This window comes from Pan paniscus, chromosome 6, assembly GCF_029289425.2.
Source record: "Pan paniscus chromosome 6, NHGRI_mPanPan1-v2.0_pri, whole genome shotgun sequence".
NCBI classification, from domain to species: Eukaryota; Metazoa; Chordata; class Mammalia; order Primates; family Hominidae; genus Pan; species Pan paniscus.
Window position 1 is genome coordinate 288,359 of NC_073255.2, and position 144,179 is coordinate 432,537.

The following is a 144,179-nucleotide window of genomic DNA, read 5'->3' on the forward strand; positions in this document are numbered from 1 at the left end:
TCCACACCGCCATCTGTAAATACATGGAAATATGTACACATTCATCTGTATAAACATGGAAATATCTACACCACCATCTGTATCAACATGGAAATATCTACAATGCCATCTCTATACACATGGAACTATCTACACAGCCATCTGTATAAACATGGAAATATCTACACCGCTATCACTATAAACATGGAAATACCCACACCACTATCTCTATAAACATGGAAATATCTACAAAACTATCTCTATAAACATGGAAATATCTACACCGCCATCTGTATAAACATGAAAATATCTACACCGCCATCTCCATAAACACAGAACTATCTACACCACCATCTGTATCAACATGGAAATATCTACAATGCCATCTCTATACACATGGAAATATCTACACAGCCATCTGTATAAACATGGAAATATCTACACCGCTATCTCTATAAACATGGAAATACCCACACCACTATCTCTATAAACATGGAAATATCTACAACACTATCTCTATAAACATGGAAATATCTACACCGCCATCTGTATAAACATGAAAATATCTTCACCGCCATCTCCATAAACATAGAACTATCTACACCACCATCTGTATAAACATGGAAATATCTACACCGACATCTGTATAAACGTGGAAATATCTACATCGCCATCTGTAGAAAAATGGAAACATCTACACGGCGAGCTGTATAAACATGGAAATATCTACACCCCTATCTGTATTAACATGGAAATACCAACACCGCTATCTGTATAAACATGGAAAAATCTACACCGCCATTTCTATAAACATGAAAGTATCTGCTCTGCCATCTGTAAAGAGATGGAAATATCTACACCGCAATCTGTGCTAAGATGGAAATATATGCACCGCTATCTCTGTAAACATGGATATATCAACACCGCCGTCTGTATAAACATGGAAATATCTACGCCGTCGTCTGTATAAACATGGAAATATCTACATGGCTTTCCGTATGAACATGGAAATATCTAAAATGCTATCTCTATAAACATGGTAATATCTACACTGCCAACTGTATAAAAATGGAAATATCTACACAGTACTCTGTATAAACATGGAAATATCTACACAGCCATCTGTATAAACATGGAAATATCTAAACCGCTCTCTCTATAAACATGGAAATATCTACGCTATCTGTGTAAACATGGAAATATCTACAGATCTATCTTTGTAAACATGGAAATATCTACACCGCTATCTGAATAAACATGGAAAATCTACACTGCAGTCTGTGCAAAGATGGAAATATCTACACTGCTATCTCAGTAAACATGGGAATATCTACACCGATATCTGTATAAACATGGAAATATCTATACTGCTATCTTTACAAATATTGAAAAATCTACACGGCCATCTCTGTAAAAGTGGATATATATACACGGCCATCTGTATAAATATGGAAATATCTACACCGCTATCTGTATAAATATGGAAACATCTACACCGCTATCTCTATAAACATGGAAATAGCTACACCGCTATCTGTTTCATCATGGTAATATCTACACCACTATCTCTATAAACATGGAAATATCTACACCGACATCTCTATAAACATGGAAATATCTACACAGACATCTGTATAAACATGGAAATATCCACACCACCATCTCTTTAAACATGTAAATATCTACACTGCCATCTATATACACATGTAAATATCTACACAGCCATCAGTATAAACATGGAAATATCTACACCGCCATCGCTATAAACATGGAAAAACCTACACCGCTATCTCTATAAACATGGAAATATCTACAACACAATCTCTATAAACATGGAAATATCTACACCGCCATATCTATCAACATGAAAATATCTAGACCACCATCTCCATAAACATGGAAATATCTACACCGCCTTCTGTATAAACATGGAAATATCTACACCGCTATCTGTATGAACATGGAAATATCTACACTGCCATCTCTATAAACATGGAAATATCTACACCGCGAGCTGTATAAACATGGCAATAACTACACCGCTATCTGTAGAAAGATGGAAAAACCAACACCGCTATCTGTATAAACATGGAAATATCTTCTCCGCTATATGTATAAAGATGGAAATATCTACACCACTCTCTCTATAAACATGGAAATACCTACACTGCCATCTGTATACACATGGAAATATCTACACCGCTATCTCTTTAAACATGGAAATATCTACAACGCTATCTGTGTAAACATGGATATATCTACAGAGCTATCTGTGTGACCAAGGAAATATCAACACCGCTATCTGTGTAAAGATGGAAATATCTACAATGCCATCGGTATAAATGTGGAAATATCTACACCACCATCTGTATAAACATGGAAATATCTACACTGCCATCTGTGGAAAATGGAAATAACTTCACCACAATCTGCAAAGACATGAAAATATTTACACCACTACCTGTATAAACATGGAAATATCTACACGGCTATCTGTATAAACATGGAAATATCTACACCACAATCTGTAAAAACAAGGAAATATCTACACCGATATCTGTATAAACATGGAAATATCTACACTGCTACCTTTATAAACATGGAAATATCTACACCGCTATCTGTATAAACATGGAAATATATACACCGTAATCTGCATAAAAAAGGATATAACTGCACCGCTATCTGTATACCCATGGAAATACCTACACAGCCATCAGTATAAACATGGAAATATCTACCCGCCATCTCTATAAACATGGAAATAACTACAGCGCTATCTCTATAAACATGGAAATATCTACACCGCAGTCTCTATAAATATGGAAATATCTACACCGCCATCCCTATAAACTTGGAAATATCTACATCGCTATCTGCATAAACATGGAAATATCTACACCGCTATCAGTATAAACATGGAAATGTCTACACTGGTATCTGTATAAACATGGAAATATATACACCGCTATCTGTATAAAAATGGAAATATCTACAACACTATCTGTGTAAACATGGAAACAACTGCAAAGCTATCTGTGTAAACTTGGAAATATATACAGAGCTATCTGTGTAAACATGGAAATATCTACACCGTAATCTGTGCAAAGATGGAAATATCTACACCGCTATCTTGGTAAACATGGAAATATCTACCCCGCTATCTGTATAAACATGGAAATATCTACACCACTATCTGTATAAACAGGCAAATATCTACACCGCCATCTGTAAAAACATGGAAATATCTACTCCACCATCCGTATAAACTTGGAAATATCTACACCACTATCTCTATAAAAATGGAAATATCTACACCGCCATCTGTATAAACACGTCAATATCTACACCGCTATCTGTATAAACATGGAAATATCTACCCCGACATCTGTTTAAACATAGAAATATCTACACAGCCATCAGTATAAATGTGGAAACATCTGCACCGCTATCTCTGTACACATGGAAATACCGAGACCTCTACCTGTATAAACATGGAAATGTCTACACCGCTATTTGTATAAATATGGAAAAAACTTCACCGCAATCTCTATAAACATGAAAATATCTACACCGCCATCTCCATAAACATGGAAATATCTGCACCAACATCTGTGTAAAAACAGAAATATCTACACCACTATCTGTATTAACATGGAAATATCTACACTGCTATCTTTATAAAGATGGAAATATCTACAACGCTATCTGTGTAAACATGGAAATATCTACACCTCTATATGTGTAAAGATGGAAATAACTACACCGCAATCTGTGCAAAGATGGAAATATCTACACTGCTATGTCTGTAAACATGGAAATATCTGCACCGATATCTGCATAAACAGGAAATATCTACACCGGTATCTGTATAAACAAGAAAATATCTACACCGCCATCTGTATAAAAATGGAAATACTTACACCTCCATCTGTATAAACATGGAAAAATCTACATCGCTATCTGTATAAATATAGAAATAACTTCACCGCTATTTCTATAAACATGGAAATACTTTCACTGCTATCTCTATAAACATGGAAATATCTACACCGCAATCTCTGTAAACATGGAAATATCTACACCGCCATCTCTATAAACATGAATATATCTACACCGCCATCTCCAAAAACATGGATCTGTCTACATCGCCATCTGTATAAACATGAAAATAACTCCACCGCTATCTCTATAAACATGGAAATACCTACACTGCTGTCTCTATAAACATGGAAATAACTACAACGCAAGCTCCATAAACATGGAAATAATATCTATCCCGCCATCTCTATAAACATGAAAATAGCTATACTGCCATCTGCAGAAACGTGCAAATATCAACAGCGCCATCTGTATAAACATGGAAATATCTACACAACTATCTGAATAAACATGGAAATATCTGCACTATCATCTGTATAAAGATGGATATATCTACACTGCGAGCTGTATAAAAATGGAAATATCTACACCGCTATCTGTATACACATGGAAATAACAACACCGCTATCTGTATAAACATGGAAATAACTTCACCGCTGTCTGTATAAAGATGGAAATATCTACACCACTATCTCTATAACCATGGAAATACATTCACCGCCATCTCCATAAACATGGAATTATCTACACCGCTATCTGTATAAACATGGAAATATCTCCAGCTCTATCTGAATAAACATGGAAATATCTACAATGCTATCTGTATAATCATGTAAATATCTACTCTGCTATCTGTGTAAACATGGAAATATCTACAACGCTATCTATGTAAACATGGAAATATCCATACAGATATCTTTGTAAACTTGGAAATATCTACACCGCTATCTGAGCAAAATGGAAATCTCTACAATGCTATCTCTGTAAACATGGAAATTCCTATACCGCTATCTGTATAAACATGGAAATATCTACAACTCCATCTGTATACACATGGAAATATCTACACTGCCATCTCTATACACATGGAAATATCTACACAGTCATGTGTATAAACATGGAAATATCTACACCGCTATCTCTATAAACATGGAAATACCTACATCGCTATATGTATAAAAATGGAAATAACTACCCCACTATCTGCATAAACATGGAAATATCTACAGAGCCATCTCTATAAACATGGAAATATCCACACCGCTATCTCGGTAAACATGGAAATATCTAGACAGTCATCGGTATAAGCATGGAAATATCTACACCAACATCTCTATAAACATGGAATTATCTACAATGGCATCTGTATACACCTGGAAATATCGACACAGCCATCTGTATAAACATGGAAATATCTACACCGCAAACTCTATAAACATGGAAATATCTACTCCGCCATCTCTATAAACATGAAAATATCTACTCTGCCATCTGTTTACACATGGAAATATCTACACCGCCATCTGTATAAACATGGAAATATCTACACCGCTATCTTTATAAATATGGAAATATCTACACCGCTATCTGTATAAACATGGAAATACCAACACCGATATCTGTATAAACGTGGAAATATTTACACCGCTATCTCTGTAAATATGGAAGTGTCTACACCGCTATCTGTTTAAACATGGAAATATCTACCCCGCTATCTATATAAACCTGGAAATATCTACACCACTATCTTCATAAATATGGAAATATCTACACAGCCATCTGTATAAACATGGAAATAACTACACCGCCATCATTATAAACATGCTTATATCTACACAGTCATCTGTATAAACATGGAAATATCTACACCACCATTTCTATAAACATGGAAATATCTACAATGCCATCTGTTTACACATGGAAATAACTACACAGCCATCTGTGTAAACATGGAAATATCTACACCGCTATCTCAATAAACATGGAAATATCTACACCGCTATCTGTATAAACATGGAAATATCTATATCGCTATCTGGTTAAACATGGAAATATCTCCACCGCTATCTGTATAAACATCGAAATATCTACACCGCTAGCAGTATGAACATGGAAATATCAACACTGATATCTGTGTAAACATGGAAATATCCACAAAGCTATCTGTGTAAACATTGAAATATCTACACAAATTTCTGTGTAAACTTGGAAAGTTCTAAACCGTTTTCTGTTGAAAGATGGTAATATCTACACCGCAATCTGTGCAAAGATGGAAATATCTACACCGCTATCTCTGTAAACATGGAAATATCTACACCGCCATCTCTATAAATATGAAAATAATTACACCGCCATCTGTATAAACATGCAAATGTCTACACAGTCTTCTGTATAAATATGGAATTATCTCCACCTCTATCTGTATAAACATGGAAATATCTACAACGCTATCTGTATAAACATGGAAATATCCACACCGCTATCTGTATAAACAGGGAAATAACCAAAACGCTATCTGTGTAAACATGGAAATATATGAACAGCTACCTGTGTGAACTTGGAAATATCTACACAGCTATCTGTGTAAAGATGGAAATATCTACACCGCAATCTGTGCAAATGTGGAAATAACTACACTGCTATGTCTGTAAACATGGAAATATCTGCACCGCTATATGTATAAACATGGAAATATCTACACCGGTATCTGAATAAACAAGGAAATATCTACACCGTGATCTGTATAAACATGGAAATATCTACACCGCCATCTCTATAAACATGGAAATATCTACACCGCTGTCTCTATAAACGTGGAAATAGCCACACGGCTATCTGTAAGAACATGGAAATATCTACACGGCCATCTGTAAAAACATGGAAATACCTACACAGTCGTCTGTATAAACATGGAAATATCTACACCTCCATGTGTATACACATGGAAATACCTATACTGCCATCTCTATACACATGGAAATATCTACACAGTCATGTGTATAAACATGGAAATATCTACACCGCTATCTCTATAAACATGGAAATACCTATATCGCTATATGTATAAAAATGGAAATACCTACCCCACTATCTGCATAAACATGGAAATAATTACACTGCCATCTGTATAAAGTTGGAAATATCTACACCGCGAGCAGTATAAACATGGAAATATCTACACCGTTCTCTGTATAATCATGGACTTAACCACACCACTATCTCTATAAACCTGGGAATATCTACAACTCTATCTCTATAAACATGGAAATACCTACTCCGCCATCTTTATAAACATGGAAATATCTACTTCGCTGTCTCTATAAACATAGAAATATCTACACCGCCATCTCTATAAACATGGAAATATCTACACCACCATCTGCATAAACAGGGACATGTCTACACCGCAATCTGTAAACATAGAAATATCTGCACCACCATCTGAATAAACAAAAAATTATCTACACTGCTATCTGTATAAACATGGAAATACCTACACAATCATCTGCAAAAACATGGAAATATCTACACCACTATATGTGTAAACATGGAAATATCTACACCGCTATCTGTGTAAACATGGAAATAACTACACCGCTATCTGTGTAAAGGTGGAAATATCTACACCGCAATTTGTGCAAAGATGGGAATATCTACATCGCTACCTGTGTAAAGTTGGAAATATCTACACCGCTATCTGCATAAACATACAAATATCTACACCGCTATCTGTATTAACATGGAAATATCTACACCGCCATCTGTAAATACATGGAAATATCTAACCGCCAACTGAATAAACAAGGAAATATCTTCACTGCTAACACTATCAACAGGGAAATATCTACACTGCTATCTCTATAAACAGGAAAAATCTCCACGGCTATCTGTATAAACATGGAAATATCTTCACCGCTACTTTTATAAACCTGGAAATATCTACACCTCTATCTCTGTAAACATGGAAATATCTACACCGCTATCTGTATAAACATAGAAATACCTACACCACGATCTGTATAAACATGGATATATCTACACCGCTCTCAGTATAAACACGGAAACATCTACACCGCTGTCTGTATAAACATGGAAATATCTACACTGGTATCTGTATAAATATGGAAATATATACACCGCTTTCTCTATAAACATGGAAATGTCTACACCGCTATCTGTATAAACATGGAAATATCTACATGAATATTTCTATAAATATGGAAATACCTACACCACCATCTGTATAAAGATGGAAAATCCTACAGAGTCATCTGTATAAACATTTAAATATCCACACCACTATCTGTATGAAAATGGAAATATCTACACTGCCATCTCTATAAACATGGAAATATCTACACAGCCATCGCTATAAACATGGAAATATCTACTCCGCCATCTGTAAAAATATGGAAATATATAAACAATCATGTGCATAAACATGGAAATATCTACACCTCCATCTGTATAAACATGGAAATATCTACACTGCCTTCTGTATACACATGGAATTATCTACACACCCATCTGTATAAACATGGAAATAACTTCACTGCTATCTCTATAAACATGGAAATACCTACACCGCTATCAGTATAAACATGGAAATATCTACTTCGCTATCTGTATAAACCTGGAAATATCTACACCGCCATCTGTATAAACATGGAATTATCTCCACCGCCATCTGTATAATCATGCAAATATCTACACCGCTATCTCTTTAAACATGGAAATACCTACACTGCTATCTGTAAACATGGAAATATCTACACCGCTATGTGTATATACATGGAAATATCTACACCGCCATCTGTATAAATATGGAAATATCTCCACCGCTATCTGTATAAACATGGAAATATCTACACCGCTGTCTGTATAAACATGGAAATATCTACACCGCTATCTGTATAAACATGGAAATATATACACTGCTATCTGAATAAACATGGAAATATCTACACTGCCATCTGTATAAACATGGAAATATCTACACCGGTATCTGTATTAATATGGAAATATCTACACTGCCATCTGTATAAAATTGGAAATAGCCACACCGCTATCTGTATAAACATGGAAATATCTACACCACCATCTGAATAAACATGGAAATATCTACATGGCTATCGGTATAAATATGGATATATCTACACCGTTATCTCTATAAACTTTGAAATATATACAGCGCTATCTCTATAAACATGGAAATGCCTACACCGTTGTCTGTACAAACATGGAAATATCTACATGGTTATCTCTATAAACTTGGAAATATCTACACCGCCATCTGTATATACATGGAAATACCTACACAGTCATCTGTATAAACATGGAAATATCTACACCACTATTTGTATAAACATGGAATATCTACACTGCCATCAGTATAAACATGGAAATAGACACCCCGCTATCTGTGTAAACATGGAAATATCAACACCACCATCTGAATAAATATAAAATATTTACACCGCTATCTGTGTAAATATGGAAATATCTACACCGCTATCCGTATAAACATGAAAATATATAAACCGTTATCTGTATAAACATGGAAATATCTACATCACCATCACCATAAACATGGAAATATCTCCACCGCTATCTGTATAAACATGGAAATATCTACATGGATATTTCTATAAATATGGATATATCTACACCGCCATCTGTATAAACATGGAAATATCTACACAGTAATCTGTATAAACATGGAAATATCCACACCACTGTCTGTATAAACATGGAAATATCTACATGGATATTTCTATAAATATGGATATATCTACACCGCCATCTGTAAAAATATGGAAATATCTAAACAGCCATGTGCATGAACATGGAAATATCTACACCTCCATCTGAATAATCATGGAAATATCTACACTGCCATATGTATACACATGGAAATATCTACACAGCCATCTGTATAAACATGGAAATATCTACACTGCTATCTCTATAAACATGGAAATACCTACACCGCTAGCTGTATAAACATGGAAATATCTACATGGATATTTCTATAAATATGGATATATCTTCACCGCCATCTGTATAAACATGGAAATATTTACACCGTCATCTGCATAAACATGGAAATATCCACACCACTATCTGTATAAACATGGAAATATCTACACTGCCATCTGTATAAACATGGAAATATCTACACAGCCATCACTATAAACATGGAAATATCTCCACCGCTATCTCCATAAACATGGAAAAGTCTACACTGCTATCTTTATAAACATGGAAATATCTAGTTGGCTATCTCTATAAACAGGGAAATATCTATACCGCCATCTGTATGAACATGGAAATATCTACACCGTCATCTCTATGAATATGGAAATACCAACACCACTATCTGTATAGACATGGAAATAACTACACCGCGATGTGTATAAACATGGAAATATCTACACCACTATCTCTATACACATGGAAATATCTACACTGCCATCTGAGGAAAATGGAAATATCTACACCGCGATTTGTGTAAACAAGGAAATATCTCCACCGCTATCTGTATAAACATGGAAATATCTACACGGCTATCTGTAAACATGGAAATATATAGAACGCTATCTGTATAAACATGGAAATAACTGCAACGCTATCTGTGTAAACATGTAAATATCTACACAGATATCACTGTAAACTTGAAAATATCTACACCGCTTTCAGTGTAAAGATGGAAATATCTACACCTCAATCTGTGCAAAGATGGAAATATCCACACCGCTATCTCTGTTAATTTGGGAATATCTACACCGATATCTGTATAAACATTGAAATATCTACACCGCTATCTGTATAAACATGTTAATATCTGCACCGCCATCTGTATAATCATGGAAAAATCTACACCACCATCTGTATAAATATGGAAATATCTACACAGCTATCTGTATAAATATGGAAATATCTACACCCTTATATCTATTAACATAGAAATATGTACACTGCTATCTCTATAAACATGGAAAATCTACACCGCAATCTCTATAAACTTGGAAATATCTACACCGCCATCTGTATAAACATGCAAATATCTACACATTCATCTGTATAAACATGGAAATATCTACACTGCCATCTCTATAAACATGGGAATATCTACACTGCCATCAGTATACACATGGAAATATCTACACAGCCATCTGTATAAACATGGAAATATCAAAACAGCTATCTCTATGAACATGGAAATATCTACAACGCTATATGTGCAGACATGGAAATATCTACAGATCTATCTGTGTAAACATGGAAATATCTACACCGCTATCTGAATAAATATGGAAATATCTACAACGCAATCTGTGCAAAGATGGAAATATGTACACCGCTATCTGTGTAAACATGGAAATATCTACACCGCTATCTGTAGAAACATGGAAATATCTACACCGATATGTGTATAAACACAGAAATACATACACCACCATCTCTACAAACATGGAAATATCTACACCGCCTTCTGTATAAACATGGAAATATCTACACCACTTTCTCTATAAATATGGAAATATCTACACCGGTATCTCTATAAACATGGAAATATCTACACCGCTATCAGTATAAACATGGAAATAGCTACACCACTATCTCTATAAACATGGAAATATCTACACCGATATGTGTATAAACACAGAAATAACTACACCACCATCTCTACAAACATGGAAATAACTACACCGCCATCTGTATAAACATGGAAATATCTACACCACTTTCTCTATAAATATGGAAATATCTACACTGGTATCTTTATAAACATGGAAATATCTCCACCGCTATCAGTATAAACATGGAAATAGCTACACCACTCTCTCTATAAACATGGAAATATCTACACCGCCATCTTTATAAACCTGGAAATATGTCCACAGTCATCTGTATAATCATGGAAATGTCTACACAACCATCTCTTTAAACATGGAAATATCTACACTGCCAAATGTATACACATGGAAATATCTACCCAGCCATCTTTATAAACATGGAAATACCTATACTGCTATCTCTATAATCATGGAAATATCTACCGCGTTATCTCAATAAACATGGAAATATCTACACCGCTATCTGTATAAACATGGAAATATCTACACCGTTATCTCTGTAAACATGAAAATAACTACACCGTCATCTGTATAAACATGGAAATATATACACCACCATCTGTATAAACATGGAAGTATCTACACTGAAAGCTGTATGAACATGGAAATACCTGGACAGTCATCTCTAAAAACATGGAAATATCTACACCGCTATCTGTAAAACATGGAAATACCCACACCGGTATCTGTATAAACATGGAAATATCTACACTGCTATCCCTATAAACATGGAAATATCAACACCGCTATCCGTATAAACATGGAAATATCTACACCGCTATCTGTATAAACATGGAATTGTCTACAACGCTATCACTATAAACATGGAAATACCTACACCGCTATCTCTATGAACTTGGAAATATCTACACTGCTATTTCTATAAACATGGACATATCTACACAGCCAATCAATAAACTTGGAAATATCTACACAGTCATCTGTATAAACATGGAAATATCTAAACCACCATCTCTATAAACATGGAAATATCTACACGGCCATCAGTATACACATGGAATTATCATCACAGCCACCTGTATAAACATGGAAGTATCTACACCGCTATCTGAGTAAAGATGGAAATATCAACTCCGCAATCTGTGCAAAGACGGAAATATCTACACCGCAATCTGTAAAACGTGGAAATATCTACACCGCTATCTGTATAAACGTGGAAATATATACACCGATATCTGTATAAACCTGGAAATATGTTCAATACCATCTGTATAAACACGGAAATACCTACACCGTTATCTGTATAAATATGGAAATATCTACAACGCTATCTATGTAAACCTGGAAATATCTACACCGCTATCTGTATAAAGATGGAAATATCTACACCGCTATCTGTATAAACATGGAAATATCTACACCGCTCTCTGTGTAAACGTGGAAATATCTACAACGCTATCTGTATTAACGTGGAAATATCTAAACCGACATCTGTATAAACACGGAAATATCTACACTGCCATCTGTATAAACTTGGTAATAACTACACACAATTTCTATAAACATGGAAATATCTACACCGCTCTCTGTATAAACATGCAAATAGACACACAGCTATCAGTATAAACCTGGAAATATCTACACCACTATCTGAATAAACGTGGAAATATCTGCTCTGCAATCTGTTAAAAGATGGAAATATCTACACTGCCATCTGTGTAAACATGGAAATATCTACACCGCTATATGTATCAACATGGAAATGTCTACACAGCTATCTGTATAAACATGGAAATATCTACACCGCCATCTCTATAAACATGGAAATATCTACACCACCATCTGTATAAACATGGAAATACCTACACCGCTATCTGTATAAATATGGAAATATCTACACCGCTATCTCTATAAACATGGAAATATATACACGGCCATCTGTATACACATGGAAATATCTACACAGCCATCTGTATAAACATGGAAGTATCTACACCACTATCTGTGTAAAGATGTAAATAACAACACCGCAATCTGTGCAAAGATGGAAATGTCTACATCGCTATCTCTATAAACGTGGAAATATCTACACCGCTATTTGTATAAACATGGAAATATCTACACCGCTATCTCTATAAACATGGAAATATCTTCACTACCATCTCTATAATCATGGACATACCTACACAGTCATCTGTGTAAACATGGAAATATCTACAACACCATCTCTATAAAAATGGAAATATCTACAATGCCATCTGTATACACATGGAAATATCTACACAGCCATCAGAATAAATGTGGAAACATCTGCACCGCTATCTCTATACACATGGAAATACCTACACCTCTACCTGTATAAACATGGAAATATCTACACCTATATCAGTATAAATATGGAAATATCTACACTGCTATCTCTGCAAACATGGAAATGTCTACAATGCCATCAGTATAAACATGGAAATATCTAGAAGGCTATCTCTATAAACATGGAAATATCTACACTGCCATCTCTATAAACATGGAGATATCTGCACAGTCATCCGTATGAACATGGAAATATCTACACCACTATCTGTATAAACATGGAAATATCTACACTGCCAACTGTATAAACATGGAAATATCTACACTGCCATCTCTATAAACATGGAAGTATCTTCAGCGCTATCTGTATAAATATGGATATAGGCACACCGCTATCTGTATAAACCTGGAAATATCCACACCGCCAGCTGTAAAAACATGGAACCATCTACACAGTCATCCGTATAAACATGAAAATATCTACACCTCCATCTGTATAAACATGGAAATAACTACACTGCCATCTGTATACCCATGGAAATATCTACACAGCCATCTGAATAAACATGGAAATATCTACACCGCTATTTGTATAAACATGGAAATATCTAAACCGCTATCTGTATAAACATGGAAATACCTACACCAGGATCTCTATAAATATGGAAATATTCCCAACACTATCTGTATGAACTTGGAAATATTTACACCGCAGTCTGTATACACATGCAAATATCTACACAGTCATCTGTATAAACATGGAAATATCTACACCACCATCTCTATAAACATGGAAATATCTAGACTGCCATCAGTATACACATGGAAATATCTACACAACCATCTGTATAAACATGGAAATATCTACACCGCTATTTCTACAAACATGGAGATATCAACACCGCTATTTGTATAAACATGGAAATATCTACACCGCCATATGTAAAAACTTGGATATATCTACACTGCTGTCTCTATAAACATGGAAATATCTACACCACCATCTGTAAAAACATGGAAATACCTACACAGATATCTTTATAAACATGGAAATATCTACTCCGCTATCTGTTTAAAGATGGAAATATCTACACCGCTATCTGTATAAAGATGGAAATATCTACACCGGTATCTGTAAAACATGGAAATATCTACACCGTTATCTGTATAAACGTGGAAATATCTACACCGATATCTGTATAGAGATGGAAATATGTTCACTGCCATCTGTATAAACATGGAAATACCTACACAGTTATCTGTATAAATATGGAAATATATACAACGCTATCTCTATAAACCTGGAAATATCTATACCGCTATCTTTATAAACATGGAAATATCTACAACGTTATGTCTATAAACATGGAAACATCTACAACGCCCTCTGTATGAACATGGAAATACCTACACAGTCATCTGCACAAACATGGAAATATCTACACCACCATGTGTATAAAAATGGAAATATCTACACCGCCATCTCTATACACATGGAAATATCTACACCGCTATCTCTATAAACATGGAAATATATCCAACGCTATCTATGTAAACCTGGAAATATCTACACTGCTATCTGTATAAAGATGGAAGTATTTACACCGCTACCTGTATAAATGTGGAAATATGTACACCGCTGTCTGTGTAAACGTGGAAATATCTACAACGCTATCTGTATTAACGTGGAAATATCTACACCGCCATCTGTATAAACACGGAAATATCTACACTTCCATCTCTATAAACATGGAAATATCTACACACCATCTCTATAATCATGGAAATATCTACACCGCTATCTGTATAAACATGCAAACAGCCACACGACTATCAGTATAAACCTGGAAATATCTACACAGTCATCTGTATAATCATGAAAATATCTGCAAATCCATCTGTATAAACATGGAAATATCTACACTGCCATCTGTATTAACATGGAAATATCTACACAGGCATCTCTTTAAACATGGAAATATCTACACCGCTATGTGTATAAACATGGAAATATCTCCACAGCTATCTCTATAAACAGAGAAATACCTACACCGCTATCTGTATAGACATGGAAATACCTACACCGCTATCTGTATAAACATGGAAATATCCACACCGCCATCTGTATAAAAATAGAAATACCCACACGGTGAGCTCTATAAACGTGGAAATATCTACACCGCTATCTGTATAAACATGGAAATATCTACACCGCGATCTGTATAAAAATGGAAATATCTACACCGCCATCTCTATAAACATCAAAATATCTACACTGCCATCTCCATAAACATGGGACTATCTACGCCACCGTCTGTATAAACATGGTAATGTCTACACTGCCATCTGTATAAAGATGTAAATATCTACACCGCGAGCTGTATAAACATGGAAATAACTATACCGCCAACTGTATAAACATGGAAATACCTACACAGCTATCTGTATAAATTTGGAAATACCTACCTTGCTATCTGTATAAACATGGAAATATCTACACCGCCATCTGTATAAACATGGAAATACCTACACCGCTATCTGTATAAATATGGAAATATCTACACCGCTATCCCTATAAACATAAAAATATCTACACCGCTATCTCTATAAACATGGAAATATCTACACCGCAATCTCTATAAACATGGAAATATCTACACCGTCATCTCTATAAACATGAAAATATCTACACCGCTGTCTTCAGAAACATGGTACTACCTACACCGCCCTTTGTATAAACATGGAAATAATCTACAGCAATATCTATATAAACATGGAAATATCTTCACTGCAGTCTGTATAAAGATGGAAATTTCTACACCACGAGCTGTAGAAACGTGGAAATATCTACACTGCTATCTGTATAAACATGGAAATAACAACACTGTTTTCTGTATAAACATGGTAATATCTACACCGCTATCTGTATAAACATGGAAATATATACACCACTATCTATATAAACATGGAAATACCTACACCGCCATCTCTCTAAACATGGAAATATCTACACCGCTATCTGTATAAACATGGAAATATCTCCACCGCTTGCGGTATAAACATGGAAAGATGTACACTGCTATCCGTATAAGTATCGAAATATCTACACCACTATCTCTGTAAACAGGCAAATATCTACACCGCTATCTGTATAAACATGGAAATAACTGCACCGCCATCTCAATAAACATGGAAATATCTACACAGCCATCTGTATAAACATGGAAACATCTGCAGAGCTATCTCTGTAAACATGGAAATATCTACATCGCCATCTGTATAAACATGGAAATATGTACACAGTCATCTGAATAAACATGGAAATATCTTCATCGTTATCTGTATAAACATGGAAATAGCCACACCGCTAACTGTATAAACATGGAAAAATCTTCACCGACATCTGTAAAAACATGAAAATATCTACATAGTCATCTGTAGAAACATGGAAATAACTACACCTCCATCTGTACAAACATGGAAATATCTACACTGCCATCTGTATACACATGGAAAATCAACACAGCCATCTGTATTAACATTGAAATATCTTCACCGCTATCTCTATAAACATGGAAATACCTACACCGCTATCTGTATAAACATGGAAATATCTACACTGCTATCTGTATAAACATGGAAATATTTACACCACTATATGAATAAACATGGAAATAACTTCATCTTTATCTGTATTAACATGGAAATATCTCCACCGCTCTCTCTATAAACATGGAAATATCTACACCACCATATTTATTAATATGGAAATATCTACACCGCTATCTGTATAAATATGGAAATATCTAAACCACTATCTCTATAAACATGGAAATAACTACAGCGCCATCTGCATACACATGGGAATATCTACACCGCTATCTCCATAAACATGGAAATATCTACACCGCTATCTGCATAAACTTGGAAACATCTACACCGCCATCTGTATAAACATGGAAATATCTACACCGCTATCTATATAAACATGGAAATATCTTCATCGCTATCTGTATAAACATGGAAATAGCAACACCGCTATCTGTATAAACATGGAAATAACTTCACCGCCATCTGTAAAAACATGAAAATATCTACAGAGTCATCTGTAGAAATATGGAAATATCTACACCTCCATCTGTATACACTTGGAAATATCTACACTGCCATCTGTATACCCATGGAAATACCTACACCGCTATTTGTATAAACATGGAAATCTACACCACTATCTCTATAAACTTGGAAATATCTACACCACCATCTGTATAAACATAGAAAAAACTACACAGTCATCTGCATAAACTTGGAAATATCTACACCACCATCTGTATAAACATAGAAATACCTACACAGTCATCTGCATAAACATGGAAATATCTACACCACTATCTCTACAAACATGGACATATCTACACCGCGATCTGTATAATCATGGAATTATCTACACAGCCATCTCTATAAACCTGGAAATATCTACATCGCTATCTGTATAAACATATAAATAGCCACACCGCTATCTGTATAAACATGGAAATATCTACACCACCATTTGTAAAAACGAGGAAATATCTTCACAGTCATTAGTGTAAACATGGAAATATCTACACCCCCATCTGTATAAACATGCAAATATATACACTGCCATCTGTATACACATGGAAATATCTACACTGCCATCTGTATAAACATGGAAGTAGCCACACCGCTATCTGTATAAACATGGAAATATATACACCAACATCTGAATAAACATGGAAATACCTACACGGCTATCTGTATAAATATGGAAATATCAACACTGCTATCTCCACAAACATGGAAATATCTACACAGCTATCTGTATAAACATGGAAATATCTACACTGCAATCTCCATAAACATGGAAATATCTCCATCGTCATCTGTAAACATGGAAATATATACACAGTCATCTGTATAAACATGGAAATAACTACTACACTATCTGTATAAACATGGAAATATCTACACCGCTATCTGTATAACCATGGAAATATCTACACCGCTATAAGTATAAATATGGAATTATCTACACCAGTATCTCTATAAATATGGAAATGTCTACACCGCTATCTGTAAAACATGGAAATATCTACACAGCCATCTCTATAAAGATGGAAATATCTACATCGCTATCTGTATAAACATGGAAATAGCCACATCACTATCTCTATAAACATGGAAATATCTACACCGCCATCTGTAAAAACATGTAAATATCTACACAGTCATCTGTAGAAACAGGGAAGTATCTTCAACTCCATCTGTATAAACATGGAAATACGTACTCTGCCGTCTGTATACACATGGAAATATCTAAACAGCAATCTGTATAAACATGGAAATATCTACACCGCTATCTCTATAAACATGGAAATACCTACACCACTATCTGTGTAAACTTGGAAATATCTACACCACTATGTGTATAAACATGAAAATATCTACACCGCTATCAGTATAAATCTGGAAATATCTACACCACCATCTCTATAAACATGGAAATATCTCCAATGCTATCTGTATAAACATGGAAATATCTCCTCCGATATCAGTATAAATCTGGAAATATCTACACCGCCATCTCTATAAATATGGAAATATCTACACCACCATCTGTATAAAAATGGAAATACCAACACCGCTATCTGTATAAATATGGAAATATCTACACCGCTATCTCTATAAACATGGAAATATATACACGGCTATCAGTATAAACATGGAAATATCTACACCGCTATCTGTATATACATGGAAATATCTACACCGCCATCTGCATAAACATGGAAATATCTACACAGTCATCTGTATAAACATGGAAATATCTAAACCACAATCTCTATAAACATGGAAATAACTACACAGGCATCTGTATACACATGGAAATATCTACACAGCCATCTGTATAAACATGGAAATATCTACACCGCTATCTGTGTAAAGATGGAAATATCAACAGCGCAATCTGTGCAAAGATGGAAATATCTACATCGCTATCTCTATAAACGTGGAAATATCTGCACCGCTATCTGTATAAACATGGAAATATCTACACTGCTATCTCTATGAACATGGAAATATCTACACTACCATCTGTATATACATGGAAATATCAAAACCCCAATCTGTATAAACATGGAAATATCTACACAGTCATCTGGATAAACATGGAAACATCTAAACCACCATCTCTATAAACATGGAAATACCTACACTACCATCTGAATAATCATGGAAATATCTACACAGTAATCTCTATAATTATGGAAGTATCTACACCACAATCTCTATATACATGGAAATATCAACAATGCCATCTCCATACACATGGAAATATCTTCACAGCAATCAGTATAAATGTGGAAACATCTGCACCGCTATCTCTATACACACGGATATACCTACACCTCTACCTGTATAAACATGGAAATATATACACCAACATCTCTATAAATATGGAAATATCTACACTGCTATCTCTGCAAACATGGAAATGTCTGCACTGCCATCAGTATAAACATGGAAATATCTAGAAGGCGGTCTCTATAAACATGGAAATATCTACACCGCCATCTGTATAAACATGGAGATATCTGCACAGCCATCTGTATGAACGTGGAAATATCTACACCACTATCTGTATAAACATGGAAAGATCTACACTGCCAACTGTATAAACATGGAAATATCTACACAGCCATCTATATAAACATGGAAGTATCTTCAGCGCTATCTGTATAAACACGGATAGAGCCACACCGCTATCTGTATAAACCTGGAAATATCTACACTGCCATCTGAAAAATCATGGAACCATCTACACAGTCATCAGTATAAACATGAAAATATCTACACCTTCATCTGTATAAACATGGAAATATCTACACTGCCATCTGTATACACATGGAAATATCCACACAGCCATCTGTATAAACATGGAAATATCTACACCGCTATCTGTATAAACATGGAAATATCTACACCGCTATCTGTATAAACATGGAAATACCTTCACCAGTATCTGTATAAATATGGAAATATTTCCACCGCTATCTCTATAAACATGGAAATATTTACACCGCAGTCTGTATAAACATGCAAGTATCTACACAGTCATCTGTATCAACATGGAAATATCTACACCACCATCTCTATAAACAAGGAAATATCTTTACTGCCATCTGTATACACATGGAAATATCTACACAGCCATCTGTATAAACATGGAAATATCTACACCGCTATCTCTACACACATGGAAATATCTACACCGCTATCTGTATAAACATGGAAATATCTACAGCTCCATATGTATAAACTTGGATATATCTACACTGTTGTCTCTATAAACAGGGAAATATCTACACTAACTTCTGTAAAAACAGGAAAATATCTACACAGCCATCTGTACAGACATGGAAATATCTACACCCCCACCTGTATAAACATGGAAGTTCCTACATTGCCATCTGTATACAGCTGCAAATATCTACACAGCCATCTGTATCAACATGGAAATAACTACACTGCTATCTCTACAAACATGGAGATACCTACACCGCTCTCCCTATAAAGGTGAAAATATCAACACCACTAACTCTATAAACATGGAAATATCTACACCGCCATCTATATAAACATGAAAATATCTACACTGCTATCTCCATAAACATGGAACTATCTACAATGACATCGGTATAAATATGGAAATATCTACACTGCCATCTGAATAAAGATGTAAATATCTACACAGCGACCTGTATAAACATGGAAATAACTTCACTGCCATCTGTATAAACATGGAATTATCTACGTCACCATCTGTATAAACATGGAGATATCTACACCGCCATCTGTATAAACATGGAAATATCTACACCGCCATCTGTATAAACCTGGAAATATCTACATCGCCATGTGTATAAACATTGAAATATCTACACCGCTATCAGTATAAATGTGCAAATATCTACACCACTATCTCTATAAACATGGAAATATCTACACCGCTACCTGTGTAAAGTTGGAAATTTCTGCACCGCAATCTGTGCAAAGATGGGAATATCTACACCGCTATCTGTGTAAACATGGAAGTATCTACACCACTATCTCTATAAACATGGAAATATCTACAACGCTATGTGTATAAACATGGAAATATCTACACCGCCATGTGTATAAACATGGAAATATCTACACCGTCATCTGTATAAACATAGAAATATCTGCACCGCTATCTGTGTAAACATGGAAATACCTACACCACTATCTGTATAAATATGGACATATCTGTACAGCTATCCCTATAAACATGGAAATATCTACATCACCATCTGTATAAACATGGAAATAACTACACAGTCATCTATATAAACATGGAAATATCTACACCACCATCTGCATAAACATGGAAATATGTACACTGCCATCTACATAAACATGGAAATATCTACACACCCATCTCTATAAACATGGAAATAGCTAAACCGCTATCTGTATAATCATGGAAATAGCCAGACCGCTATCTGTATAAACATGGAAATATCTACACCGCTATCTGTATAAACATGGAAATACCTAAACCGCTATCTGTATAAACATGGAAATATCTACAACGCTATCTGTATAAACATGGAAATATATCCACCGCGATCTGTATAAACATGGAAATACCTCCACCGCTACCTGTATAAACATGGAAATGTCTACACCGCTTTCTGTATAAACATGGAAATATCTACACTGCTATCTGTATAAGCTCGTAAATATCAACACCGCTATCTGTATACATATGGAAATATCTACACCGCCATCACTATAAACATCTAAATGTCTACAACGCTATCTGTATAAACACGGAAATATCTACATCGCTATCTGTAGAAACATGGAAATATCTACACTGCCATCTGTATAAACATGGAAATAGCCACACCGCTATCTGTATAAACATGGAAATAACTACACCGCCATCTCAATAAACATGGAAATATCTACACAGCCATCTGTATAAACATGGAAATAGCTACACAGCTATCTCTATAAACATGGAAATATCTACATCGCCACCTGTATAAACATGGAAATATATACACAGTCATCTGAATAAACATGGAAATAACTTCATCGTTATCTGTATAAACATGGAAATAGCCACACCGCTAACTGTATAAACATGGAAATATTTTCACCGACATCAGTAAAAACATGAAAACATCTACACAGTCACCTGTGGAAACATGGAAATAACTACAACTCCATCTGTACAAACATGGAAATATCTACACTGCCATCTGTATACACATGGAAATATCTACACAGGCATCTGTATTAACATGGAAATATATTCACCGCTATCTCTATAAACATGGAAATACCTACACCGCTATCTGTATAAACATGGAAATATCTACATCGCCATCTGTATAAACATGGAAATAACTACACAGTCATCTGTATAAACATGGAAATGTCTACACACCCATCTCTATAAAGATGGAAATAGCAAAACCTCTATCTGTATAATCATGGAAATAGACAGACCGCTATCTGTATAAACATGGAAGTATCTACACCGCCATCTGTATAAACATGGAAATATCTACACAGTCATGTGTACAAACATGGAAACATATTCACCTCCATGTGTATATACACGGAAATAACTACACCGCTATCTATATAAACAGGGAAATACCTAAACCGATTTCTGTATAAACATGGAAATATTGACACCGCTATCTGTATAAACATGGAAATATCTACACCGCCATCTCTATAAACATGGAAATATGTCCACCGCTATCTGTATAAACTTGGAAATATATCCACCGCTATCTGTATAAACATGGAAATATCTCCACCGCTATCTGTGTAAACATGGAAATGTCTACACCGCTTTCTATATAAACATGGAAATATCTACACTGCTATCTGTATAAGCTCGTAAATATCAACACTGCTATCTGTATATATGTGGAAGTATCTACACCGCCATCTCTATAAACATGGAAATGTCTACAACGCTATCTGTATAAACATGGAAATATCTACATCGCTATCTGTAGAAACATGGAAATATCTACACTGCCATCTGTATCAACAAGGAAATAGCCACACCGCTATCTGTATAAACATGGAAATAACTACACCGCCATCTCAATAAACATGGAAATATCTACACAGCCATCTGTATAAACTTGGAAACAGCTACACCGCTATCTCTATAAAAATGGAAATATCTACCTCACCATCTGTATAAACATGGAAATATATACACAGTCATCTGAATAAACATGGAAGTAACTACACCGCTATCTGTATAAACATGGAAATATCTACACCGCTATGTGTATAAACATGAAATTATCTACACCGCTATCTGTGTAATTATGGAAATACCTACACCGCTATCTCTATAAACATGGAAATATCTACACCACGATCTGTATAAACATGGAAATATTTACACTGCTATCTGTATAAACATGGAAATATCTCCACCGCTATCTGTATAAACATGGAAATATCTCCACTGCTATCTGTATAAACATGGAAATATCTACAACTCTATCTGTATAAACATGGAAATATCTGCATCGTTATCTGTATAAACATGGAAATATCTTCACCGCTATCTCTATAAACATGGAAATATCTACAACGCTATCTTTATAATCATGGAAATATCTACACCGCTAATTGTATAAATATGGAAATATCTACACCGCTATCTCTATAAACATGGAAATATCTACATCGATATTTGTATAGACATGGAAATATCTGCAAAGCTATCTGTATAAACATGGAAATCACTGCACCGCTATCGGTATAAGCATGGAAATATCTACATCTCTATCTGTATTAATATGGAAATATCTTCACTGCCATCCGTATAAACATGGAAATAGCCACACTGCTATCTCTATAAACATGGAAATATCTACACCTCCATCTGAGTAAACATGGAAATATCACCACGGCTATCTGTATAAATATGGAAATAACTACTCCACTAACTCTATAAACATGGAAATGTCTCCACCGCTATCTGTATAAACATGCAAATAACTACATGGCTATCTCTATAAACATGGAAATATCTACACCGCCATCTGTATAAATATGGAAATACCTACACTGCTATCTCTATAAACATAGAAACGTCTACATCGCTGTCTGTATAAACATGGAAATATCTACATGGCTATCTCTATAAACATGGAAATATCTACACTGCCATCTCTATAAACATGGAAATATCTACACATTCATCTGTATAAACATGGAAATACCTACACCACTATCTGTAAAAACATGGAAATATCTACACTGCCATCTGCATAAACATGGAAATATCTACACAGCCATCTCTAAAAACATGGAAATATCTACATCGCTATCTGTATAAACATGGAAATAGCCACACCGCTATCTGTATAACATGGAAATATCTACACCGCCATCTGTAAAAACGTGGAAATATCTACACAGTAATTTGTGTAAACATGGAGATATCTACACCTCCATCTGTATAAACATGGAAATATCTACACTGCCATCTGTATACACATGGAAATATCTACACAGCCATCTGTATAAACATGGAAATATGTACACCGCTATCTGTATAAACGTGGAAATATCTACACCGCTATAAGTATGATCATGGGAATATCTTCACCGCTATCTGTATAAACATGGAAATATCTACACCGCTATCCGTATAAACTTGGAAATATCTACACCGCCATCTCTATAAACATGGAAATATCTCCACCGTTATCTGCATAAACTTGGAAATATCTCCATTGCTATCTGTATAAACATGGAAATATCTACACCAGTATCTGTATAAACAAGTAAATATCTACATCTTTATCTGCATAAACATGGAAATATCGCCACCGCTCTCTCTATCAATATGGAAATATCAACACCACCATCTTTATTAATATGGAAATATCTACACCGCTATCTGCATAAATATGGAAATATCTACACCACTATCTCTATAAACATGGAAATATCTACACCGCTATCTGCATAAACTTGGAAATATCTACTCCGCCATCTGTATAAACATGGAAATATCTCCACCGCTATCTATATAAACATGGAAATATCTTCATCGCTATCTGTATAAACATGGAAATAGTCACACCGCTATGTGTATTAACATGGAAATACCTTCACCGCCATCTGTAAAAACATGAAAATATCTACACAGTCGTCTTTAGAAACATGGAAATATCTACACCTCCATCTATATAAACATGGAAATGTCTACACTGCCATCTGTATACACATGGAATTACCTACACCGCTATCTGTATAAACATGGAAATATCTACACCGCTATCTGTATAAACTTGGAAATATCTACACCGCCATCTCTATGTACATGGAAATATCTCCAACGCTATCAGTATAAACATGGAAATATCTCCACCGCTATCTGTAAAAACATGGAAATACCTCCAACGCTATCAGTATAAACATGGAAATACCTCCACCGCTATCTGTATAAACATGGAAATACCTACAATGATATCTGTATAAACATGGAAATACCTCCAATGATATCTGTATAAACATGGAAATTTCTACACCGCTATCTGTATAAACATGGAAATATCTACATCGTTATCTGTATTAACATGGAAATATCTCCACCGCTATCTCTATAAACATGGAAATATCTACACCGCAATCTTTATAAACATCGAAAATCTGCACCGCTATCTGTATAAATATGGAAATATCTACATCGCTATCTCTATAAACCTGGAAATATTTATACCGCTATCTGCATAAACATGGAAATATCTGCACCGCTATCTGTAAAAACATGGAAATATCTACATCGCTATCTGTATTAACATGGAAATATCTTCACTGCCATCTCTATAAACATGGAAATGTCTACACGGATATCTGTATAGTCATGGAAATAACTACATGACTATCTCTATAAACATGGAAATACCTACATCGCCATCTGAATAAACATGGAAATATCTACAAGGCTATCTGTAAATATGGAAATATCTACACCACTATCTCTTTAAACATGGAAATATCTACACCGCTATCTCTATAAACATGGAAGTATCTACACCTCCATGTGTATAACATGGAAATATATACACAGTCATCTGTATAAACCTGGAAATATCTACAACGCTTTCTCAATGAACATGGAAATACCTACAACGCTATCTCTATAAACATGGAAATATCTACACCAGTATCTGTATAAACAAGTAAATATCTACATCTTTATCTGCATAAACATGGAAATATCGCCACCGCTCTCTCTATCAATATGGAAATATCAACACCACCATCTTTATTAATATGGAAATATCTACACCGCTATCTGCATAAATATGGAAATATCTACACCACTATCTCTATAAACATGGAAATATCTACACCGCTATCTGCATAAACTTGGAAATATCTACTCCGCCATCTGTATAAACATGGAAATATCTCCACCGCTATCTATATAAACATGGAAATATCTTCATCGCTATCTGTATAAACATGGAAATAGTCACACCGCTATGTGTATTAACATGGAAATACCTTCACCGCCATCTGTAAAAACATGAAAATATCTACACAGTCGTCTTTAGAAACATGGAAATATCTACACCTCCATCTATATATACATGGAAATGTCTACACTGCCATCTGTATACACATGGAATTACCTACACCGCTATCTGTATAAACATGGAAATATCTACACCGCTATCTGTATAAACTTGGAAATATCTACACCGCCATCTCTATGTACATGGAAATATCTCCAACGCTATCAGTATAAACATGGAAATATCTCCACCGCTATCTGTAAAAACATGGAAATACCTCCAACGCTATCAGTATAAACATGGAAATACCTCCACCGCTATCTGTATAAACATGGAAATACCTACAATGATATCTGTATAAACATGGAAATACCTCCAATGATATCTGTATAAACATGGAAATTTCTACACCGCTATCTGTATAAACATGGAAATAGCTACATCGTTATCTGCATTAACATGGAAATATCTCCACCGCTATCTCTATAAACATGGAAATATCTACACCGCAATCTTTATAAACATGGAAAATCTGCACCGCTATCTGTATAAATATGGAAATATCTACATCGCTATCTCTATAAACCTGGAAATATTTATACCGCTATCTGCATAAACATGGAAATATCTGCACCGCTATCTGTAAAAACATGGAAATATCTACATCGCTATCTGTATTAACATGGAAATATCTTCACTGCCATCTCTATAAACATGGAAATGTCTACACGGATATCTGTATAGTCATGGAAATATCTACATGACTATCTCTATAAACATGGAAATACCTACATCGCCATCTGAATAAACATGGAAATATCTACAAGGCTATCTGTAAATATGGAAATATCTACACCACTATCTCTTTAAACATGGAAATATCTACACCGCTATCTCTATAAACATGGAAGTATCTACACCTCCATGTGTATAACATGGAAATATATACACAGTCATCTGTATAAACCTGGAAATATCTACAACGCTTTCTCAATGAACATGGAAATACCTACAACGCTATCTCTATAAACATGGAAATATCTACACCGCTATCTGTATAAACATGGAAATATCTACACCACTATCTGTATAAACTTGGAAATATCTACACCGCCAGCTCTATAAACATGGAAATATATCCACTGCTATCTTATAAACAGAAATATCTCCACCGTTATCAGTATAATTATGGAAATAACTACACCGCTATCTGTATAAACTTGGAAATATCTACACCCCCATCTCTATTAACAAGGAAATATATCCACCGCTATCTGTTTAAACATGGAAATATCCCCACCGCTATCTGTATAAACATGGAAATATCTACACTGCCATCTGTATACACATGGAAATATCTACACAGACATCTGTATAAACGTAGAAATATCTACACAGCTATCTCTATATACATGGAAATACCTACACAACTATCTGTATAAGCAAGAAAATATCTACACAGCCGTCTGTATAAACATGGAAATATCTACATCGCTGTCTGTATAATTATGGAAATAGCCACACCGCTATCTGTATAAACGTGGAATTATCTACACCGCCATCTGTAAAAACATGGAAATAACTACGCACTCATCTGTATAAACCTGGAAGTATCTACACGTCCATCTGTATACACATGGAAATATCTACACTGCCATCTGTATACACATGGAAATATCTACACAGGTATCTGTATATACATGGAATTATCTCCACCGCTATCTGTATAAACATGGAAATACCTACAACGCTATCTTTATAAACATGGAAATATCTACGCCGCTATCTATTTAAACATTTAAATATCTACAACGTTATCTGTGAATATATGGAAATAGCTACACTGCCATCTCTATAAATATTGAAATGTCTACACTGCTATCTGTATCAACATGGAAATATCTACATGGCTATCACTATATACATGGAAATATGTACACCGCCATCTGTATAAACATGGAAATAGCTACACAGTCGTCTGTATGAACATGGAAATATCTACACCACTATCTGAATAAACATGGAAATACCTACACTGCCATCTGTATAAACATGGAAATATCTACACAGCCATCTCTATAAACTTGGAATTATCTACATCGCTATCTGTATAAACATGGAAATAGCCACACTGCTATCTGTTTAAACATGGCAATATCTACACCGCCATCTATAAAAACATGGAAGTATCTACAGAGTCATCTGTATAAACATGGAAATATCTACACCTCCTTCTGTATAAACATGGAAATATCTAAACTGCCATCTGTATACACATGGAAATATCTACACAGCCATCTGTATAAACATGGAAATATCTACACTGCTAACTCTATATACATGGAAATAACTACACCGTTATTAGTATAAACATGGAAATATCTGCACTTCTATTTGTATAAACTTTGAAATATATACACCGCTATCTGTATAAACATGGAAATATCTGCACCACTATCTGTGTAAACTTGGAAGTATCTACACCACTATCTGTATAAACATGGAAATATCTACAACGCTATCTGTATAAACATGGAAATAACTACACCGCCATGTGTATAAACATGCAAATACCTACACCGTCATCTGTATAAACATGGAAATATCTACACCGCTATCTGTGTAAACATGGAAATACCTACACCGCTATCTGTATAAATATGCAAATATCTATACTGCTATCCCTATAAACATGGAAATATCTACATCGCCATCTGTATAAACATGGAAATAACTAGACAGTCATCTGTATAAACATGGAAATATCTACACCACCATCTGTATAAACATGGAAATATCTACACTGCCAACTATATAAACATGGAAATATCAACACACCCATCTCTATAAACATGGAAATAGCTAAGCCGCTATCTGTATAATCATGGAAATAGCCAGACCGCTATCTGTATAAACATGGAAATATCTACACCGCCATCTGTATAAACATGGAAATATCTACACAGTCATGTGTACAAACATGGAAACACCTACACCTCCATCTGTATAAACATGGAAATATCTACACTGCCATCTGTATACACATGGAAATATCTACACCGCTATCTGTATAAACATGGAAATATCTCCACCACTATCTGTATAAACCTGGAAATATCTAAACCGTTATCTGTATAAACATGGAAATACCTACACCGCTATCTGTATAAACATAGAAATATCTACACCACCATCTGTATAAACATAGAAATATCTACGATGCCTTTTGTAGAAAGATGGAAATATCTATTCCGTGATATGTGTAAACATGGAAATACCTACACCGATACCTGTATAAACATGGAGTTACCTATACTGCTGTATGTATAAACATGGAAATATCTGCACCGCTATCTGTATAAAAATGGAAATATCTACACTGCTATCTCTATAAATATGGAAATATCTACACCACTATCTCTAAAAACATGGAAATGTCTACACCGTTATCTGTATAAACATGAAAATATCTACACGGTTATCTCTATAAACATGGAAATATCTACGCCACCATCTGTATTAACATGGAAAAACCTACTCAGTCATCTGTATTAACGTCGAAATATCTCCACCTCCATCAGTATAAACATGGAAATATTTTCACCGCTATCTCTATAAACATGGAAATATCTACACCACAATCTCCATAAAGATGGAAATATCTACAGTGCCATCTGTGTAAATATGGAAATATCTACACTGCCATCTGTATAAAGATGGAAATATCTACACCGCGAGATGCATAAATATGGAAATACACCGTTATCTGTATAAACATGGAAATAATTGCACCGCTATGTCTATAAACATGGAAATATCTACACCGCTATCTCTATAAACATGGAAATAACTACACCACTGTCTGTATGAACATGAAAATATCTACACCGCTATCTTTATGAACTTAGAAATATCTACACCGCTTTCTGTATAAACATGGAAATATCTACAGCGCCATCTGCATAAACAAGGAAATACCTACACCGCTGTCTCTATAAACATGGAAATATCTACACTGCTATCTGTATAAACATGGAAATATCTACACCGCTGTATCTAAAACATGGAAATATCTACACCGCTGTCTCTATAAACATGCAAATATCTACAGCACTGTCTCCATAAACTTGGAAATATCTACATGGGTATCTCTATAAACGTGGAAATATCTACACGGGTGTCTGTGTAAACATAGAAATATCTAAACAGTTACCTGTATAAACTTGGAAATATCTACACCGCTTTCTCTATAAACGTGGAAATAACTACACCGCTATCAGTATAAACGTGGAAATATCTACACCGCTGTCTGTATAAAAATGGAAATATCTACACCGATATCTCTATAAACGTGGAAATATCTACACCACTATCTTTATAAACGTGGAAATATCTACACCGCTATCTGTATAAACATGGAAATATCTACACTGCTATCTCTGTAAACGTGGATATATCAACACCACTTTCTGTGTAAACATGGAAATATCTACACCGCTATCTCTGTAAATGTGAAATCATTTAAACCAGTATCTGTGTAAACATGGAAATATTTACACCGCTATCTCTATAAACATGGAAATATATACAACGCTATCTGTATAAACATGGAAATATTTACACCGCTATCTTTATAAACATGGAAATATCTACACCGCTATTTCTATAAACATGGAAATATTTACACCGCCATTCGTATAAAAATGGAAATACCTACACTGAAATCTGTATAAACATGGAAATATCTACACTGTCATCTGTATACACATGGAAATATCTACAAAGCCATCTGTATGAACATGGAAATATCTACACCGCTCTCTCTATACACAGGGAAATATCTACATCGCTATCTCTATAAACATGGAAATATCTACACCACCATCTCTATAAACTTGGAAATATCTACACCGCCATCTCCATGTACAAGGAAATACCTACACCGCCCTCTCCTTTAACATGGAACTGTCTACACCACCATCTGTGTAAACATGGAAATATCTACACCGCTGTCTGTATAAACATGGAAATATCAACACTGCCATCTGTATAAAGCTGGAAATAACTACACCGTGAGCTGTATAAAGATGGAAATATCTACACCGCTCTCAGTATAAACATGGAAATACCAACACCGCTATCTGTATAAACTTGGAAATATCTACACCGCTATCTGTATAAAGATGGAAATATCTGCACCACTATCCCGATAAACATGGAAATAACTACAACACCATCAATATAAACATGGAATTATCGGCACCGCAATCTGTATAAACATAGAAATATCTACACTGCCATCTCTATAAACATGGAAATAACTACACCACTGTCTGTATGAACATGAAAATATCTACACCGCTATCTTTATGAACTTAGAAATATCTACACCGCTTTCTGTATAAACATGGAAATATCTACAGCGCCATCTGCATAAACAAGGAAATACCTACACCGCTGTCTCTATAAACATGGAAATATCTACACTGCTATCTGTATAAACATGGAAATATCTACACCGCTGTATCTAAAACATGGAAATATCTACACCGCTGTCTCTATAAACATGCAAATATCTACAGCACTGTCTCCATAAACTTGGAAATATCTACATGGGTATCTCTATAAACGTGGAAATATCTACACGGGTGTCTGTGTAAACATAGAAATATCTAAACAGTTACCTGTATAAACTTGGAAATATCTACACCGCTTTCTCTATAAACGTGGAAATAACTACACCGCTATCAGTATAAACGTGGAAATATCTACACCGCTGTCTGTATAAAAATGGAAATATCTACACCGATATCTCTATAAACGTGGAAATATCTACACCACTATCTTTATAAACGTGGAAATATCTACACCGCTATCTGTATAAACATGGAAATATCTACACTGCTATCTCTGTAAACGTGGATATATCAACACCACTTTCTGTGTAAACATGGAAATATCTACACCGCTATCTCTGTAAATGTGAAATCATTTAAACCAGTATCTGTGTAAACATGGAAATATTTACACCGCTATCTCTATAAACATGGAAATATATACAACGCTATCTGTATAAACATGGAAATATTTACACCGCTATCTTTATAAACATGGAAATATCTACACCGCTATTTCTATAAACATGGAAATATTTACACCGCCATTCGTATAAAAATGGAAATACCTACACTGAAATCTGTATAAACATGGAAATATCTTCACTGTCATCTGTATACACATGGAAATATCTACAAAGCCATCTGTATGAACATGGAAATATCTACACCGCTCTCTCTATACACAGGGAAATATCTACATCGCTATCTCTATAAACATGGAAATATCTACACCACCATCTCTATAAACTTGGAAATATCTACACCGCCATCTCCATGTACAAGGAAATACCTACACCGCCCTCTCCTTTAACATGGAACTGTCTACACCACCATCTGTGTAAACATGGAAATATCTACACCGCTGTCTGTATAAACATGGAAATATCAACACTGCCATCTGTATAAAGCTGGAAATAACTACACCGTGAGCTGTATAAAGATGGAAATATCTACACCGCTCTCAGTATAAACATGGAAATACCAACACCGCTATCTGTATAAACTTGGAAATATCTACACCGCTATCTGTATAAACATGGAAATATCTGCACCACTATCCCGATAAACATGGAAATAACTACAACACCATCAATATAAACATGGAATTATCGGCACCGCAATCTGTATAAACATAGAAATATCTACACTGCCATCTCTATAAACCTGGAAATATCTACACCGCCATCTCAATAAACATGGAAGTTACTACACGGCCGTCTGTATAAACATGGAAATATCTACACCGCCATCTGTATAAACATAGAATTATCTACACTGCCATCTTTAGAGAGATGGAAATGTCTACATCGCGATCTGTATAAACATGAAAATATCTACACTGCTACCTGCATAAACATGGAAATATGTACACGGCTATCTGTATAAACATGGAAATATCTACACCACGATCTGTATAAATATCGAAATAACTATACCACTATCTCTATAAACACGGAAATTTCTACACAACTATCTGTATAAACATGGAAATATCTACACGGCTATCTCTATAAACATGGAAATATCTAAACCGCCATCTGTATAAACATGGAAATATCTACACAGTCATCTGTATAAACGTGGAAAAAACTCCACCATCATCTGTATAAACATGGAAATATCTACACCGCTATCGGCATAAAGATGGAAATATCTACACTGCAATCTGTGCAAAGATGGAAATATCTACACCACTATCTGTGTAAAGATGGAAATATCTACACCACAATCTGTGCAAAGATGGAAATATCTACACCAATTTCTATGTAATGATGGAAATATATACTCCACAATCTGTGCAAAGATGGAAATATGTACACCGCTATCTCTATGAACATGGAAATATCTACAATGCAATCTCTAGAAGCATGGAAATATCTAAACCGCCATCTGTATAAACATGGAAATAACTACAGAGTTATCAGTATAAACACTGAAATATCTACACCACCATCTGTATAAACATGGAAATATCTACACCGCCATCTGCATAAACATGGAAATATCTCCACCGATATCTGTATAAACAGGGAAATACCTCCACCGCTATCTGTATACACATGGAAATATCTGCACCACCATCTCTATAAACATGGAAATATCTACACCGCCATCTGCATAAATATGGAAATATCTACATCGTCATATGTAGAAAGATGGAAATATCTACACTGCCATCTGTATAAGCATAGAAATATCTACACTGCCATCTGTATAAGCATAGAAATGTCTACACTGTCATCTGTAGAAAGATGGAAATATCTGCACCGCGATATGTATAAACATGGAAATATCTACACCTACACCTGTATAAACACGGAAATATCTACACCGCTATCTGTATAAATATGGAAATATGAACACCTCTGTCTCTATAAACATGGAAATGTCTAAACCGCTATCTGTATAAACATGGAAATATCTACATGGCTATCTCTATAAACATGGAAATATCTACATCCCCATCTGTATAACCATTGAAACACATACACAGTCGTGTGTATAAACATGTACATATCTACAGCACTATCGGTATAAACATGGAAATAACTGCACGGCCATCTGTATAAACACGGAAATATCTACACAGCCATCTCTATAAACTTGGAAATATCTACATCGCTATCTGTATAAACATGGAAATATGTACCCCGCTATCTGTATGAATATTGAAATATCTCCACCGCTATCTGTATAAACATGGAAATATCTCCACCGCTATCTGTATAAACTTGGAAATATCTACACCGCTATCTGTATAAACAAGGAAATATCTACACCGCTATCTGTATAAACGTGGAAATATCTACAACGCTATCTGTATAAACATGGAAATATCCATACCACTCTCTCTATAAAGATGGAAACACCTACACCGCCATCTCTATAAACATGAAATTATCTACACCGCTTACTCTATAAACATAGAATTATCTACACCGCCATCTCGTAATCATGGAAATAACTACAACACAATCTGCAGAAACATGGAAATATCTACACCGCCATCTGTATAAACTTGGAAATATTTACACCGACATCTGTATAAACATGGAAATATCTACACAGCCATCTCTATAAACATGGAAATATCTACACTGCTATTTGTATAAACATGGAAACAGCCACACCGATATCTGTATAAACATGGAAAAATCTACACCGTCATCTGTTAAAACATGGAAATATTAAAACAGTCATCTGTATAAACATAGAAATACCTACACCTCCATCTGTATAAACATGGAAATATCTACACCGCTATCGGTATAAACTTGGAAATATCAACAATGCCATCTGTATAAACTCGGAAATATCTCCACCGCTATCTGTATAAACATGGAAATATCTACACCGCGAGCTGTATAAACATGGAAATATCTACAACACTATCTGTGTAAACATGGAATTCTCTACACAGCTATCTGTGTAAACACGGAAATATACACCACTATCTGTGCAAAGATGTTAATATCTACACCGCAGTCTGTGGAAATATGGAAATACCTACACCGCTATCTCTGTAAACATTGAAATATCTACACCGCTATCTGTGTAAACATGGAAATATCTACACCGCTATCGGTATAAACATGGAAATATCTAAACCACGATCTGTATAAACATGGAAATATCTACACTGCTATCTGTATAAACATGGAAATAACTACACCGCTATCTGTATAAATATGGAAATATCTACACCGCTATCTTTATAAACATTGAAATGTCTACACCGCTATCTGTATGAACATGGAAATATCTACATGGCTATCTCTATGAACTTGGAAATATCTACACCGCCATCTGTATAAACATGGAAATACCTACACAGACATCAGTATAATCATGGAAATATCTACACCACTATCTGTATAAACATGGAAATATCTACATTGCCATCAGTATAAATATGGAAATATTTACACAGACATCTCTATAATCATGGAAATATCTACACCGCTATCTGTGTAAACATGGCAATAGCCACACCGCTATCTGTATGAACATGGAAATATCTACACCGCTATCTGCATAAATACGGAAATGTCTACACTGCTATCTGTATAAACATGGAAATATCTACACCACGATCTGTATAAACATGGAAATATCTACACTGCTATATTTATAAAGATGGAAATATCTTCACCGCTATCTGTATAAACATGGAAATATCTACATCGTTATCTGTATAAACATGGAAATATCTACACCGCTATCTGTACAAACACGGAAATATCTACACCGCTATCTTTATAACATGGAAATATCTACACCGCTATCTCTATAAGCATGGAAATATCTACACCGTTATCTCTATAAACATGGTAATATATACACCGCCATCTCTATAAACATGAAAACATCTACACCACCATCTCCAGAAACATGGAACAATCTACACCACCATCTGTATAAACATGGAAATAGCTACACCACTATCTGTATAAGCATGGAAATATCTACACTGTCATCTGTGTAAATATGGAAATATCTACACTGCGAGCTGTATGAACTTGGAAATATCTACACCGCTATCTGTATAAACATGGAAATTCCAACACCGCTATCTGTATAAACATGGAAATATCTCCACCAATATCTCTATAAACATGGAAATATCTACACCGCTATCTGTATAAACCTGGAAATATCTACACCGCTGTCTTTATACACATGGAAATATCTACATCGCTATCTGCATAAACATGGAAATATCTCCACCGTTATCTCTATAAACATGGAAATATCTACACCGCTATCTTTATAAACATGGAAATATCCACAGCGCTATCTGTATAAACATGGAAATATCTACAACACTAACTTTGTAAACATGGAAATATCTACACAGCTATCTGTGTAAACATGGAAATATGTACACCACTATCTGTGTAAAGATGGAAATATCTACACCGCAATGTGTGCAAATATGGAAATATCTACACCGCTATCTCTGTAAACATGGAAACATCTACACCGCTATCTGTATAAACATGGAAATATCTCCACCGCTATCTGTATAAACATGGAAACATCTACACCGCTGTCAGTATAAACATGGAAATATCTACAACGCTATCTGTGTGAACATGGAAATATCTACACAACTATCTGTGTAAACATGGAAATATCTACACCACTATCTGTGTAAAGACGGAAATATCTACACTGCATTCTGTGCAAAGATGGAAATATCTACAACGCTATCTCTATAAACATGGAAATGTCTGCACCACTAACTGTATAAACATGCAAATATCTACAACGCTATCTTTATAAACATGGAAATATCTACACCACCATCTGCATAAACATTTAAATATCTACACAGTCATCTGTATAAGCATGGAAATATCCACACCACTATCTGTATAAACATGGAAATATCTACACTGCCATCTGAATACACCTGGAAATATCTACACAGCCATCATTATAATCATGGAAACATCTGCGCCGCTATCTCTATACACATGGAAATACCTACATCGCAATCTCTATACACATGGAAATGTCTACACCGCAATCTCTGTAAATATGGAAATATCTACAGCGCCATCTCTATAAACATGAAAATATCTACACCGCCATCTCCATAAACATGGAACTATCTACACCGCCATCTGTGTAAACATGGAAATATCTACACCACGATCTGTATAAACATGGAAATATCTACACCGTTATCAGAATAAACATGGAAATATCTGCAGAACCATCTGAAAAAACATGGAAATATTTTACACCACTATGTGTATAAACATGGAAATATCTACAAGTCTATCTCTATAAACATGGAAATATCTACACCGCCATCTGTATAAACATGGAAATACCTACACAGTCATCTGTATAAACAGGGAAATATCTAAACCGCTATCTGTATAAACATGGAAATACCTACACAGTTATCTGTATAAACATGGAAATATCTACACCACTATCTGTATAAACGTGGAAATATCAACACTGCCATCTGTATAAAAATGGAAATACCTACACAGTCATCAGTATAAACATCAAAATATCTACATCACTATCTCTATAAACATGGAAATATCTACACTGCCATCTGTATAAACAAGGAAATATCTACACAGTCATCTCTATAAAAATGGAAATACCTACACCTCCATTTGTATCAACATGGAAATGTCTACAACGCTATCTCTATAAACATGGGAATACCTACACCACAATCAGTATAAACATGGAAATATCTACACCGCTATCTGTATAAACCTGGAAATATCTACACCGCTATCTGTATAAACATGGAAATATCTACAACACTATCTGTGTAAACATGGAAATATCTACACAGCTATCTGTGTAAACATGAAAATATATACACCACTATCTGTGTAAAGATGTTAATATCTACAGCGCAATCTGTGCAAATATGGAAATACCTACACCACTATCTCTGTAAACATGGAAATACCTACACTGCTATCTGCATAAACATGGAAATATCTACACAGCTCTCTGTATAAACATGGAAATATCGGCACCACGATCTCTATAAACATGGAAATATCTAAACTGCTATCTGTATAAACATGGAAATATCTACACCGCTATTTTTATAAATATGGAAATATGTACACCTCCATCTGTATAATCATGGAAATATCTACACCGCTATCTGTATAAACATGGCAATAGCCACACCGCCATCTGTATAAACATGGAAATACCTACACAGTCATTTGTATAAACAGGGAAATATCTAAACAGCTATCTGTATTAACATGGAAATATCTACACTGCCCTCTGTATAAACATGGAAATACCTACACAGCCATCTCTATAAACATGGAAATATTTACACTGCTATCTGTATAAACATGGAAATTTCTACACTGCTATCTTTATAAACATGGAATTATCTACACCGCAATCTGAGCAAATATGGAAATATCTACTCCGCTATCTCTATAAACATGGAAATAACTACACTGCTATCTGTAAAAACATGGAAATATCTACGCCGCTATCTCTATAAACATGGAAATGTCTACACCGATATCTGTATAAACATGGAAATATCTACATGGCTATCTCTATAAACATGGAAATATATACACCGCCATCTGTATAAACATAGAAATACCTTCACAGTCATCTGTATAAACATGGAAATGTCTACACCACTATCTGTATAAACATGGAAATATCTACACTGCCATCAGTATAAACATGGAAATATCTACATAGCCATCTCTATCAACATGGAAGTATCTACACCGCTATCTGAATAAACATGGAAACAGCCACAACGCTATCTGTATAAGCATGGAAGTAACTCCACCGCCATCTGTAAAAACATGGAAATATCTACACAGTCATCTTTATACACATAGAAATATCTACAGCTCCATCTGTATAAACATGGAAATATCTACACTGACATCTGTATACATATGGAAATATCTACACTGATATCTCTATAAACATGGAAATACCTACTCTGCAATCTGTATAAGCATGGAAGTATTTACACCGCTATCTGTATAAACAGGGAAATATCTACAACTCTATCTGTGTAAACATGGATATATCTACACAGTTATCTGTGTAAACATGGAATTATACACCACTATCTGTGTAAAGATGGAAATATCTACACCGCAATCTGTGCCAATATGGAAATACATACACTGCTATCTCTGTAAACATGGAAATATCTACACCACTATCTGTATAAACATGGAAATATCTACACCGCTATCTGTAAAAACATGGAAATATCTACAACACGATCTGTATAAACATGGAAATATCTACACTGCTATCTGTATAAACATGGAAATATCTACACCGTTGTCTGTATAAATATGGAAATATCTACAACGCTATCTTTATAAACATTGAAATGTCTTCACCGCTATCTGTATGAACATGGAAATATCGACATGGCTATCTCTATAAACTTGGTAATATCTACACCGCCATCTGTATAAACATGGAAATTCCTACACAGTCATCAGTATAATCATGGAAATATCTACAACACAATCTGTATAAACGTGGAAATAACTACATTGCCATCTGTATAAGCATGGAAATATCTACACAGACATCTCTATAATCATGGAAATATCTACACCGCTATCTGTATAAACATGGCAATAGCCACACCGCTATCTGTATAAACCTGGAAATAACTACACCACCATCTCTATAAACATGGAAATATCTACACTACCATCTGTATACACATGGAAATACCTACACAGCCATCTATATAAACGTGGAAATATCTACACCGCTATCTCTATAAACATGGAAATACGTACACCGCTATCTCTATAGTCATGGAAATATCTACACCGTTATCTCTATAAACATGGTAATATATACACCGCCATCTCTATAAACATGAAAACATCTACACCGCCATCTCCAGAAACATGGAACTATTTACACCACCATCTGTATAAACATGGAAATAGCTACACCAATATATGAGTAAACATGGAAATATCTACACTGCCATCTGTATAAATATGGAAATATCTACACCACGAGCTGTATGAACTTGGAAATATCTACACCGCTATCTGTATAAACATGGAAATTCAAACACCGCTATCTGTATAAACATGGAAATATCTCCACCAACATCTCTATAAACATGGAAATATCTCCACCACTATCTGTATAAACCTGGAAATATCTACACCACTGTCTTTATAAACATGGAAATATCTACATCGCTATCTGTATAAACGTGGAAATGTCTCCACCGCTATCTCTATAAACATGGAAATATCTACACCGCTATCTTTATAAACATGGAAATATCCACACCGCTGTCTGCATACACATGGAAATAACTACAACACTATCCTTGTAAACATGGAAATATCTACACAGCTATCTGTGTAAACATGGAAATATGTACACCACTATCTGTGTAAAGATGGAAATACCTACACCACAATCTCTGCAAATATGGAAATATCTACAACGCTATCTCTGTAAACGTGGAAATATCTACACCGCTATCTGCATAAACATGGAAATATCTCCACCGCTATCTGTATAAACATGGAAACATCTACACCGCTATCGGTATAAACATGGAAATATCTACAACGCTATCTGTGAGAACATGGAAATATCTACACAACTATCTGTGTAAACATGGAAATAACTACACCGCTATCTGTGTAAAGACGGAAATATCTACACTGCATTCTGTGCAAAGATGGAAATATCTACAACGCTATCTCTATAAACATGGAAATGTCTGCACCACTAACTGTATAAACATGCAAATAACTACAACCCTATCTCTATAAACATGGAAATATCTACACCACCATCTGTATAAACATGGAAATATCTACACAGTCATCTGTATAAGCATGGAAATATCCACACCACTATCTCTATAAACATGGAAATATCTACACTGCCATCTGAATACACCTGGAAATATCTACACAGCCATCATTATAATCACGGAAACATCTGCGCCGCTATCTCTATACACATGGAAATACCTACATCGCTACCTCTATACACATGGAAATACCTACATCGCAATCTCTATACACATGGAAATATCTACACCAATATCTCTATAAACATGGAAATATCTACAGTGCCATCTCTATAAACATGAAAATATCTACTCCGCCATCTCCATAAACATGGAACTATCTACATCGCCATCTGTGTAAACATGGAAATATCTACACCACGATCTGTATAAACATGGAAATATCTACACCGTTATCAGAATAAACATGGAAATATCTCCACTGCCATCTGAATAAACATGGAAATATTTTACACCACTATCTGTATAAACATGGAAATATCTACACTGCCATCTGAATACACCTGGAAATATCTACATAGCCATCAGTATAATCATGGAAACACCTCAGCCGCTATCTCTATACACATGGAAATACCTACATCGCAATCTCTATACACATGGATATATCTACACCGCAATCTCTATATACATGGAAATAGCTACAGCGCCATCTCTATAAACATGAAAATATCTACACCGCCATCTCCATAAACATGGAACTATCTACACCGCCATCTGTGTAAACATGGAAATATCTACACCACGATCTGTATAAACATGCAAATATCTACACCGTTATCAGAATAAACATGGAAATATCTGCACCGCCATCTGAATAAACATGGAAATATTTTCACGACTATGTGTATAAACATGGAAATATCTACAAGTCTTTCTCTATAAACATGGAAATATCTACACCGCCATCTGTATAAACATGGAAATACCTACACAGTCATCTGTATAAACAGGGAAACATCTAAACAGCTATCTGTATAAACATGGAAATATCTACACTGCCCTCTGTATAAACATGGAAATACCTACACAGCCATCTCTATAAACAGGGAAATATTTACACTGCTATCTGTATAATCATGGAAATATCTACACTGCTATCTCTATAAACATGGAAATGTCTACACCGCAATCTGTGCAAATATGGAAATATCTACACCGCTATCTCTATAAACATGGAAATACCTACACTGCTATCTGTAAAAACATGGAAATATCTACACCGCTATCTGTATAAACATGGGAATATGTACACCGCTATCTCTATAAACATGGAAATGTCTACATCGTTATCTGTATAAACATGGAAATATCTACATGGCTATCTGTATAAACATGGAAATATCTACACCGCCATCTGTATAAACATAGAAATAACTTCTCAGTCATCTGTATAAACATGGAAATGTCTACACCACTATCTGTATAAACATGGAAATATCTACACTGCCATCGGTAAAAACATGGAAATATCTACACCGCCATCTCTATAAACATGAAAATATCTACATAGCCATCTGTATCAACATGGAAATATCTACTCCGCTATCGGTATAAACATGGAAATATCTACATGGCAATTTCTATAAACACGGAAATATCTACACCGCCATCTGTAAAAACACGGAAATACCTACACAGTCATCTGTATAAACATGGAAATGTCTACACCACTATCTGTATAAACATGGAAATAACTACACTGCCATCAGTATAAACATGGAAATATCTACATAGCCATCTCTATCAACATGGAAATATCTACACCGGTATCTGAATAAACATGGAAATAGCCACACCGCTATCTGTATAAGCATGGAAGTAACTTAACTGCCATCTGTATAAACTGGGAAATATCTACACAGTCATCTTTTTACACATGGAAATATCTACAGATCCATCTGTATAAACATGGAAGTATCTACACTGCCATCTGTATACATATGGAAATATCTACACTGCAATCCTTATAAACATGGAAATACCTCCACTGCAATCTGTATAAACATGGAAATATCGACACCGCTATCTGTATAAACAGGGAAATATCTACAACACTATCTGTGTAAACATGGAAATATCTACACAGGTATCTGTGTAAACATGGAAATATACACCACTATCTGTGTAAAGATGGAAATATCTACACTGCAATCTGTGCAAATATGGAAATACATACACTGCTATCTCTGTAAACATGGAAATATCTACACCACGATCTGCATAAACATGGAAATATCTACACCGCTATCTCTATAAGCATGGAAATATCTACACCGATATCTCTATAAACATGGTAATATACACACTGCCATCAGTATAAACATGAAAATATCTACACCGCCATCTCCAGAAACATGGAACTATCTACACCGCCATCTGTATAAACATGGAAATAGCTACACCACTATCTGTATAAACATGGAAATATCTACAATGTCATCTGTATAAATATGGAAATATCTACACCGTGAGCTGTATGAATATGGAAATATCTACACTGCTATCTGTATAAACAAGGAAATTCCAACACTGCTATCTGTATAAACATGGAAATATCTACAACCCTACCTGTATAAATGTGGAAAAATCTACATTGCTATCGCTATAAACATGGAAATATCTTCACCACGATCTGTATAAACAAGGAAATATCTCCACCACTATGTGTATAAACATGGAAATATCTACACCGCAATCTGCATAAACATGGAAATAACTACACTGCTATATCTGTAAACATGGAAATATCTATACCGCTATCTGTGTAAACATGGAAATATCTACATCGTTATCTGTATAAACATGGAAATATCTACACCGCTATCTGTACAAACATGGAAATATCTACACCGCTATCTTTATAAACATGGAAATATCTACACCGCTATCTCTATAAACATGGAAATATCTACATGGCTATCTCTATAAATATGGAAATATCTACACCGCCATCTGTATAAACATGGAAATACCTACACAGTTATCTGTATAAATATGGAAATATCTACACCACTATCTGTATAAACGTGGAAATATCAACACTGCCATCTGTATAAACATGGAAATACCTACACAGTCATCAGTATAAACATCAAAATATCTACATCACTATCTCTATAAACATGGAAATATCTACACTGCCATCTGTATAAACATGGAAATATCTACACAGTCATCTCCATAAAAATGGAAATACCTACACCTCCATCTGTATCAACATGGAAATGTCTACAACGCTATCTCTATAAACATGGGAGCACCTACACCACAATCAGTATAAACATGGAAATATCTACACCGCTATCTGTATAAACATGGAAATATCTACAACACTATCTGTGTAAACATGGAAATATCTACACAGCTATCTGTGTAAACATGGAAATATATACACCACTATCTGTGTAAAGATGTTAATATCTACACCGCAATCTGTGCAAATATGGAAATACCTACACCGCTATCTCTGTAAACATGGAAATACCTACACTGCTATCTGCATAAACATGGAAATATCTACACAGCTCTCTGTATAAACATGGAAATATCTACACCACGATCTGTATAAACATGGAAATATCTAAACTGCTATCTGTATAAACATGGAAATATCTACACCGCTATCTGTATAAATATGGAAATATCTAAACCTCCATCTGTATAATCATGGAAATATCTACACCGCTATCTGTATAAACATGGCAATAGCCACACCGCTATCGGTATAAACCTGGAAATAACTACACCACCATCTCTATAAACATGGAAATATCTACACTACCCTCTGTATACACATGGAAATACCTACACTGCCATCTATATAAACATGGAAATATCTACACCGCTATCTCTATAAACATGGAAATACGTACACCGCTATCTCTATAAGCATGGAAATATCTACACCGTTATCTCTATAAACGTGGTAATATATACACCGCCATCTCTATAAACATGAAAACATCTACACCACCATCTCCAGAAACATGGAACTATCTACACCGCCATCTGTATAAACATGGAAATAGCTACACCACTATCTGTATAAACATGGAAATACCTACACTGACATCTGTGTAAATATGGAAATATCTACACTGCGAGCTGTATGAACTTGGAAATATCTACACCGCTATCTGTATAAACATGGAAATTCCAACACCGCTATCTGTATAAACATGGAAATATCTCCACCAATATCTCTATAAACATGGAAATATCTACACCGCTATCTGTATAAACCTGGAAATATCTACACCGCTATCTTTATAAACATGGAAATATCTACATCGCAATCTGCATAAACATGGAAATATCTCCACCGCTATCTCTATAAACATGGAAATATCTACACCGCTATCTTTATAAACATGGAAATATCCACAGCGCTATCTGTATAAACATGGAAATATCTACAACACTATCTTTGTAAACATGGAAATATCTACACAGCTATCTGTGTAAACATGGAAATATGTACACCACTACCTGTGTAAAGATGGAAATATCTACACCGCAATCTGTGCAAATATGGAAATATCTACACCGCTATCTCTGTAAACATGGAAACATCTACACCGCTATCTGTATAAACATGGAAATATCTCCACCGCTATCTGTATAAACATGGAAACATCTACACCACTGCCAGTATAAACATGGAAATATCTACAACGCTATCTGTGTGAACATGGAAATATCTACACAACTATCTGTGTAAACATGGAAATATCTACACCGCTATCTGTGTAAAGACGGAAATATCTACACTGCATTCTGTGCAAAGATGGAAATATCTACAACGCTATCTCTATAAACATGGAAATGTCTGCACCACTAACTGTATAAACATGCAAATATCTACAACGCTATCTCTATAAACATGGAAATATCTACACCACCATCTGTATAAACATGGAAATATCTACACAGTCATCTGTATAAGCATGGAAATATCCACACCACTATCTGTATAAACATGGAAATATCTACACTGCCATCTGAATACACCTGGAAATATCTACACAGCCATCATTGTAATCATGGAAACATCTGCACCGCTATCTCTATACACATGGAAATACCTACATCGCAATCTCTATACACATGGAAATATCTACACCTCAGTCTCTATAAACATGGAAATATCTACAGCGCCATCTCTATAAACATAAAAATATCTACACCGCAATCTCCATAAACATGGAACTATCTACACCGCCATCTGTGTAAACATGGAAATATCTACACCACGATCTGTATAAACATGGAAATATCTACACCGTTATCAGAATAAACATGGAAATATCTGCAGAGACATCTGAATAAACATGGAAATATTTGACACTACTATGTGTATAAACATGGAAATATCTACAAGTCTATCTCTATAAACATGGAAATATCTACACCGCCATCTGTATAAACATGGAAATACCTACACAGTCATCTGTATAAAGAGGGAAATATCTAAAACGCTCTCTGTATAAACATGGAAATACCTACACAGTTATCTGTATAAACATGGAAATATCTACACCACTATCGGTATAAACGTGGAAATATCAACACTGCCATCTGTATAAAAATGGAAATACCTACACAGTCATCAGTATAAACATCAAAATATCTACATCACTATCTCTATAAACATGGAAATATCTACACTGCCATCTGTATAAACATGGAAATATCTACACAGTCATCTCTATAAAAATGGAAATACCTACACCTCCATCTGTATCAACATGGAAATGTCTACAACGCTATCTCTATAAACATGGGAATACCTACACCACAATCAGTATAAACATGGAAATATCTACACCGCTATCTATATAAACCTGGAAATATCTACACCGCTATCTGTATTAACATGGAAATATCTACAACACTATCTGTGTAAACATGGAAATATCTACACAGCTATCTGTGTAAACATGGAAATATATACACCACTATCTGTGTAAAGATGTTAATATCTACACCGCAATCTGTGCAAATATGGAAATACCTACACCGCTATCTCTGTAAACATGGAAATATCTACACTGCTATCTGCATAAACATGGAAATATCTACACAGCTCTCTGTATAAACATGGAAATATCTACACCACGATCTGTATAAACATGGAAATATCTAAACCGCTATCTGTATAAACATGGAAATATCTACATCGCTATCTGTATAAATATGGAAATATCTACACCTCCATCTGTATAATCATGGAAATATCTACACCGCTATCTGTATAAACATGGCAATAGCCACACCGCTATCAGTGTAAACCTGGAAATAACTACACCACCATCTCTATAAACATGGAAATATCTACACTACCCTCTGTATACACATGGAAATACCTACACTGCCATCTATATAAACATGGAAATATCTACACCGCTATCTCTATAAACATGGAAATACGTACACCTCTATCTCTATAAGCATGGAAATATCTACACCGTTATCTCTATAAACATGGTAATATATACACCGCCATCTCTATAAACATGAAAACATCTACACCACCATCTCCAGAAACATGGAACTATCTACACCGCCATCTGTATAAACATGGAAATAGCTACACCACTATCTGTATAAACATGGAAATATCTACACTGCCATCTGTGTAAATATGGAAACATCTACACTGCGAGCTGTATGAACTTGGAAATATCTACACCGCTATCTGTATAAACATGGAAATTCCAACACCGCTATCTGTATAAACATGGAAATATCTCCACCAATATCTCTATAAACATGGAAATATCTACACCGCTATCTGTATAAACCTGGAAATATCTACACCGCTATCTTTATAAACATGGAGATATCTACATTGCAATCTGCATAAACATGGAAATATCTCCACCGCTATCTCTATAAACATGGAAATATCTACACCGCTATCTTTATAAACATGGAAATATCCACAGCGCTATCTGTATAAACATGGAAATATCTACAACACTATCTTTGTAAACATGGAAATATCTACACAGCTATCTGTGTAAACATGGAAATATGTACACCACTACCTGTGTAAAGATGGAAATATCTACACCGCAGTCTGTGCAAATATGGAAATATCTACACCGCTATCTCTGTAAACATGGAAGCATCTACACCGCTATCTGTATAAACATGGAAATATCTCCACCGCTATCTGTATAAACATGGAAACATCTACACCGCTGCCAGTATAAACATGGAAATATCTACAACGCTATCTGTGTGAACATGGAAATATCTACACAACTATCTGTGTAAACATGGAAATATCTACACCGCTATCTGTGTAAAGACGGAAATATCTACACTGCATTCTGTGCAAAGATGGAAATATCTACAACGCTATCTCTATAAACATGGAAATGTCTGCACCACTAACTGTATATACATGCAAATATCTACAACGCTATCTCTATAAACATGGAAATATCTACACCACCATCTGTATAAACATGGAAATATCTACACAGTCATCTGTATAAGCATGGAAATATCCACACCACTATCTGTATAAACATGGAAATATCTACACTGCCATCTGAATACACATGGAAATATCTACACAGCCATCATTATAATCATGGAAACATCTGCACCGCTATCTCTATACACATGGAAATACCTACATCGCAATCTCTATACACATGGAAATATCTACACCGCAATCTCTGTAAACATGGAAATATCTACAGCGCCATCTCTATAAACATGAAAATATCTACACCGCCATCTCCATAAACATGGAACTATCTACACCGCCATCTGTGTAAACATGGAAATATCTACACCACGATCTGTATAAACATGGAAATATCTACACCGTTATCAGAATAAACATGGAAATATCTGCAGAGCCGTCTGAATAAACATGGAAATATTTGACACCACTATGTGTATAAACATGGAAATATCTACAAGTCTATCTCTATAAACATGGAAATATCTACACCGCCATCTGTATAAACATGGAAATACCTACACAGTCATCTGTATAAACAGGGAAATATCTAAACCGCTATCTGTATAAACATGGAAATACCTACACAGTTATCTGTATAAACATGGAAATATCTACACCACTATCTGTATAAACGTGGAAATATCAACACTGCCATCTGTATAAAAATGGAAATACCTACACAGTCATCAGTATAAACATCAAAATATCTACATCACTATCTCTATAAACATGGAAATATCTACACTGCCATCTGTATAAACATGGAAATATCTACACAGTCATCTCTTTAAAAATGGAAATACCTACACCTCTATCTGTATCAACATGGAAATGTCTACAACGCTATCTCTATAAACATGGGAATACGTACACCACAATCAGTATAAACATGGAAATATCTACACCGCTATCTGTATTAACATGGAAATATCTACAACACTATCTGTGTAAACATGGAAATATCTACACAGCTATCTGTGTAAACACGCAAATATATACACCACTATCTGTGTAAAGTTGTTAATATCTACATCGCAATCTGTGCAAATATGGAAATACCTACACCGCTATCTCTGTAAACATGGAAATACCTACACTGCTATCTGCATAAACATGGAAATATCTACACAGCTCTCTGTATAAACATGGAAATATCTACATGACGATCTGTATAAACATGGAAATATCAAAACTGCTATCTGTATAAACATGGAAATATCTACACCGCTATCTGTATAAATATGGAAATATGTACACCTCCATCTGTATAATCATGGAAATATCTAAACTGCTATCTGTATAAACATGGCAATAGCCACAACGCCATCTGTATAAACATGGAAATACCTACACAGTCATCTGTATAAACAGGGAAATATCTAAAGAGCTATCTGTATTAACATGGAAATATCTACACTGCCCTCTGTATAAACATGGAAATACCTACACAGCCATCTCTATAAACATGGAAATATTTACACTGCTATCTGTATAAACATGGAAATATCTACACTGCTATCTTTATAAACATGGAAATATCTACACCGCAATCTGTGCAAATATGGAAATATCTACTCCGCTATCTCTACAAACATGGAAATAACTACACTGCTATCTGTAAAAACATGGAAATATCTACGCCGCTATCTGTATAAACATGGGAATATCTACACCGCTGTCTCTATAAACATGGAAATGTCTACACCGATATCTGTATAAACATGGAAATATCTACATGGCTATCTCTATAAACATGGAAATATATGCACCGCCATCTGTATAAACATAGAAATACCTTCACAGTCATCTGTATAAACATGGAAATGTCTACACCACGTTCTGTATAAACATGGAAATATCTACACTGCTATCTGTATAAACACGGAAATATCTACACCGTTGTCTGTTTAAATATGGAAATATCTACACCGCTATATTTATAAACATTGAAATGTCTACACCGCTATCTGTATGAACATGGAAATATCTACATGGCTATCTCTATAAACTTGCAAATATCTACACCGCCATCTGTATAAACATGGAAATACCTACACAGTCATCAGTATAATCAGGGAAATATCTACACCACTATCTGTATAAACATGGAAATAATTACATTGCCATCTGTATAAACATGGAAATATCTACACAGACATCTCTATAATCATGGAAATATCTACACCGCTATCTGTATAAACATGGCAACAGCCACACCGCTATCTGTATAAACCTGGAAATAACTACACCACCATCTCTATAAACATGGAAATATCTACACTACCATCTGTAGACACATGGAAATACCTACACTGCAATCTATATAAACATGGAAATATCTACACCGCTATCTCTATAAACATGGAAATACGTACACCACTATCTCTATAAGCATGGAAATATCTACACCGATATCTTTATAAACATGGTAATATATACACTGCCATCTCTGTAAACATGAAAACATCTACACCGCCATCTCCAGAAACATGGAACTATCTACACCGCCATCTGAATAAACATGGAAATAGCTACACCACTATCCGTATAAACATGGAAATATCTACACTGCCATCTGTATAAATATGGAAATATCTACACCGCGAGCTGTATGAACATGGAAATGTCTACACCGCTATCTGTATAAACAAGGAAATTCCAACACTGCTATCTGTATAAACATGGAAATATCTACAACGCTACCTGTATAAATGTGGAAAAATCTACACCGCTATCTCTATAAACATGGAAATATCTTCATCACGATCTGTATAAACAAGGAAATATCTCCACCACTATGTGTATAAACATGGAAATATATACACCGCAATCTGCATAAACATGGAAATATCTACACCGCTATCTGTATCAACATGGAAATAACTAAACTGCTATCTTCATAAACATGGAAATATCTGAACCGCCATCTGTATAAACATGCAAATATCTACACAGTCATCTGTATAAACATGGTAATATCTACACCAACATCTCTATAAATATGGAAATATCTACACTGCCATCTGTATACACCTGGAAATATCTACACAGCCATCTCTATAAACATGGAAATATCTACACCTCTATCTCTATAAACATGGAAATAACTAAACCGCTATCTCTATAAACATGGAAATATCTACACCGCAATCACTATAAACATGGAAATATCTACACCGCGTTCTCTATAAACATGAAAATATCTACACCGCCATCTCCAGATACATGGAACTATCTACACCGCCATTTGTATAAACATGGAAATATCTACACCAATATCTGTATAAACGTGGAAATATCTAAACTGCTGTTTGTATAGAGATGGAAATATCTACACCATGAACTGTGTAAACATGGAAATATCTACAATGCTATCAGTGTAAACATGAAAATAACTACACAGCTATCTGTGTAAAGATGGAAATATCCACACCGCAATCTGTGCGAAGATGGAAATATCTATACCGCTATTTCTGTAAACATGGAAATATCTACAAGGCTATCTGTATATACATGGAAATATCTACACCGCTATCTGAGTAAACATGGAAATATCTACAACGTTATCTATATAATCATGGAAATATCTACAGCTCTATCTGTGTAAACATGGAAATATCTACACAGCTATCTGTGTAAACTTGGAAATATCTACACAGCTATCTGTGTAAAGATGGAAATATCTACACCGCTATCTCTGTAAACATGGAAATCTCTACACCGCTATCTGTATAAACATTTAAATATCTACACCACTATCTGTATATACAAGGAAATATCTGCACCACTATATGAATAAATATGGAAATATCTACACCGCTATCTGTATAAACATGGAAATATGTACATCGCTATCTTTATAAACATGGAAATATCTACACCACAATCTCCTTAAATATGGAAATATCTACACCGCCATCTCTATAAACATGAAAATATCTACACCGACATCTCCAGAGACATGGAACTATCTAAATCGGCATCTGTATAAACATGGAAATATCTACAACACTATGTGTAAAAACATGGAAATATCTACACTGCCATCTGTATGAATTTGGAAATATCTACACGGTGAGCTGTATAAACATGGAAATATCTACACCGCTATGTGTATAAACATGGAAATAAGAATACCGCTATCTGTATAAACATGCAAATATCTGCACCGCCATCTGTATAAACATGGAAATATCTACACCATTATCTGTATAAACATGGAAATATCTACACCACTATCTGTATAAACATGGAAATACCTACACTGCCATCTCTATAAACATGGAAATAACTACACCGCTATCTGTATAAACATGGAAATATCTACACTGCTATCTGTATAAACATGGAAATATCTACACCGGTATCTTTATAAACTTGAAAATATCTACAGCACTATCTGTATTAATATGGAAATATCTACAATGCTATCTGTTTAAACATGGAAATATCTACACAGCTATCTGTGGAAAGTTGGAAGTATCTACACCGCAATCTGTGCAAAGATTTAAATATCTACACCGCTATCTCTGTAAACATGGAATTATCGACACCGCTAATCAGTATAAACATGGAAATATCTACTCCGCTATCTCTATAAACATGGAAATATCTACACCGCCATCTGTATAAACATGCAAATATCTACACAGTCATCTGTATAAACATGGAAATATCAACACCTCCATCTCTATAAACATGGAAATATCTACACTGCCATCTGTATACACATGGAAATATCTACACAGCCATCTGTATAAACACGGAAATATCTACACTGCCATCTGTATAAACATGGAAATATTTATACAGCCATCTCTATACACATGGAAATATCTACACAGCGATCTGTATAAACATGGAAATACCTACTCCGCAATCTGCATAAAGATGGAAATACCTACACAGCTATCCCTATAAACATGAAAATATCAACACCGCTATCCGTATAAACATGGAAATATCTACACCGCTTTCTGTACAAACATGGAAATACCTACACCGCTGTGCCTATAAAGATGGAAATATCTACATAGCTATCTCTATAAACATGGAAATATCTACACCGCCATTCTATAAACTTGGAAATATCAACACCGCCATCTGCATAAGCATGGAAATATCTACACTGCCATCTGTGTAAACATGGAAATATCCACACAGCCATCTCTATAAAAATGGAAATATCTACACCGCTATCTGTAAAAACATGGAAATATCTACACCACCATCTCTATAAACATGGAAATATCTACACAGCCATCTGTATACACATGGAAATATGTACACAGCCTTCAGTATAAATATGGAAACATCTGCACCGCTATCTCTATACACATGGAAATACATAGAACTCTCCCTGTATATACATGGATATATGTACACCGCTATCTCTATAAATATTGAAATATCTACACCGCCATCTCTATAAACATGAAAATACCTACACCACCATCTCCATAAACATGGAACTATCTACACCACAATGTGTGTAAAAATGGAAATATCTACACCGCTATCTGTGTAAAGATGGAAATATCTACACCGCAATCTGTGCAAAAATGGAAATATCTGCACCACTATCTGTGTAAGCATGGAAATAACTACACTGCTATCTGTATAAACATGGAAATATCTACACCGCCATCTCTATAAACATGGAAATATCTACACTTCCATCTGTATAAACATGGAAATATCTTCACCGCTATCAGTATAAATATGGAAATATCTACACTGCTATCTCTACAAACAAGGAAATATCTACACCGCTATCTGTTTAAAAATGGAAATATCTACACCGCTATCTCTAAAAACATGGAAATATCTACACCGCCATCTCTATAAACATGGAAATATCTACACAGTCATCTGTAGAAACAAGGAAATATCTACACCACGATCTGTATAAACCTGGAAATATCTACACTGCCATCTGTACACACATGGGAATATCTACACAGCCATCTCTATAAACATGGAAATATCTGCACCGCTATCTCTATAAACATGGAAATATCTACACTGCTATCTGTATAAACGTGGAAATATCTACATCACTATCTGTATAAATATGGAAATATCTCCACCGCTATCTGTATAAACATGGAATTGTCTACACCGCTATGTGTATAAACATGGAAATATCTACTCCGCTATCTGCATAAACATCGAAATGTCTACAATGCTATCTGTGTAAATATGGAAATATCTACACCGGGATCTGTATAAACATGGAAATATCTACACCGCTGTCTGTATAAACGTATAAATATCTACACTGCCATCTGTATAAACATGGAAATATCTACGCTGCTATCTGTATAAATATGGAAATAACTACACATTCATCTGTATAAACATAGAAATATCTTCACCACCATCTGTATAAGCAAAGAAATATATACTCCGTCATCTGTATAAACATGGAAATATCTACACTGCTATCTCTATAAACATGGAAATATCAACACCGCTACCTGTATAAACGTGGAAACATCTCCACCGCTTTCTGTATAAAGATGGATATATCCACACCACTATCACTATCAACATGGAAACATCTACACTAATGTCTGTATAAACGTGGAAATATCTACACCGCCATTTCCATAAACATGGAAATATCTACACTGCTATCTTTATAAATATGGAAATATCTACACATCCATCTGTATAAACATGGAAATATCTACACCGCCATCTGTATAAACATGGAAATATCTACACCGCCATCTGTATAAAAATGGAAATATCTACACCGCTATCTGTATAAAGATGGAAAACCTACACCGCTATCTCTATAAACATGGAAATATCTTCACCACTCCCTGTATAAACATGGAAACACCTACACCGCTATCTGTATAAACATGGACATATTTGCAACGCTATCTATATAAACATAGAAATACCTACACCGCTACCTGTTTAAACATGGAAATATCTACACCGCTATCTGTATAACCATGGACATATCTACAATGCTATCTCTGAAAACATGGAAATATTAACACCGCTATCTCTATAAACATTGAAATATCTACAACGCCATCTGTATAAACAAGGAAATAACCACACCGCCATCTCTACAAACATGGAAATATCTACACCGCTATCTCTATAAATATGGAAATATCTACACCGCCACCTGTATAAACATGGAAACTTCTACACTGCTATCTGTATAAACATGGGCATATCTACACCTCTATCTCTATAAACATGGAAAAATCTACACCTCTGTCTGTACAAACGTGGAAATATCCACACTGCCATCTCTATAAATATGGAAATATCTGCACTGCTATCTGTATAAACATGGAAATATCTAAACTGTTATCTATATGAACATGAAAATATCTACACCACTATCTGTATAAACATGGAAATATCTACACCGCCATTGGTATGAACATGGAAATATCTTCACCACCATCTGTATAAATATGGAAATATCTACACGGATATCTGCATAAACATGGAAATATCTACACCGGCATCCGAATAAACATGGAAAGATCTACACCGCCATCTGCATGAACATGAAATTATCTACACCGCTATCTGTATAAACATGGAAATATCTACACCGCTATCTCTATAAACGTAGAAATATCTCCAATGCTCTCTGTATAAACCTGGAAATATCTTCACTGCTATCTGCATAAACATGGAAATATCCACACCACTATCTGTATAAACATCTAAATATCTACACTGCTATCTCTGAAAACATTTAAATATCTACACCGCTAACTCTATAAACAAGGAAATATATACACCGCCATCTGCATAAACATGGAAATATCCACACTGCCATCTGTATAAACATGGAAATATTTACACCGCCACCTGAATAAACATGGAAATATCTACACCGCTATCTCTATAAACATGGAAATATCTACCCCGCCATCTGTATAAGCAAGGAAATATCTACACCACCATCTCTATAAACATGGAAATATGTACACCGATATCTCTATAAACATGGAAATATCTATACCGCTACCTGTATAAACCTGGAAACATCTACACCGCTATCTGTATAAACATGGACATATCTACACCGTTATCTCTATAAACATGGAAAAATCTACACCGCTGGGTGTATAAACGTGGAAATAACACACTGCCATCTGTATAAACATGGAAATATCTACACCGCCATCTGTATAAACATGGAAATATCTACATCGTCATCAGTATAAACATGTAAATATCTACACCACCATCTGTATAAACATGGAAATAACTACAACAGTATCTTTATAAGCATGGAAATATCCTCACCGCCATCTGTAATAAACATGGAAATATCTACACCGCTATCTCAATAAACATGGAAATATCTACACCGCTATCTGTATAAACATGGAAACATCTACACCGCCATCTGTATAAACAGGGTAATATCTACACCGCTATCTCTAAAAACATGGAAATATCTACACTGCTATCTGTATAAACATGGAAATATCTAGACCTCCGTCTCTATAAACATGAAAAATATCTTCACCGCTATCTCCATAAACATGGAAATATCTACACCGCCATTACCATACACAAGAAATATCTACACTGCTATCTGTATAAACATGGAAATATCTACAAAGTGATCTCTAAGAACATGGAAATACCTACGCCGCCATCACTATAAACATGGAAATATATGCAGCGCCATCTGTATAAACAATGAAATATGTACACCGCCATCTCAATAAACATGGAAATATCTTCACCACTATCTGAATAAACATGGAAATATCTACACCGCCCTCTGTATGAACATGGAAATATCTACACCGCCATCTCTGAAACATGGAAATATCTACACCGCCATCTGCAAGAACATGAAAATATCTAAACCGCTATCTGTATAAACATGGAAATATCTACACCGCTATGTGTATAAACATGGAAATACCTACACTTCTATCTCTATAAACTTGGAAATATCTACATCGCCATCTGTATTAACATGGATATATCCACACTGCCATGTGTGTAAACATGGAAATATCTACACTGCCATCAGTATAAACCTGGAAATACCTACACTGCCATCTGTATCAACATGGACATATGTGCACCGCTATATTTATAAACATAGAAACAACTACACCGCCATCAGTATAAACAAGGAAATATCTAGACCGCCATGTCTGTATACATGGAAATATCTACACCGCTATCTTTATAAACATGGAAATATCTACACCGCCACGACTATACACATGGAAATATGCATACTGATATCTGTATAAACATGGAAATATCTACACGGCGATCTTTATGAACATGGAAATATCAACATTGCCATCTGTTTAAACAAGGAAATATCTACTCTGCCATCTCTGTAAACATGGAAATATCTTCACCGCTGTCTGAATACACATGGAAATACCTACAACACTATCTGTGAAAACATGGAAATATCTACACCGCTATCTGTATGAACATGGAAATATCTACACCACCATCTGTATAAACATGGAAATATCTACACAGTTATCTCTATAAACATGGAAATATCTACACTGCTATCTCTATAAACATGGAAATAACTAAACCGATATCTTTATAAACATGGAAATATCTACACCAGTATCTGTATAAACATGGAAATACATACAGTACTATCTGCATTAAACATGGAAATATCTACACCGCTATCTGTATAAACATGGAAATATCTACACCGCTATCTCTATAAACCTCTAAATCTGTACACTGCTCTCTCTAAAAACATGGGAATATCTACACCGCTATCTGTATAAACATGGAAATATCTACACCGCCATCAACATAAACATGGAAATATCTACACTGACATCTGTATAAACATGGATATGTCTGCACCGCCATCTGAATAAACATGGAAATATCTACAAAGCTGTCTTTATAAACATGGAACTGCCTACAACGACATCTGTATAAACAAGGAAATATCTACACTGCCATGTGAATAAACATGGAAATATCTACACCGCCATCTGTATGAACATGAAAATACCTACACTGCTATCTGTATAAGCATGGAATTATCTACACCGACATCTGTATGAACTTGGAAATAACTTCACCACCATCTGTGTAAACATGGAAATATCTACACGGATATCTGTAAAAACATGGAAATATCTACACCGCCATCTGAATAAATATGGAAACTTCTACACCGCCATCTGAATGAACATGAAAATATCTACACCGCTGTCTGTATAAACATGGAAATATCTACACCGCTATCTATATAAACGTGGAAATATCCACACCGCTATCTGTATAAACGTGGAAATACCTCCACCGCTATATGTATAAACCTGGAAATATCTTCAACGCTGTCTGTATAAACATGGAAATATCTACACTGATATTTCTATAAACATGGAAAAATCTACAACACTGTCTTTATAAACATGGAAATATCCACACCGCCATCTGTATAAACAAGGAAATATCTACACCGCTATCTCAATAAACATGGAAATATCTACACCGCTATCTGTATAAACATGTAAATATCTACACCGCTATCTTTATAAACATGGCAATACCTTCACAGCTCTCTGTATAAAACTGGAAATATCTACACCGCTATCTCTGAAACATGGAAATATCTACACTGCCATCCGCATGAATATGAAAATATCGACACCGCTATCTGTATAAACATGGAAATACCTACACCAATATGTGAATAAACATGGAAATATCTACACCGCTATCTCTATAAACTTGTAAATATCTACACCGTCATCTGTATACACATGGAAATATCCACACTGCCATGTGTATAAACATGGAAATATCTACACTGCCATCAGTATAAACATGGAAATAACTACACTGCCATCTGTATCAACATGGAAATATCTGCACCGCTATCTTGATACAAATGGAAATAACTACACCGCCATCTGTATAAACAAGGAAATATGTAGACCGCCGTCTCTATAAACATGGAAATGTCTACAGCGCCATCTGTATAAACAAGGAAATATCTACTACGCCATCTCTATAAACATGGAAATAACTTCACTGCTATTTGAATAAACATGGAAATATCTACACCGCCATCTGTATGAACCTGGAAATATCTACACCGCCATCTGTATAAACATGGAAATATCTACACAGTTATCTCTATAATCATGGAAATATTTACACTGCTATCTCTATAAACATGGAAATACCTAAACCGTTATCTGTATAAACATGGAAATATCTACACCGCTATCTCTATAAACATGGAAATATCTACACCACTATCTGCATAAACACGGAAAATCCACACCAATATCATTATAAATATGGAAATATCTACACCGCTATCTCTATAAACGTATAAATATCTGCACTGCAATCTCTAAAAACATGGAAATATCTGCACCGATATCTGTATAAACATGGAAATATCTACACCGCCATCTATATAAACATGGAAATATCTACACTGCCATCTGTATAAACATGGAAATATCTACACCGCCATCTGAGTAAACATGGAAATATCTACACATCTGTCTTTAAAAACATGGAAAAGCCTACACAGCCATCTGTATAAACAAGGAAATATCTACACCGCCATGTGAATAAACATGGAAATATCTACACCGCCATCTGTCTGAACATGAAAATATCTGCACCGCTGTCTGTATAAGCATGGAAATATCTACACTGCCATCTGTATGAACTTGCAAATATCTTCACCACCATCTGTATAAACATGGAAATATCTACACGGATATCTGTATAAACATGGAAATACCTTCACCGCTATCTTTATAAACATGGAAATACCTACACCGCTACCTGTATAAACATGGAAACATCTGCAGTGTTATATGTATAAACATGCATATATCTACACCGCTATCTCTATAAACATGGAAAAATATACACTGCTGTCTGTATAAACGTGAAAATATCCACACTGCCATCTCTATAAACATGGAAATATCTACACCGCTATCTGTATAAACATGGAAATATATACACCGCTATCTATATAAACGTGGATATATCTACACCGCTATCTGCATAAATGTGGAAATATCTCCACCGCTATATGTATAAATCTGGAAATATCTTCACTGCTATCTGTATAAACATGGAAATATCTGCACCGCTATCTCTATAAACATGGAAAAATCTACACCACTGTCTTTATAAACACGGAAATATCCACACCGCCATCTGTATAAACAAGGAAATATCTACACCGCTGTATTCATAAATATGGAAGTATCTACACCGCAATCTCTATAAACATGGAAATACCAAAACCGTTATCTGTATAAACATGGAAATATCTACAATTCCATCTGTATAAATATGGAAATGTCTACACCGCCATCTGTATAAACTTAAAAATACCTACACCACCATCTGTATAAACATGGAAATGATTACACCGCTATCTTTATAGGCATGGAAGTATCCACACCGCCATCTGTATAAACATGGTAATATCTACACCGCTATCTCAATAAACATGGAATATCTACACCGCTATCTGTATAAACATGGAAATATCGCCACCGCCATCTGCGTAAACATGAAAATATCTACACCGCTATCTGTATATACTTGCATATATCTACACCGCTATCTGTATAAACATTTAAATGTCTACACCGTTATCTGTATAAACATGGAAATATTTTTACCGCTATCTGTAAACATGGAAATATCTACACCGCTATCTGTATTAAAATGGAAATATGCACACCGCACTCTGTATAAACATGGAAATATCTACCCCGCTATCATTATAAACATGGAAATATCTACACCGCTATCTGAATAACCGTGGAAACACCTTCACCGGTATCTCAATAAACATGGAAATATCTACACAGCTATCTGTATAAACATGGAAATATCTACACTGCTATCCATATAAATATGGAAATATCTGCACCGCCATCTGTATAAATATGGAAATATATACACAACACTCTGTATAAACATGGAAATATCTACACCGCTATCTTCATATAGAGGGAAATATCTGCACAGTCATATGTATATAAATGGAAATATCTACACTGCTATCTGTATAAACATGGAAATACCTAAACCATTGTCTGTATAAACATGGAACTATCTACACCGGTATCTCTACTAACACGAAAATACCTACACAGCTATCTGTATAAACTTGGAAATATCTACATCGATATCTCCATAAACATGGAAATATCTACACCGCTATCTGTATAAACATGGAAATATCCACACCGCAATCTAAATAAACATGGAAACATCTACACCGCTATGTGTATAAACATCTAAATATCTACACCGCTATCTCTAAAAATGTGGAAATATCTACACCGCTATATGTATAATGATGGAAATATCTACGCCGCCATCTATATAAACGTGGAAAAAACTACACTGCCATTTGTATAAACATGGAAATATCTACACCGCCGTCTGAGTAAACATGGAAATATGAACACCGCTGTCTTATAAACATGGAAATTCCTACACCGCCATCTGTATAAACAAGGAAATATCTACACCGCCATCTCTATAATCATGGAGATATCTACACCGCTATCTGTATAAACAAGTTTATATCAACACCGCCATCTGTATGAACATGGAAATATCTACACCGCCATCTGTATAAACATGGAAATATTTCCACCACTGTCTGTATAAACATGGAAATATTTACACCGCCATCTTAATAAATATGGAAATATCTACACCGCCATCTGCATGAACATGAAATTACTACACCGCTATCTGTATAAGCATAGAAATATCTACTTCACTATCTGTATAAACATGGAAATATCTACACCGCTATCTTTGTAAACATGGAAATATCTACACCGCTAGCTGTATAAACATGGAAATATCTACACCATTATCTGTATAAACATGGAAACAACTACACCGGTGTCTCAATAAACATGGAAATATCTACACCGCGATCTGTATAAACATGGAAATCTCTACACCACTATCTATATAAACGTGGAAATATCTACACCGCTATCGGCATAAAAGTGGCACTATCTCCACCGCTATCTGTATAAACCTGGAAATATCTTCACCGCTGTCTCTATAAACATGGAAATCTCTACACCGCTATCTGTATAAACATGGAAATATCCACACCGCTATCTGTATAAACATGGAAATATCTACACCGCTATCTGTATAAACATCTAAATATCAACACTGCTATCTCTGAAAACATGGAAATATCTACACCGTTATCTGTATAAACATGGAAATATCTACACCGCCATCTGAATAAACAAGGAAAGAGCTACACCGCCATCTGCATGAACATGAAAATATCTACAATGCTATCTGTATAAACATGGAAATATCTACACTGCTCTCTGTATAAACATGGAAAAATCTACACCGCAATGTTTCTAAACATGGAAATATCTACACTGCTCTCGGTATAACCATGGAAACACATACACCGGTATCTCAATAAATGTGAAAATATATACACTGCTATCCCTATAAATATGGAAATATCTACACCGCTAACTGTATAAATATGGAAATATCTACACAAATCTCTGTATAAACATGGAAATATCTACACTGCTATCTTCATAAACAGGGAAACATCTACACCGTCATATGTATATAAATGGAAATATCTACACTGCTATCAGTATAAACGTGGAAATACCTACACTGCCATCTGTATAAACACGGAAATATCTAGACGGCCATCGGTATAAACTTGGAAATATCTACAACGCCATCTGTATAAACTTGGAAATATCTACACCGCCATCACTGTAAACATGCAAATAACTACACTGCTATCTGTATAAACGTGGAAATGTCTACACAGCGATCTTCATGAACATGGAAATACCTACACCACTATCTGTATAAACATGGAAACATCTACACCACAATCTGTGAAAACATGGATATATCTACACTGCAATCTGTATAAACATGGAAATGTCTACACAGCCGTCTCTATAAACATGTAAACATCCACACCGCTATCTCTATAAACCTGGAAATATCTCCACCGCTATCTGTATAAACCTGGAATTAACTTCACCGCTATCTGTATAAACATAGAAATATCTACACCGCTGTCTCTATGAAAATGGAAATATCTACACTGCTATCTCTATAAACCTGGAAATACATACACCGCTATCTGTATAAACATTGAAACATCTACACCACTATCTGTATAAACATGGAAATATCTAAACCGCCATCAGAAAAAACAAGGAAACGCCTACACTGCCATCTGCATGAACATGAAAATATCTACACCACTATCTGTATAAACAAGGAAATATTTACACTGCTATGTGTGTCAACATGGAAATATGTACACCGCCATCTGTATGAACCTGGAAATATCTACACCACCATCAGTATAAACATGGAAATATCTGCACAGCTATCTCTATAAACATGGATATATATATACACCGCTATCTCTACAATCATGGAATTACCTACACCGCTATCTTTATAAAGATGGAAATATCTACACCAGTGTCTCTATATATATGGAAATATCTACACCGCTATCTGTATAAACATGGAAATATCTACACAGCTATCTCTCTAAACAGGGAAATATCTACACCGCTATCTGTATAAACATGGAAATATCCACACCGCTATCTGTATAAATATGGAAATATGTACACCACTATCTGTATTAGCATATAAATATCAACACAACTATCTCTAAAAACATAGAATTATGTATGCCACCATCACTATAAACCTGGAAATATCTACACCGCTATCTGTATATAGGTGGAAATATCTACCCCGCCATCTGTATGAACTTCGGAATATTTTCACCACCATTTATATAAACATGGAAATATCTACACCGCTATCTGTATAAACATGGAAATATGTACACTGCTACCTGTATAAACATGGAAATATCTACACCGCTATCTCTATAAACTTGAAAATATTTACACCGCTATCTCTATAAACATGGAAATATCTACACCGCTTTCTGGATGAACATGGAAATATCTAAACTGCTGTCTCTATAAACATGGAAATATCTACACCACCTTCTGTATAAACATGGAAATATCTGCACGGCTATCTGTATAAACATGGAAATATCTACACCGCCATCTGTATGAACATGGAAATGTCTTCACCGATATCTGTATGAAAATGAAGATATCTAAACCGCTATCGCTGTAAACATGGAAATATCTACACCGCCATCTGTATAAACATGGAAATATCAACACCGGTATCTTTATAAACATTGAAATATCTACACAGCCATCTGTATAAACATGGAAATATCTACACCACTATGTGTATAAACATGGAAATATCTACAACGCTATCTCTTTAAACATGGAAATATCTACACCGCTATCTGTGTAAACATGGAAATATCTACACCGCTATCTGTATAAAGATTGAAATACATTCACCGCTATCTGTATAAACAAGGAAATATCTACACTGCTCTCTGTATAAACATGGAAATATCTACAACGCTAACTCTATAAACATGGAGGTATCTACTATGCTTTCTGTATAAACACGGAAATTTCTACACAACTATCTCTATAAACACGGAAATATCTAAATATTTATCTGTATAAACATTGAAATATCTACACCACTATCTCTATAAACATGGAAATAACACCGCTATCTGTATAAACATGGAAATATCTACAACGCCATGTCTATAAACATGGAAATATGTACACCGCCGTCTGCATAAACATGGAAATATCTACACCACCATCTGTATAAACATGGAAATATCTACACCGCCATCTGGATAAACATGGAAATATTTACACCGCCATTTGTATGAACATGGAAATATCAAAAGCGCCATCTCTAAAAACATGAATATATCAACACCACCATCAGAATAAACATGGAAATATCTACAGCGCTATCTGTATAGACATGGAAATATCTACACAGCTATTTCTATAAACATGGAAATATTTGCACCACTATCTGTATAAACATGGAAATATCTACACCGTTATCTGTGTAAAAATGGAAATATCTACATCGCTATCAGTATAAACGAGTAAATATCTACACGGCTATGTGTATAAACATGGAAATATCTACACCGCTATCTTTATAAACATGGAAATATCTACACCGCTATCTGTACAAACATGCAAATATCTACAACGATATCTGCGTAAATATGGAAATATCTACACTGCTGTCAGAGTAAACATGCAAATATGTGGAACTCTATCTGTATAAAGATGGACATATCAAAACCGTTATCTTTATAAAGATGGAAATACCTACACCGCTACCTGTATAAACATGGAAATATCTACAACGAAATCTGTATAAACATGGAAATTTCTACAACCCTATCTGTCTAAACATGGAAATATCTACACCGATTTCTGGATAAACACGGAAATTTCTACACCGCCATCAATATAAAAATGGAAATATCTACACCACCATCTCTATAAACATGGGAATACCTTCACCACTATCTCTATAAACTTGGAAATACCTACACCGCCATCTCTATACACATCGAAATATCTACACTGCTATCTCTATAAACATAGAAATATCTACAACGCCATCTCTATAAACATGGAAATATCTACACCGCCATCTGCATGAACATGGAAATACCTACAGCGCGATCTGTATAAACATCGAAATATCTACTCCGCCATCTGTATAAACATGGAAATATCTACACTGCCATCTGTGGAAAGATGGAAATATCTACACCGCGATCTGTATAAACATGGAAATATCTACACCGCTACCTGTATAAACATGGAAATACCTACACCACGATCTGTATAAAGAAGGAATTATCTCCACCACTATCTCTATAAACACGGAAATATCTACATTGCTATCTGTATAAACATGGAAATATTTACACCGCTATATGTATAAACATGGAAATACCTACACGCCATCTCTATAAACATGTAAATATCCTCACCAGCATCTGTATAAATATGAAAATATCTACCCAGTCATCTGTATAAACATGGAAACTTCTACACCGATATCTGTATAAACATGGAAATACCAACACCGCTATCTGTATAAACATGGAAATGTCTACACCGCTCTCTGTATAAACTTGGAAATATCTACAACGTTAACTGTGAAAACATGGAAATATCTACACAGCTATCTGTTTTAACTTGGAAATATCTACAAAGCAATCTGTGTAAAGATGGAAATATCTACAGCGCAAGCTGTGCAACGTTGGAAATACCTACACCGCTATCTCTATAAACATGGAAATATCTACATGGCTATCTGTATAAACATGGAAATACCTACACCGCTATCAGTATAAACAAGGAAATATCTACACCGCCATCTGCATAAACATGGAAATATCTACACCACCATCTGCATAATCATGGAAATATCTTCACCGCTATCTGTAAAAATATGGAAATATCTACACAGCTATCTCTATAAACATGGAAATATTTTCACCGCTATCTTTATAAACATGGAAATATCTACACTGTTATCTTCATAAACATGGAAATATCTACACCGCTAACTCTATAAACATGGAAATACCTACACCGCTATCTATATAAACATGGAAATGTCTACACCACAATCTCTATAAACATGGAAATATCAACACCACCATCTCTATAAACATGGAAATATCAACCAGACTTTCTGAATAAACATGGAAATATCTACACCGCCATCTGTATAAACAAGGAGATATCTACACCACCATCTGTATAAACATGGAAATATCTACACCGCCAACAGTATAAACATGGAAATATCTACACCGCTATCTGTATAAACATGGAAATATCTACACCACTATCACTATAAACATGGAAATATCTACACCGCCATCTGTATAAACATGCAAATATCTACCCAGTCATCTGTATAAATAACGAAATAACTACACCACCAGCTCTATAAACATGGAAATATCTACACTGCCATCTGTATACACATGTAAATATCTACACAGCCATCTGTATAAACACGGAAATATCTACACCGCTATCTCTATAAATATGGAAATACCTACACCGCTATCTCTATAAACATGGAAATATCTACACCGCAATCTCTATAAACATGGAATTATCTATCCCGCCATCTCTATAAACATGAGAATATCTACCACGCCATCTCCAGAAACATGGAACTATCTCCACTGCCATCTGTATGAACATGGAAATATCTACACAACTATCTGTACAAACGTGGAAATACCTACACTGCCATCTGTATAAAGATGGAAATATGTACACCGCGAGCTGTATAAACATGGAAATTTCTACACCGCTATCTGTATAAACATGGCAATACCAACATCGCTACCTGTATAAACATGGAAATATCTACACCGCTATCTATATAAATATGGAAATATCCACAACGCCATCTGGGTAAAAATCGGAATATCTACACAGCTATCTGTGTAAACTTGGAAATAGCTACACAGCTGTCTGTGTAAAGATGCAAATATCTACACCACAATCTGTGTAAAGATGGAAATATCTACACCGCTATCTCTGTAAACATGGTCATATCTACACCGCTATCTGTATATACATGGAAATATCTACACCGCTATCTGTATAAACAAGGAAATATCTGCACCACCAACTGTATAAACATGGAAATAACTACACCGCCATCTGAATAAACATGGAAATAACTACACCGCTATCTGTATAAACATGGAAATATCTACACCGTTATCTCTATAAACATGGAAATATCTACACTGCTGACTTTATAAACATGGAAATATCTACAATGTTTTCTCTATAAACATGGAAATATCTACACCGCGATCTGTATAAACATGCAATTATCTACAAAGTCATATGTAGAAACATGGAAATACCTACACCACCATCTCTATGAACGTGGAAATATTTACACTGCCATCTATATACACATGGAAATTTCTACACAGCCATCTGTATAAACATGGAAATATCTACACCGCTATCTCTATGAAGATATAAATATCTACATTGCAATCTCTATAAACATGGAAATATCTACACCGCCATCTCTTTAAACATGAAAATAATTTCACCGCAATCTCCAGAAACATGTAACTATCTACACCACCATCTGTATAAACATGTAACTATCTACACCGCCATCTGTATAAACATGGAAATATCTACACCACAATCTATATAAACATGAAAATATCTACACCGCAATAGCCAGAATCATGGAACTCTCCACACCGCCATGTGTATAAACATGGAAATATCGACACCACTATCTCTATAAACATGGAAAAAACGACATTGCCATCTGTATAAAGATGGAAATATCTACATCGCGAACTGTATAAACATGGAAATATCTACACCACTATCTGTGTAAACATGGAAATATCTACAAAGCTATCTGTGTAAACATGGAAATGTCTACACAGCTATCTGTGTAAACTTGCAAATATCTACCCAGCTATCTGTGTAACGATGGAAATATCTAAACCGCAATCTATGCAAAGATGGAAATATCAACACCGATATCTCTGTAAAGATGGAAAAATCTACACCGCTATCTGTATGAACATGGAAATACCAACACCGCTACCAGAATAAACATGGAAATACCAACACCGCTATCTGTATAAACATGGAAATATTTACACCGCTATCTGTATAAACATGGAAATATCTTCAACTCTATCTCTATAAACATGGAAATACCTACACTGCCATCTCTATACACATGGAAATATCTACACAGCTATCTCTATAAACATATAGATATCTACAACGACATCTCGATAAACGTGGAAATATCTACACCGCTATATCTATGAACATGGAAATATCTACACTGCAATCTCTATAAACATGGAAATATCTACACCGCCATCTCTTTAAACATGAAAATAACTTCACAGCAATCTCCAGAAACATGTAACTATCTACACCGCCATCTGTATAAACATGGAAATATCTACACCACAATCTATATAAACATGAAAATATCTACACCGCAATAGCCAGAATCATGGAACTCTCCACACCGCCATGTGTATAAACATGGAAATATCGACACCACTATCTCTATAAACATGGAAAAAACGACATTGCCATCTGTATAAAGATGGAAATATCCACATCGCGAACTGTATAAACATGGAAATATCTACACCACTATCCGTGTAAACATGGAAATATCTACAAAGCTATCTGTGTAAATATGGAAATGTATACACAGCTATCTGTGTAAACTTGCAAATATCTACCCAGCCATCTGTGTAACGATGGAAATATCTACACCGCAATCTATGCAAAGATGGAGATATCAACACCGATATCTCTGTAAAGATGGAAAAATCTACACCGCTATCTGTATGAACATTGAAATACCAACACCGCTACCAGAATAAACATGGAAATACCAACACCGCTATCTGTATAAACATGGAAATATTTACACCGCTATCTGTATAAACATGGAAATATCTTCAACTCTATCTCTATAAACATGGAAATACCTACACTGCCATCTCTATACACATGGAAATATCTACACAGCTATCTCTATAAATATATAAATATCTACAACGACATCTCGATAAACGTGGAAATATCTACACCGCCATCTGCATGAACATGTAAATATCTACATCGCTATCTGTATAAACATCTAAATATCTACACCGCCCTCTCTATAAACATCTAAATATCTACACCGCCCTCTGTATAAACATGGAAATATCTACACTACCGTCCGTGGAAAGATGGAAATATCTACACTGCGATCTGTATAAACATGGAAATATCAACACCGCTACCAGTATAAATATGAAAATATCTCCACCGCTATCAGTACAAACATGGAATTATCTACACTGCTATCTGTATGAACATGGAAATATCTAAATCGCTATCTGTATAAACTTGGAAATATCTACAACGCTCTCTGTGTAAACATGGAAATGCCTACACAGCTCTCTGTGTAAACTTGGAAATATCTACACAGCTATCTGTGTAAAGATGGAAATATCTACACCGCAATCAGTGCAAAGATGGAAATATCTACACCCCTATCTCTGTAAACATGGAAATATCTACACCGCTATCAGTATAAACATGGAAATATCTACACCGCTATCTGTATAAACAAGGAAATATCTACACCACCATCTGTATAAAGATGGAAATATCTACAACGCCATCTGTATTAACATGCAAATATCTACACAGTCATCTGTATAAACAAGTTAATATCTACACCACCATCTCTATAAACATGGAAATATCTACACTGCCATATATATACACATGGAAATATCTACAACGCTATCTGTGTAAAAAAGGAAATATCTACACAGCTATCTGTGTAAACTTGGAAATATTTACACAGCTATCTGTGTAAAGATGGAAATATCTACACGACAATCGGTGTAAAGATGGAAATACCCACACCGCTATCTCTGTAAACATGGAAATATCTACACCGCTATCTGTATAAACAAGGAAATATTTACACCACCATCTATATAAACATGGAAATATCTACACCGCCATCTGTATAAACATGCAAATACCTACACAGTCATCTATATATACATGGAAATATCTACACCATCATCTCTGTAAACATGGAAATATCTACTCTGCCATCTGTACACATGGAAATATGTACACAGCCATCTGTATAAACATGGAAATACCTACACAGCTATCTCAATAAACATGGAAATACCTACACCGCTATCTCTATAAACGTGGAAATATCTACACCGCAATCTCTATAAATATGGAAATGTCAACACCGCCATCTCCAGAAACATGGAACTATCTACAGCGCCATCTGTATAAACATGGAAATATCTACACTACTATATGTATAAACATGAAAATATCTACACTGCCATCTGTATAAAGATTAGAAATATCTACACCGCGAGCTGAATAAACATGGAAACATCTACAACGCTATCTTTGTAAACATGGAAATACCAACACTGCTATCTGTATAAACATGGAAATATCTAAACCGCTCTCTGTATAAACATGGAAATATCTACAACGCTATCTGTGTAAACATGGAAATATCTACACAGCTATCTGTGTAAACTTGTAAATATCTACACAGCTATCTGTGTAAAGATGGAAATATCTACACCGCAAGTTGTGCAAAGATGGAAATACCTACACCGCTATCTCTGTAAACATGGAAATATTTACATGGCTATCTGTATAAACATGGAAATAACTACACCACTATCTTTGTAAACAAGGAAATATGTACACCGCCATCTGCAAAAACATGGAAATAACTACACCGCCATCTGTATAATCATGGAAATACCTACACCGCTATCTGTATATATATGGAAATATCTACACCGCTATCTCTATAAACATGGAAATATCTTCACCGCTATCTTTATAAACATGGAAATATCTACACTGTTATCTTCATAAACATGGAAATATCTACAACGCCGTCTGTATAAACATGCAAATATTTACACAGTCATCTGTATAATCATGGAAATATCTACACCACCGTCTCTATGAACATGGAAATACCTACACTGCCATCTGTATACACATGGAAATATCTACACAGCCATCTGTATAAACATGGAAAAATTGACACTGCTATCTGTATAAACATGGAAATATCGACACCGCTATCTGTATAAACATGGAAATATCGACACCGCTAGCTGTATAATCATGGAAATATCTACACAACTATCTGTATAAAAATGGAAATACCTACACGGCTATCTCTACAAACATGGAAATATCTACATTGGCATCTGTATAAACATGCAAATATCTACCCAGTCATCTGCATAAACATCTAAATATCTGCACCACCATCTCTATAAATGTGGAAATATCTACACTGCCATCTGCATACCCATGGAAATACCTACACAGCCATCTGTGTAAACTTGGAAATATCTACTCCGCTATCTCTATAAACATGGAAATACTTACACCGCTATCTCTATAAACATGGAAATATCTGCACCGCAACCTCTATAAACGTGGAAATATCTTCACCGCCATCTCTATAAACATGGAAATATGTACATCGCTATCTGTATAAACATAGAAATATCTACACCGTTATCAGTATAAACATGGAAATATCTACACTGTTTTCTGTATAAACATGGAAATATCTACACCGCTATCTGTATAAACATGGAAATATCTACAACGCTATCTGTGTAAAAAAGGAAATATCTACACAGCTATCTGTGTAAACTTGGAAATATCTACACAGATATCTGTGTAAAGATGGAAATATCTACACCACAATCTGAGCAAAGATGGAAATACCCACACCGCTATCTCTGTAAACATGGAAATATCTACACCGCTATCTGTAAACATGGAAATATCTACAACGCTATCTGTATAAACATGGAATTACCAACACCGCTGTCTGTACAAACATGGAAATATCTACACTGCTTCCTGTATAAACATGGAAATACCTTCACCACTATCTCTATAAACATGGAAATACCTACACCGCCATCTCTATACACATCGAAATATCTAAACTGCTATCTCTATAAACATAGAAATATCTACTACGCCATCTTTATAAACATGCAAATATCTACACCGCCATCTGCATGAACATGGAAATATCTACACCGCGATCTGTATAAACATGGAAATATCTACACCGCCATCTGTATAAACATGGAAATATCTACACTGCCATATGTGGAAAGATGGAAATATCTACACCGCGATCTGTATAAACATGGAAATATCTACACCGCTACCTGTATAAACATGGAAATATCTACACCACGATCTGTATAAACAAGGAAATATCTCTACCACTATCTCTATAAACACAGAAATATCTACATCGCTATTTGTATAAACATGGAAATATTTACACCGATATCTGTATAAACATGGAAATATCTTTACCACCATCTCTATAAACGTGGAAATATCTTCACTGCCATCTGTATAACCATGGAAATACCTACACAGCCATCAGTGTAAACATGGAAATATCTACTCCGCTATATCAATAATCATGGAAATACCTTCACCGCTATCTCTATAAACATGGAAATATCTACGCCTCCATCTCTATAAACATGGAAATATCTACATCGCTATCTGTATAAACATGGAAATGTCTCAACAGCTATCAGTATAAACATGGAAATATCTACACCACTATCTGTATAAACATGGAAATATCTAAACCACTATCTGTATAAACTTGGAAATATCTGCAACGCTATCTGTGAAAACATGGAAATATCTACACAGCTATCTGTGTAAACGGGGAAACACCTACACAGCAATCTGTGTAAAGACGGTAATATCTACACCGCAATCTGTGCAAAGATGGAAATGTATACATCGCTATCTCTGTAAACATGGAAATATCTACACCGCTATCTGTACAAACATGGAAATATCTACACCTCTATCTGTATAAACAAGGAAATACCTACACCACCATATGTATAAACATGCAAATATCTATACCGCCATCTGTATAAACATGGAAATACCTACACCAATATCTGTATAAATATGGAATTATCTACACCACTATCTGTATAAACATAGAAATATCTACACCGCTAACTTTATGAACATGGAAATATCTACATTGTTATCTCTATAAACATGGAGATATCCACACCGCGAACTGTATAAACATGCAAATATCTACACAGTCATATGTAGAAACATGGAAATATCTACACCACCATCTCTATAAATTTGGAAATATCTACACTGCCATCTATGTACACATGGAAATATTTACACAGCCATCTGTATAAACATGGAAATATCTACAACGCTATCTCTGTAAACATGGAAATATCTACACCGCTATCCATATAAACATGGAAGTATCTACACCGCTATCTGTATTAACATGGAAGTATGTACACCGCTATCTGTAAATACATGGAAATATCTACACCGCTGTCAGAATAAACAAGGAAATATCTGCACCACCATCTGTATAAACATGGAAATACCTACACCGCCATCTGTATAAACATGGAAATATCTACACCGCTATCTGTATAAACATGGAAATATCTACACCGCTGATTTTATAAACATGGAAATATCTACAATGTTATCTCTAGAAACATGGAAATATATACACCGCCATCTGTATAAACATGGAAATATCTACACAGTCATCTCTATCAACATGGAAATATCTACACCACCATCTCTATAAACATGGAAATACCTACACCGTTATCTTTAAACATGGATATATCTACACCGCAATCTGTATAAACATGGAAATATCTACAACGCCTTCTCTATAAACATGAAAATATCTGCACTGTCATCTTTATAAACATGGGAGTATCTAAACCGCCTTTTTTATAAACATGGAAATATCTACACCACCATCTGTATAAACATGGAAATATCTACGCTGCCATCTGTATAAAGATGGAAATATCTACACCACAAGCTGTATAAACATGGAAATATCTACACTGCAATCTCTATAAACGGAAATATCTACACCCCCATCTCTATAACATGGAAATATCTACATCGCTTTGTGTATAAATATGGAAATATCTGCACCGCTATCTGTATAAACATGAAAATATCTAGTTCGCTATCGATATAAACATGGAAATATCTACACCACTATCTGTATAAACATCGAAATATCTACAACGCTATCTGTGTAATCATGGAAATATCTACACAGCTATCTGTGTAAACTTGGAAACATCTACATAGCTATCTGTGTAAAGATGGAAATATCTACACCGCAATCTGAGCAAAGATGGAAATATTTACACCGCCATCTATATAAACATGCAAATATCTACACAATCATCTGTATAACATGCAAATATCTTCACCACCATCTCTATAAACATGAAAATAACTACACTGTCATCTGTATAATCATGGAAATACCTACACAGTCATCTGTATAAACTTGGAAATATCTACACCACCATCTGTATAAACATGGAAGTATCTACACCGCCTTCTGTATAAACATAGAAATATCTACACAGCCATCTGTATAAACATGCAAATATCTACTAAGCTATCTGTATAAACATGGAAGTAACTACACCTCTATCTGTATAAACATGGAAATATCTACACCGCTATCCCGAGAAACATGGAAATATCAACACCGTTATCTTCATAAACATGGAAATATCTACACTGCTATCTCTATAAACATGGAAATATATACACCACCATCTCTGAAAACATGGAAATATCTACACCGTCATCTACATATACAAGGAAATAACTACACCTCCATCTATATAAACATGGAAATATCTACACAGCCGTCTGTATAAACATTGAAATATCAACACTGCCATCTGTAGAAAGATGGAAATATCTACACCGCGATCTGTATAAACATGGAAATATCTACACCGCTATCTGCATAAACTTGGAAATATCTACACCGCTATCTGTATAAATATGGAAATGTCTACACCGCTATCTCTATAAACATGGAAATATCTACACGGCTATCTCTATAAACATGGAAATATCTACGACGCTATCTCTATAAACATGGAAATATCTAAAACGCCATCTGTAGAAACTTGGAAATATCTGCACAGTCATCTGTGTAAACATGGAAATATCTACACCACCATCTGTATAAACATAGAAATGTCTACACTGCCATCTGTATACACCTCGAAATATCTACACAGCCATCTGTATAAACATAGAAATATGTACACCGCTATCTCTTTAAACATGGAAATACCTACACCGCTATCTCTATATATGCATGGAAATATGTACACCGCTATCTATAAAAACATGGAAATATCTAAACCGCCCTCTGTATAAACATGAAAATATCTACACTACCATCTGTATAAAGATATTAATTTCTACACCACGAGCTGTACAAACATGGAAATATCTTCACTGCTATCTGTATAAACATGGAAATATCTACACCGCTATCTGTATAAACACGGAAATATCTACACCGCGATCTGTATTAACATGTAAATATCTACACCGCTATCTGTATAAACATGGAAATAACTACACCGCCATCTGTAGAAATATGGAAATATCTACACTGCTATCTCTATAAACATGGAAATATATACACCACTATCTGTATAAACATGGAAATATCTACACCGCCATCTCTATAAACATGGAAATATCTACACCGCCATCTTTAAAAACATGGAAATATCTACACACTCTTCTGTATAAACATGGAAATATCTACACCACCCTCTGTATAAACATGGAAATATCTACACTGCCAGGAGCTCAAGAGCAGCCTGGGCAATACAGCAAGTCCTCATCTCTACAAAAAAAATAAGAAAAATTAGCTGGCCTTGGTGGTGTGCACCTGTAGTCCCAGCTTCCTGGGTGGCTGAGGTGGGAGGATCCATGGAGCCCAGGAGTTTAAGGCTGCAGTGAGCTTGGATAACGACTGCACTCCAGCCTGGATGACAGAACAAGAACCTGTTTCAAAAAAGAAAAAAGAAAAAAATACCTAAAAACTAAAAACTGGATGTAGTTTGCCAGTAACTAAACAGCAAATTAATTGTAACATGCTTACATATCAACGATGTCTTTCTTCTTTGATCATAAACCTCCTCACTAAGAAGCTGCTGAAGTCCATGGTAGTGACAGGTACATGTCTGCATCCTTGTCCTGACCTGCATCTTCTTTGATTTTCCCCATCTGTGTCTCCGACTGGCACTGCCGTACCGGCTTGCTACCTGATCAATGTTGTACTGAACCGGACTGCTAACTGATCAATGTTGTTGAGCTCACTGCACAAAGCTGTTCTTACAACGTAGATTTCTGCCTGGAATAGCCATACTTACACTGTTTATATTCCTTACTCCTGACCCATCCAACGCAGCACAATTTATATTTATTGCCATAGAAACATAGGTCATTTGGAAACACCTCCTTCATTTCTATGGAATGTTCAAACATTTCTGACATTTTGGACTCTGTTCTAGCCTCTTGTTTAATATATCCAGAAAAGAGACAAAGCTTTATGGGGGTGCTATATGCACACATATGCTATAGAATAAGCTATCTAAATGCTTACAAATACTTTCCATCTGGCACCGCACCTTAATAGGTAGACAGAAATTAAGTATGTGTATATCTATCTGTATAGATACATATAAATATATATCCCCAAAACAAAAACTCATTCTCTTACTTATACATAGGTAGAATATAGGTGAATATACATATACATTTATAGGTAGAACAAAAAAACCCCTCAGCCTCTTTAGGGCCATGTGTTTTCTCTGAGCATTTGTCATAATTAATTAAAATACATGTGTATGCCTTTTTAGATAAATTCTATCAGACCAGTTTCTGTCTGGTTGGAAAATAATAACTGCCTACTTGCTAAGTGTCCCTGCCCCCATACTATCTTCCAGTGAACTAAAGACCTCTGGCAATCATAGATTTACAACTCAGCAAGATTAAACAATTTATTGTTATTTATGACACCCAAGCTGGATCTTCTGTATTATATTCCACATTAGCATCTATCACTTTACATTTGGGAGATCCTGTCCAAAAAATGATTATGCCTCCTAACCAAACATTCAGCAGGGCTGCAGGAACAGGCCCCCTGAACAAACATCCTGCCAAAGTACTTTAAAGCACCGTGAGCTCCCACAGCTGTGCATTTTCAGACGACTCAGCAGATTAGCGTGGAGTCTCTTAGCCTCTGCTTGGTCTGTTCCTTTCAGTGATCTCTCACATGGCCCAGTCCATTCGGTTTGAAAATCCTCATGAAATGAGCAGATTATGATCTGGCTTCAGTAGAGGGCCATGGGGTGGGCATGGAGGGGAGAGGGTTTGCTCTTAACACAGCCTGAGCCTCAGAAAGGTTTCAGATGGAAAAGCATGGCACTGACTCAGCTCATGCTTAACAGGAAATAATGCACAGACCACACCAAAAAAGCCCTTTATGTTGTGTGAAAGTCTATGCCGGAGCAGCTGCTGCCACCTCATGTACTGTGATAGAGTGTGCATGTGTGTGTTTGTGTGTGCATGAGTGTGAGTATGCACACAAATGTGTGCTGGGAGGGGGAGGAGATCACACCTTCCACAGTCGCCACCTCAGCCTTAGCTAGCAGCGTGGAGAAATGCCAAAAGTCAAGAGGAAGCTACACCAAAGCAACTGTGATCACCACATCAGCAGGCGCTTTCTGGTTAGTAAAGCTACTGGGACTGAAAAACACACACGATCTCGTCCTTCTTTTATTTTAATCAGAGCAAAATATTTTTATAATAATTGTGTTATATGAATAAATAATTCATAATGCTGTAACCCATTATCACATTCAATCCTCCCAACAACCCTAGAAGATATGTAGACAAGTATTATTACTTTCCCTAATTTTATAAATGAGGAAATAAAATCCAGGAGGCTAGGCGACTTCCCCACGGTCATAGAAGTTGCAAACAGTAGTATCATGATTCAAATACAAAGCTTCTCCTTTTGTCTTTATCATTTTAATTTTGAAGGTAATGCATATGCATGTATGATCTTTTAAATCCAGAGATGTATATGGAATAGATAGGAAAAGGGACTCTCCTTCCCCATTATACACCCCCTCCACCCAAGCTATGTACACTGTTGACTAGAGTATGTCCTTTCAATCCTATTTTCTATGCCTACATTATATACAGAAAAGTAGGATTACATTACACACAATATTCCAGTCATTGCTGTTTTTCACCAACAAGCTATCATTCACATCTTTTTCATACTACATATAAATTTATATCCTTTATTTCAGTGGTGTATATTGTGCAGTTGTGTCATAAATTATGTACCTGTTCTCTGTTGAACATATAGATTTTTTCTGAGTTTTTCCTTAGCAAAATGCTGCAGTGAGTACCCTTGTACACAGATGTTTGTACATTTGTTCTAGAAAAATCTACAGCAAAGATTCTTAGATTAAGAGATTCCCAGGTTATTAGAAAACTACTCTATTAATTTAGATATATACTTCCAAATTGCCTGACCAAAAAGTTATGTCAATTTAACTTCTATGAACAGTATACAAACATGACAATTTTCCATCACCTACACCAACTCTGGGTAATTTCCTCTTTTTTACAAGTTGATGGATTGTTTTAATTTATATTTCTCTGGTTATTAATAAGGTTGGCCACCTGTTCATGTGTTCTTATTGATGATATTTGTATTGAATTGTTTGAATTTTCTTGATTTCAAAAACGTTTTACATGTCATAGATATTAAATATTTGTTGTAAAACTCTCCTTCCAGTATTTTGTATGTGTTTGGTCAAGTAGAATAAACTCTCGTCCTCTGATTTCAGATTCCTTTCTCTTTCCATTAGAAATCCCTAAATGTAAAACTACATATTGATAGCTAAAAACCAGGATGTTTACTAGAGAAAAAGAATACAAAGGCAATAATTAAATATTATATTTATACAAAATACCTACTACTACAAACTTAAAAAGAGAAAGTAAAAGTCAAATGCTTCTACGACTTCAGACTAAGAAAAAGAACTTTTGAGGTTGCATGTTCCTGAAATTTTTCTTTTCATACAACTACGGACATGACTTCAAAAGTTGATGTGACTAAAAATGTAAGATATGAAAGATATTTGAAGACTCAGAGAAGGTGGATTTTCATTTATACTAACTTTTCTTGTCCATTATTTCCAAATAATCTTGTGTAAATGTTATTACAGTGCTTGCTCATGTTGTCTAACAGAATGGTATCCGGGGCCTTAAAACTGAGAGGGTTAGGATTAATGATTCCAATACCTATGCTTGGACATCTCCAAAAGTGGGTTCCAACTTCTTGTCCTCAAGTCTGTATAGAAACTAGCAAACTTCCAGAGTTCACAAAAGGCTCAAAGAGAACAGATGTTTTATAGAAAATTCTTAGAGCAAGTTTCACGCATAATGTTGCTGATGTGTGTCTGCCTTTTCAATAAACATCACTATGCTTTATCACAAGATTTAATAAAGCAGCTTAGTTAAAAATGCCATCTGGGTCTCTGGACACATTAAACAAAGCTTAAAATAACCACCCCAGCCACTGGGAGGACCCAGCTGTTCTCATAATCTGTCCCACTCCTTTTACTTCCCCAGAAAAAGAGTGAATGAAGACCACAGACTAAAAGCATCCAGAAGGAACTGACACAAACAGGGAGATAGATGGAGCCAAGGGCTCCTGTAAGTTTGCTATTGCTCACATAATAGGTTTGCTAATTCCACAACCTGCGGATGGTGATTAAGAACGGGAAGCAGAAAGAGGGAAGAGAGAATCATAGAAGGGCTCATTCAAGTTTTCTAATGTATCACAAACCTGTCCTCCCTAATGTCTGGATCATAGCAGCCCAATCCATTCACCTATTCTGTAGTGAACTCCAATAGAAAATACAAAGCCATCACCACCCAGTTCTTTCTCCCTTCTAGAGATGAGCTATTAGCCACCCAATCCCAGATTCTCAGATCCATTCCAGGAAAGAAGCCCTAGGTATTGAAGCACAGCTTTCCCTCCCTCCCTTCTTTCTTCCACCCCAAGATTTGTTCCCTAGATAGTTCTAGTAAATGCAAAACCAAGTATATTCTCATTCTTTAGAGCAACCAGCTTTTCATGGCCAACTGGAATCAAATACAATCTGCACAAACATCTATCTGGAGGACACTCCCAAGGCTCCTACTGAGCCAGCCTTCTGCATACCACTGCATTTCAGCTTCCTAGTTCACAAGACACTGAGACATTCTTGAATTCTGCAAGGTGCACTGTGTGTTAATATCTTTGCTGCTCATCATGTGGCCAATAAAGGGCATGACTAGTCAACAAATAAATTTTCTCTTAGCTAAAACTTGCAACAAAACTGTAAGCTGTTTACCAAGGGGCCCACTACAGGTTATATTCAATATATACAGTCAAATCATAACTACCTGAGATATATTCAGTTGACCATACACCTTTATATTTCAGTAAAAGGTCTTTACATTTCCCAGTGCTATCGATGTTACAAAGTGCTTTCATATGCAGTGCTTCATCTGATTTCCAGGATAATTAAATGATCCTGTCATACCTGATTTTTAGATGAGGAAACAAGTGGTTTCTGGGTATTTCAAGAGGCTAACGCATCTGCCCTCCAACTTGTATGTGAAAACCAAAAACAAAATTCCAAGGCCCCTCAACCATCTGAATGGACTTTGACTCTTTTGGTCAATATATGGCAGAGCTAGGAAAAGAAGGTGAGTCTTCCAGCTGCTGATACAGGGTTTTTTCTGCCATACTCCATTACCTCCAAGGCTAAAGTCAAAAGAGGGTGTGGTTATCACATGAAAAAATCTGGTTTGGATTTCCCAAATGTGTATGTAGTATTTGGTGATTTACCTTAATTTAACCTACAGTTCTTTTGGGTTGTAACAGTCTGACTCCATTTTTGAAAACAAAACAAAATCGATTTTAAATGCTGAATTATAGATCTTTGCTGTCCAGTATGGTAGCTACTAACCACTTATGGTTATTTGCATTTCTATTTTAATTAATTAAAATACAGTAAAATGCAAAATTCAGTTCTTCAGTTGCTCTAGCCACATTTCAAGTGTTACAGTAGTCACATATGGCTAGTGGCTGGGACAATGCAGATTATAGAACAGTTCCATCATCAAAGAAACTTCTATTGAACAGTGCTATTATATAATGTCATCTCCAGAGAAAGAAGACTTTAGAAAAAGTCAGAAACGGCCGGGCGCAGTGGCTCACACGTGTAATCCCAGCACTTTGGGAGGCCAAGGCAGGCAGATCCCTTGAGGTCAGGAGTTCAAGACCAACCTGGCCGACATGGTGAAAACCCGTCTCTAGTAAAAATACAAAAAATTAGCTAGGCGTGGTGGTGCATGCCTGTAACCCCAGCTACTCAGGAGGCTGAGTTGGGAGAATCACTGGAACCCAGGAGGCAGAAGTTGTAGTGAGCCAAGATTGTGCCACTGCACTCTAGCCTGGGTGACAGAGCAAGACTCCATCTCAAAAAAAAAAAAAAAGAAAAGAAAAAGTCAGAAACATCTTGAGGCAGGCATAGTGCTGTCATCTGTCCAATATTGAAGATGATTTAAGAATAAGAAAGAAGAAGAGAAGAAAGAAGAGAAAAAGAAGTTGCCTTAGGTGTACCTACCCAGAAAAGGACAAAGGCATTCTTGTAGTCATTGTGTTGTATTTTAGCTCTTAAACTTTTTAAGAGATTAGAATAAATTGACACATAGAAGATCTAAACCACTGAAGAGGCTCTGAAGCAGATAAAAGTAGAAAGAAAATAAAAAACTAATTAGTTACAAACTAAGCTTAACCACAATTCGTTTAAACGATACTATTTACTCTTCACATGATTGGTTTTTCTTTTGCTTTATAGTATGACATAGTTTATATCTTTAAAGGGGAATTAAAATATTTCTGGGAATTTTTAAAAGTAAGTTCACACAGCCACATAAAATCTACAGAAACAGATAAAACCTATCTTCTCATTTATTCCCTAATCCATTCAAATTTAATATAAAAATCCAAGCAGCCACAGTGATATTCAAAAAAGCAAAAGTGAGACAAAACAAAATTCATTTGTCACCTGTGGAGGTAGTTAACTCACCTAATCTTCACTCCAAACACCAGTAATTTTTAAAAGACAGAAATAAACATATGTTTTGCCTTCCCGGAAGGAACTATGTTTCAGGGTAGCCAAATAACCCAGTTGTGAAGAAAATGGTCTGCTTATAGAAAAATGCCAGCTAAAACATGTCGATAGAATTAGAGAATTAGAAATTCACCATTTTGAAACCCCTAATGAAATAATCAACTCAAGCAAGGATCATTAATAAATGCTAAAACAATCAAGTAACTATTGATACAGAATATAACTGAATATACACATGGTACAAAGTTCACGTCACAGACTACTGGCTTGACCCAAGGGGGAATATAGCAGAGGAGATAGGCAGTGATCACCCTAACCTTGCGATCATCTCACCATCACTAATGATGGGATGTGAATACACATTATTGCCTGTGAAATAGTCTTTAAAAAAAGAAGTTGAACCTGAATCTAACGAAACCTTGCAATGGGCTGAACGTGTATGTCTTCCCAAAATTAATATGTTGACATCCTAACCCCAAAGGTGCTGGTATTAAAAGGTGGGGCCTTTAGGGGGTCATTAGATCATAAGGACAGAGGCTTCATGATTGGAATTAGTGCCCTTATAAAAGAGGCCCCAGAGAGCTAGCTAGTCTCTCCCACTATGTGAGGGCCCAGCAAGAAGGCCAATCTATGAACCAGAAAGTTGGTCCTAACCAGATATCAAAACCACATGCTCCTTGATCTTAAACTTGCTAGCCTCTAGGACTGTGAGAAATAAATTTCTGTTCTTTATAAGTCATCCAGTTTTTGGTATTTTGTTATAGCAGGCCTAAAAGCCTTTAGAACTAACTTCCAGTTAACCAGGAAAAAACAGAGTGAAAAGTTAAATGACACCATAAAAAGCAACCAGAAAATTCCAGAAGGGGAAATATTCTACAGGACAACTGACTAGTTTTTCAACAAGTCAATTTCACTAAATAAATACATAAACAAAGAGTATGGGTATTTTCCAGGTTAAAAAAGTCTTGAGCTAAATAATCAAATGCAATGTGTGTCCCTTGATTAGAAGAAACTAATTTGAACAAACCAGCCACAAAAGATATTTCAGGGAGAACAAGCTGGAAGGATCACTTGAGGCCAGGAGTTTGAGACCAGCCTGGGCAACGTAGTAAGACCTCCATCTCTACAAAAACAATAAATTAGCTGGGCATGGTGGTGTGCACCTCTAGTCCTAGCTACTCAGGAAGCTGAGGCAGGAAGATCACTTGAGCCCAGGAGTTTGAGGCTGCAATGAGCTATGATTGTTTCACTGCACTTCAGGCTGTGTGAAAGAGCAAGACTTTGTCTCAAAAAATAAAAGGACATTTCATAATAATTGAGGAAATCTGAATGTGGACTGGGTAATAAATGATATAAAAAAGCCATTTTTTATTTTGTTTGAAAAGATGATTTTGTAACTATACAGGAAAATGTTCTTATTTTTTTAGAAATCTGTACTAAAGAATTTAGGGGTAAAATATCATTTTCTTTAATATACTTTCAAACACAAGCAAAAAATAGTCATGACACAAATATAGCAAAATGCTTACAATCTATGTCCTATGCTTGCCTGTGAGTGCCATTAATCTCATCTCTCTGCTTTTCTGAAAGTTTGAAAATTTCAAACTTTTATAATAAATTTTTTTACATCCCATAATTTTATAATAAATTTTTTAAAGTTTGAAGCAAATCAACAACTATAGCTTCAAAAATATCCTGACCCACAATAAACATTGAACAGGGTATATTTCTCCCATTTCCTAAGAAAGTTGGCCCAGGAAGGAGTATGAGAGCTGCCATAGCTCTCCCAAGGCTCATTATTCTCCATCACTCCTTGGGAAATCCCAAAATAAATTTTTTAAAAAGTTGTTTAAATTTATAATGTTTTTGATTCTATAATAATTTTATAATAAAATAATTGTAAAATGTTTTTGATTTTATATTTTTAATTTATAAAAATTTTTCTACATGTTTATGTTTGAAATGTCTATTTCAAACTTTATGAGGTATTAAAATATAAGTAATATAGTTCATCATTTTAGAAATGCCATACTTTTCTTCTCCAGCAATTACATAATCAAAGAGTAACTGTAGTTTTTCCTAGAACATTGCTTTGTAGGCTGGGCATGGTGGTTCATGACACTTTAGGAGGCCAAGGCAGGCAGATCTCTTGAGATCAGTAGTTTGAGACTAGACTGGGCAACACAGAGAAACCCTATGAGTAGTAAAAACACAAAAATCAGCTGTGCGTAGTGGCGTGCACCTATAGCCCCAGCTACTCAGGAGGCTGCGGTGGGAAGATCACCTGAATCTGGGGAGGTCAACGCTACAGTGAGCCAAGACTGTAGCATTGCACTCCAGCCTGGGCAACAAAGTGAGACCGTGTCTCAAAAAAAATGAAATTTAATTTAAAAAAAGAAAATTGCTTTGTAAAATTAACTTTTTCAATTAAAACCAAGATTTTTCAGATATAGAGAATGCAGCCCACTGGTCAGATTTGTCATTTCAAAGAGAATAAATTCTAGTTTCCTATTTTTCTAGCCTGCTTAGGATTATCCAATAGGATATCAAAAAAGACCAAAGCCTTTGGGATCCATGTTCAGTATTCCTGAGTCTAACTCAGGATGCCAAATCAGGAGACAAGCACATTCTCATCAATTTTCAATCATTCGAGACCAATTTTGCTTATAATTATCCAGTTCTTTTAGACCACCTTTCTCCTGAAGCCAGCCTTATGGCTATTCACTTTACTTTAGCATAAGCCCCCAAGAAGGTGAACAAAATGAGGAAACGATTGGTTAAAGTTGGCGTTTGAAATTCTGAAACATGTCCACCATTCCCTTCACCCATGCCCGCCCCTCTTAGAAGTAGTACTTTCAGATTATTTAAGAGTCGATGCTTCTATGTGGATTTTGTCATCTGTCCTTTATAACAGCTAGTAGGTTTAATTTGACTCTATTTTAAGCATATATTGACCTATGCTAATTATCTGTTAAAATAAATTCCACTCTTAGAGTTAATAAAGTGTGTTTGTCATGGAAGACCCATTGAAGTAAGAAGCTGAGGAGCCCTTATGGTAAAGTGGGACAAGAAATAATAAGACATAATAATTTTCCCATGCAAATCAACAACCGTAGCTTCAAAAATATCCTGACCCACAACAAGTATTGGACAGGTCATGTTTCTCTCACTCCCTAAAAAATTGGCTCGGGAAGGAGTATGAGAGCTCCCATAGCTCTCCCAAGGCTCATTATTCTCCATCACTCCACAGGAACAGCCTGTCAGAGAAGAGTGAAAGACCATTTGTCAACCTCTCTTCAACTCCCTGATTCTAGCCAAACTTCATCAATCTCAAGTGAGGAGCCAGAGAGAAATCAAACCCCATATACCAGCATCATTGTCTACTGGAGGCAAAAATCACAATTCCACTACCCACCCCAACACCACTGGCCCTGTTTCTCCCAATTGCTTTTTATTGTGTTTTTTAAAAAATCCTCTTTCCCCATCCCTGCAACACCGAGAAGGAGGAATTATAGTAGATAAATATGAAGCATGGAGATCCTTTAAAAATGTTTTTAATAATAAATGAGAAAATGAAAAGGAGAGGGTTGGGAAGGAAGGAGGGCATTCAAATGCCAGGGAATTGATCAGTTTCGCTTTTAAAGATGTTAACACTCATTTATACATCAGCAAGACACTCCCCTTAAAGAAAAGTTCTACGAGTGTGGGTCTGGTTGCATGAATAAGGATAAAATTACTTTTTTAGACGATGTTTCCCACATATCATTCAGAGACCCCTGAAGTTAGGTATCCCTCTTGTAGATGTCCTTGAGATGCTGCTGGACCTGGGAAAGAGGAAACTGGGATACGGGTCTATGCCAAAACTATGTCTAGTTATAGGACAGAGAGGAAAGGGGCAGAGGGGGAAAAACCCGAAGTCTGAGAATCTGGATTGCAGAAGACTACCGAGGTCGTGGGAGAAGGGAGAGAAAACAAGGATGAAAAGCGAAAGGGGAAGAGGCATGAAATGTTGTCAAATGTCAAAAGGCATTTGGAGAGAAGTTGGGAATTGCATTAAGAAAACCACTGCAAATCTCATTTCAGACCATTTAGAGATATGCCCCCTGGGAACTGCGAGCTCAGGCTGTTTAGCATCAAACAAATGGATCCACTCCATCCCTACCCTAATTAAATAAATCATTCAGTAATTCCACTGGATTAAAGAACCAAAATATTAAAAACCTTCAGGGCCTACTCTTGCCAAATATGTCAGGGATCGTGTGTGTGTGTGTGTGTGTGTGTGTGTGTGTGTGTGTGTGTGTGTTCTGAGACACCACTACTGTTAAATAGGCAGAGCTAAGACTTAGGGGACTGGCAGATTATTGCAAAAAGGGCAAGGGGCAGAGGGACTATGTTGTGAGCCTGGGAAAGCAGTTTGCGTGGGGACTGTGGGCAGTGAACGCGTTGGGAACAATATGGAAAACTGGGAGCTGCCTTGGAATCTACAGGGACGGGTAAGAGAATGTCCGAAAGAAAAATGAGCAGGTGCGGGATGTGTGCAGACTCGGAGAAGAGTCCAGGGAGCCCGGAGTGGCTCCAGGAACGACGGACACCCCTCAAGGCTTTTGGAGGCGGTGGGTCCTAATAGAACCCAGTGTCCGGGGTGCGCTGGGGAGGCTGCGAGCACGGCGGGAGTGGGGCGCTGGAGGGTGAGGACGCGGGAGTGAGGAAGCAAAGCCGCGGCCAGGCAGGGATCTCCCAGCTGGGCCCAGAGGCAGCAGGGGGACAAGGGCTAGGAGAGGGCATGGCGGCAGCGCAGCGGGAAGCGAGGGGCATCCGGACACTCACCCGTTTGGCCGTGGCCATCTGCACCACGATCTCGATGGCCGTCCTGCTAAAGTACCTGCCGTCGCTGCCCACCACCGTGGTGCAGCACCGACGGTCACGCAGGTCGATGGACGACAGCACGCTCTGGATGAATTTGGGGAGGTAGTTGCGCTGGCCCTCGAAGAGGCCGGTAGGTTGCCGCAGACCCCCGCCGCCGGCCGGCCACGAGTCCTCGTAGGGCACGGTGGGCACTGTCAGCACCGGGATGGGGCTCCCCTCCGTGGTGCCTCCTGGCCGGTCCTGCTGCGGCCCCCGGGGCCGGAGGGAATCTGCAGCCTGCCGGGGGCCTCCACCAGCCTGGCCGCGTGACGGGACTCCGCCTCGGGCCCGGGCCCCCTCTCCGGCAGGTCGTCTCCCTGCGCCCTGCGCCCGCCCGCCTGGGGACCGCCCGCCCCTCCTCTCCACGCGGCCGCTCGCTGACTCCCTCGGCGGAGATTGCTTCTGCCTTCCTGTAAAGTTTTCTCCCGCCCACCTTCTCCGCTGCCAGACCGCCCGAGGTGCCCTCAGTTTCTCCCCAAGTTGGACTCACTTTTGGGGTGTCCCAAAAGCCTGATTCCAGGGCCTGCTAGCCCGACCCTGGTGACGCCTGCACCCGCGCCTGGCCCCAGCCTTCACACGTGATCGCCGCCCTCCGGGGCACACCCTCCACCAGAAAACAGCCGGCGGGCGGCGAGACTTTGGGCAGAGTCCGGGTTCCTCTCCAGCGCCAGGCCCGTCTCCCTGTCTCCCTGGGAGTGCGCAGCCTACACGCACCAGTTTCTCTTTAGAATAAGCACGGGGAGGGATTGGGGGGGGGCTGAAACCTTTTGCCATCAGCGAACAGCCTCAGCCAAAAATAACCCTGGAAAGGCGAGCTAACAATGGTTATCTCCTGCCAGGGCTGAAATCGGAGGCTGGGCGCTGCGTGTGGGGTGTGTGTGTGTGTGTGTGTGTACCCTCCCACCCCGACCATTTGTTGAAGGGAATCACCACTGTCAGACTTCAATCCAACAGGACCCACTCGAGTCATCCACACTTTCCCCAGCCTCCTCCAAAACAGCACTTTCCGGTATGGACAATTCTTTTTTTTTTTTTTTCACTTGTTTGTTTGTTGTGGTGGTTGCAACAGCAGCAACACAGACGACACATATTTCCCTATTCTTCTCGCCCTTCTCACCCTCCCTACCCAGCTCCTGCCTTAGAAACAGGCTTGGCCTACACTGTATCTGTCCACACTGCCTGAACTCTTCCCTGAATTAATCGTTTTCAATAGGAGGGGGCTAAATCCCTTATTAATGCCCTACAAGGAGTGAATGGATAAAGCCAAGTTAAAGGGGAACTGGGTACCACATACTGTGCTAGGTTCCTTTGCATGTATCCTTTCATTCTGCTGGAGCTAAAGATGTTCTGCCTCCTCTCCATAAAACGCACCCAAACTCCAAAACCAGGAAATTCTCCATAGAAAATAGGAGTGAAGAGAGAAAAGACTAACAGGATAAACCCCAAAGCAGGAAGAAAGTTTTGTCTCCCATTTCGCTCAAGGAATTTTTGGACCCACCAAGGCTACTGTCCTGAAAGATCCTGCTGCTTCTCCTTCCCCAAATGTTGTCCACTTCCTGAGAGTAAGGCTGACTTGCCGCAGGCTTATAAAGTGTTTGGTCACAGTAAGACAACTGTGAGTAATAACACACATTGTATACTGTTTTGCAATTGATAAAAGGCTTTGCATCTGTTTTTTCTTTGGAGGCTGAAGAAAAGAAGAATGGTATTCACGCAGTTCCCATTTTACAGATGAAAACAAGAGGACTTTTTCTGTGAAGTCAGGAAAGTGGTTACAATGGTACTTTCCGCCTGTCCGAATTATGTATTGCCCCTCCCCTTTCTATTAATAACATTGAAGTGTGATGGGACAACCACTGAAGCCGTCAGTTGAAACCTGCTGGGACTTTTTAGCCATTCTCTTCAACATAAAGAATGGGTGTTTTTGGAGGGGGTGAGAGGAATGGGGAAATGTTGTCAAAGAGTACAATGTTTTAGTTGAGACAGGAAGAATACATTTTGTTGAGATCTACAGCACAGCATGGTGACTGTAGTTAACAATGAAGTATTGTGTATTTCAAAATTGCTAAGACAATAAATTTCAAATGTTCTCACCACAAAAAAGATAGGTTTTGAGGTGATGAATCTATTAATTCTCTGGATTTAATTATTCCACAATGTAGGCATTTATCATAACATCACATTATACCTCCGTAAATACATACAATTTTAATTTGTCAATTAACATTTTTTTAAAAGAATAGTGTGGCCAGTTGGGGAGGTAGTTTTTTTTTTTTTTCCTCTAGTCTCTACTCAGTCTCCAAGATCCCATTCCCCATAAAGTTCCTGTCAACCAGTTGGAGGGCAGTGGCACAATCATGGCTCACTGCACCCTCTCCCTCTTGGGCTCAAGCGATCCTCCCGCCTACAGGTACATGCCACCACGCCCAGCTAATTTTTGTAGTTTTTGTAGACATGGGGTTTCACCATGTTGCCTAGGCTGGTCTCGAACTCCTCAGCTCAATCAATCTGCCCACTTTAGCCTCCCACAGTGCTGGGATTACAGGTGGGAGCCACCAAGCCCAACCCATAAAGTTCCTAACTTTTTATCTCCCTGGGAGTGCACAGCCTACACACACCAGTTTCTCTTTAGAACATACTTAAGAGTCTTGGCTTAGCATCCAACAGACAGAACTTTAACACTTCTAAGGATCTGTGCACCTGTCTATGGTGTGGGGTTTTTAAGATCTCTTTCTAATGACACTTTATTTTGCAAAGCAGGACAGTTTCATTCCCAGAAGAGCAGGTATGGTAAATCCTTTGTTCCAGTAACGAAGACAATGATCCAAACCCTAAGCCTCAGAGAAGCCCAGAAACCCTCCAGGCCTCCATCTCTCTGCTCCTAGCACCTGCCTCTCTCTTGACATCAACATCATTCTCCCCTCTCACAGCCCAGCTCCTTCCACAGACCCAGGGATTAGGCACCAGCACCTCAGACTAGATTTTAGAGAATTACCATTCAAGAGGCAATCCTCTTCCCTTGGTTCCAATTTCAAGGTTCTCAAAGACTGGAACAGGGCTAGTTTGAGGCAATGTGCCCCATCGCATAGCCAGAAAGAACCTTACAGTGAAAAGGAGAACAATTCTTCCAAAGTAAGGGGGTGCTGATCCCCAGAGGGAGGACAGATGGGCAACCAAACAGTAACCGGGCCACCACATGCTTCACACTCACTGATCAAGGATTTCTAAAACCACTTTTCTTTTCTCTGAATTTATATAGGACTTTGTATCATTCATAAAGGAAAGTCTTATAGGCTGATAACACCTTTCTATTCATGCTTATACTTAACATTTAGGCTAGGATAATTTCCTAACCTCAGTGTCCTCACTATAAGATGGGAATTATTATAATCCCTACCTCATAAATTGTAGGGAGGATTAAAATACTTAGTAAAGTGCCTGACTAATAGAAAGACATTCAATAAATGTTAGCTATTCATGGTGTCATCATCATTATATTTACCATTATTACTAATCTCCTGTATTGCAAGAATTACAGTTTATATTTTTGTAGACCATCACTGTAGCTAAAGGGTCTTTGGGCCATAGGTGATATTCCATACAGGTTGGTTAAATTGATCTGTGGTTTTTGACTATGGAAACTCAGAACTCCCTCAAAATGTACAAAACAGATTTACCTGCTAAATAAATCTCTTCAAAGCTGACCCCAGGTTTGATTGAATTAATTCCAATGAATTTGTCACAATGATGGAGAAAGGAAACTTAGAGGGCCCCACAGTGGTTTGCTGATAAAATGAGAAGTTTGGATTAGATAAATGTTTCCCAAAATATTTTCCTCAGAATGTTAGTGCCCCTCGAATCCTGCACAAAGCAAGAGTTTCATGACCAAGTAGCTTTTAAAACTCCTGTACACTCTACTCCCATTCTTCACAATGCACACTTTCATATTAAAAGTTCTGAGAGGTCCTCAACAGAAGACATCACTTAACTTTTTTTTTTTTTTTAAGACAGATTCTCACTCTGTCACCCAGGCTGGAGTACAGTGGCCACCACTCCTGGCCTAAAAATTTTTTAACCTGGTGCTTCCCAATCTAAACTCACAGGGACCAGTTTTCTTAATGAAAGAGAATCAGACTAGCTTGTAACCATAGCTGGTGACACTCCCCTGCCCCATTCCTTGTATGTCCTCAGTGGACTAGGTCAGGAATAAATAAATTTTCCTGATTCTCAAGGGCTGGTCACTCCTTTGCACTGAGCTCAAAGCTTCTCTGTAGCATGGGTCACAGTGAATGGTAGCCTTGATACTCTAGAGTAGCCTTTCAGCCTTCTCTGAGCCTCTAAAGACTGAGGATCCTTGGCATGAAATGGAGCAACTGATATACCCTTGCTTCCCCTGGGGACTCTCTTGCTCTCAAAAAGGCATCAGCCATCATCTCCATCTAGAGAATATACTATCTGACTCAGCTTGACCAGCCTGTCCCAAAATGAGAATCTGGGTAAAATAAGCATTGAAACACTTCATTCCTTGTAGATTCACAAAACATATTAGCATATTAAAGACTATGAATTTCTGCAGGAAAAAAAAACCTACTTAACTTTAATCCAACATTGCCAAGTTTTATTTGACCATGGAAGATTTTTCCAAAACACTTACAAACAGATCAAGGACATTAATCTTTCATGAAACACTAGATCCCCAGGGTCCTCTCCAGCTACATCATTCTGTGATTTTCTTTTTTATTTATGATGCATTAAAAGATTAATCTCTATCAGACTTCCATTTAGAAATTCACCAGAATGTGCAAAGGCAGCAGGTAAAATTGCTGAAGGGTATTATAAAAATACCCTCCAGTGATTTTTGAAACTTAAACTGAAATATTTATATAACTATATATTTCAGTTTGTATATTATATATATATGTATATACACACATATATATTGGTGTATGTATATCTATATCTATGTATATATGGCATTATATCCATTTTACAGATGCAGAAACTGAGCTTTAGAGGGGGTGAGCAATTGGTCCAAAGCCACACAGCACACAGGTAGTCATTGATAAAGGTAAAAACAAGAGTTGAAGCCTGAGGTGTAAGGACACAGAGACAAGTACACAAATGTTTACAAGTTACACATATGACACGTGCCTTTAACATGAATTTCTTGAACATTCATTTAGAGGCCTTACAATGAAGACATCAGAGTGGCAGCAAGTTCTGTTGGAATCAGGGGAGCGTGTTCTTCTATAATCCCCTGGCTAACAGGAAAGCACACTGATTTGGCCCATGGTAGTTATACACTCCCATTGAGTCAGGGGCCACTTCTATGCACACAGGAGGTGCTAAAAATATGCTGTTGACTCATTGCCTCTAAGAGCAGAAGAAATGCCAAAAGTATAGGACAAGAGGCAGAAAAGCACACGGAAAAATGTCGTAGGGCAGTCCTCTGAGGAAGTGTTAGATCCCTTTGAAATCTGTCCAAACACTTTCTTGTGCTGGGGAAAGTCAATTCCATATTTCAAGCAACCCCACATGTCATACGAGTATCTTGTACGTGTTTGTGTACTCGTGTCTGTGAACTTACATCTCAGACTTCAACTTCTCGCTCCCCACCCTTATCAATGACTGCCTGCATGGCCTTGGGCAAGTTGCTTTCCCTCTTCAAAGCTCAGTTTCTGCATCTATAAAATGGACATAATGCTACCTACCTCATGGGGTTAGTGATCACATTTAAGGAGCTAATATGTGCAAATTGCTTACGCAGTACCTATCACATAATAAGGGTTTAATAAGTGTTTGATGTAATTGTTTTGATTATTACTACTATTACTAAAATAATAATTACTACAATAATAATGATTCTTATTCTCTATATTAGTATTATCTTTGAAAATGGGCATGGATTATGTCTATGTAACACTTTTGGCACAATATCTAGCATTATATCACACACAAATTAGAGAATTCATGTTATTAAGGATGAAAAAATATTTTTACTGACCCTTAAATTCTTCGTAAGTAACTGCAAAAGAAGCCATTATCCCAACACATGAAATAAAAAAGAAAATTCAGTACCTCTGGAGTTTGTTTTTGGAGGTAGCCACAGGATACCTAAATTTTTTTTCTTTTCAGAGAGACCAAGGGGCTCACTAGGTTGACCAGGCTGGTCTTGAACTCCTGGTCTCAAGCCATCCTCCCACCTCAGCCTCCCAAAGTGCTGGGATTACATGCATGAGCCACCACATCCAGCCTACCTCAAATATTGAATGCTGTTAATAAATCTCCTGAGGCCAGCATAAGAAGGTGATGGGCAAAACTAATGCAGGTATGTTTTTCTGGCTTTTTCATGTATTGGGCCAAACTTTGAAAAGCACTTACTATTAATGGCTAACTTGCAAAATTTGTGATTTATTAAAAGCAGAGTTTAATTGTTTTACCTAAAAATAATAGGCCTCTGATCTGCCAAAGATGAAGATTTAATTTCTAGGTGTTCCCCACAATACCTAGAAACATCAGTGGAATCGATTATTAAACACTTTAGAAGTATTCTCATCAAAGTTCTTTAATATATAATACAGCAAAAGAAAAGTTTCTTTTCTAAAGGCTTCTCTATACTTAATAGTTGAATTTCATTTCTGAAGGCTCCTAAAAAGAATAGAATTTAGATCTTTATTAAAGAGGAAATATATTTTCCATGTTTAACTTAAACTACATTCCATCAGTCATTTGCAATCTTAGCCTACACGGAATTTTTTTTTTTGGTAGTTTTTATGTTTGGGCTTTAGGAGGGGATTCCCAATAATCTCTATATAAATATTTCTAATCTCTATATAAATATTTTAACATTTCAATGTAAATTAGTTTTTTAAAGCTATTTTATCCATAAAAATAATAAATTTGCATGGCTGAGGGTGAAATAATATGTTACCAGGACCCCTCAGTTTTGGGGGTTGTGAGTAGATCCCATATTCATGTTCCTCCAGCCCAGCCCAAGCCTGGCTCAGGTCCTCCTTCCCCATTTGTCAGGAACCACCATCCCCAGGGATTCTATGTGCCCTGCCTGACCAGTGTTCTCCATCAGAGTTTACCAATCTTTTGTTCATTCCCTCAGAGCACAGCTAAGCAAGAGTACACTAATTTGAAAATTAACTCAAGCAAATAGAGGAACAATATCCCCAACACATTGCATTTTAACATAGGGTTTCCTGGACACACTGTTTCAACCCAAGAGTTGGGCTAATAGTAGGAGTTCCATCTGCTAAAATACGGCTGTCAGCTTCAGAGGGAAATTCATGAACGTCTTCGTAGTTTGTTTTTACGTTTCACTTGGCACTGTTTCTAAAATTTCCTCTGAAGCCAAAAAATAAGTTATTTCCCAGCACACTGGGCACTTTTCATTTATCATTGGATTGATTTTTGTAACTTGCAGTAGGAGCTGAAATCGACCAGGGGGTTCTTATCCAACAGACAGCAGCAAAACTCTTTGTGTATCTGCATTCCTTTCAACAAGCATGATTTCCTCAATGGCATCATTCGTGAGCATAACACAGAGCTCAGCAATAACGTTTCTTCACTAATCCTACCAGGTAACCAACATAGGATGTTACTTCCTTTCACTGTTTTCCAACTCCTGGCAGATATTAATCATTGGGATTTGGGAACAAGGAAATAGAACTTCTGAGAATGCTTGGGAATTCCCAAATTCATATGATTTTCATAACACTTCACTTACAAGTTTTTGAAAAATAATAAGTGACTATAATAACAAGCAAATAGTCGTTTTTTTCTGTAACAGGATTATATGAAAAGTTTTAGTAGTCTTCTGTTTTTAAAAGATATGATAACAAATGATGATTTATTATTATTATGAGCCAACATGTTGTAACAAGATTATAAAATCCAATAGCATTAATAGAGAAAACATTAAAAAGAAATTAATATTATCACAAAATAAATGCTAAAGAAAAGTCATTTAAAGATTGAAAGGTAACACCACAAATACTTAATGCTTTAATCGTTGTTTACATGACATTGTTAAACAAGGCATCAATCATCCCCTCCAATACCATTTAAATAACATAACATTCTGATCTCCTGGCAAGATGAATAGCACTAGAAAGAAGCAACTGTCAAAATTGCCGATTTAAGGGCATATTTTGTTTCTAAAACTTGGCATTTCTTAGAAAACCTCTCATAGGATTTGTAAAACATATACTATGCCTATGAACACATTAATATTTATTTGCAGAAATGGTTTACTGTTAGCAGTGGACAAGGCCATGAACACACACTTGTAACACAGCAACAGATACAAGAAAGTCTGACTGAGGCTCCTTTACTGCTCCTGTCCTGTTCACCTTAACTTTCATCTCCACATGTCAGTGCTTCCTCATCTTGCTTGACTTGAAGTCAGTGCATTTCTTCAAGCCAGTAAGTTCTCTATACTGACTATTAAGCTGTAATTTTCACAGGAAAATTAGAATGTTCCTTCCCATTTTCCTAATTTCTCAACTGATTTTTCTCAGAATTCAGAATCCATAAATATTGAAATGCCAGGAGAGAATTTCCAAATGGAAATGCTGTTCCCTTCGTCCATTTTCAGAAGAAACCGTAGGATAGTGTTATCCTTCTCTTCTCCAATTTTTTTTCCTGCAAACTTATGGATATCACCTCTTTAAGTGAGTAGCTCACAATTTTGTCTCCCTTGCAAATGGTCCCAAAACAGTGAAGTGGGTCCTCTTTAGCTGTGTCTTTAGTACATAATCCTGCATTTCTGACCATATGCAGGGAGTGTGACCCAGGGAAGGATCCCTGACTCAATGGGATTTCTCTTGCTGTCTCTAGAATTTGAACACCGGAACCCAGACGTACAGAGGCTGGGAGCCATCGTGGTGTGCTATATTGATGATGGCAGCAGTGGGTGGTGTGGGGGCAGTTAATTGACAGCTACCTCTTGCTGACATCCCAGGAACTGCCTGAACCTCCTCTTTCCCAGTCATAAGATATCTAAGATTCTGCAGTATTCTTCATTAAATCCTAGCATGGTTTAAGCTAGCCAGAATTAGGTTCTGTTGCTTTCAATCAACAGAACCTTAGCTAATACATTGTTATTTCCTGGTCTTTGTTCCTTTAATTTTCCAGGAAAAGAAGGGAAAATGGCTTACTGGTTTTAAAAAGAGACAAGGGACAACATACCATTTATGCAAAATTTAGAAGCACTCAAAGGAAACTCTGGAAAGTTCCTGAGACATATATAGGTAGGATCAGCATAAAACTTGAACAGTGTATCTAGATCATGCTTGCCATGGTTGCCTTGACACAATGAACATCTGTATCAAGATCATATTTTCTTGGTGGGACAGAGAGAAGCACAAGGCGGGACTCACATTTACAGTAATCCTTGTTTTCCAGGGACCATACAACCCAGTTTGTCCAGAGCTGTTCATCTTAAGTTTGTTATCCCACCATAATTATAAATAGAACCTCCTTTTTCTCTCAAGAATATCCCACTTTGGATGATAATTTCTGTGACTACCCATTAACAATATTTAATAACTATAGAAAACTGCTTCTCTATATCTTTATATGTTTGAAACATTTTATAAAAAAAATATGTTTAAAGTTATCACCTACACAGAACATAGCTGCCAAATGCTCCTACTCTGCTATTCTAACCATGAATCCCTCTGGGGCCCCTTCCTCCTACGGCGCTTGTGAGGATGAAATGAAATAAGCTCTATGAAGTGCTCAACAGTGACCAACACTGAATAAAATACAGCCACCATAGGTGGCCTTCCCTTATGTTCACCAAACTCCTGATAAGTTATTCGGTGATGTTTTAATCTTAATATTTTATGTAGATTATACATTCATCTGATTCAAAATGCAAAAGGTACAAAAGCGTATACAGTTAAAAGTTTCCCAACCCACTACCATTTATCTCCCTGGAGGCAACTGTTTCCAGATTTTTGAATATCCTTAAAGAATATCATATGTATGGAAAAGAAAGGTTATATATTTATATGCATCTGTGTATGCATTTTCCTACGAGAGGCTCACAAAGTCTCCTTGAAGAGATATCATTATTACAAATACCCCTCAATTTACAATGGGGTTATATTCCAATAAACTTATGAAAATATTGTAAGCTGAAAATGCATTTAATACACTTAACCTACTAAACATCATAGCTTAGCTCGGCCTACCTTAAACACTCACATTAACCTACAGTTAGGCAAAATCATCTAACAGAAAGCCCATTTTATAATAAAGTGGGCTTTGAATATCTCATGTATTATAATGAATACTGTACTGAAAGTGGAAAACAGAATGGTTGTATGAGTACTCAATGTACAGCTTCTGCTGAATGTGTATTGCTTTCAAACTATCTTAAAGTTGAAAAATCATAAGTCAAAATATTCTAAGTCAGGGATTGTTTGTACTTCTACTTTACATGATGAAATTGAGCCTTGAAAAATTAAGTGACTCGCCCAAGGTCACACTGTCAGTTAAATAGTGAAACTTGGATCCAAATTGTTCAGTCACTACATGTATTGTCTTGACATTTGAAAAAGAGGAAGAGGAATTAAACTACTAAATTGAAGGACTATTTTAGGCATAGAAGCAGCAGATGCCTTCATGTCCAAGTGATTGTGAAAAGCCCACTTGCCCCAAAATATGTCTCCTGGTCATATGAAATTCCACCATTTCAGATTTTTACCTGGGGATTTAGAGTAATCTGCTGTTTTCCTAGAGCTCCCCTAAAATAGAAATAGAAAATTTTGGAAGGCTAAATATATGCTAACATTGGAAAACTCATTTTCTCCCCTTCGTAAGGCAAGGTACTGAAGGAGGGGGCCCTACGGGCTGTGCAGGGACATCCTGGAGGCATGGGGAGAAGAAACTGAAAGGCAAGTTTGTATGGAACAAAGAATACCGATCTCAGGATTCTCCCTTGAACCTGCCCTAACTTTGTTCAAATAGACTTAGCCACTGACCTGCTGTCAAAAGACCACAGCCAATCTGACTTGTTTTCAATGTAATGATGAATATTGATTTGGTCCCTTCATCCAACATTCTCAGCTGGATCTTTTTTGACCAAGGATATACATTACTAGGTGAGTACAGGCAGTTAATTCTTCCACACGGGATTCGGAGATTCTGAGTTAAACAGAATCACCCACCTTAACATCTGCCAGTTTATACCCCAAGTCCTGACCAGTGCCCCCTACCTGCTATGCCTCATGTTTTCAATAGAGCATAAAATCAGAAATGAAAGATGAAACATCATAGCCAATATCACAGAAATACAAAGGATCCTAAGAAACTGCTAGGTATAATTACACACTAACTAATTGGATCATCTAGAAGAAATGGATAAATTCCCAGACACATAAAACCTACTAAGATTGACTCATGAAGAAATTTAAAAATCTGAACAGACTAATAGCAAGCAAGGAGGTTGAATCAGTAAGAAAATGTCTCCTATCAATGAAAAACCCAAAACCAGATGGCTTCCCAGATTAATTCTACCAAATATTTTAAGAAGAACTAATACCAGTCCTTCTCAAACTCTTCCAAAAAGCTGAAGTGGAGGGAATACTTCCAAACTCATCTTACAGGGCCAGCATTACCCTGATTCCAAAGCCAGACAAGAACACTACAAGAAAGGCAAATGACAGGCCAATATCCTTGATCTACATAGATGCAAAAATCCTCAACAAAATCCTAGCAAACCAAATTCAATAGCACATTGAAAGAATCATTCACCATGATCATGTCATGGTTCAACATAAGCAAATCAATACATATAATATACCATATTAGAAAAATAAAGGATAGAAACTATATGGCCATCACAATAGATATAGAAAAAGCTTTTGACAAAATTCGAAACCCTTTCATGGTGAAAAAAAAAAACACCCAACAGATCACGTATTGAGGGACTGTATCCCAACAAAATAAAGGCCATATATGACAAACCCATAGCTAACACCATAATCAATGGTGAAAAGTTGAAACTTTTCCTCTACCATCAGGAACAAGACAAGGATGCCCACAGACACCACTTCTCAGGGTAATTAGGCAAAAGAAAGAAATAAAAGGCATCCTAATAGGAAAGGAAGAAGTGAAACTGTCTCTACTGACGGCATGATCTTGTTATATATAGAAAACCCTACAAACTTCACTAAAAAAAGGTTAGAACTCAACACAAAGAAGGGAACAATAGACACTGGGGGACTCCAAAGGTGGGAGGGAAGGATGGTGGGAGCAAGGGTTGAAAAACTACCTATCGATTACTATGCTCACTGCTTGGGTGGTGGGATCATTAGAAGCCCAAACCTCAGCACCATGCAATATACCTGTTTAAGAAACCTGTACATCTACCCTCCTGACTCTAAAATGAAACATACAATATTTAAAAAACAAAAACAAATAAATACAATTTGAAAACTGTTAGAACTGAACTGATAGGTGAAATCAGTAAAGTTGTAGGATACAAAATCAACATATAGAGCCTTGAACACAGCAACATCCAGCTGTCTGACACGAAAGTTTCAGGGGCAAGAAAACCTCTATATGAACTCAGAAACAATGAGCTAAGTTGTGTTTATGTCTGAAAGGATGTTAAGTACTTCATTCATGTTACATCAGAGCCAACAGAAAGAACCAACAGGAAACCTGTACCCAACAAACAGAAATGACAAGATGAAGGGAAATCAGAGGTGAGGGCTTACCTTAGAAAGGGCAAGTGATTAGCTCAATATGCAATACAATGTTTGCTCCTGAGCCAAAAATTTGTACAATAATTTGGATATTACTTGCACAACCAGAAAAATCAGCCACTCATTAGGAAAATGTGTTTCTGTATAAGTCTTAGGACTCAGCTATCTATAATAACATGAAAACACAATATTTTCATCCAAAATGAGTATTTTTGTTTGTCTTGGCTTGTTATTCTAACGTCAACAGCCTCTAAATAAACTGTTGAAGTACATGATAGAACCACCTCTTTCTCCATCTTTCCCATTGCTCCCATAGGGTTTCAGTTGTGCAATTTCACCATTAGCAAAGCTTTTTGCTGAAATCTGGCTTTTCAAAGGGAGAGTATCCAGAAACAGAAGATGCTGATCTGGGAGTCTCTTCCTAATAGAACTGCTGCTTCAGTTTAACTTGAAAAAGCCCACACCCAGTTCCTAATGACAAACATCTGAACACCAGGTCTTCCCATGAGCAAGACCATGCTATGCCTCCTGCTCGCTCTGTTCTATAAGCAACCCACAGATTGCTCCCTGTGAAGAGGAGCCTACAAGGGGAGCAGCATTCCACCAGACCCTGATTTAGCAAGATATTTCCGTATCATTCCCCCAACCAGCTGGAAGTCCTCCACTGCTCTTGTGTAAAAATCTAACTCATCTCGCTGAATTTCCTGATTTAAAAGTCTAATTCATTTCACCAAAAGTGGGACAGAAGGAAACCAAGTACACCATCTCTCTCTTACCAAACCAAAGCTATTGCATGTGCATTCTGGGGGAAAAACATGGTCCAAATATGTTATGGAGGGGGTGCCAGCCCAGTGTCATCCTCTTTCTATTGCCATAGGATCTTGGCTGATGGCATCAGAAGAAAAACAAGTTTATCGATTACTTTCAACCATTAAGCTCACTCCTCCATGAAAAATAAGTCACAAGTCCAATGTCTCTTATTAAAATAAGCACTGCAAAATATAAAGGAGTCACAGTTTTAAAATGGGACACACGTTCTCTAAGCAGTGAACCACGTTAGAGGTGCACTGTTTACATTGTATAAAGTCCCCTGGAGCCAGGGTTAGGAAGCGCATCCGTTCTTTGGTGTTCTGGGATGAAGGAGAAAGGAAAACGTGCTGCCAGAAGTGTAGGGGTAGGAGCCCATGAGATAAAGGAAGTAAATCCATTTGCTGATTGCAATAATAATGGTAATACACGAAGCTATACATACATACATACATGCATACATACATGCAAACTTTCACATTTTTTAAAAAAAAGAACTTAAGGCTTCCACTCATGTAATCAGCCCTTATGAACTCTCCTGATTAGCTGCAAGGAAAATCTTCCTTTCTCCTCTTTCTTGCACCATCCTGGGCTCCCTTTTGACTTATTTTTTTTTTTTTTTACTTATAAACGATCAGCTCATATTCTGAAGTTTGTAGTCCCCTCACGCCCCCTCTCTCTCTATACGGCTCATTTACATTGGCAGCTGTCGTGCTGCTGGGCATCCTCAAACCCACCAGTTTCCCTTTAATGTTTGAGCAGACAAACATGATCATGCACTAGGCATCACTGTGCCACTCAAAATGCTTTTTTGTTTTTTTTATTGCATCTGAGAGAAATCTCAAGGTTGCAAACCTGGAGTCAGAATTGTCTCCATGTGTCTCAGTGGGAAGAGTATCGTGTGAAGAAACAAGTTGATTCTACTAATCAAAAGGAATTTTTTTTGATATCAGGTCATCCTCCGAATGAATTTATATTACCGAGTGGAGGGTCACATGAAGAAAATGGTCAAACACCACCACCTAGAGCAAGAGCTGAGAAGTGCAGCGGAGCCGGGCTGTGTCAGGAAAGAAAAGCAAGCTGGGGCCTGGCTCAGCGCTCTCCCCTCTGCTCCTGTCTGCACGGAAAGATTAGGATGACAGTGGCAGGAAGCCTGTGCACCTAGTATGCATCACTTGAAGGGAACACACAGATTCCAGTAAACAGTTGGAAGGAAATGTTAATACCAGGCTCTGCTAAACAATATGAAATGACTCCTAGATGAGACAAGCGACTTTCATCAAAGTTTCCTGATACCTGAAAAGAGCCCAGGGGATCCTGCACTACATGTGGTGTATGTAAATTAAGCGGGTTTTTTCCCGTTTGTAATCAACGCTCATACACAAACAAAATCACACTTTAGAAACGGCCTATTTCAACTTGTAACTAGCTTGCTTTCAGGGGCTCCAGGTCAAAAAGAAATAGAGCACAAAAACGCTTTCTCCTTAGGGATCATACACAAATTCACTCTGTCCGTTTCTTTCCCACATGGAGCAACAAAGCCGTCAGACCTCTCCATCCACCCATCGGGTCCTTCCTGATTAAAGTGAGATAAATCACAGCCCTCTCTCTCCAGATGGCAGGTGACAAGAGGGGGATGCTTGCCTCAAGAAGTCCTCCCCATCCCTCTGCATTCATGCAAGCCCGAGCGGAGAGATGCAAGAAATTACGGATGCATTTTAATTCCCCAGACCCTGCAATTAAAAATGGAAATTTTTTGGCCACGCCTGTTGGCTCACGCCTGTAATCCCAGCACTTTCAGAGGCCGAGGTCGGCGGATCACCTGGGGTCAGGAGTTCGAGACCAGCCTGGCCAACATGGTGAAACCCTGTCTCTACTAAAAATACAAAAATTAGCTAGGAATGGTGGTGGGCGCCTGTAGTCCCAGCTACTCGGGAGGATGAGGCAGGAGAATCACTTGAACCCGGGAGGCAAAGTTTGCAGTGAGCCAAGATCGCACCACTGCACTCCACTCTGGGTGACAAAGGAAGACTTCATCTCAAAAAATGTTTTTAAAAAATGGAAGTGTTGTTCTTTCATTTGTAAATGTGTTTTGGTAAAAGAGGGGCAGTTTAAGCAACCCTTTCTATTGTCTACATTGTTAAAATTCATCCGACATGGACTCTTGACTCCGTTTTGCCAGGGCAGACCCAATTCAAGCATTTACAACAGCTATAACCTCCTCAAATCAAAAAGAGGAATCAGCATTATTGCTAAGTTCAAATAAGGTCTTGTTTTATTTCATTTTTATTTTTGAATGCAGCCATTCCTCCAGGTGCTGTCATCAGGTAAGATTGTCAGTCCTGATCACGTAAAGGTATTATTACAAAATGCAATTCTTAAACATTCAGTGTCTAACTACACTTTTAATAAGCCTTTCCCCCTCCCCTATGTATTCTCCCTTAGACACCCGTTCTCAAATTTAAAATCACAGAAACTAAAATATGATGCTAAAGAGAGCCTAGCGACTGCCCAGTCCTCTAATTTGATGAGTGGGAGTACTGAAGCCCAGAGGAGGTCAAGTAATTTGTTCCCAATGTCTTAGATAAGAAGAAAATGACCAGCTGGGAAATCCCACTCATGTCAAGGCAGAGGCACAGGGCCACAGACTGTGGTTGAATTGTGCCACACTCCCACATCCTTCTTTAGGAATCACAGAACATTCCTGTGTTGAGTCGGAGTCACTGACTTCCTTTTCAGGCTGATTGAGTTCTGTCCTTACAGGCTGCGACAAGAAGTTTTGGTATTATGCTACACCAAGACCATTTACCTAGTTCAAGAAATGCACAGTCCTTAGAGCCCAGCAACTTTCCCCATGTCCAGTAAATGTAGCTTCTCCATTAGAAGCTGTCAGAATGGAGCCTTCTGGCTCATCTTGATTTTGATTTGTGCAAGAATGAATGGTTGTGCTAAGACAGCTTTCCTAGATGATAGTGAGCAAAACTTTTTTCTCATAATCTATAAAAAATATTAAATTAGAAGCATAGAGTTTATTTCATGACTTTTATCTTCCTGCAATTTTCTTGTGGGCATAAATGATTTGTTTTTATCCTGCCTGCCCCCCAATCCCTTTTCCAAGAGACTAAAAGAGTATCTAGTGCAAAGTAGAGACTCAAATATTTTTTAATAAACAGTGATCCCAGCCACCCAGTGCATGTTGCCAAATGCCAACCCCATAAATAATCAAACACATCATCTCATTCAGCCAATCAAAATCAAGTGCTACCTATTTTTTTGAGTTTTCATAGCCCTTGGGCATCTGCTTTCTCAGCATTTCCGAAACTTGAGTCATTCTCATCCTGCCTTCCTAATTTTGATCCGTCAATTACCTCTACTATTATTTATTTCATATATTTTTAAATAGCCCCACTTTTGAAACTTAAATACACGCCTTTTAAAAGGAAGCTTTCTTACTACTATACATCAAAAGCCATTATTACTTGTTCTAAGTACTCATAACAAGATGGTCACAACTATTAAAATTTACTAATGTGCATCCACATACTCTCTAAATTCATGGAGCATCTGCACAGACTTTAAGAGACAATTCTGCATTACTCACTCAATTTTCTTGACATCCTTCTGAGGCAGGACAAACCTTGGGCCCAAAGAATTGAGGTAGGAGTCCAAGCAAGTTGCCAGCCACATAAAGGCAAACCTTGGCTCGGAAGTCAGGACTACCAGCCCCTAGGTTATGGTTCATGCTCTTTCCTCTGCTCTCCAGAACCTCCTATCTCCAAGTGTAGTTAGCAGCCCAGATGCAGCAGCATCCTCTAGAGACTTGTTAAAAATGCAGAAGCTCAGGCTCCACCCCAGGCCTATGCAGACTGAATCTGCATTTTAACAAGGTCCAGGTAATTCACGTGCACATTAAGTTTGAAAAAGCCTGGTCTAGATCAGCGGTTCTCTAACTTAGCAGCAAATTAGAACCATCTGTAGAGACTTTAAAAATACCAGTGCCTGGGCTTCACCTCCCAGAGAATCTGACTTAAGTGTCTGGGGTTTGCCCTGAGTCAAGGTATTTTTAAAAACTCCTCAGCTTATACAAAGCTGGCAGGGCCGGGCACAGTGGCTCATGTCTATAATCCCAGCAGTTCGTGAGGCCAAAGTGGGCAGATTGCTTGAGTCCAGGAGTTTGAGATTAGCCTGGGCTAAAACCCCATCCCTGCAAAAAAAAAAATACAAAAAGTAGTTGGGCATGGTGGTGGCACATACCTGTATTCCCGGCTACTCAGGAGGCTGAGTCCTCGCTTGAACCCAGGAGGTCACGGTCTGGTCAACAGAGCAAGACCCTGTATCAATACAAACAAACAAGCAAACAAAAAATGCTAGCAGCTTACCAGCTAGGGAGGCCTGTAGAGCCAAGTTTTCCAAATGGGGCTACATTAGTTGTTCCAGAACTTTAGCTGCATCAAAACCACCTGGATGGCTTGTTCAGCTACAGAGGGTCTGGCCATGCCCCTAGAGTTTCCAGCTGAGGGTCTGGAATGAGGCCCGATGATTTGCATTTCTAACAATCTCCAGGTGATGCTGATGCTGTGGGTCCAGGGACCACATTTTGAGAATCTATGCTAAATGAATCGGAGAAGACCAAAGCTCAAACTTATTCCAAGAATTTTTCAAGGCGCACCTGCAAGTTGTAGTGGAAGTAAGCATCTAAGGGTGCAAAAAAGTTTCACTGTAGACTAAGGCCTTTTACTTGAGCTCTCAAATGTTCCCATTTCTCTTATCAACCTAAATAACAAACAGAGAGAGGCTCTCCACAAGAAAAAGATATTCGTTTGGAAACAGAGCCTTGCAATAAAAACAGGCAAGCCAGAGTAAACTATATGCATATTCACGGAGGTAAAGGAAGACAAAAGAAAAAATGAGGAAGATTATATGATCATTTGGAAACGATTATCCTTGGCTACAAAGATCAATAACAAAGGTGATGCCAGGCCCAGGTTGGACAGGCAGTTGTTGGGCAAATATCCTTCAGAAGCATTGTTGTGTGCAAAGTTGCAATGGGCTTTGTGCAAGATTGTGTTTTTTGCAGTCTTCTGTGATAAGTTTTTGTTATCAGGCATACAAGCCCAAGAATCCTTGATTGCATGGCCTTCCCTGGCTCTATTTGTCAGGGTTTTGGTTAGGGGAGGGGTATTTTTAACACTCACAATGTAAAAAGAGCCATAAGGTAGGTACCCCAATTGCTTGTTTCGTCTTCATAAAATAACGTTTCCACCCGAACAAAATCTACACATAAATTGTAAAAATACCCTGGCATGCAGTCCCTGGAAAAGTCTGGAGTCATTCTCGGGGTTCCCACCCAGGTGGGCAAGCGTAGCCACCATAGATAAATACAAAGTAGGGGTCCCCGCTGGGGTTCGGCGGCAGGCAGTGGCCCTGGTTCTGATATTTGGCTGAAAACACAGCTCCTCTTTGTCACCCTCAGGACATTTCAGCTATTTCCTAGATAATAATCTCACTTCACTCAGCACAAAACAGGCACATGATCATGTCACTCTGACCTGGTTTGAGTCCAAGGAGAATTTTGTTTTTAAAATAATTTAGGTTAGTAGTTAAAATATGAACTTTGGGCCAGGAGTGGTGGCCCATGCCTATAATCCCAGCACTTCGTGAGGCCAAAGTGGGCAGATTGCTTGAGTCCAGGAGTTTGAGACTAGCCTGGGCTAAAACCCCATCCCTACAAAAAAAAAAAATACAAAAAGTAGTTGGGCATGGTGGTGACACATACCTGTAGTCCCGGCTACTCAGGAGGCTGAGTCCTCGCTTGAACCCAGGAGGTCACGGTCTGGTCAACAGAGCAAGACCCTGTATCAAAACAAAGAAACAAACAAACAAAAAATGCTAGCAGCTTACAAGCTAGAGAGGCCTGTAGAGCCAAGTTTTCCAAATGGGGCTACATTAGTTGTTCCAGAACTTTAGCTGCATCAAAACCACCTGGATGGCTTGTTCAGCTACAGAGGGTCTGGCCATGCCCCTAGAGTTTCCAGCTGAGGGTCTGGAATGAGGCCCGATGATTTGCATTTCTAACAATCTCCAGGTGATGCTGATGCTGTGGGTCCAGGGACCACATTTTGAGAATCTATGCTAAATGAATCGGAGAAGACCAAAGCTCAAACTTATTCCAAGAACTTTTCAAGGCCCACCTGCAAGTTGTAGTGGAAGTAAGCATCTAAGGGTGCAAAAAAGTTTCACTGTAGACTAAGGCCTTTTACCTGACTCTCAAATGTTCACATTTCTCTTATCAACCTAAATAACAAACAGAGAGAGGCTCTCCACAATAAAAAGATATTCGTTTGGAAACAGAGCCTTGCAATAGAAACAGGCAAGCCAGAGTAAACTATATGCATATTCACGGAGGTAAAGGAAGACAAAAGAAAAAATGAGGAAGATTATATGATCATTTGGAAATGATTATCCTTGGCTACAAAGATTAATAACAAAGGTGATGCCAGGCCCAGGTTGGACAGGCAGTTGTTGGGCAAATATCCTTCAGAAGCATTGTTGTGTGCAAAGTTGCAATGGGCTTTGTGCAAGATTGTGTTTTTTGAAGTCTTCTGTGATAAGTTTTTGTTATCAGGCATACAAGCCAAAGAATCCGTTATTGCATGGCCTTTCCTGGCTCTATATGTCAGGGTTTTGGTTAGGGTAGGGGTATTTTTAACACTCTCAATGTAAAAAATGACATAAGGTAGGTACGCCAATGACTTGTTTGGTCTTCATAAAATAACTTTTCATAAAATCTCTGTAAACATGGAAATATCTACACCGCTTAATGTAAAAACGTGGAAATATCTACACCGCTATCTCTGTAAATGTGTAAACATTTACAACGCTATCTGTATAAACATGGAACTATTTAAACCGCCGTCTCTATAAACATGGAAATATCTAAAGCGGTATCTCTATAAACATGGAAATGTCTCCACCGCTATCTTTATAAATATGGAATTATCTACACCGTTATCAGTATAAACATGGAAATATCTACACCACCGTCTGTATAAACATGGAAATATCTTCACCGCCATCTGGATAAACATGTAAATATCTACACTGCTATCTGTATAAATATGGAAATATCTTCACCGCCATCTCTATAAACATGGAAATATCTACACCGCTATCTGTATAAACATGGAAATACCTGCACCGCTGTCTGTATAAACATGGAAACATGTACACCGCTATGTGTATAAACATGGAAATATCTACACCGCTATCTGTATCAGCATGGAAATATCTACAACTCTATCTGTGTAAACATGGAAATATCAACACAGCTATCTGTGTAAACATGGAAATATCTACAACGCTGTCTGTGTAAAGATGGAAATATTTACACCGCAATCTGTGCAAAGATGGAAATATCTACACCGATATCTCCATAAACATGGAAATAGATGCACTGCTATCTGTATAAACATGGAAATATCTACACCGTTATCTGTATAAACATGGACATATCTACACCGCCATCTGTATAAACATGGAAATATCTATACTGCCATCTGTATACACATGGAAATATCTACACAGACATCAGTATAAACATGGAAACATCTGCACCACTATCTCTATACATACCGAAACACCTACACCGCTATCTCTATAAACATGGAAATACCTACAATGCTATGTATATAAACATGGAAATACGTACACTGCGATCTGCATAAACATGGAAATACGTACAGTGCCACCTGTATAAAGATGGAAATATCTACACCGCGATCTGTATAAACATGGAAATACGAAAACCACTATCTGTATAAACATGGAAATATCTACACCGCTATCTGTCATAAACATGGAAATATCTACACCACTATCTCTATAAACATGGAAATAACTACACCGCCATCTCTATAAACATGGAAATACCTACACCACTATCTCTATAAACATGGAAATATATACACAGCCATCTCTATAAACATGGAAATATGCACACCGCCATCGGCATAAACATGGAAAAACCTTCACCGCCATCTGTAAAAGCATGGAAATATCTACACCGCTATCTGTATAAACATGGAAATATCTACACCACGATCTGTATAAACATGAAAATATCTACACTATTCTCTGTAGAAACATAGAAATATCTACAACGCTATCTGTATAAATATGGAAATATCTACACCGCTATCTCTATAAACATGGAAATGTCTACAGTGGTATCTGTATAAACATGGAAATATCTACCTGGCTATCTCTATAAACATGGAAATAACTACACCGCCATATGTATAAACATGGAAATACCTACAGAGTCATCAGTATAAACATGGAAATATCTACATCGCTATCTGTATAAATATGCATATATCTACACTGCCATCTGTATAAACATGGAAATATCTACTCAGCCATCTGAATAAACATGGCAATATCTACACCGCTATCTGCATTAATATGGAAATATATACACCGCTCTCTCTAGAAACATGGAAATATCTACAACGCTATCTGTGTAAACATGGAAATAACTACAACGCTATCTCTATAAACATGGAAATATCTACACCACCATCTGTATTAACATGGAAATATCTACACAGTCATCTGTATAAACATGGAAATATCAGCACCAATATCTCTATAAACATGGAAATATCTACACTGCAATCTGTATAAACATGGAAATATCTACACAGCCATCTGCATAAACATGGAAATATCTACAATGCTCTCTGTATAAACATGGTAATAGCCACACCGCTATCTGTATAAACATAGAAATATCTACACCGCCATCTGTTAAAACATGGAAATATCTACACAGTCATCTGTATAAACATGGAAATATCTACACCTCCTTCTGTATAAACATGGAAATATCTACACTGCCATCTGTATAAACATTTAAATATGCACACCACTATCCGTATAAACATGGAAATATCTGCACCGCTATCTGTATAGAAATGGAAATATCTACACCACTATCTCTATAAACATGGAAACATCTACACCGTTATCTGTATAAAGATGGAAATACCTCCACTGATTTCTGTATAAACATGGAAACATCTACACTGCTATCTGTATAAACATGGAAATATCTACACCGCTATCTGTATAAACATAGAAATATCTCCACCATTTTCTTTATAAACATGGAAATATCTGCACCACTATCTCTATAAACATGGACCTGTCTACACCACCAACTGTATAAACATGGAAATACCTACAGAGTCATCTGTATATACATGGAAATATCTACACAACTATCTGTATAAACGAGGATATATCTACACTGTCATCTGTATAAACTTGGAAATATCTATACAGCCATCTCTATAAACATGGAAATATCTACATCACTATCTCTATAAAAATGGAAATAGCCACACCGCTGTCGGTATAAACTTGGAAATAACTACACTGCCATCTGTAAAGACGTGGAAATATCTACACAGTCATGTGTATAAACATAGAAATATCTACAACTCCATCTGTATAAACATGGAAATATCTACACTGACATCTGTATACACATGGAAATATCTGCACAGCCATCTGTATAAACTTGGAAATATTTACACCGCTATCGCTATAAACATGGAAATAGCTACACCGTTATCTGTATAAACATGCAAATATCTACAAGGCTATCTGTGTAAACATGGAAATATCTTCACCTCTATCTGCATAAACATGGAAATATTTCCACCGCCATCTCAATAAACATGGAAATATCTCCACTGCTATCTCTATAAACATGGAAATATCTCCACCGCTATGCATATAAAGATGGAAATATCTACACTGATATCTCCATAAACATGGAAATATCTCCACAGCTATCTGTATAAACATGGAAATATATACACCACTATCTGTATAAGCATGAAAATATCTACATCGTTATCTGTATAAACGTGGAAATATCTCCACCACTATCTCTATAAAAAAGGAAATATCTCCACCGCTATTTCTATAAACATGGAAATATCAACACCGCTATCTTTATAAACATGGAAATATCTACACCAGTATCTGTGTAAACATGGAAATATCTACACTGCCATCTGTATAAACATGGAAATAGCCACACCGCTATCTGTATAAACATGGAAATATCTACACCGCCATCTTAATAAACATGGAAATATCTACACCGCTATCTGTATAAATATGGAAATATCTACACTGCTATCTCTGTAAACTTGGAAATATCTACACCGCTATCTGTATAAACATGGAAATATCTACACCACTATCTCTGTAAACCTGGAAATATCTACACCGCTATTTGCATAAACTTGGAAATATCTACACCACCATCTCTGTAAACATAGAAATATCTCCACTGCTATCTGAATAAACATGGAAATATCTCCACCACTATCTGTATAAACATGGAAATATATACACCGCTATCTGTATAAACATGGAAATACCAACACCACTATCTGTATAAACATGGAGATATCTGCACCGCTTCCTGTTTAAAAATGGAAATATGTACACCACTATCACTAGAAACATGGAAATAACTACACTGCCATCTCTATAAATATGGAATTACCAACACCGCCATCTCTATACACATAGAAATAACTACACTGCCATCTGTACAAACATAGAAATATCTACACCGCCATCTCTATAAACATGGATATATCTACACCGCCATCTGCATGAACATGGAAATATCTACACCGCTATCTGTATAAACATGGAAATATCTACACAGTCATCTGTATAAACATGGAAATATCTGCACTGTCATCTGTGGAAAGATGGAAATATCTACACCACAATCTGTATAAACATGGAAATATCTGCACTGTCATCTGTGGAAAGATGGAAATATCTACACCACAATCTGTATAAACATGAAAATGTCTACACCGCTATCTGTGTAAAGATGGAAATATCTACACCACAATCTGTGCAAAGATGGAAATATCTACACCGCTATCTCTGTAAACATGGAAATAACTACACCACTATCGGTATAAAAATGGAAATATCTAGATCGCTATCTGTATAATCATGGAAATATCTACACCGTTATCTGTATAAACATGGAAATATCTACATTGCTATCTCTGTAAACATGGAAATATCTACACCGCCATTTGTGTAAACATACAAATATCTACACATTCATCTGTATAAACATGGAAATATCTACACCACCGTCTGTATAAACATGCAAATATCTACACTGACATCTGTATACACATGGAAATATCTACACCGCTATCTGTAGAAACATGTAAATATCTACACCGCTATCTGTATAAACTTGGAAATATCTACACCTCCATCTGTATAAACATGGAAATACCTACACTACCATCAGTATACACATGGAAATATCTACACAGCCATCTGTATAAACATGGATGTATATACAAAGCTATCTGTATAAACATGGAATTATCCACACCGCTATCTGTATAAACATGGAAAATCTACAACACTATCTGTATAAACATGGAAATACCTACACCACTATCTGTATAAATATGGAGATATCTACAACACGATCTCTATAAATATGGAAATATCTACACCGCTATTTGTATAAACATGGAAATATCTACAAAACTACCTCTGTTAACATGGACATATCTTCACCGCTATCTGTGTAAACATGGAAATATGTACACTGCTATCTGGGTAAAGATGGAAATATCTACACCGCAATCTTTGCAAATATGGAAATATCAACACCGCTATCTCTGTAAACATGGAAATACCTGCACCGCTATCTGAATAAACATGGAAATATCCACACCTCTATCTGTATAAACATGGAAATATCAACACCATGATCTGTATAAACATGGAAATACCTCCACTGCTATCTGTATAGACATGGAAACATGTACACCGCTATCTGTAAAAAACATGGAAATATCTGCCCCGTATCTGTATAAACTTGGAAATAACTACAATGCTATCTGTTTAAACATGGAAATATCTAAACAGCTATCTGTGTAAACATGGAAATATCTACACCACTCTCTGTGTAAAGATGGAAATACCTACACCGCAATCTGTGCAAAGATGGAAATATCTACAACGCTATCTCTATAAACATGGAATTATCTCCACCGCTATCTGTATAAACATGGAAATATCTACACCGCTAACTGTATAAACATGGAAATATTTACAAGGCTATCTCTATAAATATGGAAATATCTACACCGCCATCTGTATAAACATGGAAATATCTACACAGTCATCTGTATATACATGGAAATATCTACACCACCATCTCTATAAACATGGAAATAACTACACTGCCATCTGTATAAATATGGAAATATCTACACTGCTATCTCTATAAACTTAGAAATATCTACACCGCCATCTACATAAACATGGAAATATCTTCACCGCCATCAGCATAAACATGGAAATAACTACACTGCCATCTGTATAACTATGGAATTATCTACACCGCCATCTCTATAAATATAGAAAAATCTACACTGCCATCTGTAGCAAGATGGATATATCTTCACCGAGATCTGCATAAACATCAAATAACTACACCTCTACCGGTATAAACATGGAAATGTCTACACAGCTATCTGCATAAATATGGAAATATCCACACCGCTATCTGTATGAACATGGAAAAGTCTACACCGCTATCTGTATAAACATGGAAATATCTACATGGCAATCTCTATAAACATGGAAATATCTACACCGCCATCTGTATAAACATGGAAATACCTACACAGTCATCTGTATAAACATGCAAATATCTACACCACTATCTGTATAAACATGGTATATCTTCACGGCCATCGGTATAAACATGGAAATATCTACACAGCCATCTCCATAAACATGGAAATATCTACACTGCTATCTGTATAAACATGGAAATAGCCACACCGTTATCTGTATAAACATGGAAATAACTACAGCACCATCTGTTTAAACATGGAAATATCTATACTGTCATCTGTATAAACATGGAAATATCTCCACTTCCATCTGTATAAACGTAGAAATATCTTCAATGCCATCTGTATAAACATGGAAATATCTACACTGCCATTTGTATGAACATGGAAATATCTACACCGATATCTCTATAAACATGGAAATACCTACAACGCCATCTGTATAAACATGGAAATATCTACACTGCTCTCTATAGTAACATGGAAATAACTACACCGTTATCTGTATAAACTTGGAAATATCTCCACTGCCATCTGTATATACATGGAAATATCTCCACCGCTCTCTGTATAAACATGGAAATATCAGCACAGCTATCTGTATAAATATGGAAATATCAACACTGCTATCTCTGTGAACATGGAAATGTCTACACCACTATCTGTATAAACATGGAAATATCTACATGGCTATCTCTATAAATATGGAAATATCTACACCGCTATCTCTATAAACATGGAAATGTCTATACAGCTATCAGTATAAACATGGAAATATCTACACCGCTATCTCTATAAACATGGGAATATCTGCATTGCTATCTGTATAAACATGGAAATAGCCACACCGCTATCTGTATAAACATGGAAATATCTACACCGCCATCTGTAAAAACATGAAAATACCTACACAGTCATCTGTATAAACATTGAAGTATCTACAACTCCATCTGTAGAAACCTGCAAATATCTACACTGCCGTCTCTATACACATGGAAATATCTACACTGCCATCTGTATAATCATGGAAATATCTACACCGCTATCTCTAAAAACATGGAAATACCTACACAGCTATCTGTATAAACATGTCAATATCTACACCGCTATCTGTAGAAACATGGAAATATCTACACCGCTATCTGTATAAACTTGGAAATATCTACACCTCCATCTGTATAAACATGGAAATACCTACACTTCCATCTGTATACACAGGGAAATATCTACACTGCCACGTGTATAAACATGGAAATATCTACACCGTTATCTCTATAAACAGGGAAATTCCTACAGCGCTATCTGTATAAACATGGAAGTATCTACATTGATATCTGTATAAACATGGAAATATCTACAACGCCATCTGTATAAACATGGAAATATATACACAGTCATCTGTATAAACATGGAAATATCTACACCACTATCTGTAAACATTGAAATATCTACACTGCCATCTGTATAAACTTGGATATATCTACACCGCCATAGGTATAAACATGGAAATATTTACACTGCTATCGGTATAAACATGGAAATAGCCACACCGCTATCTGTATAAACATGGAAATATCTACACCGCCATCTGTATAAACATGGAAATATCTCCAGCGCTATGTGTATAAACATGGAAATATCTGCATCGCTATCTGTATAAACATGCAAATATCTCCACCGCTATCGGAATAAACACGGAAATATCTACACCGCTATCTTTATAAACATGGAAATATCTACACCGCTATCTGTATAAACATGGAAAATCTACAACAATATGACTATAAACATGGTAATATCTACATCGCTATCTGAATAAATATGGAAATATCTACACCACAATCTCTATAAATATGGAAATATCTACACCACTATCTGTATAAACATGGAAATATCTACAAAACTGTGTTAACATGGAAATATCTTCACCGCTATCTGTGTAAACATGGAAATATGTACACCGCTATCTGTGTAAAGATGGAAATATGTACACTGCCATCTTTGCAAATATATGAAATATCTACAACGCTATCTCTGTAAACATCGAAATACCCACACCGCTATCTGTATAAACATGGAAATATACACACTTCTATCTGTATAAATATGGAAATACCTCCACCCCTCTCTGTATAGACATGGAAACATCTACACTGCTATCTGTATAAACATGGATATATCTACACCTCTATCTGTATAAACCTGGAAATATCTACAATGCTATCTGTGTAAACACGGAAATATCTAAACAGCTATCTGTGTAAACATGGAAATATCTACACCGCTCTCTGTGTAAAGATGGAAATATCTACACCGCAATCTTTGCAAGTATGGAAATATCTACACCGCTATCTGTATAAACATGGAAATATCTACAACACTATCTGTGAAAACATGGAAATACCTAAACAGCTATCTGTGCAAATATGGAAATATGTACACCGCTATCTGTGTAAAGATGGAAATATCCACACTGCAATCTGTGCAAAGATGGAAATCTCTACACCGCTTTCTCTGTAAACATGCAAATTTCTACAATGCTATCTGTATAAACATGGAAATATCTACACCGCTATCTGCATAAACATGGAAATATCTACAACACGATCCTTATAAACATGGAAATATCTACACCGCTATCTGTATAAACATGGAAGTATCTACACCGCTATCTGTATAAACAAGGAAATACCTACACCGCTATCGGTGTAAATTTGGAAATATCTACACCGCTATCACTATAAACATGGAAATGGCTACAACGCTATCTGTATAAACATGGAAATATCTACATGGCTATCTCTATAAACATGGAAATATCTACAACGCCGTCTGTATAAACTTGGAAATACCTACACAGTCATCTGTATAAACATGGAAATATCTACACAACTCTCTGTATTAACATGGAAATAACTACACTGCCATCTGTATAAACCTGGAAATATCTACACAGCCATCTCTATAAACATGGAAATATCTACACTGCTATCTGTATAAACGTGGAAATAGCCACACCGCTTTCTGTATAAACAGGGAAATATCTACACCTCCATCTGTAAAAACATGAAAATACCTACACAGTCATCTCTATAAATATTGAAATATCTACAACTCCATCTGTAGTAACCTGGAAATATCTACACTGCCTTCTCTATACACATGGAAATATCTACTCTGCCATCTGTATAAACATGGAAATATGTACACCGCTATCTCTAAAAACATGGAAATAACTACACAGCTTTCTGTATAAACTTGTAAATATCTACACCGCTATCTTTAGAAACATGGAAATATCTACACCGCTATCTGTATAAACTTGGAAATATCTACACCTCCATCTGTATAAACATGGAAATACCTACACTGCCATCTGTATACACATGGAAATATCTACACTGTAATGTGTATAACCATGGAAATATCTACACCGTTATCTCTATAAACTTGGAAATTCCTACAGCGCTATCTGTATAAACATGGAAGTATCTACATGGCTATCTGTATAAACATGGAAATATATACAACGCCATCTGTATAAACGTGGAAATATATACATAGTCATCTGTATAAACATGGAAATATCTACACCACTATCTGTATAAACATGGAAATATCTACACCGCCGTATCTATAAACATGGAAGTATTTACACTGCTATCTGTATAAACATGGAAAAAGCCACACTGCTATCAGTATAAACATGGAAATATCTACACCGCCATCTGTGTATACATGGAAATATGTCCACCGCTATGTGTATAAACATGGAAATATCTGCATCGCTATCTGTATAAACATGGAAATATCTACACCGCTATCTGTATAAACCTGGAAATATCTACAATGGTATCTGTGTAAACATGGAAATATCTAAACAGCTATCTGTGTAAACATGGAAATATCTACACCGCTCTCTGTGTAAAGATGGAAATACCTACACCGCAATCTGTGCAAAGATAGAAATATCTACAAGGCTATCTCTATAAACATGGAATTATCTGCACCGCTATCTGTATAAACATGGAAATATCTACAGCGCTATCTGTATAAACATGGAAATATTTACAAGGCTATCTCTATAAATTTGGAAATATCTACACCGCCATCTCTATAAACATGGAAATATCTACACAGTCATCTGTATATACATGGAAATATCTACACCACCATCTCTACAAAAATGGAAATAACTACACTGCCATATGTATAAACATGGAAATATCTACACTGCTATCTCTACAAACTTAGAAATATCTACACCGTCATCTCTGTAAACATGGAAATACCTACACCGCCATCAGCATAAACATGGAAATAACTACACCACCGTCTTTATAAATATGGAATTATCTACACCGACATCTCTATAAGCATAGAAACATCTACACTGCCATCTGTAGAAAGATGGAAATATCTTCACCGAGATCTGTATAAACATGGAAATGTCTACACCTCTACCTGTATAAACATGGAAATATCTACACAGCTATCTGTATAAATATGGAAATATCTACACAGCTATCTCTATGAACATGGAAGTATCTACACCGCTATCTGTATAAACATGCAAATATCTACATGGCAATCTATATAAACATGGAAATATCTACACCGCCATTTGTATAAACATGGAAATACCTACACAATCATCTGTATAAACATTGAAATATCTACACCACTATCTGTATAAACATGGAATATCTACACGGCCATCGGTATAAAGATGGAAATATTTACACAGCCATCTCTATAAACTTGGAAATATCTACACTGCTATCTGTATAAACATGGAAATAGCCACACCGTTATCTGCATAAACATGGAAATATCTACACCACCATCTGTAATAAGATGGAAATATCTATACTGTAATCTGTATAAACATGGAAATATCTACACCTCCATCTGTATAAACATGGAAATATCTACAATGTCATGTGTATACACATGGAAATATCTACACTGCCATCTCTATGAACATGGAAATATCTACACCTCTATCTCTATAAACATGGAAATGCCTACAGCGCCGTCTGTATAAACTTGGAAATATCTGCACTGCTATCTGTATAAACATGGAAATAACAACACCGCTATCTGTATAAACTTGGAAATATCTTCACCGCCATCTGTATAAACATGGAAACATCTCCACCGCTATCTGTATAAACATGGAAATATCAACACAGCTATCTGTATAAATATGGAAATATCTACAATGCTATCTCTATGAACATGGAAATGTCTACACCACGATCTGTGTAAACATGGAAATATCTACATGGCTATCTCTATAAACATGGAAATACCTTCACCGATATCTCTATAAACATGGAAATGTCTACACCGCTATCTGTATAAACATGGAAATATCTACACCGCTATCTGTATAAAGATGGAAATATCTACACCGCTAACTCTATAAACATGGAAATATCTACAACACTAGCTGTTTTAACATGGAAATATCTACACCGCTATCTGTGTAAAGATGGAATTATGTACACCGCTATCTGTGTAACGATGGAAATGTCTTCACCACAATCTGTGCAAATATGGAAATATCTGCACCGCTTTCTCTGTAAACATGGAAATATCTAAACCGCTATCTGTATAAACAAGGAAATATCTACACCGCTATCTGTATAAACATGGAAATATCAACACCGCTATCTGTATAAACATGAAAATATGTCCACCGCTATCTGTATAAATATGGAAATATCTACACCGCTATCTCTATAAACATGGAAATGTCTACACCACTATCTGTATAAACATTGAAATATCTACACAGTCATCTGTATAAACATGGAAATATCTACAACTCCATCTGTATAAACATAGAAATATCTACACTGCCATCTGTATAAACATGAAAATAACTACACAGCCATCTGTATAAACATGTAAATATCTACACCGCTATCTCTATAAACATGGAAATATCTAAAACGTAATCTGCATAAACATGGAAATATCTACACCGCCATCTGTAAAAACATGAAAATACCTACACAGTCATCTGTATAAGAATGGAAATATCTACAGCTCCATCTGCATAAACATGCAAATATCTACACTGCCATCTGTATACACATGGAAATAACTACACTGCCATCTGCATAAACATGGAATTATCTACACCGCTATCTCTATAAACATGGAAGTACCTACACCGATATCTCTGTAAATATGGAAATATCTACCACGCTATCGCTATATACATGGAATTGTCTACACCGCTATCTGTATAAACATGAAATATCTACACCGCTATCTGTATAAACATGGAAATATCTACACCGCTATCTGTATAAATATGGAAATATCTACATCGCTATCTCCTTAAACATGGAAATATCTACACCACAATCTGTATAAACATGGAAATATCTACATGGCTATTTCTATAAACATGGAAATATCTCCGCCGCCATCTATATAAACATGGAAATACCTGCACAGTCATCTGTATAATCATTGATATATCTACACCACAATCTGTATAAACATGGAAATGTCTACACTGCCATCTGTATAAACACGGAAATTTCTACACCTCCATCTGTATAAACATGGAAATATCTACACTGCCAACTGTATACACATGGAAATATCTACACTGCCATCTGTATACACAGGGAAATAATTACACAGCCATTTGTATAAATATTGAAATATCTACGCCGCTATCTCTATAAACCTGGAAATACCTACAACGCAATCTGTATAAACATAGAAATATCTACACAGCTATCTGCATAAACATGGAAATATCTACACCGCTATCTGTATAAACTTGGAAATATCTACACCGCCATCTGCATAAAGATGGAAATATCTCCACCGCTATCTGTATAAATATGGAAATAGCTCCACCGCTATTTGTATAAACATGGAAATATCTACACCGCTATCTGTATAAACATGGAAATATTTACACCGATATCTGTATAAACATGGAAAATCTACAACAATATCTGTATAAACATGGTAATATCTACACCGCTATCTATATAAATATGGAAATATCTACACCATGATCTTTATAAATATGGAAATATCTACACCACTATCTGTATAAACATGGAAATATCTACAAAACTATCTGTGTTAACATGGAAATATCTTCACCGCTATCTGTGTAAACATGGAAATATGTACACCGCTATCTGTGTAAAGATGGAAATATCTACACTGCAATCTTTGCAAATATATGAAATATCTACACTGCTATCTCTGTAAACATGGAAATACCTACACCGCTATCTCTATAAACATGAAAATATCCAAACTTCTATCTGTATAAACATGGAAATACCTCCACCGCTATCTGTATAGACATGGAAACATCTACACTGCTATCTGTATAATCATGGAAATATCTACACTGCTATCTGTATAAACTTGGAAATAACTACAATGCTATCTGTGTAAACATGGAAATATCTAAACAGATATCTGTGTAAACATGGAAATATCTACACCACTCTCTGTGTAAAGATGGAAATATCTACACCACAATCTGTGCATAGATGGAAATAACTACAACGCTATCTCTATAAACATGGAATTATCTGCACCACTGTCTGTATAAACATGGAAATATCTACAGCGCTATCTGTATAAACATGGAAATATTCACAAGGCTATCTCTATAAATATGGAAATATCTACACCGCCATCTCTATAAACATGGAAATATCTACACGGCTATCTGTATAAACAAGGAAATATGTACACCGCTATCTGTTTATACATGGAAATATCTACACCGCGATCTGTGAAAACATGGAAATACCTACACCGCTGTCTGTATAAACATGGAAATATCTCCACCGCTATATGTATATACATGGAAATATATCCACTGCTATCCCTATCAACATGGAAATATCTACTCCACTATCTTTATAAACATGGAAATATCTACACCACTATCTGTAAAAACATGGAAATATCTACACTGCCATCTGTATAAACATGGAAATACCTACACCGCTCTCAATATAAACATGGAAATAACTACACCGCAATCTGTATAAACATGGAAATATCTACACCGCTATCTGTGTAAAGATGGAAATATCTACACCGCTGTCTGTTTAAATATGGAAATATCTACACCACTATCTCTATATACATGAAATTGTCTACACCGCTATCTGTATAAACATGGAAATATCTACACCACTATCTGTATAAACATGGAAATATCTACACCGCTATCTGTATAAACATGGAAATATCCACATCGCTATCTGTATAAACATGGAAATATATCCACCGTTATCTCTATAAACATAGAAATTTCTACACCACTATCTGTATAAACATGGAAATATATACAACAATATCTGTGTAAACGTGGAAATACCTACACAGTTATCTGTGTAAACATGGAAATATGTACACCGCTATCTGTGAAAGATGAAAACATGAACACCGCAATCTCTGCAAATATCAAAATATCTACACCGCTATCTCTGTATACATGGAAATATCAACCCCGTTATGTGTATAAACATGGAAATATCTACACCGCTATCTGTATAAACATGGAAATACCTACACCACGGTCTGTATAAACATGGAAATGTCTACAACGCTATAAGTATATACATGGAAATATCTACACCGCTATCTGTATAAACTTGGAAATATCTTCTCTGCTATCTCTATAAATATTGAAATAACTAAAAAGCTATCTCTATAAACATGGAAATGCCTACACCACTATCTTTATAAACATGGAAATATCTACATGGCTATCTCTATAAACATGGAAATATCTACACCGACATCTGTGTAAACATGGAAATATCTTCTCCGCTATCTGTATAAACATGGAAATATCTACACAAATATCTCTATAAACATGGAAATATCTACACTGCTGTCTGTATAAACATAGGAATAGCGACATCGCTATCTGCATAAACATGGAAATATCTACACCGCCATGTGTAAAAACATGAAAATATCTTCACAGTCATCTGTATAAACATGGAAATATCTACACTGCCATCTGTATAAACATTGAAATATCTACACAGCCATCTGTATAAACATGGAAATGTCTACTCCGCTATCTCTATAAACATGGAAATACTTGCACGGCAATCTGTATAAACATGGAAATATCTACACCGCTACGTGTATAAACATGGAAATATATACACCGCTATCTTTATAAACTTGGAAATATCTACAACGCCATCTGTATAAACATGGAAATATCCCCACCGCTATCTGTATAAATGTGGAAATATCTCCACCACGATCTGTATAAACATTGAAATATCTTCACAGTTATCAGTGTAAACATCGAAATATCTCCACGGCTATCATTGTAAACATGGAAATATCTATACCGCTATCTGTATAAACATGAAAATATTTACATCACTATCTGTATAAACATGGAAATATCCCCAGCGCTATCTGTATAAACATGGAAATATCTACAACGCTATCTTTGTAAACATGAAAATATCTACACCGCTATCTGTGTAAACATGGAAATATGTACACCACTAGCTGTATAATCATGGAAATATCTACATGGCTATCCCTATAAACATGGAAATACCTACACCGCCATCTGTATAAACATGGAAATACCTACACAGTCAATTGCATAAACATGGAAATATCTACACCACTATTTGTATAAACATGGAAATATCTACACCGCTATCTGTATAAACATGGATATATCTACACCATTATCTGTATAAACCTGGAAATATCTACAGCGCTCTCTGTGTAAAGATGGAAATATCTACACCGCGATATGTGCAATGATGGAAATATCTACAATGCTATCTCTATAAACATGGAATTATCTGCACCGCTCTCTGTATAGACATGGAAATATCTGCACCGCTATCTGTATAAACATGAAATTATTTACAAGGCTATCTCTATAAATATGGAAATATCTACACCGCCATCTGTATAAACATGGAAATATCCACACAGTCATCTGTATATGCATGGAAATATCTACACCACCATCTCTATAAATATGGAAATATCTACACTGCCATCTGTATAAACATGGAAATATCTGCACTGCTATCTCTATAAACTTAGAAATATCTACACCGCCATCTCTATAAACATGGAAATATCTACACTGCCAAGAGCATAAACATGGAAATAAATACACCGCCGTCAGTATAAATATGGAATTATCTACACCTCCATCTCTATAAACATAGAAACATGTACACTGCCATCTGTAGAAAGATGGAAATATATTCACCTAGATCTGCATAAACATGGAAATATCTACACCTGTACCTGTATAAACATGGAAATATCTACACAGCTATCTGTATCAATATGGAAATATCTACACCGCTATCTCAATGAACATGGAAATATCTACACCGCTATCTGTAGAAACATGGAAATAACTACACCGCTATCTGTATAAACTTGGAAATATCTACACCGCCATCTCTATAAACATGGAAATATCTCCACCGCTATCTGCATAAACATGGAAATATCAACACAGCTATCTGTATAAATATGGAAATATCTACACTGCTATCTCTATGAACATGGAAATGTCTACACCACTATCTGTATAAACATGGAAATATCTACATGGCTATCTCTATAAACATGGAAATATCTTCACCAATATCTCTATAAACATGGAAATGTCTACACCGCTATCTGTAAAAACATGGAAATATCTACACCGCCATCTGTAAAAACATGGAAATATCTACACCGCTATCTGTATAATCATGGAAATATCTACAACGCTATCTTTATAAACATGGAAATATCTACACTGCTATCTGTATAAACATGGAAATATCTACAACACTAGCTGTTTTAATATGGAAATATCTACACCGCTATCTGTGTTAACATGGAAATATGTACACCGCTATCTGTGTAGCGATGAAAACATCTACACCGCAATCTGTGCAAATATGGAAATATCAACACCGCTATCTCTGTAAACATGGAAATATCTACACAGCCATCTGTATAAACATGGAAATATCTACACCGCTATCTCTATAAACAGGGAAATACCTACACCGCAATCTGCATAAACATGGAAATATCTACACCTCCATCTGTATAAACATGGAAAGAGCTACACTGCCCTCTGTACACACATGGAAATATCTACAGAGCCATCTCTATAAACATGGAAATATCTACCACGCTATCTCTATAAACCTGGAAATACCAACACCGCAATCTGAATAAACATGGAAATAACTACACAGCTATCTGCATAAACATGGAATTATCTACACCTCTATCTGTATAAACTTGGAAATACCTGAACCGCCATTTGCATAAAGATGGAAATATCTCCACCGCTATCTGTATTAATATGGAAATATTTCCACCGCTATCTGTATAAACATGGAAATATCTACACCGATATCTGTATAAACATGGAAATATCTACACCATCATCTGTATAAACATGTAAATGTCTACACCGCTATCTATATAAACATGGAAATATCTACATCGCTATCTGTATAAACATGGAAATATCTCAACCGATATCTCTATAAACATTGAAATATCTACACCGCTATCATTATAAATATGGAAGTATCTACACCGCTATCTGTAAATACATGGAAATATCTACAACACTATCTGTTTAAACATCAAAATGTCTACAAAGCTATATGTGTAAACATGGAAATTCGTACACCGCTATCTTTGTAAAGTTGGAAATACCTACAATGCGATCTGTGCAAATATGGAAATATCTACACCGCTATGTCTGTAAACATGGAAATATCTACACTGCTATCTGTATAAACATGGAAATATCTACACCGTTATCTGTATAAACATGGAAATATCTACATGGCTATGTCTATAAACATGGAAATATCTACACCGCCATCTGCATAAAGATGGAAATACCTACAGAGTGCTCTGTATAAACGTGGAAATATCTACACCACTATCTGTATAAACATGGTAATATCTACACTGCCATCTGTGTAAACATGGAAATATACACACAGCCATCTGTATAAACATGGAAATACTTACAAAGGCATCCCTATAAACATGGAAATATCTACACCGCTGTCTGTATAAACATGGAATTTGCCAGACCGCTATCTTTATAAACATGGAAATACCTACACCGCGATCTCTAAAAACATGGAAATATCTACACAGTCATCTATATAAATATGGAAATATATACGTCTCCATCTGTATAAACATGGAAATGTCTTCACTGCCATCTGTATAAACATGGAAATATCTACACCTCCGTCTCTATAAACATGGAAATATCTACATCCTTATCTGTATAAACATGGAAATATCTACACCGCTATCTCCATAAACATGGAAATATCTACACCGCTATCTGTATAAACATGGAAATATCTACATCGCTATCTGTTTAAACATGGAAATATCTCCACCGCTATATGTATAAACATGGAAATATCTACACCACTATCTGTATAAACATGGAAATATCTACAGCGTTATCTGTGTAAACATGGAAATATCTATAACGCTATCTGTGTAAAAATGGAAAAATCTACACAGCTATCTGTGTAAACTTGGAAATATCTACACCGCTATCTGTATAAGGATGTAAATATCTACACCGCAATCTGTGCAAAGATGGAAATATCTACACTGGTATCATTGTAAACATGGAAGTATCTACACCTCCATCTGTTTAAACATGGAAATATCTACACTGCCGTCAGTATACGCATGGAAATATCTACACAGCCATCTGTATAAACTTGGAAATATCTACACAGATATCTCTATACACATGGAAATATCTACACCGCAACCTGTATAAACACGGAAATATCTCCACCACTATCTGTGTAAACATGGAAATATCTACAACGCTATCTGTATAAACATGGAAACATCTACACCGCTATCTCTATATACATGGAAATATGTACACCGCTATCTGCATATACATGGAAATATCTACATCGATATCTGTATAAACATCGAAATATTTACACTGTCATCTGTATAAACATGGAAATAGCCACACCGCTATCTGTATAAACATGGAACTACCTACACCGCCATCTGAATAAACATGGAAATATCCACACGGCTATCTGTATACATATGGAAATATCTACACCACTATCTCTATAAACATGGAGATATCTACACCGCAATCTGTATAAACATGGAAATATATACACCACCATCTGTATAAACATGGAAATAACTACACCGCTATCTGTATAAACATGGAAATATCTACAACACTGTCTGTATAAACATGGAAATAACTACACCGCTATCTGTATAAATATGGAAATATCTACACCGCTATCTCTATAAACATGGAAATGTCTACACCGCAATCAGTATAAGCCTGGAAATATATACATGGCTATCTCTATAAACATGGAAATATCTACACCACCATCTGTATAAACATGGAAATACCTACTCAGTCATCTGTATAAACATGGAAATATCTACACCAATATCTATAAAAACATGGAAATATCTACAAAGCCATTTGTATAAACATGGAAATATCTACACAGCCATCTCTATAAACATGGAAATTTCTAGAATGCAATCTGTATAAACATGGAAATATCTACACAGCCATCGCTATAAACATGGAAATATCTACATCCCTATCTGTATAAACATGGAAATAGCCACATCACTATCTTTGTAAACATGGAAATATCAACAACGCCATCTGTAAAAACATGGAAATATCTACACAGTCATCTGTATAAACATAGAAATACCTACACCTCCATCTCTATAAATATGGAAAGATCTACACTTCCATCTGTATTCACATGGAAATATCTACACAGCCGTCAGTATAAACATGGAAATATCTACACCGCTGTCTGTATAAACTTGGAATTATGTACAACGCCACCTCTATAAACTTGGAAATATCTCCACCACTATCTGTATAAACATGGAAATATCTCCACCGCTACTTCTATAAACATAGAAATACCTACACCGGTATCTGTATAAACATGGAAATATATACACCGCTATCTGCATAAACTTGGAGATATCTACACCGCTATCTGTATAAATATGGAAATATCTACACTGCTATCTCTATAAACATGGAAATGTCCACAAGGCTATCTGTATAAACATGGAAATATCTACATGGCTATCTCTATAAACATGGAAATATCTACACCGACATCTCTATAAACATGGAAATACCTACAAAGTCATCTGTATAAACATGGAAATATTTACAACCCTATCTGTATAAACATGGTAATATCTGCACTGCCATCTGTATAAACATGGAAATATCTACACAGACATCTCTATAAACATGGAAATATCTACATCGCTATCTGTATAAACATGGAAATAGCCACACCGCTATCTGTATAAAGATGGAATTTTCTACGTTGCCATTTGCAAAAAAATGGAAATATTGACATATTCATCTGTATAAACCTGGAAATATCTACACCTCTATCGGTATAAACATGGAAATATCTACACTGCCATCTGTATATACATGGAAATATCTACACAGCCATCAATATAAACATGGAAATATCTACACCTCTATATTTATAAACATCGAAATACCTACAACGCTATCAGTATAAACATGGAATTTTCAACACCGCTATCTCTATAAACATGGAAATATCTACTCCGTTATCTGTATAAACATGGAAATATCTCCACCGCTATCTGTTTAAACATGGAAATATCTGCACCGCAATCTGTATAAACATGGAAATATCTGCACCGCTATCTCTATAACCATGGAAATATCTACATCGCTATCTGTATTAACATGGAAATATCTACACTGCCATCTGTATAAACATGGAAATAGCCACACCGCTATCTCTATAAACATGGAAATATCTACACCGCTATCTCTATAAACATGGAAATATCTACACCGCTATCTCTATAAACATGGAAATATCTACACCGCCATCTGTATCAACATGTAAATATATACACAGTCATCTGTATAAACATGGAAATAAATACACCGCTATCTGTATAAACATGGAAATGTCTATACCGCTATCTGTATAAACATGGAAATATCTACACCGCTATCTGCATAAATATGGAAATACCTACACCGCTATCTCTATAAACTTGGAAATATCTACACCGCTATCTGTATAAATATGGAAATATCTACATGGCTATCTCTATAAACATGGAAATGTCTACACCGCTGTCTGTAGAAACATGAAAATATCTACATGGCTATCTCTATAAACATGGAAATATCTACACTGCCGTCTGTATAAACATGGAAATAACTACACAGTCATCTGTATAAACATGGAAATATCTACAACGCTATCTGTATAGATATGGAAATATCTACACTGAAATCTGTATAAACATGGAAATATCGATACAGCCATCTCTATAAACATGGAAATATCTACATCGCTATCTGTATAAACATAGAAATAGCCACACCGCTATCTGTATAAACATGGAAATATCTACACCGCCATCTGTAAAAACATGGAAATATCTACACAATCATCTGAATAAACATGGAATTATCTACACCTACATCTGTCTAAACATGGAAATATCTACACTGCCATCTGTATACGCGTGGAAATATCTACACAGCCATCTGTATAAACTTGGAAATATCTACACCGATATCTCTATAAACCTGGAAATACCTACACTGCTACCTGTTTAATCATGGAAATATCTACACCAACATCTGTATAAACATGGAAATATCTACACTGCAATCTATATGAACTTGGAAACACGTACACCTCCATCTGTATAAATATGGAAATACCTACACAGTCGTCTGTATAAACATGGAAATATCTACACCACTATCTGTATAAACGTGGAAATATCTACTCTGCCATCTGTATAAACATGGAAATACCTACAGAGCCATCTCTATAAACATGGAAATTTCTACACTGCCATCTGTATAAACATGGAAATATCTACACAGCCATCTATATAAACATGAAAATTTCTACATCGCTATCGGTATAATCATGGAAATAGCCACACCGCTATCTGTATAAACATGGAAATATCTACACCGCCATCTGTAAAAACATGGAAATATCTACACAGTCATCTGTGTAAACATGGAAGTATCTACACCTCCATCTCTACAAACTAGGAAATACCTACACTGCCATCTGTATACACATGGAAATACCTATGCAGGCATTTGTATAAACCTGGAAATATCTACACCCCCATCTCTATAAACATGGAAATATATCCACTGCTATCGGTATAAACATGGAAATATCTCCACGGCTATCTGTATAAACATGGAAATATCTCCACCGCTATCTGTATAAACACGGAAATATCTACAACGCTCTCTGTATAAACATGGAAATATCTACATCGCTATCTGTGTTAACATGGAAATATCTACACTGCCATCTGTATAAACATGGAAATATCTCCACCGCTATCTGTATAAACATGGAAATATCTCCACCGCTATCGCTATAAACATGGAAATACCTACAGTGCTATCTGTATAAACATAGAAATATATCCACCGCTATCAGCATAAACTTGGAAATATCTCCGCCGCTATCTGTGTAAACATGGAAATAACTACACCGCTATCTATATGAACTTGGAAATATCTACACCGCCATCTCTATAAACATGGAAATATCTACACCGCTATCTGTATAAACATGGAAATATCTTCACCACTATCTGTATAAACATGGAAATATCCTCACCGCTATCTGTTTAAACCTTAAATATCTACACCGCTATCTGTATACATATGGAAATATCTACACCGCCATCTCTATAAACATGGCAATGTCTTCACTGCTATCTGTATAAACATGGAAATATCTACATGGCTATCATTATATACATGGTAATATGTACACCGCCATGTGTATAAACACGGAAATACCTAGAAAGTCGTCTGTATATACATGGAAATATCTACACCACTATCTGTATAAACATGGAAATATCTACACTGCCATCTGTATAAACATGGAAATATCTACACAGCCATCTCTATAAACCTGGAAATATCTACATCGCTATTTGTATAAACATGGAAATAGCCACACCGCTATCTGTATAAACATGGAAATATCTACACCACCATCTGTAAAATCATGGAAATATCTACACAGTCATCTGTATAAACATGGAAATATCTACACCTCCATCGGTAGAAACATGGAAATATCTACACTGCCATCTGTACACACATGGAAATATCTACACAGCCATCTGTATAAACATGGAATTATCTACACCGCTAACTCTATATACATGGAAATACCTACACCGCTATCAGTATAAACATGGAAATATCTACACTGATATCTGTGTAAACATGGAAATATCTACATGGCTATCTCTATAAACATGGAAATGTCTACACCGCCATCTGTATAAACACGGAAATACCTACACAGTCATCGGTATAAACATGGAAATGTTTACACCACTATCTGCATAAACATGGAAATATCTACACTGCCATCTGTATAAACATGGAAATATCTAAACAGCCATCTCTACAAACATGGAAATATCTATATCGCTATCTGTATAAACATGGAAAGAGCCACATCACTATCTTTATAAACATGGAAATATCTACACCGCCATCTGTAAAAACATGGAAATATCTACACAGTCATTTGTATAAATATAGAAATATCTACACCTCCATCTGTATAAACATTTAACATCTACACTGCCATCTCTATTCACATGGAAATATCTACACAGCCATCTGTAAAAACATGGAAATATCTACACAGTCATCTGAATAAACTTGGAAATATCTACACCTCCATCTGTATAAACATGGAAATATCTACACTGCAATCTGTATACGCATGGAAATATCTACACAGCCATCTGTATAAACCTGGAAATGTCTACACCGATATCTCTATAAACATGGAAATACCTACACCGCTACCTGTTTAAACGTGGAAATACCTACACCGCCGTCTGTAAAAACATGGAAATATCAACACAGTCATCTGTATAAACATGGAAGTACCTACACCTCCATCTGTATAAACAAGGAAATATCTACACTGCCATCTGTATACATATGGAAATGTCTACACAGCCATCTCTATAAACCTGGAAATGTCTACAATGCTATCTCTATGAACATGGAAATACCTACACCGCTATCTGTATATACATGGAAATATCTAAACCGCTATCTGTATAAACATGGAAATATCTACACCGCTATCTGTATAAACTTGGAAATATCTACACCGCTATCTGTATAAACATGGAAATATCTACAACGCTATCTGTATAAACATGGAAATATCTACATGACTATCTCTATATACATGGAAATATCTACACCGCCATGTGTATAAACATGGAAACACCTACACAGTCGTCTGTATAAACATTGAAATATCTACACCACTGTCTGCATAAACATGGAAATATCTACACTGCCATCTGTATAAACATGGAAATATCTTCACAGCCATCTCTATAAACCTGGAAATATCAACATCGCTATCTGTATAAACATGGAAATAGCCACACCGCTGTGTGTATAAACATGGAAATATCTATAACGCCATTTGAAAAAACATGGAAATATCTACAAAGTCATCTGTATAAACATGGAAATAACTACACCTCCATCTGTATAAAAATGGAAATATCTACACTGCCATCTGTACACACATGGCAATATCTACACAGCCATCTGTATAAACATGGATATATCTACACCGCTAACTCTATATACATGGAAACACCTACACCGCTATCAGTATAAACATGGAAATATCTACACCACCATCTGTATAAACATGGAAGTATCTACACCGCAATCTATATGAACTTGGAAACACGTACACCTCCATCTGTATAAATATGGAAATACCTACACAGTCGTCTGTATAAACATGGAAATTTCTACACTGCCATCTGTATAAACATGGAAATATCTACACAGCCATCTATATAAACATGAAAATTTCTACATCGCTATCGGTATAATCATGGAAATAGCCACACCGCTATCTGTATAAACATGGAAATATCTACACCGCCATCTGTAAAAACATGGAAATATCTACACAGTCATCTGTATAAACATGGAAATATCTACACCTCCATCGGTAGAAACATGGAAATATCTACACTGCCATCTGTACACACATGGAAATATCTACACAGCCATCTGTATAAACATGGAATTATCTACACCGCTAACTCTATATACATGGAAATACCTACACCGCTATCAGTATAAACATGGAAATATCTACACGGCCATCTGTGTAAACATGGAAATATCTACATGGCTATCTCTATAAACATGGAAATGCCTACACCGCCATCTGTATAAACACGAAAATACCTACACAGTCATCGGTGTAAACATGGAAATGTTTACACCACTATCTGCATAAACATGGAAATATCTACACTGCCATCTGTATAAACATGGAAATATCTAAACAGCCATCTCTACAAACATGGAAATATCTATATCGCTATCTGTATAAACATGGAGAGAGCCACATCACTATCTTTATAAACATGGAAATATCTACACCGCCATGTGTAAAAACATGGAAATATCTACACAGTCCTTTGAATAAACATAGAAATATCTACACCTCCATCTGTATAAACATTTAACATCTACACTGCCATCTCTATTCACATGGAAATATCTACACAGCCATCTGTAAAAACATGGAAATATCTACACAGTCATCTGAATAAACTTGGAAATATCTACACCTCCATCTGTATAAACATGGAAATATCTACACTGCAATCTGTATACGCATGGAAATATCTACACAGCCATCTGTATAAACCTGGAAATGTCTACACCGATATCTCTATAAACATGGAAATACCTACACCGCTACCTGTTTAAACATGGAAATATCTACACCGCCATCTGTAAAAACATGGAAATATCAACACAGTCATCTCTATAAACATGGAAGTACCTACACCTCCATCTGTATAAACAAGGAAATACCTACACTGCCATCTGTATACATATGGAAATATCTACACAGCCATCTCTATAAACCTGGAAATGTCTACAATGCTATCTCTATGAACATGGAAAAACCTACACCGCTATCTGTATATACATGGAAATATCTACACTGCTATCAGTATAAACAGGTTAATATCTACACCGCTATCTGTATAAACTTGGAAATATCTACACCACCATCTCCATAAACATGGAAATATATCCACCGCTATCTGTATAAACTTGGAAATATCTACACCGCTATCTGTATAAACATGGAAATATCTACACCGCTATCTGTATAAACATGGAAATATCTACATGACTATCTCTATATACATGGAAATATCTACACCGCCATGTGTATAAACATGGATACACCTACGCAGTCGTCTGTATAAACATGGAAATATCTACACTGCCATCTGTATAAACATGGAAATATCTTCACAGGCATCTCTATAAACCTGGAAATATCAACATCGCTATCTGTATAAACATGGAAATAGCCACACCGCTGTGTGTATAAACATGGAAATATCTATAACGCCATTTGTAAAAACATGGAAATATCTACAAAGTCATCTGTATAAACGTGGAAATAACTACACCTCCATCTGTATAAACCTGGAAATATCTACACTGCCATCTGTACACACATGGAAATATCTACACAGCCATCTGTATAAACATGGAAATATCTACACCGCTAACTGTATATACATGGAAACACCTACACCGCTATCAGTATCAACATGGAAATATCTACACTGCCATCTGTGTAAACATGGAAATATCTACATGGCTATCTGTATAAACATGGAAATGTCTACACTGCCATCTGTATAAACACGGAAATACCTACACAGTCATCAGTATAAACATGGAAATGTTTACACCACTATCTGCATAAACATGGAAATATCTACACTGCCATCTGTATAAACATGGAAATATCTAAACAGCCATCTCTACAAACATGGAAATATCTATATCGCTATCTGTATAAACATGGAAAGAGCCACATCACTATCTTTATAAACATGGAATTATCTACACCGCCATCTGTAAAAACATGGAAATATATACACAGTCATTGGTATAAACATAGAAATATCTACACCTCCATCTGTATAAACATTTAACATCTACACTGCCATCTGTACACACATGGAAATATCTACACAGCCATCTGTATAAACATGGAAATATCTACACCGCTAACAATATATACGTGGAAATACCTACACCACTATCTGTATAAACATGGAAATATCTACACCGCTATCTGTACAAACATGGAAATATCTACACCGCCGTCTGTATGAACTTGGAAATATCTACTCCGCCATCTATATGAACTTTGAAATCTCTACACCACCATCTGTATAAGCATGGAAATATCTCCAACGCTATCTGTATAAACATGGAAATATCTCCTCCGCTATGTGTATAAACATGGAAATATCTACTCCGCTATCTCTATAAACATGGAAATATATACACTGCTATCTGTATAAACATGGAAATAGCTACACCGGTATCTGTACCAACATGCAAATATCTACATCGCTATCTCTATAAACATGGAAATATCTACACTGCCATCTGTATAAACATGGAAATAGCCACTCCGTTATCTGTATAAACATGGAAATAACTACACCGCCATGTGAATAAACTTTGAAATGTCTACACGGCTATCTGTATAAATATGGAAATATGTACTCCGCTCTCTCTGTAAACATGGAAATATCTACAAAGCTATCTGTATAAGCATGGAAATATCTACACCTCCATCTGTATAAACATGGAAATATCTACACTGACATCTGTATACACATGGAAATATCTACACAGCCATCGGTATAAACATGGAAATATCTACACAGCTAACTCTATAAACATGGAAACACCTACACCACTATCAGTATAAACATGGAAATATCTACACCGCTATCTGTATAAATATTGAAATACCTACACCGCTATCTCTATAACCATGGAAATTTCTACACTGCCATCTGTAAAAACAACTAAATATCTACATTGCTATCTCTATAAACATGGAAATGTCTACACCGCCATCTATATAAACATGGAAATACCTACACTGTCATCGGTATAAACCTGGAAATATCTACACCACTATCTGCATAAACATGGAAATATCTACACAGACATCTGTATAAACATGGAAATATCTTCACAGCCATCTCTATAAATATGGAAATATCTACATCGCTATCTTTATAAACGTGGAAATAGCCACATAGCTATCTTTATAAACATGGTAATATCTACACCGCCATCTGTAAAAACTTGGAAATATTTACACTGTCATCTGTATAAACATAGAAATATCTACACCTCCATCTGTATAAACATCGAAACATCTACACTACCATCTGTATACACATGGAAATATATACACAGCCATCTGTATAAACATGGAAATATCTACACAGCTATCTCTACATACATGGAAATACCTACACCACTATCTGTATAAACATGGAAATATCTACACAGCCATCTGTATAAACATGGAAATATCCACACAGCCATCTCTATAAACATGGAAATATCTACATCGCTATCTGTAGAAACACGGAAATAGTCACACAGCTATCTGTATAAACATGGAAATATCTACACCGCCATCTGTGAAAACATTGAAATATCAACGCAGCCATCTTTATAAACATGGAAATATCTACACCGCTATCTTTTCAAAAATGGGAATATCTACACCGCCATCTGTATAAACATGGAAATATATACACACCCATCTGTATAAACCTGGAAATGTCTACAATGCTATCTCTATGAACATGGAAATACCTACACAGCTATCTGTATAAACATGGAAATATCTACACTGTTATCTGTATATACATGGAAATATCCACACCACTATCTGTATAAACTTGGAAATATCTACACCGCCATCTCTATAAACATGGAAATATACGCACCGCTATCTGTATAAACATGGAAATATCTCCAACGCTATCTGTATGAACATGGTAATAACTACACCGCTATCTGTAGAATCTTGGAAATATCTACACCGCCAACTCTATAAATATGGAAATATATCCACCGCTATCTGTATAAACATGGAAATATATCCATCGCTATCTGTAGAAACATGGAAATATCTACACAGCTATCTGTTAACATAGAAATCTCTACACCGCTATCTGTATAAACTTGGAAATACCTACACCGCTATCTGTATACAGATGGAAATATCTACACCGCCATCTCTATAAACATGGAAATGTCTACACAGCTATCTGAATAAACTTGGAAACATCTTCATGGCAATCTCTATATACATGGAAATATCTACACCGCCATCTGTATAAACTTGGAAATACCTACTCAGTCATTTGTATAAACATGGAAATATCTACCCCAATATCTGTATAAACGTGGAAATATCTACACTGCCATCTGTATTAACATGGAAATATCTACGAAGCCATCTCTATAAACATGGAAATATCTAAATCGCTATCTTTATAAACATGGAAATAGCCACACCGCTATCTGTATAAACATGGAAACATCTACACCTACATCTGTATAAACATGGAAATATCTACACTGCCATCTGTATACATATGGAAATATCTACAGAGCCATCTGTATAAACTTGGAAATATCTACAATGCTATCTCTGTGAAATTGGAAACAACTACACTGCTATCTGTATAAACATGGAAATATCTACACCGCTATCTGTATAAACTTGGAAATATCTACACCGCCATCTCTATAAACATGGAAATATATCCTCCGCTATCTGTATAAACATGGAAATATCTACACCACTATATGTATAAACATGGAAATATCTACACTGCCATCTGTATAAACATGGAAATATCTACTCCGCTATCTGTGTAAACCTGGTAATATCTACACCGCTATATATATAAACGTGGAAATATCTACACCGCCATCTCTAAAAACATCGAAATATCTACACAATCATCTGTATAAACATGGAAATGTCTACACCGCCATCTGTATAAACACGGAAATACCTACACAGTCATCTGTATAAGCATGGAAATATCTACCCCACCATCTCTATAAACATGGAAATATTTACAGTGCCATCTGTGTACACATGGAAATATCTACACAGCCATCTGTATAAACATGGAACTATCTACACCGCTATCCCTATAAACACGGAAATACCTACAGGGCTATCTCTATAAACATGGAAATATCTACACCGTAATCTCTATAAACATGGAAATATCTACACCGCCATCTCCAAAAACATGAAAATATCTACACCGCCATCTCCATAAACATGGAACTATCTACACCACCATCTGTATAAACATGGAAATATCTACACCACTATATGTATAAATATGGATATATCTACACCGCTATCTGTAAAAACTTGGAAATACCAACACCGCTATTTGTAAACATGGAAATATGTACACTTCTATCTCTATAAACATGGAAATATTTACACCGCAATCTCTATAAACATGGAAATATCTACACCGCTATCTCTGGAAACATGGAAATATCTACACAGCTATCTGTATAAACATGGAAATAGATACACAGCTATCTCTATAAACATGGAAATATCAACACCGCAATCTGTATAAACATGGAAATATCTATATCGCTATCCATTTAAACATGCAAATATCTCCACCGCTATATGTATAAACATGGAAATATCTACACCACTAACTGTATAAATGTGGAAATATCTACACCGCTATCTGTGTAAACATGGAAATATCTACAATGCTATCAGTGTAAAAATGGAAATATCTACACAGCAGTCTGTGTAAACTTGGAAATATCTACACTGCTATCTGTATAAAGATGGAAATATCTACACTGCAATCTGTGCAAAGATGGAAATATCTACACCGCCATCTCTATAAACATGAAAATATCTTCACTGCCATCTGCATAAACATGGAACTATCTACACTGCCATCTGTATGAACATGGAAATATCTACACGGTCATATGTATAAACATGGAAATACCTACACTGCCATCTGTATAAAAATGGATATATCTGCATGGCGAGCTGTACATACATGGAAATATCTACACCGCTATCTGTAAAAACATGAAAATACCAACACCGTTATTTATATAAACACGGAAATATCTACAAAGCCATCAGAGTAATCATGGAAATATCTACACCGATATCTGTGTAAACATGGAAATATCTACATCGCTTTTTGGGTAAAGATGGAAATGTCTACACCGCTATCATTGTAATGGTGGAAATACCTACACCGCTATCTGTGTAAACATGGAAATATCTACTCCGCTATCTACATAAACATGGAAATATCTACACCGCTATCTGTGTAAACATGGAAATAACTACTCCTTCATTTGCATAAACATGGAAATATCTACACCGCTATCTGTGTAAACATGGAAATATCTACACCGCTATTTGTGGAACGATGGAAATATCAACACCGCTATCATTGTAGAGATGGAAATATCTACACCGCTATCTGTGCAAACATGGAAATATCTACTCCGCTATCTATATAAACATGGAAATATCTACACCGCTATCTGTGTAAGCATGGAAATATCTACACCGCTATCTGTGAAAACATGGAAGTATTTACACCGACATCTGTATAAACACGGAAATATCTACACAATCATCTGTATAAACATGGAAATACCTACACCTCCATATGTATAAACATGGAAATATCTACACTGCCATGTATACACTCATGGAAATATCTACACAGCTATTTGTATAAACATGGAAATGTCTACACCGCTAACTCTATATACATGGAAATACCTATACCGCTATCTGTATAAACTTGGAAATATCTACACCGCCATCTCTATAAACATGGAAATATATCCTCCGCTATCTGTATAAACATGGAAATATCTACACCACTATATGTATAAACATGGAAATATCTACACTGCCATCTGTATAAACATGGAAATATCTACTCCGCTATCTGTGTAAACCTGGTAATATCTACACCGCTATATGTATAAACGTGGAAATATCTACACCGCCATCTCTAAAAACATCGAAATATCTACACAATCATCTGTATAAACATGGAAATGTCTACACCGCCATCTGTATAAACACGGAAATACCTACACAGTCATCTGTATAAGCATGGAAATATCTACCCCACCATCTCTATAAACATGGGAATATTTACAGTGCCATCTGTGTACACATGGAAATATCTACACAGCCATCTGTATAAACATGGAACTATCTACACCGCTATCCCTATAAACACGGAAATACCTACACGGCTATCTCTATAAACATGGAAATATCTACACCGTAATCTCTATAAACATGGAAATATCTACATCGCCATCTCCAAAAACATGAAAATATCTACACCGCCATCTCCATAAACATGGAACTATCTACACCGCCATCTGTATAAACATGGAAATATCTACACCACTATATGTATAAATATGGATATATCTACACCGCTATCTGTAAAAACTTGGAAATACCAACACCGCTATTTGTAAACATGGAAATATGTACACTTCTATCTCTATAAACATGGAAATATTTACACCGCAATCTCTATAAACATGGAAATATCTACACCGCTATCTCTGGAAACATGGAAATATCTACACAGCTATCTGTATAAACATGGAAATAGATACACAGCTATCTCTATAAACATGGAAATATCAACACCGCAATCTGTATAAACATGGAAATATCTATATCGCTATCCATTTAAACATGCAAATATCTCCACCGCTATGTGTATAAACATGGAAATATCTACACCACTAACTGTATAAATGTGGAAATATCTACACCGCTATCTGTGTAAACATGGAAATATCTACAATGCTATCAGTGTAAAAATGGAAATATCTACACAGCAGTCTGTGTAAACTTGGAAATATCTACACTGCTATCTGTATAAAGATGGAAATATCTACACTGCAATCTGTGCAAAGATGGAAATATCTACACCGCCATCTCTATAAACATGAAAATATCTTCACTGCCATCTGCATAAACATGGAACTATCTACACTGCCATCTGTATGAACATGGAAATATCTACACGGTCATATGTATAAACATGGAAATACCTACACTGCCATCTGTATAAAAATGGATATATCTGCATGGCGAGCTGTACATACATGGAAATATCTACACCGCTATCTGTAAAAACATGAAAATACCAACACCGTTATTTATATAAACACGGAAATATCTACAAAGCCATCAGAGTAATCATGGAAATATCTACACCGATATCTGTGTAAACATGGAAATATCTACATCGCTTTTTGGGTAAAGATGGAAATGTCTACACCGCTATCATTGTAATGGTGGAAATACCTACACCGCTATCTGTGTAAACATGGAAATATCTACTCCGCTATCTACATAAACATGGAAATATCTACACCGCTATCTGTGTAAACATGGAAATAACTACTCCTTCATTTGCATAAACATGGAAATATCTACACCGCTATCTGTGTAAACATGGAAATATCTACACCGCTATTTGTGGAACGATGGAAATATCAACACCGCTATCATTGTAGAGATGGAAATATCTACACCGCTATCAGTGCAAACATGGAAATATCTACTCCGCTATCTATATAAACATGGAAATATCTACACCGCTATCTGTGTAAGCATGGAAATATCTACACCGCTATCTGTGAAAACATGGAAGTATTTACACCGACATCTGTATAAACACGGAAATATCTACACAATCATCTGTATAAACATGGAAATACCTACACCTCCATCTGTATAAACATGGAAATATCTACACTGCCATGTATACACTCATGGAAATATCTACACAGCCATTTGTATAAACATGGAAATGTCTACACCGCTAACTCTATATACATGGAAATACCTATACCGCTATCTGTATAAACTTGGAAATATCTACACCACTATCTCTATAAACATGGAAATACCTACACCGGTATCTGTATAAACATGGAAATAACTACAGCGCCATCTGAATAAACATGGAAATGTCTACACGGCTATCTGTATAAATATGGAAATATCTACACCGCTCTCTCTGTAAACATGTAAATATCTACAAAGCTATCTGTATAAACATGGAAATATCTACACCTCCATCTGTATAAACATGGAAATATATACACTGACATCTGTATACACATGGAAATGTCTACACAGACATCGTTATAAACATGGAAATATCTACACCACTATCTCTATAAACATGGAAATACCTTCACCGCTATCAGTATAAACATGGAAATATCTACACCGCTATCTGTATA